Raw genomic sequence first — 141,944 nt, forward strand, 5'->3', positions numbered from 1 at the left:
AATGCTAATCACCATGCTGTACATTCAATTTCCAGAACTCAGTCATCTTCTAACTAGAAGCTTGTGCACTTTGACCAACATTTCCCCATTTTCCCTATTCCCAACCCCTAGTAACAACCATTCTACTCTCTGTTTCTGCAGGATTAGCTTTTTTAGATTCCACATATAAGTGAGATCATACAGTAGTTGTCCTTCTCCATCTGACTTATTTCACTTAGCATGATTTAGGAGTCAGTGGCTGGGTGTCTGGTCAACAGAGAAGACTCAAGTGAACCTAAGGACTCAGGAATGGGCAGCATAGCTTTGCTGGCTGGAGAGGTCATGGTGGGCTCATAGTGGGCAAATTCTGACCAAGGTTGTGAAGCACCTGGTGGAGGACAAAACTCACCAACACTTCCTTCTGGATTTGGTGGTCTCAGAAAAAGCAAATACATCAAGGGAGGATTGTTGCCTAGGAAGGGAAAAGCCACTGGTCTGCAGCCTAGAGGTCTGAATGGATGTCCTCCAGAGAGGCTCAAGCCCGGGACTGTGGGGTACCTACTTTGCACTGTTCCAATTCTGCTCTGGATCCACAGCATTTCAGATGGTGCCCCTTTCTGGTGGCTTGTTAGCACGCAGCTCAGTCCCTGGGGGAGATATCCACCTCCAGCAGAGGGGCAGCATTGTGGAGGGGGGTGGGCCCAGCTGTGGGCAGGTGAGAACACACATCCCTGCGTGGGCTCGGAACATTTCTCCTCCCCCTCCTGTCATCTCCCGTCACTTTGTGCCTCTCCCTTGGAGAAAAGTGCTTTGTATTTAGTGATTAGTCATTGTGAAATAATGGAAAGACGTCTTTAAAAATTAGGATTTTAAAGTAATTTAGTGGAAAAAATAATAAACAAACCCAACGGTTATTATTCGTTAAAGAGATAGTATGAATAAAACTCAGACTGTCAAACATTAAACATGGCCTTTCTGTAGAAAGAGGGGGGTGACAAGTACAGAAACGGTCACTTATCTCCCCTCTTCACATTCCTCTAACCCAGCCTTGACTGAGCCTTATTATCACCCAGAGAATGTTTAAAAAATGCAATGCCAGGGACGCTCCCCAGAGCAATTAAGTCGGAATCTCTGGGTATGAGCCAGGGCATTAAGATTTTATTTTAAAGCTCCCTGGAATCATTTAATGTCTGGCCAGGGGTGAGAACACTGATCCTTGAATTTGCAATCCCTAGGGGCCACACCTCCATGATGCTTACTGCTTGGTCCAACCCCCCAGGCAGACACACCCAGTCTCCCTCTGTTTCTTCCCCATCAGGGCTTCATCAAATGCCTTGAAGGTGTACCAGTGCTCAAAGAACAACCTAGGAGACTCCAGGCCCATGACCACAATGGTCAGGAGCGAGGATGGATTTCCGGTGGAGTTGTCCAAGGAAGTGCTTAGCTTCCCAGGGACAGGTCACCTGGCAGCTGTCCTTCCCTGGCATCAGTGATCCCTGGGGACCAGTCCAGCTTCTGCCTGACCAGGCTTGTGCAAGGGGCCTCCTTAGCCACCTAATGCCTTTTCTCTTCATCCTGTTTCCCACACTGACCATTTCCCAGCCCTGACCCAGCAAGTGATCACCCTGGGTGACCCCTGCATCTCCTGCAGCTGTCCTGAGCTCTGCCTTAGACAAAAAGACTCAGATTCGGATCGGCTTTCTTGGACTCAGGGTTCCTTGCTTCCTGGACCTGAGTTTGCCTCCTTGTGGGGAGTCCCCTGACCCTGGGGGGCTGCCTGTCTTCCAGTACCAGTTGTCTACAACCCTTTCATTCCCCCTGCTGCCAAACCTTACTCATGACAATTATTTTTCTCAATTGCCTCATGCAAGGTTTCCGCGGGGAACCAAATCTGGTCCCCATAAATGTGTGGTGAGCTTTAAACAAATATTCGCAGTGGCATTACAATAACGTCCACCAGAGACAGCTCCAAGGGAATGGGTGGAAACTCAGAGTAGATGAGAATGTGGTTTCCAACATCAGTCTTTTAAGTGCATAAGTATCTTGGTGAGTGGTAAAAGAACCCGTTATTTATTTTACTTCTCCCTCAGCTCAAGTTGAAGACTTTTTGCCTATAAACCATAAAGATGTAAATTACTGTGGCCATTTTGTGGGCTTTCCTATTATAAAAACCACTTGTTTTTGTGGTGGTTCAACATGATGTTATTTTGAAATTTTAGGTGAGAAACTCGATAAACTCCCAGGATTCTGTTTTATGCAAGTGGAATTTTGCCAAGCTTGGGAACATCAGTCAATCCGTACACTTGAGCAAACTGTAGAGAACCTCTCTTGAGCACGTCTTGCTTCCACTGCTGCACCTTCTTGTTGCTAGCAGCTATAGGGGCTGCAGGAAGTCTCGGTACCTCACGGGGAAGGATTTTCAAGGGTCCTGATCTTGGGAACATACCTTCGATTGTTGCTACTCAAAATGTGGTCTGAGGACCAGCCGCATCAGCTTCACCTGGGAAATTGTTAGAAATGCAGAATCTCAGGCTCCATCCAGATCCACTGAGCCCAAATCAGCAGGTTAACAAGATCCCCAGGTGGCTCATGTGCACATTTACAGCCTGAGAAGTGGTGTTCTCAGGCTTTTCCTGGCCCCTTCTTTCTCTCCCCCTGAATTTTACTACCCTCTGCCAAAGAAGCATTTGGCCCCAAATAGCCCCTTTCATCTACAAGCTAAGAAGACAGTAGTGATTTGATGTCAACTGGGTGTCACGTTGTGGCCTTGCCTGCCTCGAGAGCTACACTGTAAGGAGGGTGGGTGCAGGTGGGGCGGGCCTTCAGTAGGTATGCCCAGGAGGTGTGTCCTTCAGCAGAGGTCAATGTCATCAGGGGTGAAGAGGGAAGATTTCAGCCCTCCTCTTCTAGAACCCCACATCTGGGAGAACTTTGACATGAATGCTCTGTCCCTGCTTGCCCCTGTCCCTTGCACCTGCCATGCAGGGGACTCTGAGCCAATGTTTCTTAACTCAACAAGTCTCAGTTCCTTCTGCTTAGTTCCTTCTTCCCCTGTTGGTGTAATGGGCATTACCAAAACCCTTGTTATCCAGAATTATTTACAACAAAATTGACTGTTCACAAAACTTGCTTCTCCACCCATTTAAATGGCTTGACATTTGGTTACTCCACTCCTTGGTAGTTAGTTCCTCTTCCAGGAGAGAGAGAGTGGTGTTGGTGGATGGGGTGGGGGAGAGAGAAAGGAAGGGTAAGACTTAGCTTTGGCTTATTTGGGTGGTTCAAGTAAGTCAACAGAACAGTCCCCCACACCCTAAGTGGTCCTTGTTCTTGTTCTGATTTAGTTTACATAATCGAGAATACCATACACAACATGGACAAAGCTTTGGGACTTCATCAGGTTTTCTCTATTCCGCTTTATCTGTGATCAAACAAGGCACAGTGGTTCTCACCTGAATGAGGGAGGAGATTTTTAAAATACCAATGCCCAGTCTCCTTATAGACCTGTTAGGTAGGAATTTGGTGAGGCCAAACAGTGACTTTTTTTTACAAGCTCCCCAGATGCTTCTAATAGGCAGCCAGGGTTGAGAACCTCTGGTCTAGTACAAATAGTTGAGAGAGATGGTTCTCAAACATCAGCATGCATCCGAATCATTTGGAAGACCATGGGCTCAAGAAGGTGCATTTTTAACAAGTTCCCAGGTGATGCTAAGGCTACTGGTCCTTGTTCTGGGACCAAGCTTGAGAACTACTGGTCAAGAGATCTGAGCAAAAAATCTATGTAGCTATTAGTAGCTATGCTACTAATTCACCATAAATATGAATAATCACTTAAAGTCTTCTCTTTGCTTCGATGTTCTACAACAGGGGTAGGCAAACATCTTCAGGTAAGGACCATATAATAAATATTTCTAGCTCTGTCGGCCATACGGTCTCTGTTTAGCTGCTCAACTCTGTCACTGTAGCACGAAAGTAGCCATAAATGATGCGTGAAAAAATGGTGTGGCTGTGGCCCATTAAAATTGTATGTAGGTGGCAGGCAGGATTTGGCCCATGAGCCATAATTTGCTGACCTTTGTTCCACACTTTTACTGCCAAGGTACCTAAGTGAAGAGATTTTTTTTTTTAATTATCTAATTTGGTGTTCTTCAGGCTTTATGGATCTGGGGGTTGATATCTCCCATTGGTTCTATAAAATTTATGGCCATTACCTTTTTAAATACTACCTCTTCCACATTGTTTCTCTTGTCTTTTCATGCAGCTCTCGTCTGGTAATACGTCAGATCTTTGCCCTTCAACCTCCCTGCCTCTTAACCCCTTTTATATTGTTTACCTCTGTTTCTGTGTGCTGTATCCACATCTGCTTTTCATTTATGACAGTACTTTTTGGCTCCTTATCAAATCTGCCTGATGGGTTTTGATGCTTATTATATCCTCATCATACATTCAATCCCCTCATTCATTTCTCTAAGTATTTTTACATAAACTGATTTCACAGTCTCTGGTGGTATTTCCAACATCTGTGATCTCTGCAGGTCTGATTCTGTGGTTTATTATATCTCTTGATTTTCAGTAATGATGGCTTATTTCTTCATGAGTTCGGTGAATTTTGATCCTAGCTCATAGTCCTTAAAACCTTATCTGTGATCATTCTTTGAGGGATTGTGTTTGTTTCTATCAGGTGTGTGTGTGGGGGGGGGGTAGTCCCAATCTGTTGTCACGTGAAATAAATTGCTGGCTTGAAGAGCGAGTCAAGTAGTATGAATTTTGGCTCACCATCAGAAATTCTCAGGAGATACTTTTCTTTCCTTCTGTACCCAAAGGGCCCCTCAGAGGGGCAGGCTCTTTTTCTCTGGTTCAGTTCTTCAGGGTATCACCCTTTGGTGGTCCTGGCTTCATGTGAGGATCTCCCAGTCACCTCCTCACCCTTCCTGTCCATGGTGCCTGCATGACCCATTAAAGCCCAGGCTAGGTCACCAAGAAATGGCCATGCCCCCACAGGTAACTGCTGCCTCTAGCTTTCACTCTCCTTTCTGGATTCACACTTTCTCAAAGTTCTGATCTCTTAGGAACACCTTATTCTGATGCTGGTTCAGCTATGTTTTAAAATAATTATTTTAATTAATATCGTCTCCAGCATTTTAAGTGGCCTGTCTAGGGATGGTGTCATCATATTACCAGGAACATCAGTAGGTAACTTCCTCATCTCTCAATGGAGAGACCAACAGAACCAGGACTCAATACATTTTTTTAAATGAATGAATCAGTGATTTTTATATTATCTCTGCATTCTCAGGGTTATGCAGTCATCATGCTACTGTGCAATCTGAGGACAGACTAATGAAATGTTTCTTAGATTAAACCAGGTTAATGATATGAATCTATTTCCTAGACTTTTTTTAAAAAGGTACTATATGGAATTTGTGGACTTACCACTTGTAGGTTTGAGTTTCCCTGTGTGATTCAGAAGGCCCACATCAGGTTGCAATTTGTCCTTTTGCTGAGGCATCAATATGAACCATCAACGCCATGAGGCTTGTACTGGGGACAAATCTTGTGGCTTCATGAATGTGTCTAGCTCACCCTTCATCCCAGGGCACTGTATTGATCTCCTCTCCTTGACTTATGCTACAAAGTAAGTCTGTTGAAATTATCAAGCAATAACAAATCATTTTTGTGTATGTGAAAAATGGTAACAAGTAAAAGCTAGAAGCTTTATAAAAGTTGACAGGCAGTTAGATTGTGGTGTGCATGGATGTGCAGGAAACACTTAACTCCCGATGGAAATGTGATTCGGGAAGACGCCAGGAGCCTCTACAAATTTTTCACATTCTTGAGTTGGGGAATTCTGGAAGAAGCAAGAGTGCCATCCCATGAGGATTTCAAGTGCCTACCGCATATTAATAAATAGCTATGTGAAAAATAAAGTTAAGCAGAAATGCTAAGTTTAAAAAGAGTCTGTACACTTTGGCAGTTTCTTCCAAAACTAAACATACTCTTAACACACCATCCAGCAACCGAGCTTCTTGGTGTTTACCCGAATGAGTTGAAAACTTCTGTCCACACACAAACCTGCACGTGAAGGTTTAGAGCAACTTTATGCATAATTGCCCAAACTCAGAAATAACTACGATGTCCTTCAGTAAGTGAAAGGATAAACTATCGCACATCCAGACAATGGAATATTATTCAATGATAAAAAGAAATGAGCTATCAAGCCATGAAAAGGCATGGAGGAAACGTAAATGCCAAATATTACGTCAAAGAAGCCAGTCTGAAAAGGCTACGTACTGTACGATTCCAACTATATGACATTCTGGAGAAGGAAAACTATGGAGACTAGAAAAAGATAAGGGGATGCCAGGGCTTGGGTCAGGGAGGGGGATGAATAGGTGGAACACAGAAGATTTTTAGGGCAGGAAAGCTACTCTGTGTGATACTGTAATGGTGGATACATGTCGTATATATTTGTCAAAACTCATAGAGTGCGCAACACCAAGAGTGAGCTCTAATGTAGACTGTGGGCTTCAAGTGATAACGATGTGTCCATATAGGTTCGTTGAATGTAACAAATGTCCCATCTGGTGCCAGATATGACAGTGGGGGGGGGTGCCTATGCAGGGACAGGGGACATATGAAAATTCTCTGAATTTTCTGCTCAATTTTGCTGCTTAAAAGTGCTCTAAAAAATAGAGTTTATCAATTAAAAAAATAAAAATGAGACTGCAGAATGGAATGCATTTGTACCTCAGCTGCTTCTTCAGGGTAGCTGTTACCCCTGAGAAAAATAACCCGTCTGAAGCCACACACGGGGCCTCGGCCAGAGTGCCTGCTCCTCTATGTCTCTGCCAGGCTGGGGACGTGATCTCAGGTCCCAGAAGAGAGGAATGAACAATGACATCTCGGGGCTTGGAGAGTGTGGAATGAAACGAGGACCTTTTCCTACAAGCCTGGGACATCGCCTCTGTGAAGGATGAGATGGAACAAAAAAGGAACTCAGACCATAGGGCATTTTCTGCCTTCCCAAGAATGGTCATAGTGCCTTTCTGGGAAGACTGGTGTGTTGGGCAGAAAACTGCCTCCGGGAGCATCAGAGTGAGTGAGGCGAGGCTGGATGAGAAGTTGGAAGATCCCACCTCTGGCCTCTCTTGCTTCTTAGTGAAAAGCAGGACCTACACACAGGCACATACTAACAGGTGCAAGAACAAATGCACAGACGAAGACAGATGGACAGGCATACATTGATGCACACATGCCCGGCATCCCCTTGCACAATTACATGTGTGTGCACATCCGGAGTTCATGTCTATAATAGATACACACAGCCAGATGATCGGGGCAGCTCGCCATTCTGGAATACAAGCAGTAGCTGCTGATAAACTTGTTCTCTTGATAGCCTGGGGAGTTAATTGTTCTAACGCATGTCCGCTGAGGATGCAACAGCCTTCCAGAACAATTAGCCCTCCCTCCTCCATCGGTCAGCTGCAAGTGGTGGGGCTCTGTCTGTATCTGAAACTCCCAGGATGGTTTCTGGCAAGTGCACACCTGTGTTCATCTCCCTCAGCCGGCAGGCAGCTTTCCCACCCACGCGTCTTCAGTGCCCCAGGCAGGTTGTAATTTAGTGCTGTGAGCTGATGACACTCACTTCCCTCATGTGACACTGCAGGGCTGTGGGGGCAAGAACTTGTTGCCTGCAGCTGCCCCAAAGGGTCAGTGACAGGAGTGGTGAAGGGACTGAGTCATGTTGGGCCAGAGGAGCATTGGTCCCCCTCCGGCCCCAAAAGCTTGGCCCTTCTGACTTGGAGACTGACCCCAGGGTTGCATGAGCTGGAGAGATCAGCAGTAGTTTAGGACACTTTTGCCTCGAGGCTGCACATGGAAGAAGATCTCCTAAGTAGAAACAGCCCCATTTGCACATTGGCAGATGGAATCCAACTGAATGTGGAAAAAAGCTCAACAGAGGGCTCAAACCAAACAAAAAATTAACCAAAACAACACCTTTCAAGTCTAGCAAGGACTGAAAAACGATTTTGAAAAACTTCTGGTACTAATAGATAATTTTAAAAAATTAAAGACTCTTCGTTGAGTTAAGAAGCAGGGAGGCTTTCAATATTTCTATTCTTTTAAAATTCTCGACTTTTGAACATAATAGAATTATTTCCTTATAAAATCACTTTACTGAACTGTTTTGCAACTGTGGTAACCAGAATAATGGCCCCCAAGGATGTTCAGATCCTAATCCCTTGGACCTGTGAATAAGGTACCGTCCATCTGTGGCAAAAATCAGCTGTGCTTCACTTTAGGGTTTTGAAGCAAGGAGATCATCCTAGATTATTCAGGTGGGCCCAATGAATTACAAAGGTCCTCCTAAGAGGGAGGCAAGAGGGTCAGAATCTGGAAAGGAGATGTGCTGGCAGTGTCAAAGGCTGGAGTGGTGGCTATAAAGATGGAGAAAGTGGCAACAAGCCAAGGAGCCCAGGTGGCCTCTAGACACTTGGAAAAGGCAAGGGAATGAGTTCTCTTCTGTAGCCTCCAGGAGTGTGGAGCACAGGCTTGCCAACACTTCTATTTTAGGATTTCTTACCCCCCCCCACCACCACTGTAAGATAATAAATTTGTTTTAAGCTACTAAGTTTGCGTGAATTTGTTTCTGCAGCAGTAAAACACTAATACAACCCATCAGGAGTGATTGGATCATGCCTGCTAGCTTAAAAAAGGAATGATTTTTTGGTTCCATGTGGATCTTCATACAGTTTCCTTGACTGCCTTCCTTTGTTCCGGTGAGCTTGGGATAGAATTGCTCACATATTTTTCATGTATTTATACTAGGTGAAAAATCCCTGTTGAGAGGCTTAACTCTGTCAAATTACAATCATCCTCATCCTTCTCTGTTGGGCATTATCCTACTGTATGAGTTTTCTAGCACTGCCAGTACAAAGTGACACAGACTGGGAGCTTAAACAAGAGCAATTTATTTTCTCACACTTCCGGAGGCTGGATGTCCAAGAGCAAGGTGTCAGCAGGTTTGGTTTCTTCTGAGGCCTCTCTGGTTGGCTGGCGTATAGTCGCCTTCTTGCTGTGTCCTCACATGGTCTTTCCTCTGTACCTGCCATATCTGTCCAAATTTCCTCTTCTTATATGAACACCAGTCATATTGGATTAGGGCCCATCCTAAAATTACCAAAGGCAATTTGAACTTAATTATCTTTTTAAAGGCCTGATTTTTGGTCACTTTCCTAGGTCCTGGGGGTTAGGGCTTCAACATATGAATTGGGAGTGGGGGGGACACATTTCAACCCATAACATCTGCACTAGGTACAGGTAGGAGAGAGTCTGTGCCAACCGAGCAGATAAGAGTATGCATACCACTGAAGTGACATGTCAGGACTATTCACCATAATTCCATGTCCTTTCTACTTTGGTACTGTCAAGTGTACCATGGTATGAGTCGATTGGAACTGTATCACTTTGTCACCTTCTGGCCCACAAGAAAATGTGTTACAGAGACCATTCAACTAAAATGAGGACAGGCTAGCTCTGGAGTGGCAGAAACAATCCCAGAAAAATCTTATGGTATTGGGAAGTTGGGTGGGGGGAGTGAAGGCTGTATAAATGCAATTAGATCCCTACTGCACACCAAAGACTTTACACATACACCAGAAGTGTTGTAGATCTACATGTGAAAAATACATTTCAAAAACTGGTAAAGAAAATAAAGGACAATAGCTACATGTTCTTAGCATAGAGGAAACCTTAAAAAAAAAAAAAGAATTTATGAAGCCCCAACAATAAAGAAAAATATAGATATATTTAACTATTTCAAATTTTAAAATTCTGTGCAGAAAAGCATAAACTTCTATTGGCAAAGATTAAGAAGAGACCGGGAGACACATTTAATAGACTAGGAATTAGTATACAAAACACATAATAAAGAAAAGTAGAAAAAATGAATTAACTGTCTGAAAAGGCAATGTGAATGGCCAGCAAATAAGGAAACAAACAAACAAAAAGATGCTCAGACTTAGAGAAGGCAAAGAGAAAAAAAAATGGGAGACCATTTCTCACTCATTGTATTTGTACAATTTAGTAGTCAGGCTATCTCCACGACTGTTGGCAAGGTTGTAGAAGAAATGATAAATTGTTGCCGGAAATGTGAATTGGTAGAGGCATCTTGGAGAAAAAATTGGTGGCATGTGGGATAATGTGTTTACCCTGTGTTCTAGAAATTCTGCTTTGGGATACATGCTAGACGGCCTCCTGCACGGTGTCAGGAACATCTTGTACACAACAGTGTCTGGTGCAACAGTTTTTGGTATTGGCAGAGGAAAAAGGAAGTGACTGAACCATCCCTCAATATAAGAATTAAACAAATGTGGTATTCTCTATGATGAAATACCATGTAACAATTAAAAATAATAAATAAATTGATATATATGGCAGCATTAGTAGATGTTAAAAACATAAGGTAGAGCATAAACACAAGATGCAGATTGATGGGATATATACAGATAACGTACCAAACCATAGTGTGTGTGTGTGTGTGTGTGTGTGTGTGTGTGTGTGTGTTTTAATGGATGCACATCTATTTAGAAAAAAACTTTTCAAAGAAATGGAATGATACGTGAACATTTGAGTCTCTAGGGAGATGTGAAGAGGGATGGGTGGGTTTTGGTGGTTTAAGGAGCATTATCTCTCCTTGGCTTGCCCCTCCTCACCCCTCCCTCCTTTCCTACTTTCCTTCCTTTCTTCTTTCTTTCTTCCAAAATATTGACAAGAAGCAAATAAGAAAAAAAGTTAATATTTGTTCATTCTAAATGTGGAAATAGGGAGATTTGATTCCTTTATTTTACTATAACTTTTAAATCTCAGAAAGCAGAAATCAGACCAAGACAAAGAACCTCGTATTTATATGAATAAAATCATAAACTGTAAAGCTCCATTAAAAGAAATAAAGGAAGACTTGAACAAAAGAAGAAAAGTATTATAGTAAGTTTGCTGGGTTCTAGAGAGTGGGCCAGCTTCCTAACAGCATAAATCAACTCCTCAAAGTTGGGAGTGCCCACTGGTTTTTGAGTTGGAAGGAACCATAGTGATCATTTGCTGCTGAATTTCCTTTTTTTTACTTCCCTCATGAATGACCTCCAATCTCTTGAAATACTGTGGTAAGGGTGTCTTCTTCTAGCACCAGTAACTAGCCCTACTGTTCTGAAGCAAGTAGTTCCAGTCATTTTTCAGCAGTTCAAACTATTAAGGAAAATGCTAACTAATTTTGAGAAGAATTCTGTTCCTGTGGACTCCACCCTTTGGTTCCATTTCTTCTTTCTGGAGCAAAAGAGATGAAATCCAATGCCCTTTTAACAGGAATGTCCTTCAAAATGCCAAGACGGCTATCCTGCATTTATAAGTTTTTATACCTAAAAATATAAAGGGCTTTTTATGCAAACGCAAACACGTAAGCATCACATGGGGACATCACCATAAAACTTTAACAGGCTGTGAAATTGAGCTTTGAAAATTCTCTTTGATAATATGAAAGAAACTAACCTGACAACCCAGACAGCTCAACCCCTCTCAGGTAGTGAATTTTTCTCTGGGCTTGGAGGCAAAGGAGCCCCCTCCCCCACCCCATCCCCATCGCTGGAGGGAGTTCATAATTGATGAGCAATCCTTATCAGACTTGAAAGGACAAAGATACAGAGGGGAACCGGATGCCTGGTTACGAACTGATACCTCAAGAGACATAAGAGGAAGCTACATTATCTCCTTATTAATGGCATTGTATATTTTATAAGAGAGTAGCAATGCCTTGCCAATTTCAGTGCCAATGTGGGCTAACAAAGGGATCCGAATACTGACTCAGGAAAGCTTATCTTAAAGGTAAAGACCTCTGGAGACACGGACCCTACTGTATCTATGTTTATTGGTTCGCTTTTTTTTCACCAGCTTGAAAAGTGACCAATGGACAAGAAAAGCTGTTGGCATTCCAGTCGGGGGAGGGGGGTATTGGTTGATGCTGTTGGAGTTACCTGAGATGTTATGTATCATTGTGGGTAGAAGGAAGGGGAAGGAAGGAAAGGGAAGCTCAAGTTCCCACTGTCAGTAATGGAACAGGGGTTTCGTCTCAACTTCCTGAAACTCAAATGTCCTTCATTTTGTTTTGTTTTAAACCTTGCCACTCCCAGACAGTGAAGGCATCCATAGCAATTATAAAAATATTTAATGGCTGGTATCAAACAATCAAAACGGACTATGGTTGCTATGCCCTATGGGTACATCCTGGCCGGATATCCGCCCGCCTGTTGCTGTAACCAATCAGGCTCGGAGAAGCCTTTTCCAAAGTGAAATCCAGGAAGTGTTGCGCTAATAAACCTAACTGGGTTGTCTTAGTCTTATAAAATGGTTTTAGTTCACATTAGATCTCTCTGAAGTTATATTTTATGCATTAAACCACTTCTTTTTAAAACTTCTCTTTAGAAATCACTTCGATTTGTTTTTGAATGCGGATGAAAATAAAGGAGGACGGAATGGGGAAGGGATGGCTTAATTTTTCTACTGTTGTGCGATGACTGACAAAGCTCGATCCTTCTCAAAGGTGTTTGGGTGGCCTGAATTAAGAGAGAGGGTGTAAGCATCCTTTAATAGCTCCCCACACTCATAGTTCCCTTTTTGGAGAATGGTATCTTCTTAAAACCCTACTCCCCATCTCCACCTGTTGCCATCTTACCCCAGAGCCATTTCCAATATAGCTTCCTCCACGCAGTCTTCCTTTTCTCCTTACCAGATTCCATCTGCCCCTCCTTTCAGCTGTAAGTCTGTTTTCTACTCCTGACATGGTCCAAGCGCATAAATAAATCTTCAGATGGTGGTTCCCAGGCAGCATCCCTAACTTTGGGGGTGCTGTGACCACCTACGATGGAAAATAATTATTTCACAACCTTTCCCTTACTGTCCCCCCTACCCCCCCATATTGCTGTATGTTTATTTGTTTTTGACCAGAGTGAATTAAAATCAGTTTTGTTTGGAGGATTTCACAATACTCTTTGACATTTTTGGAGATACAGTGGAGAAAGATTGAAGACGAATGAAAACCTAACCACCGTGAGCATCTCACGAGTTTGTGGGGCTTTTCCCCTTAGTTGTGCAAACTCAGTCCAGTGGGATATAGAAATGAGTGCTGCAGGAAAGCATTTTTTCTGTTTGCCAAAAGGCAGTGGTGTTGAGTGGCTTGAGAGACCACAAAATCACATTTCTCCACTCAGCACTGGGAACAATTGTAATGGCGAAGTATATTACCAATTCACATCACCTGGGCCCACTACAGCCAGAGAAAAAGAGATTCCAACCCAGTCACTAATATGCAGTGGATTAACTTGCTGTGAGTTTTTTCTGGGTCTTTCTGTTGTCTTTTGATTTAACCACATAATTGCCTAAATTAATAGTGGAGAATGCCTGGATCCTTAGTTCTTGGGCTGCTACCCCCCTTGAACTTACATCGTTTAGATTAAGGAAGAAATGAAGGCAAACAGGAAGGTTCTGGGTTGGGATGGCTGTAGACAGAAACTTTAGCATCAGTCCCAGCTCTGCCCCCCAGCATTTCAGGTGCATGAGGTCTGGCTGATTTCTCAAGAACGTCCCTGGTCTGATGCCCACTTGAGAAGTTTGTTCTCCAAAACTCAAACCTCAATAATTATAAAAACTAATTGGAAATGTTTTCAATATTTTCAAGCTGAAAATATGCCTATATATTTTAAACAACCCCAAAGGGATTAAGAATGGGAGAATGTCAGGGCTGGGTAAGAGGCAGCCTCATGCTGAAGGCCCAGGTGGGAATGTGCCAATGTCAAATTATTGGATGAGATTTCTGAGCAAGAACCAAATATTTTAGTCCTCCAGCATTTGTGGAAATTATTTTAGCAGGGAGCAGCAGTGGCACCAAATCAATGATCTGTTTTCTCAAAGTCCAAGTTGAGAAACTGTATGGCTCCATGTTTACCTTCTCATTAAAAATTTAATCATTACTATATTCTACCTGAACTATGAAAGACCAAGAGGTTGAGCTCCGTATTTTAAAATGGCAGGGGGTCTTGAAGACCCCCAAAATTGCTTAGTAATATATCAGTGATCTCCATTCTCAAGTGACTTCCACATATATAAATTGCAAGCCAGAAGGAGACACTAAGGAGAAGAACAGAAGGGTTTGTTTGGAGTGTACCACAAATAATTATAAGTTATGGGAACAGAGGAGAAAATAAGACATGTTGATTAGAAACACCAGGATAAATTGGCATTGATTTTGCTGTACAATAGAAAATTTGTTTCAAATTTTCTTCCAACAGATGCATAGCATGGTGAGTGAGGAATTAAATTTTATTCCAGGTTCAAATTTAAGTTTGGAAATGAAATTTGGGAAGGTATGCCTCATTTCACAGAAACGAAGCAACTTCCTGAATGCTCTTACATAAGGTATCCAATTGCGAGCTGATTGGATTATCTCATATTTGTAGGCTCTGAAAAATTGGTCTCCTGCTTTTTAGTATATGTTTACCCCTTTTTGTTCACTTACTGATGCATCCTAACATTCTTCCCTGTGAATCCTGGCATGTCCCATCACAGCCTGGTTCTCACAGCAGGCTCTTAAAAAAACAAGAGTTTCCATAAAGCCCTTGCTTGTTATATGGCGAGGGAACATCAAATCGGCTCTGTTAAGCTGCGGCTGTTAATTTTCCTTCAGGCCCTTAACAACTGGAATAAATACAAAAGCCACATATTTTATTTCTCTTTTTAAATGAAGAGCTGGTTAACATCACCAATTCAGTGCCACTTTCTTAAAGTGGGATTTGATGGCTTGCGGCGCTGACTTTTTTCCCAAAGGGACAGGCCCACGTAGTCTCTTGACCAGGGAGCCCCATCACCCAGCCGGGCAAGGGTGCAGGCACCATGCTGGCCCGCGGCAGGACTGGCAGGTGGGCGTGGCCCCTGGCCTCAGTGGTAGCTGTTTCATCATCCCCCTGAGAGGAGCCTGTGTCCCGAGCATGTCCTCACCCTGGGCTTCACTGACTCTCTCCTGGGGCCATTGTTTAAAAACCACTCAAAAACAAAAACAAAACAAAACAAAAAACCCCAAAACAAAAAAAACCATAAATACACATAAAAATAAAATAAAAATAATCAAAGCCACTCATACCTCACCCCATTGGCCTTCTTCGGCCCTAATCTTCAACCCAGAATCATGTTAAGTGTTCCTGTGTGTCCCTGCTCCCAAGCCTCAGAATGGTCCCTGTTCATGGGTGCCTCGTCGCAAGGTCATGCTCAAGAATCCCTATAGGGGGGTGCCTGGGTGGCGCAGTTGTTAAGCGTCTGCCTTCGTCTCAGGGCATGATCCCGGCGTTCTGGGATCGAGCCCCACATCAGGCTCCTCTGCTGGAAGCCTGCTTCTTCCTCTCCCACTCCCCCTGCTGTGTTCCCTCTCTCACTGGCTGTCTCTATCTCTGTCAAATAAATAAAAAATCTTAAAAAAAAAAAAAAAGAATCCCTATAAGGCTGATGAGAAATAGCAGAGAGCCCCTCCTACCCCTGGGGCTCCCCTGGGCCCTCAATGGCCTCAGCTTCTCATGCCGCATTCTCAGCACATGCCTGGGCCCCACAGAGAAGACAGGGCCACCCGCTAGAACGTAAGACCCCAGTCTGATGCCCCCAGTCCTGGAAGAGTGCCCAAGCAGTGCCTGGGACTTCATCTGGGACCACAAAGTGTTGTGACATTTGGGAGAATCCTCCTCCTCTTTTCTTCCTTCCTTCCCTCCAGAAAAGAAGACATGGCCTCTCTTCTCATCAAGGACGGCCTCAACCTGCCTCGTCACTCTCTCCTCCAGAAGCCGGGTCCTCCCTGGTTTCCTGCCCAGGGTCCTCATCTTGATCTTCCTCTTACCCTCAGCACCGTCCCCTTTCTAAGTAGCGTTCTCCTTCTGACCCTTTTCCCCCAAAGGTTGAAAACTTGTTTTTATCTGGGTAAAGAGAAGGGCTACCACTTCAAGAAGGGGCAAGTGCTCTCACGAGGAGATAGGGGGAAAATATAAAAATAAAAGATTTCAGATAAAAATAGAGATTTTTGCAGGCTACTCCTGAAAAATTAGAAGGCCTGGCCATGCCAGACCAACAGAGCCCCATATCCACAGGCATCAGTGGTTCCTTTCCAGAAGGCCTTGCCCCAGATGAGACAGACGTCACCTCCTGCATTCTCTTCTGGCATGTGGTCTTGTCGCTCTGCCACCAAGAGATAGGGTCTAATTCCTCTGCCCCTGCATCTCGACTGGCCTTGGTGATTTGCCCGCAACCTAGAGAAGGCAGTGGGAGAGACGCTTCAGGATTTCTGGAGCTGGGAAAGCTGGCAGTCTGCCAGAGAGGGCAACTGCTTCCGTGGTTGGCATGTAGAAATAATGCTTTTTAAATTTGTTTACGAAAATATCACTGGCTACATAATCCTGATGGACAGACACCCACTCTGGTCCCTGTTTGTAGAGCTGGAGATTCTTATGCTGAACTTGGCAGTGGGCTGTTTGCATGACTGGTGCAGAGAAGACAGGGAGCTACCACTGAACTCTTTCAACTCTGTCCTTCAATCAAATGGGACCACCTCCAGCTCCTCTCACCTTTCTCTACAAAAATATCCCAACCATCTGACCAAAACCCACCTGAATTTCCCCAACATCCAGAGAAACCACACTCCAAAAGATTCAGAACCAGCAGAGACAAAGACGCTTTGTCGATGAAGGATTTACTGACATATTTCTGAGAGACTAACTGGCATCAGAACATGAAGAGGGGCTGGGTAAAAATGTCCTTTATAAAAGATGTGTTTAAAAACCTGATTACGAACATAGATCACATTCATTGCAGAAAACTTAGGAAACACAGAGGAGCACAAAGAAGAAAATCAAAACCACCTCTACCCTCACACTTAGAGAATACACCCTTCTTTATTTTTTATCTTATAAGTGGAACAGATAATGTTCCAAAGATGAGATCTTATGGTACCTCCCCCCATCCTGTGTCATATTATACACATTTCCTCCTGTTACAATATTCACCTACGGTATAATTTTATGGATAATTTTATACTTGGTACTCTATTGGGTGAATGTATCATAATCTTCGTAATCATCTCGTACTGTTTGACATTTGTTTCCAATTTTTTCCTAGCTGTGAACATCCATCCTTGCCTTGCATATCTTTTCACAAATCCATGATTATTTGCTGGATAAATGTCTAGAAATGGGATCGCTGAGTCACGGGTACAATTGTTTTTTCGAGGCTTTTGATATTATAGTCAGATTGTCCTCTAGATTCGTATTCTCACCATCGGGGTATAGTGGTGTTCATTTCACCAAATCCACACTAACTGGAAAACATGTCCTTACGGTTTGGCCAATTGACAGTTGTAGTACTTTGTGCTTAACAATAGACAAGGACCAGACACTGAAAATGGTGGGGAGAACAGAGGAAATCTCAGAGAATACAGAATGGTTCTTTTATAGAGGAGAAAAGTGAGACCCAGAGAAGTAAGTGATTTGCCCAAAGTTAGACAGATAAACAGCTGGTGTCTCATTGACACTGGACTTGAGTGTCGTCACTGGCCTGCAGCACAGTGATCAATCCTGGTCACAGTGTGGGGTCAATGAGTTTACAATTGTCCCAAGCATACCTGACCCCCCTTGCCTCCTCCCGTGTTGAAGCGTTATATTTAAGGCAGCTGCTTATCCTGGTTAAGAGAAGTCATGCTGACTAGAAGTTCTCTATGACCTTAAGAGCAGACCCAATCCCCTTCATGGTTGCTTTTCAATATGTATGCTGAGTCTGGTCAAAGCTGCACACGAAGAGACTTGTATCAGCCTCAGATCAGGGAGCCCTCTCCAAAGGAGAGCCCATGCGCATGCGCCGGCCACAGCCTCTCAAGGTCAAGAAGCGTGACTTGCTGCGCACGGAGAAAGCTGGGCAAGTCGAGAGAAGCGTCCGCTGTGCCCTGGAAGGTCACCGCCTCCGTGCTCACAGCTGACGAAGGGACCTCGGGGCTCCTCCCTGGTTCTTCGGGTACTCGCTCTGCGGTGCCCCACGCTGCCGCCCACGGCTGACGGCTCTTCCCTCCCCTGACTTCTGTGACATCGCCTCGCTCTTTCGGTTTTTGTCCTACTTTCTTGTGTCTATTTCAGTGTCTCTACTTTTCCTTTTGGTCTTAAATATGTGGCACAGATCTCAGATCACAAACTCAGGGATGTTCATTATTTTAATTTTCTAAATAACCGCTTTTGCATTCTATCTCAAGCTCTCGTCTTGCCGGGTGGTGGAAACTGAAATGTCGGTGAACTCAGGGTCATCTCAGATCCTTCCACGGCCCTGTTCTCCCCTTCCCCTGGGATTCTTATGCTGGGGGAGGGACGGGTGGGGGAGGGGGAGGTCCGGCATCCCGTTACCACTCATCATCCTCTGGCACTCACACACTGGCACACCCCGGGGCTTCTGTCATTCCTGTCAGGTCCCTGTCCCCTGCAATGGATGTCACCACAGTGTCCTCCTGGGCCCGCCTGGTCAGAGTTGGCTCGCTTTCTCTCTGCTACTTCTGTGCCACTCTGGGACACATGGGAAAGCTCCAGCTTCTCTCAGCACGGATGCGGGTGCAGGGAGTCTGTAACATGTGACTGGGCCATTTGCCTGGTGACATGCCACCCAGCTTTTGCTTCTCCAGTGCTCATGCTTTGCGTGGAGGCACCCACCCGCCCCCTCCCTTGGCTTGCCCCCTGTCAAGAATGCTCATGAGAAGTAATTCTTCCTAAAGCAGAGAAGTGCCTTGCTCGTGCATTCCCCATGCCTCAGGCATTTCTGCCATTCCCATCCCACTCCACACCCCACCTCCACCTTGGCTGGGCCAGATTTTGACATCCGCACTTTGGGATGCTCCAATTTACAGAAGAGAAGGAGCTGGTGAGCAGAAAGGAACGTCTGAGACTAGAAACACTACTCCTAACACATCACGCTGTCCGTGTGCTCCCCGTGGATCTACTCCCGACCCTTGACAGGGACCTGATGCCCTGACATCCTTTCCAAGATGGCGCTCAGTCAGCTCCTATCACTGGTCTGCTCCTATCACTTCTGCGGAGTTTCACTCTCAGCAGTTCCCCTGAGGTGATGGTGCCTCCTGTGTAGCATGGCCAAAACAGAAATCCACTTCTACCTCTCTTATTTTCTTGTTCGTCCCCACAGAGTAAGAGGACATCTCCCTCCTCCACCTCTACTTGATCCGCAAAGGTCTACACTGCCACCTCGCCGCCTCTTTCGTGGAACTTTCACAACTACTTTGTCACTCCGCGATGGTTTCCTTCTCAAGTCCTAGAGCAGTTATCGTCACCCACATCTCACTGAACATGGGCTGCTTGGTATTGTTCTGTTAGATACTGACTAGATCGTGACCTTCTAAGAGGGCAAGGACTCTGCCTCTTCCACTGCTATATTCCCAGGACCTAGCACAGTGCCAGACACACAGTAGACGTTCATCAGACATTTTCTTAACAGATGAATTCTGTTAACAAGGTTTGAGCCTCCTCAAAATAAGAAGTTGTGCCCTACAGCTTTAGAGAACACCAGAACCTAAAAAATCCATGGCGCTGAGTGGGTGTTTGTGCATGATGGTGATGGTGAAGTGGGGAAAGGATACACAGATCACCATAGAATTCAGAAAGTATGTTTATGGAAGTTATGGAAGTACCAATAAAACATTCTCATTACTTAATACTCAAGCCGGCCATATTTGGGTCCTCTGTATTAACTCCTTCTTTGACAACAACTTTGACTCCTTCTTGTTTATTGGGCTATCTGTAGCGTGATAGCATCATTCCACACATGTCTGAAAACAACCAACCAAATAACACACGTGTAGTGAGTACCTAATATGTATCTAGCACTGGGCTTGGAGAAATGGAAAAAGGAAAAGAAATGAAGATTGCTTCTGGAGAAGTGCCTGTCTCCCAGAGGTTACAGTCTAGCTGGGGACTCAAGTCGTACATACCCCCAAATAATAACAGGGCAAGAACTAGGTTACACATCAGAGACCAAAAAGAGGGTATAGCAGCTAAAGAATTAGGAGATGAGAAATCCCTGGAAGAATCAATGAACGTGTCACAGATATGAAGGGACTCGGATTGGACCTCATGTGACGAAGTCCATAGTCACATGAGAACGGCCTTGCAAACGTCCAATGGCTTTGAACATAAAGAGAAGCATTCAATACTATGTGTGCTTCATCTAATGCATAATTTATTAATCTCATAAGCCTATTGAATATTGTTCTCCTATAAATCCAAACACTGCTTACCCAACCAATAACATAAAACTTAGGAATTTCCAAATGAAAAAATTCCCTGATATTTAAACATTGATTACAAACTTCTTTAATCAAATTTGCTTAATCATCCAACTAAAAATCACAATTTGACTATATTGACTTCTTTTGCATACTTCAAAAAATTTGTATATTATCACAATGATAATGACATGGTTAAAATTACACTTAAAATAAGGATAAGAATACAATGTATGTCATGGGGCTCTTTGTTTCTTTATTATTTTTCTACTTATTTTTATTTTGATCCATTCCTGACATTTCAGTGACTATTCAAGAGAGTGATTTCTCTGAACCAGAGTCAAAGTATCCTCCCAGCCTAGTCAAGCCAGCAGGTTCTAGGTTTTATACCAACTGACTCTTGTTGGGATGTAGGGTGTGGTTACAACACCCACGGAAATTCAATTCTGAACTTCCAAGCTGGGTTCCTTTTTATGATGGAATTTTGATTTCTGTGTTTGCAAAATCCCTCTCTTCACCTTGCTGCATTCACCCCCACCCTCCTCCACCCCTGCTCTCTGCCCTGAGGGCCTGACCTATATGGGCTCATAGATGGGATGGAAGAGACTCTGCCTTCTGGTTGGGTTCAGCTAGCAGGGTGCTCAACCTAAGATCAGAGGTGGCAGTGGGGTGGCACCTGGTCTGACTTCTCTGGCCCCTCGCTGTAAAATGGTCTTGGCAGTCTGTGTCCCTCATAGCTTTTCTCAAGCTGGCCTGCTCCACATGGCCCTCATGTTCCATGTTCTAGAGACCGCTCTTTCCCTCGTTTGGTCAGGTAGATGGAGGAGCCAAGAGAGAGCCAACGCTGCATTCCTGCCCCACCCCTTGGGGTGCCCCTCAGCCAGCCCATACCTTTTTAACTATCCCCTCCTTGAATGATCCTATCTTGCCAGGCCACTTGCTTCCTGCTGGGGTCCTGGCTGTGGCCTCAGTGGGGGTGGTCATGTGCTTGGATAGTCTGGATGCCCCAGGGACAGGTAACTCTGCTCAGCTAGCCAAAGGCAGGGACTGGAAAGGCGTGTCAGAGGAAGTACACTGACTTTGCAAGATGGCAGCCAGGTTGGTCAACACAGTGCAGACGGCTGACCTCAGGAACTGCCTGCCGTGGGCACCCCAGCAGTAGGGGAACAGGGGATCTCCCAGCAGGGAAAGACATCCCAGATGACAAGCTTGTTCAGGGACCAAGATGATCCTCAAGGCGGGAACTACTCCTTCCAGGATTATTGTGGACAACCAGCGATAAAAACATTCGTCAAACCTCTGCCAAAGGAGTCCTTAAACACAAGTCCTTAAGCACCAGGTTGTCGCTACAGCTGGGTGCTCTGCAGAGCCTCGTTCTTCCTTTATTAAATCGGCATCATTACCATCGTTGCCTGACTTCAGATTCTCCCTTAGATGAGCTGGAGATTTGCGAGGCCGCATCTGCATGGGCACACTGGAGAACCAGGGCAATTATGCGGATAATTCAAGCAAGAGCCTGGCTTTGCTTAAGTTCCATAATCACCTGAAAAGCCTGTTTTTCAGAGTATCTCCAACGGCACATTCAGACAAAAACAATTTTGTTTTCTGGATGACTGCCTCGGTCTTTTGGCCCTGTGACTTTAGCCCCAGTGGAAAAGTGATATTCATCATGCTCTGGTCCTGAGCCTGCAGAATCAATAAACAAGGCGTTGTGATCGGGACCAGTAACAGGTCCAACTGTGCACAGCAGAAAAAAAGGAGGGGGAGCTCCAAGGCTGTTCACTCTCCCTCTGCACAGCCCCTCTGCCCTGCTCCCCACTCTGTGGAGAGAATTCATGCAAGGCCCAGCAAGCTAGCTGGGGGCTGGGCCCTGCCCCTCCCTCATTGCCTTTCTGGGGTAATGGTCACCACTGCAGAGGTGAGTCTTCCACGGAGCTCTTTCAAGCAGCATGGACACCTCCCCTGCACACATCAAACTAATGCAGACTTTGAGTCAGTGTTGATGAGAGGCGATTGGCCACTTTGCGCAAACCGGCTTGGTGGTCAGCACTTGCACTGCGAGCATAATCAGGGCATGTGGGTGGTATGATTTGGAGGGTGCAAGGAAGGACCCTTGGCCCTCCAGGGTGCCTGGAATTCTACAGTGAGAGGTGTATTTCTTCAGCTCTTTGAGTGTTTTCTCCCTTTAAGAGCCTCCCACCAAAATATTGCCTCTAAGAGAAGGGCTATTTCCTTAGGAGCACAGCACAAACAGTGAGAGCAGATGCTTACTCGGCGTTCACACCGTGCTGCTTCATCTGCACAGTCTCCTCGAGAGGGACGTGCTATCATCATCCCCATTTTACAGACGTGGAGTCCCAGGGACAGAGAGTTTCAGTAACCTGTCTTAGGGGCCAGAATAGAAACTGGGCAGTCCACTTGAAATCTATGGCATAACCGCTCCTCTTTTCTGCATTTTGGGGACAAAACTGGGTTCCTCTCCAATGGAGGCTACTCAACAGGAAAAGCAGGTGCAGTGGAGCTGGTTTGGAGTTGGGGGCAGGGCAGAAGTAGGGATGGAGCAGAATCCAGGAGGGAGAGTAAGGAGTCAGGGGCCTCAGCCACCAATGTCAAGGTCTTCTCCAGACTTCTCAGAGCTCCCTGCAGGAGGACAGCCCCACTGGTCCAGGGTTGCCTTGGGCTGGGGGGTCTTCTTTGCCCCAGGGCCATGCAGTGGAGCGGACACCGATGGGAAGAGGGAAACAGACTCAGACCTGAGGCAGGACAGGCTCCGTGGAGCCAGACTCCTTGCGACTGAGTTCTAGCACTCCTACTTTTTAAAAGAGTGACTCCTGGACGAGTACAGTTTGCTCTCTCTGGGACTCAGTTTTCTCACCTGTGAAATGGCAATGAGGGTGGCAATAGTACCTAACCTGTAGGTTTGCTCTGAGGACAGAATAATACACAATGGCTTGGCCAGAGTTAAGTATTCATTGACGCTCAGTGTAGCATGGGCTCTGGGGTCTCTGATGGGTGTGGAAAGGGGTGGGGGAGGAGGAAGGAGCAGGTGGGAGTTGAGTGGGGGCAGGCTGGCACATTGGGGTGGGCTGACACTGGGTGGCAGAAGCTGTGGGTCACAGAGAGGGAGAGGTGCCATGCGGATGGCCTGGAAGGTCACTGCGTGTGATTCTGTGATTTCCCACGAGACTGAACATCTCAGCCTGGCCTGGCATCTCATCCTCCTGCTGGTAGCCGGGTGCTTCTGCTTCCTTCCCCGGGGCGGAGGTTTGCCCCGTGGGGCTCAGCCTTTGGCATTAGGACTGAGATTTCGTTTGGTGAGTGGTAGGATGGCAATCAGACTTCAGACATTCAGAACAAACACGCAGCTATGAGGTATGGTGGTGGGTCACGACTCTGTGATTAGGGATCTTGGCCATGAAGACATGGCAGACATATACAGTGGGATATTATCCAGCCAGGAGAATGGAGGATATCTTGCCATTTGAGATATGGCTGGATCTTGAGGGCGTTCTGTGAAGCGAAATTCGACAGAGAAAGACATAAACTGTATGATCTTACTTATATACGGAATCAAAAAACCTCAGAACTTGTTAAAGCAGAGAGTAGAATGGTGCTTACCAGGGGCTGGGGGTGCGGGGGTGAGGGAACTGGGAAATAGTATTTCAGGGTATAAACTTGCAACTGGTAGATAAAAAAGTCCCGGAAATCTAATGCCGAGCACAGAGATTATAGTTAGCAATACTGTATAGTAAAGTTCAAAGGGGCTGAGCGATGAGATCTTAACTGTTCTCACCACAAGGAGAAATGATAACTGTATGACACGAGAGAGGCGCTAGCTAACGCTCTGGTGGTATCATAATGCGATATGTAACTGTATCGATTAATCATGCTGTACACCTGAAACTTATACAAGGTGACATGTCAGTTACATCTCAATACAAATGGAAAAATTACGTTTTAAAAAAACAATGTTGGCTGTGAGAAATGGCCCACTGGGGCAGACAGGGGGCTCAGGAGAAGATGGTTTTATAATGTCGGAAGGGAGCTGGTGCGTGGGGAGGGAGAGACCAAGCAAGGTGTGACGGGAAGGCCCTCCGAGGTGGGGACAGACACTAGACAGGAGTTTAGGTAGAGAACTGGCCCCGGGCAGAGAGGTGCACGCTGCTTTCCTGGGGCCAAGTGGGAGGAAGAGACGTCCGATCTGGAGGGAGGTAGTTCTCGAAGACGGAGAGCTATGCTGCTATAAAGAAGACAGCTCTCTTTTCATGACCATTGCCTTCTCTACACTCCTGAGGGTGAAGTTATCACCCAGGAGTGAGAGCATCTTGTGACCGTTGAAGAACATTAATTAAATATAGCATTGACCAACTATTTTGTTGTTCCCATCTCCCTTAGACAGAGAGGGGAAGCTGAAATAGCTCCGGAGGTGAGCTAACTTTGCAGGGCCAGAGTGTTTATAGAAAGATTAGTCCCAAAGCCGGGCAGAGACTCTGTGGCCATCAGACACTGAGGACTAAGAGGGTCTTTTCATTTAGAGATATTAAGGGAAAGCAGCGGTATGTGGCCAGGATCCACGCCAGTGTCGGGTGGGAGAACTCTAGGGGAGATTCGAATGTATCGAATTGGAGGTTTAAATTCAGAGGTGGTCAAAGTCCAGTGTTTCCAAAGACAAGCAAGCTAAATGCAGATCAACGGCCAAGACTGTTGGTGAAGGATGTAACCCATCATTACATGTGGTCACAGTGTCCCCGGAAGCCCCTAGGACATCACAAGAGGCTCAGTGCTCAAACCTTGTGTCCCAAGCATGTCACAAAGCATAGGTAGGAGGGAAGACAGAATCACCAGCACTTTTAAAAAAAGTATTTCTTTGGGCAAGAAAACAGATTATATCAGGGCAAAATCACACCTGACTAATTTCTTAGAGTTTGACAGGCAGGTGAATAGCTTTGTGGATATAATTTATATAGACCTTCAACGAACCTTTGTCTTGTCGATGGTTACTGTGAAATCCTGACTTTCTATGAAATTGGTGAGGAGGTAAAGTCCTGAAGAGGGGATTGGTGTAGGGGCGACAAACACTGTGATTGGGCCCCCTGGAAATGCGCAAGGAGGATGACATCTCCAGGGTTGCCAACAGCACTAAATTCTTTTGTAGTAAATCATCAAATCACTAGAGAGAGATTCTAGAAAGGACACTGTAGGGTCCATAAGTAACATATAGACACTGATGATCTCTCAAAGTAATAACAATGCTAACGTTCCCAATTATGCAGCCAGTGTTTCCAGGCGCCTTGTCATCTGCAAACCTAACCCTTACGAGAGTCCGGCAAGACAGATCGTTCTATTTATAGACAAGGAACAAAAGCTTGGAGACAGTTCCAGGGGCTTTGTCCTTTTGACAGTGTATTAAATTGCTAGGGTTCCATACAAACTACGATAGACCACGTGGCTTAAACATCAGAAATGTATTTCACACTGTTCTGGAGGCTAGATGTCCAAGATCAAGGTGCCGGCAGGGTTGGTTTCTTCTGAGACCTCTCTCCTTGGCTTGTAGGTGGCCATCCTTTCACTGTGTCCCTGAGCATGGACTTTCCTTTGGACACGTGTACCCTGGTGTCTTTATGTGTGTCCAAATTTCTTCTTCTTATGAGGACACTGTCAAATAGGATTAGGGCCCACCCTGAAGGGCAGCATTTTAACTTCATTGCCTCTCTAAAAGCCCCATTGCCAATACATTCCGAGATACTGGGGTTTAGGGCTTCAATGCATGTATTGGGGGGGGGACACTATGTTTCCCAAAGCAGGCAGCAAATAAGGTGACATACCGGAAACGAAGGGATTGGCACGGTTGTAGAGTCTATTGGACTGTCCCATCCTAGAAGCAGGGAAGAGCTAGTCTCATTCGTGTCAGACCGTGGAGGCCAGGGCATGTGGGGAGGTCAGAGGGTGAGGAGTATCCCCCCAAAAGAACCTGTGAGGAGAGAGCGTGTCTTTCCCTCCCTCCTTCCTGTACGCCCTCCCTTCCATCTCAAGTGAAATCTAGACTCTTCTCTACAGGTCAAAAATACCGAGTTGTTGAGTCCATTTTCTTCACCCTAGGGTCTAAAATACAGAGTTGTAATAAGAGACCCGGCCACCCCCCACCCCACTCCAGGGCCAAATCAGATCGATGGCAAGCTGCTCCAAGCACAACATCATTCCATAGCGCATAGTTGAGGTGGAGTGTGTGGAATGGGGCTAAAGTTACTTGAATTCTTTTCGAGGCTGACATGTATGCTACCCTAGGCACAAAAAGCCCTCTCTCTGCATTCAATTTGTAGCAAAGTAAACAATTTGTAGCAAGTAAACAGGGTGTCCATTGTGTCCCAGCTCTGCACACCCAGCTTCAAAGAGGCCTTTGTTTTAAAGGATATTTTAAAATTCTTCATTAGCTGTAAAAAGTTATTTAAGAACCCCTTTCCCAGACACCCAAATACCTCTCATAGAAAAAGATAAAAATAAAACAAACAAACAAACAAAAAACCCCACAGCATTTATGAATAGCGGGGAATGGTCATTTGTGGCCCGGACTTCTAGTCCAGTAAAGACAGCAGGGTTTCGGGTCCCCATCCTGGGTGATGTTCAGAGAGGGAGGAAGACGAGGGAGATGAGCTCTGGCTGTGATGGAAGAGAGGGAAGCACGAAGAAGGTGACAGGGCCTATGGGGACAGTAGAGCTCCTGACGTGTGCAGTGTTACTAGGGAGTGATTTGGAGGAAAAGGCAGGGCTGTGGCCTTGCACAGTTCCGGGGGGCATCCTTTACCCTGGCAAAGCTGAGCCGTTTGTCTAAGCCACAGTGTGAGTGGAACACCTGCAGGGAAGTAAAATCGAGGTACACTTGGGCCAGAGGCCCCCCCTAGGGACACGGGAGCAGCCCCAGCCCAAGTCCTATCACACCATCAGTAGGACCCCCAAATACTCCCATGGGCACCGTGAGAATCCCCCCCTGTGCTCTGTCCCCCAGGCCCAGTGGACCCCATGGCCCTCCTTTCTGGAGTGTTCTGCAGCAATGCTAGAGCACCTCCTCTCGGGTGTCCCCATCTCCATAAACATGTCTCACTACTTCTCGGGGGCTCACAAGAAGCTTCCGCTGGCCGGCTGGCAGTGGACTGGTCAGGATCGAAGGCACGTTCAAGTGCCCTAAGTCATGTCCCTCCTTGTGCAGGGGACCATGCTAATCTTCTCTGCATCGTTCCAATTTTAGTGTATGTGCTGCCGAAACGACCGCAGCCACGCCCTTCCTTTTAGAAAGGAGGAGACTAAGACTGAGAGAGAGAGGCCAGTGTCCAAGGTTCCCCAAGAAGTGAAGGGCAGAGCTGGGTGAGTGTCACTCTTCCCTCCTGCAAAGCCTCGTTGGCTCTGTCACTGTGACCCCTGCCTCCTCTGATCTCAGCTAATTCCTCAGTGTACACAGTGAGAATTATGACCCTTTATCTGAAGGCATTTACTCCCATTACATTAATACTTATCCTGGGATTAGTGCAAGTGTAGTTGTATCTGATCCTTTTCCTAGGAGGAGATTTTGGCAGGCCAGAAGTTGAGACCCTGAGCTGTTCTTGGTGGCCGTGGTGGTGGTGGGGGTGGGGGTGGGGGTGGGGGTGGGCTCCCAAGGAAGATGGGCAAGAAGCAGGGGGAGGGCAGAGAGAGGCCCAAGACATTTGCACACTACACAATCTTGTCTCCATCTGGCCTCGCTTGGACGGTCTGAATGATTTTGATATTCTCCAGAAGACTTAGGATGCTGACCAAAGACTTCTCCAGATGCTCAGAAGTTGTACTTCCAAGCATAATTCTTGGCTCTCCGAGAACCACAAGTAATTGATGACACCCCCCGCCTTTTCCACATCCTATTCTTTCCAGCTCCCGAACAGATAGATTTTCTTGTTTGTAGGCTCATTCATTCCAGGCTTTGCAGTAATCTCAGATTTGACAAACGCGAACGCAGTGTGGTCGCATTCATTGGTGGTCACCTGGTCCTCATTAGGGCCATCGGCGGAGGCCAGGGCCTGCTTTTGTGATGAGCGATTCCTCCTCCACACGGGCCTGAACGCTCTCAGCGGCCTTTTGTTGTTTGCATGAAGGCCTTGGAGGACTCTGCCAGGCTCGGCTCAACATTTTCCACATGACTGATGGCATTCAAAGCTTTGCAATCCCAATAGGCAAATTTCTGGACTGGCTTTGTTTCTCGTTGGTTCAGGTGGGATAATAAGGCTCTTTCTGCCAGGAATGTCAGTGTGTGGTTGGGAAGTTGGCATTTTTCTCTAAGGAGGCAGGGAGGCCAACTGGTAAGGGCCTGGGTGCCTGGGTGCCTGGGTGCCAGCAGTCTGAGAGGTTATTTCGGTATTTCTCATTCTTAGTGAGGGAGTGATGGTGTGTCCTCTGGATCGGGTGGGCCAACAGAGGAAGGCTTCCTGGGGGGCTCGTGCTGTGGTCAGCCAAGCTATGGTGAGGCCCTGCCTTACACGCTCCCCTGAGGCCATGGGGGGGCTGGGTTTGGGGTGGGGTGGAGGGTGTTCTGGGATTCGTCTTCCCTTTCTGCAGCTGTGAGAATGGCCCGGCCCCTGCCAAAGCCTTTTGTTCCATTTTTCTCTTGCTTCATTGGGACATTTCCGGAACCAAATATATTCAACGGGTCCTCAGCTTCAGGAGATAATTGAATATCCAAATGCTGGTCCTTCCATTGTCCGATGACCAGAACCAGCTGAAACACCCAATTTTGCAAAAACACTGTGCTCCAATCTTTTCCCTAATTATCTCTTCCAATTATAATGTCTTCACATCCTTTTCTTGTTGAGGTGAGTGAGGCCCACATGAATTCTGAGCATTCTTTTACTAAACTCCATTCTTCGTGCACCCAAATCATGTTCTCTTAGGCTGTTTGGTCCCCCTGTACTTTGACATGGATTCCGAGGTCTGCATCTTACAGAAGACAGACTATTGTAATTATTATTTTGAAACGGACACATTTCTGAGCTCTTGGATCTGAGCCTGAAGATAAACATGGGTACTCAGGGGCCTTGAAACCCACACTCGCAGCTTGCTGAGCCTTGCAGGCCTGTGAGATCAGTGCCAGACTAAACATAAAGCTGGCACTCCCTCCCTGGGCCAACACTTTGGGGCTTTTGTCAACTGGGCAGGAGTGCAAATCCTTGAAAATACTCTCCATGGAAAGCCTGTTTCTTTATGTCCTTTGGCTCAGACCTTGGCCAGGGCTGGCAACGTGGCCTTGAGCTGCCCTGGGTGCCTTGACATTTCCTCATTTGGGCCTCTGGGGTCTTTGCTCCAGCTAAGCTGCATATCTCAGGGAGAAGGAAGGAGGGGTGACCATGGTCTTCTTTCTTGGCCTCTGGGATTGAGAAGAAGCTTTGGGGTGAGGAAGAGTCCCAAGCCCCAGGCCTTGGCCAGTTTCTGACCAGACAGGTGGAGGGGGAGTCACAGAGGTGGGCTTTGGAGTGGCAAGGAAGGGAGGGGCGATGGCAAACAAACAGGAAGTGTGAGTTTATCACCTAACCATGCCAAAGATGCAGTTGGTGTTACTTGGAGTCACTGAACACCTGGGAAGCTGTACCCCTTTATCGAGCCAGGTGCCCCCAGGTATGCAAATGTGTTAGCTCTGCAGCCACATTCGATGATTGGAAATCCTACTTTGTCCAACATGGCGATGTTCCTGTCTCACTGGGTATCATTTGGAACCCTCTTGAGCTGCCCCTGACAGATCCTGCCCTGCAGGTCAGTCTCCTGGGTGGTGGCCCTCCACAGTTCTTCCTAGAGATGCCAAATCCACAGTCCTCCCTGCTGCTTCTCCTGCTATCTTCCCTTAAGCTTTCTATATCCCCATCCCACTCCCTTGACCAGAGAAGAAGGGAGGAGTCCTCCTATTCAGAGAGTGTCCTCTTTTAATTCTCTTTGGTTCTTAACCTCAGCCAGTCCCTTGTCCCCCGTGGGTGACACTGCTTCAGGTGGCCTGCCTTTGGGGACTGTTTTCCATTGCCTTTGGAAAGCAAACTGAGGGGGTGAGTTTGTAGACTCAATGTAGACTGTCTTCCTGAAATAAGGGAATCCCAACATACATTGTGACTAGGATGATGTGGAAGGCAGGTGCAGGGAGAAGGGAAAGGAGCTGGGATGGGTGGGGGAAGGCCAAATCACCCATCTTGTCTCAGAAGAACCTCAGCTGGGTCACAGCTAATGCCATCCTGAGGTTGTCATAGAAACCACAGGGCTATAGTGTCCAGCTGCCTTCCTTTAAGGGGGGGTTCCTAGGCAGGCTGATGGAAGAAGTGGGCATGATCTTTTATATGTCACCACTTACCCTGAGAACCAGCCAAGAGCAAAGGCCCAGAGGCCTCCCCCAGTGAGCAAATTCAGCTCACTCCCAACTTAGGCTCCTTGAGTGTAGGAACCATGCGTCTTCATCTTTGTATACCAATGTCAGGCACAGTTCTAGGCTCAAAATAAAGGCATGAGAAGTGCGTGTTGGTCTGAAGGAGCTCAAGCTGGCTAGCACCCAGATGTGAGAGGCAGAATCAGAAAAATAGGACAATTAGGCATTGGGTCCAAAGTCATGCATGTCTTTAGACATTGGGTCAAGAGGGTCTTTGGAAAAATGAGAATCATTAGAAACCCATTAAAATATTTTTATTTGTCAGTTTTAACATAATGAGTACTCATTTTACTAGTGAAACAATGCAAAGATGTAGAAGGAAAAGTTCTATCTCCCTTCATATCTCTTCATCCTCGCTCATCTTGGTAAGCAATTTTTTTTGGTCCTTGGAATTCCAAGATTTCACCAAGTTATATTTAGGTGTATGTCTTTAAAAAAATAACCTTGTCTTGGACTTGGGCCTTTCAACCTACAGTGTTAAATCTCATATCGGACCATGGAAATTTTCTTCTGTTATTTGTTTAAATATTACTTCTCCTCCATCTGTTCTTCACACTCTCTCTCTCTCCTTCTGGAACTTCTATTATTTGAACGTCATATCTCCTGTTTTGTCCCCTAAATTTCTTACTGTTTCCTCCTGTTTTCCAAATTTTTGTGTTTTCATATTATGAGCTTTTCTTCTACTTGATCCCCTAGACCTTTAATTCACTGATAAGCAGTGATCATCCTCCTTTCAGTTTATTTCCCAAGTTTTTAAAATAAAAAATAATTTTCTTTTAGTTCCTAGAAGTTCTTTTCTTAGACTCTCTGTCCTCTTGAGCATTCTCAATACTTGTTTGTTCAAGCCCCTTTTGTCAGTCCTGCTCCAACAGGGGCCTCTTGGGTTGGAGGCTCACTCTTTCTCCCTCTCATCACAGACCCTTAAATGTTCCTGGTTTTGTAGTCCACTGGCAGGCAGATCAGGATAAGCACATTTATCAAGCAGTGGCAGAAGAAGCAGGTAATGGAAGGTTCAGCAGTTTCTGCTTTTAGGAGTCAGCAGGAAACCAACTGGTCAACCACTGCTCTGTAGATCAGAGAAGAGCATCCTCTCTTTGAACTCCTGGGATTAAGGCCTAGGTCTTAAAGAAGATGGAGGGTTGGGAATTATGAGCACAGGTAGGAGAATTAACTTCCAAGGGGGGGGGGACTATTCCTTTTTCTGACATGCAAGACTGGCAGGGAAGGGATATAAATATAAACCTTGTACCTTTGTCACTTTGTGGGCGGTAAGTTAGGGAAATTCATGGCCAGTGATGGAGATGGGCTTGGGTGGCCATTTGAATGTTTCCTCTAATTCAAAAAGAAATTGCCACTGAGCTGTTGCCTTCAACCTTCCAAGGCTTTCATCTGTCACAGTCAACTGAAACAGTTGGTGGCTTGAGCACCTCCTCTTTGTCTAACACTGTCAGGTGCTCTGAGGAATGGTAGAGACTCAGAGGGCAGAGTCCCCACCCCAAGACACCTCTCTGTCCTTCAAGGATCTATTTGATGGCCACATTCTGAATTCTCCTTCCTGAAAGCCACCAGGATGCTGTCACCACCTGTTCCCTCTTCAGGTCTCTGGGAGGATTCTGCAGCTTCCCTGGGGGGCAGCTCAGCCACACAAACATGGTGGTGCGGGGTAGTTTGGCAGGCAGTCCTGAGGCTATACCTTTCCTGAGATGTCCTTGGTTTACCTGTCTGTGGTAAAGGTGAGACTCAGGAGGAGCCAAAGTTCTGGCTGGGATAAGGCGGGATCTTTGAGAGGAAGGCCCCGGGGAAGTCACAGCCAAACCTCAAAGGTAGGCCAAGTCACCAGGAGCAGGTAGCCTCTGATGGAGCCAAGGAGACTGACCATATGGCCACAGCTTTTGGGCACCATTTTCAGGGTGTGAGGCTCAGTCAGCAGACAAGGGGTATGGCCAAGGAGCCCAGAGAAGGCAGAAGTCACCACACCTAGAATGCCGAGATGTCCCCTTTGCCTTGAGGTTACAAAACCACCACCACCCCATATTCTCAGAGGCCATGACCACCTTGGGCCAGGGAATAGAAATCTCAGAGACTTCGAATTTGGGTTTCTTTTCTTTTCTTTTTTCTAGAAAGACTGAGCATAATTGGGAGGGCCTTTTAAATTTAGGATCTAGGTAATAAAGCAGATTAGAGCAGTAAAGACCAGAAGGAAGACAAGTAAGTTTTAGACAACATAAAGGAACTAGCTTTATTCCCTGCACATCCAGGTTATACAGGGAGTTTGGAAGTACACACACACACACACACACACACACACACACACACACACACTTTCATGTCTTTTTATTCTTTTTTCTGACCCCATTGGTTAGAAGATGACCTAAACTTTATAGGAGAAACCACAAGAAGACAAACAACCCAATTAAAAAATGAGTAAAGGACTTGAATAGACATTTCTCCAAAGAAGATACACAAATGGCCAACAAGCACATGAAAAGGTGCCCAGTGTCATTAGTCATCAGAGAAATGAAAATCAAACCCACAATGAGATACCACTTCAAACCCACTAGGATGGCCAGATTTTTAACATTTTTTTAAAATTTAAATTCAATTAATTAACATATAGTGTATTATTAGTTTCAGAGATAGAGTCCAGTGATTTATCAGTCTTATATAATACCCAGTGCTTATTCCATCTCATGCCCTCCCTAAAGTCCATCACCTAGTTACCCCATCCCTGCACCTCTCTCCCCTCCAGCAACCCTCAGTTTGTTTCCTATGACTAAGAGTCTGTTATGGTTTGTCTCCCTCTCTGATTTCATCTTGTTTTATTTTTTCTTCCCTTCCCCTATGATCCTGTGTTTTGTTTCTTAAATTCCACATATGAGTGAGAGCATATTGTAATTGTCTGTCTCTGATTGACTTATTTTGCTTAGGATAATACCCTCTAGTTCCATCCACATTGTTGCAAATGGCAAGATTTCTTTTTTTGATGGCTGAATAAGATTCCATTGTATATATACATAAACCACATCTTCTTTATCCATTCATCTGTCGATGGACATCTGGGCTCTTTCCATAGTTTGGCTATTGTGGACGTTGCTGCTGTAAACATTGAGGTGCAGGTGCCCCTTCGGATCACTACGTTTGTGTCTTTGGGGTAAATACCTAGTAGTGCAATTGCTGGGTTGTAGGGTAGCTCTATTTTCAACTTTTTGAGGAACCTCCATACTGTTTTCCAGAGTGGCTGAACCAGCTTGCATTCCCACCAACAGTGTAAGAGGGTGAGGATGGCCATATTTTAAAAAAGGGGAAACGGTAAGTGTCGTTGAGGCTGTGGAAAAGTTAGAACCCTCCTATGTTGCTGATGGGAATGTAAAATGGCAGAGCCACTGTGGAAAAGTATTTGTGATTTCTAAGTTAAACACAGAATGTCCCTCTGACCCAACAGTTCCACTCCTAGTGTATACCCCCCAAAATTGAGAACAGGTGTTCACATACTTGCTCACAAGTAACCATAGCACATTTTTCACAATAGCCCAAAGTTGAAAGAACCCAAACTGTTCATCAACAGATCAATAGACCAACAAATTATGGTCTATCCATACTTTGGAGTGTTATTTAGCCATTGAAAGGAATGAAATACTGATACATGCTACAACATGGATGAACCTTGGAAACACGATGCTAAGTGGAAGAAACCAGACACAAAAGACCACATATTGCATGATTCTATTCATTTGAAATGTCCCGAATAAGCAAATCCATAGACACAGAAAGCAGATGAGTGGTTGTCAGGGGCTGATAGGGAGGGAGAAGAGCAGAGGGACTGCTTAGTGGGTGCAGGGTTTCCACTTGGGATTGTGGAAAGTTCTGGGACGAGATCATGGTGATGGTTGCACATTGTAAGGATACTTAATGCCATTGAACTATACGCTTCAAAATAGTAAAATTTGTGTTATGTGTATTTTACAACTTTTAAAAATTCATAGGAGGGTGTCAGAGCTAGCTGGAATAGCTACCCCATATTAGGGCTGGTACCCACTGGGTGCTTACTGCATGCTAGCATTTTGCGTAGACTCTCTCATTTGGTCCTCATAGCAATCCTAGGAGGTAGTGTCATTATTCCTGTTTGCAGGGGAGGACACAGACCTACAGAACTAACGTGACTGCCCAAAACCCAGGGAGTGTGACTTGGGAACCCAAGCAGCGAGGTAAGAAAGAGGGATGGGCTGCTAAGTCCTCCCTCCTCCTTGGGACACAGCACCAACTTGTGATAACAGAGGAAGACCCTCCCCGTGTCACTGGGCTGAGCAGCAGGAGGTCCTGTCCAGGCTTTGGTCTCTGATGAAAGGTAAAATGGATGGGAAAGGGCATCCAGAAGGAGACACCGTCTCAAAGCCTATTGGAAGGAAGCCCAAGGTTACAAGGACAATCATCCATGAAGGAGTAGCTTCTGTTACTGGGATTGTGAACAAAGGGCCTCCTCCATGGAGAATGTGGGCACAATCCAAGGGATGCTGCTTCTTTAGTGTTTCCTAGCCCTGGATGCTGGAGTCCCCTCTCCCCAGCACTACACATTAGTTCCTACAAAAAAGGGCCCACAGGCCTGCTGAGAAAGAGCGGTGGGGTGACACATGGCAGGGGGCCATCATGCATGGGCAGCTGTCTCCTGACGGGACTTCAGGATGGCGGACAGCTCTGTCCCTGCTATAGCAGACTGATGGAAGGACAAGCTTCCAGTGTGGGTGTGATGAGCAGAAAGGATGTGCCCTTGGCATTGGCCGTCCCATCCCTGGGCCACCATGTCTGTGTCCGCAGTGAAATCCCATACAGGGCCCCCCTTCCGAGGATCATCGTGGGAGCTGGCTCTTTGGAGCGCAGTGATAGGGATTCTCTGCTTGGCCAGTAACTGGCATCAAAGCCACAGTTCGCGGTAGGACATCCCTTGACTCCCGTCTTTGCAAAAAACCTTTCTGATGAGATTCTCACTTTGGCCTCTTCTGAGTTACTAAAATAGAAGTGGCAAATACTTTTTATCTCTTGTGCCAATGCCGATTCATTGTAATGGCTTTCTGGGGCGCAGGGTTGAGAAGGATTCCGAGCTCCTGTCTCAGACTCAGTAGAAAAGGTAACCTCTCTTGATTAGTGAGGTCGGCCACGGGCACAGCAGCGGTGCCCCAGGGGCAGTGGCTGTCGCTAGGCGGCTGGCCGGGGCTCCTGGCTGCGGGCTGCGATAAGCCTCCTTATCACCCTAGGTATTCACAGGAAGAAGTCCAAGGGCGTTCCTGCCCTAGAAAACTTCTGGAGGAGATGATCACTGTCTTCCATCCTGCGGGAAAACAACAACAACTCCCAGAAAGGCTCCTTTCTTCTCCATTACTCTGTGCTCCTGAGAAGGGCAGCAGGTCTAGGGCTACTTCCTCCCCTTTCCCCAAAGAGCGAACTGGATTGTTGGCCAGAGGGGCCTCCTTCTCCAAGGCCGTTCTGGAACTCTTGTTTGCCCAGGGCAGCTGCAGCCACACACTTCGTCTCTCGTCATGGAAAGCTGAAGCTTCTCGGAGCCCAAGCTAAATACTGGCTGCGGCGGAACATCCAGTTTTCATGAGCCCCCGGTGGATTGAAACCCAGAAGCCAGCAGCACACCTGCCAATTATTACAGTTAATTCTGTGCAGGCTTGACTCAGGAACCGAGACAGAGGGTTCTGTTTGCCGCTGGGGGGTGCGCAGGGTGGGCGGCAGCGGCTGCGGCCGTGGGCTGTGAATACCCCCTGTGTGTGCCCGCGCTGGGCCTGGCAGCCGCCGTGCCCGCCCTTGCACCCGGAGCCCGGCGTCCAAGTGTGACTTCAGTGGGCCTCCGGCTCCTTGACTCTGCGTCTGTGATCAGAGATGTGGACGGTCCCTCACTCTTCTTCCTCCTGCCGCCTGCCCCAGCCACCCGCTTCCCCCTAAGGCCTCCGTGAACAACCCTTCTGTCAATTTTTTTCCAAAGAAAAAGAGAAAAGACAGTCAGCTTAAAACCGTGGGGTTTTTCTGTTGCCTTTTCCCCTCGGACATGTTGCCTATAAGACCCCGTTGATTCGGGCAGAGGGTAGTCACCCCTTTGTTCCCTGGAATCTCCTTTTGTGGTGAGCCGCTGTCATGCTCTAGCTTGCTCTTGCCTGTCTCAAGGTGACCTTGAGTCTGCCTGCTCCAGGCTCTCTCCTGAGTTTTTCCAGGTCTCCCTCGGTTGATTAATTAATTCATCCAGTCATTGGTTCGTTTGTTTCTACGAAGCCAGGTAACTGGGCTGGGCATTGGGAAGACAGTGGAGAAGAAGACGGGTTTCCCGTTCTCCGACTCAAGCAGGAAAATTGACAGTAAGCAAATACTTCCACAAGGATCGCGCACCGTCATAGTAGTGCTAGGAGGGGGTGCACATGGAGCCGTGGCCGGGGTCCCAGAGATCAAACCCTTCTCTGCCCCCGAGAGGGCGGTGAGTACACGTAAGACGTTATAGCAGCAGCTGGCGTGTGGCGAACATAGAAGAAGGGGACTTAATCTAGACTGAGGAGAGGTGCTCTCGAGGCATTTGGGGGCAGACCAGAACGGCGACCAGGGTAGGTCAGACAGGGGATGTGGATGGGCGGGACAGCACATCTCAGGAGAAGAAAGAGTGTGTAAAGGGCTCCAGGGTGCATGCGTCCTTGCAAAGCTGAGAAGACCAAGGAGGCTGGGGCAGGAGGAGCCGTGAGGAGCCCAGCACGGGCGGCACAGCCAGCCTGGAAGCCACGTGAATGGGGGCCTCCTTCTCTGAGACTCAGGGAGTCCGTGGGGTGATCAGCAGTGGTGTGACACCTCTGCTCCTGCTGGCTCTCATCCCGTGGCCCCTGGATGCTGTCTTCCCATGACGCAAAAAGACAAGCCATTGGCTCACTTGACTGCCGAGGCCGGGCACTATGCTGGAGCCAAGGCTGATATAAAGGTGGCGAGACGCAGACTCTGACCCCAAAGAGCTCCTGCAGGAGTGCAGTGGATGAGAGGGGTGACCTCGGTGCCCAGGGGAGGGAGCCGGAACCACTTCCAGCTGGGGAGGGGTTGGAGAATGTCTGGAGGGGAAACTTGCACTGCTTCTAGAAGAACAAGTCTTCTGGTCAGGAAGCACAGGGTGCAGAGATGTGAAGGGCGTGGTGAGTGGAGGGAAGGTTTCACTGAGCTGCATGTCTACCGACCCTAGAACACTCGAGCCTCTTTATTGATCCCAGCAGTGGAACCACATGCTGGAACCCATCCTCTCCTGGTGGTGCAGCGGGGGGGCTTCCTTCCAAACACTGTGCAGGGCAAGAATGCAGCGGGAGGGGACAGTGCTGGGCTGGTCCCTGGTCCTCTAAGACCGACAGCAACAAAGGATGCCGGGTTGTGAGTCCTCCAGCTCTCCCCTGCACCTGCGATGTGCCTACCCTGGGAGATCTCTTGGCCAGAAAACCAATCTAATCCACCTCATACCTGCTAGGGTCCCAGGGCTCCCATGCTCTGCGCTCCCCTCTGGCCTACAGCACACATCGCCTCACAGTGGCCCAGCTCCCCGAGCCACCTTAATCACACGGTAGAAGCATCTATTTTAGTTACATAAACAGAGTTGTCTACATTTGGATCCCGGGGCTGGCTGCAGGAATTTGTAAACAGCATGGTGTACGAGGCTTTGCAGCAAGTTGCCAGGACGCGCTCCTTTCCCACTGCCTGTTGTCCAGTTTTCCCTTTTATAGAGAGTCTGGCTGGGAAAGAGAGACAGAACTTATTTGGGAATAGAGGACAATCTCTCCGGCAAATTCCTTTCTCCCACTCCTGCAACCACTACCTCCTCTTCTGAAATTTTGAGGTCTGGTGCAAAATGAAGACTGCTCTGGAGTTATGGGTTCCTTCTAAATGCTAACTTCTCATAAATCTAAATCTGAACCCCACGGAAAACAAACTCGGGGAGATTTTATTCCCAGAAGGGTAACCAGGAATTTGGAATTTGAGGCAGGTTCTAAAAACTACTGGACACTGCTGTCCCTATCATAGCCGGGACCCTGCGTGACATCGTGATGTCCCTCTTTGGCTCCAAGCAGGGGCTTGTAAGGTTCCAAAGTAATGACATTCTGGGAACCACAGAGAAGCAGTAGCCTCGAGGGGGAGAGGGACGTTCAGTTTTCTTTCCTTTTCATTTAATAACCATTAATGAGGCATCTGTTGGGATTAGATGCTGCGTCTGGCGCTGCAAACCTTAGAAGGGATATGACACGAATCGCTGGCATCAAAACCCAGCAAAGGTAAATGTCAAGACCCATTGTGAGAGATCCGGGATGGCAGAGAGAGAGTTGAGGTTTCCTGGGTACACATTTGCTGAGCAAGTGAATGAATAATGAGTAATGCGGTGGAGAAGGAAGCCTGCTACAAGGAGCGAAGTCAAATCTGAATCTAAAATTCAACGCAAGTTCACTTCGGCTCAAACTTAGACAGCTAGGGTCGCAAATCGTCCCACTTTGCCTGGGATGGAGGGGATTCCTGTGGATGCAGACTGGAAAAGAATTCCCAGACACGCTAGTGTAAATTGAGCAGCTGGTTGAAACCTCAAAGAAAAGGGAATTAGGGAGAAGAATTCCTGAATAGGAAATATCTGAATTAGGGAAATAAGGGGGCGCTGGGACCAGAGGCGTGTTAAGAAGCACTTGCCTTTCCCCGTTCATGTTTTCGTTAGGAAGAACAAAGAACCAGAACATAATTCATCCACACAGGAAGAAACAGGGCAATTAGGAGATTATAAGGAGTTGGGCCTCACAAGCAAAACAAGAGGGCTTCAGTTCTTAAAATATCCCCCAACAAGCTCAGTAGTAAACAAAACTGCAGATAATGTCTGAGCTTCCTCTCTGCAGAGAAATTCATGGCTTTCCAGCATTCAAAATGCAGGAAGGGTCTGGAACAGTTATCTGTTTCTCAAGAACATCCATATATGGAAAAGCTGAAGTTAGGATAACCAGCAATTTTAAACAGTTGATGTTTAGTGGAAAGGTTCTATATTCCACCTCGATCTTGCATTTCTGGCTTTTTGCTGTAAAGTGCAACCTTTTTAGAAAGATGTGCAGATGTTAATATTTACTGATTTGATTTTTAAGAAAGCAAGGATCTCTGCTTTTTAAAAAAAGAGTTTAATGTGCTAGAAATGCTATGGTTGGGTTGGAAGCACACACGGTGGTAGAATCAGCAGAGGGCTTCTGTGACGAGTCTGGAGGGTCCGGCCTAGGGAAAAGCTCAGCGTTGGCGCCACCTGGTGTCCGCTGTGCGAGTTTCAGGCATAAGACCCAGGGAGAAGCACATTGCACATTTACACTCAGAAAATGACAGGAAAGGCCACTTTGATCACCCCAAAGAGTATTTTATGCATGCTCTGTGTAATAACGACCTATACCTTAGTCTTTTATTCTGAAACTTTTGCATGTGATCATGACTTCCCCAGCCATGTTTCCTCCTCTGTCAGATGGGGCTCATGGGGCCAGCCCGGCAGACCGGGGTGAAGACCAGGGGCCATGGGACATCAAGTGCCTTGCCCAGTGCCCAACACACAGTAGGTTCTCCATAAATGCAAGGAGCTGAGCTAGAGGCAATGGGTGTTGACATTACCGCTGGGCAGGCCGGGTGAGCCTGGGAAAGTTGGCTGTGGACTGTAACTTCAGATTGTATTTGAACTTTGGTGCTGTTAGTAATTTCCTGAGAGAAGACAATGCGTTGAGAGCCGTGCGAGCACTGGAGAGTGCAGCCGGAGCCTGGTTTCTTCAACGGCAGCAAAGCACAAGGTCGAGTTTCCTGGGCAAGACATCCCCCCCCCTGCCCCCCGACACTTGAACAAGGCTCTCAGGTCCTGCCCAACCTTTCACACGTTTGCAGAGATGTCATAAAGCCCAGGCAGCTCTGGGACACAAGGAAGGTGGTAAGAGTAACAGAGGACTTGGATGAAGGGACAAGGGGTGGTCAGGTCCCTGCTCCACATCCGGCTCCTTCCTGTGCAGAATATGGGCTGGACTGGGTAACCTTTAAAGCCTCCTACAGTTCCAATGTTCTAGAGTCCTAAGCGTTCATAACTCTGGGTACAAAACACAGAGCTTTGCTGGGGAGGATGTGGAGCAACTAGAATTTTCCTCATTGCTGGTCAGAATGTAAAATGGCACAGCATCTCCAGAAACGAAATTGGCGATTTCTTATCAAACTCAACATGCAACTGTGATCCGATCCAGCGGCTGCACTCTTGAATGTTTACCTCGGAGAAATGAAAACTTACATTCACGCCTAAATCTGTATATAAACGTTCACAGCAGCTCTATTCACAATAGCAAAAAAACCTGAAAACAACCAAATACCCTTCAGCAGGTGAGTGGTTGAACATCTGTTTACCAGAGTACGTTAATCCGCTAGCCATGGACGTACACCACTCACACGGATCTCACGGGCATCGTGCTGAGTGGGAAAAAAGCCAGTCTCAAAGGGTTATATAGTGTATAATCCTATTTATAGAACATTCTAGAAGTGGCAGATTTACAGAGGGGAACCAGGGAATAGGGATAGGAGAGAGGGGCAAGTGGAAAAGGAGGGCATGTCAAGGTTAGTTCCATAATGGTGATGGGGCTGATCACGGTGCTGGTTCCGCGGATCTACCCATCAGATGAAGTTGCATATCACACACACACACACACACACACACACACACACACACACAAGTGCAGGAAAAAATGGCGAAATCTGAATTTGGTCTGTGAGCTAGTTAACGGCACTGTGTCAATATCAGTTTCCTGTTTTTTGTAAGATTTCTTTATTCCTGGAGGGGGTAGAGGGAAAGAGAGTCTTTTTTTTTTTCCTAAAGATTTTACTTATTTATTTGACAGAGAGAAAGACAGCAGCGAGAGAGGGAACACAAGCAGGGGGAGTGGGAGAGGAAGAGGAAGGCTCCCAGTGGAGGAGCCTGATGTGGGGCTCGATCCCATAACGTCGGGATCACGCCCTGAGCCGAAGGCAGAGGCCTAATGACCAAGCCACCCAGGTGCCCCAAGGGAGAGAGAGTCTTAAGCAGACTCTGTGCTGAGCACAGCATCCCTCGCGGGGCTCGATCTCACGACCCTGAGATCACGACCTGGGCAGAATCCAAGAGTCAGATGCTTAACCGACTGAGCCACCCAGGCGCCCCCAGTTTCCTGGTTTGGATATTCTATTTTAGTTATGCACGATGTCACCATTGGGGGGAAGCTGGGTGAAGCGCAGGGGGGACTCAGCACTTTTGCCACTTCCTCTGAGTCTATCATGATTTCAAAATAAAAATAATAAACCAGAAATAGATAGAATGGTTATATTCATCACTCTCTAAAATAAAAATTTAAAAGGAAATCAACCCAAAGCCTTGCTAAGGGCTCTCGGCAGTGAGGGCCAGCGGGGAAGAGGGCTCTCCCCCCCACAGCGGCCCGAGGCTGTTTTTATCAGCTCCACACAACTGAACACCTCTGGACTCAGTAGCTTATGAGTCACGCGCACTTGACAGCGCTGTGGGGACACAGTGTGGTTGTTCTGAACACCGCAGCCTCCAGTGTAGACTCTCTTTTTCTAGCCCAGCAGAGGGGAACCTATCAAGCTTGAAAGACCATACAACAGAAAGTGGTCGTCAGGAATTCTCCAGAACTGGACAGCAGGTGCCCCTGGGCCATCCTTTTTCTGAATACTCAGTAAAGCTGAGCTTTCTCCTTGAGGTTGCTAACTGGACGCAAATTCTTTGGTTTTTAATTTTATTTTACTGTGGGAAGAACATTTTGCACGCGCCCTACCCTCTTACCGATCTTTCCGTGCGTGATGCCACATTGCTCACTGCAGGGACCATGTTAGACAGCAGATCTCTGGAGCCTTCTCATCTGGCTCGACTGAAACTTTGTGCCTGTTGGGTAGTCACTCCCCATCTCTGCCTCCCGCCAGTCGCCAGCAACCACCATTCCACTCTCTGATTCTCTGAATTGACTATTCTAGACATTTCAGAGAAGTGCAAACAGGGAGTGTCTGTTTTTCTGTGACCAGCTGATTTTGCTCAGCCTGATGTCCTCCGGGTGTCTCCGTGTTGTCACATAGAAGTTTCCTCTTCTTAAAGGCTGACTGATATCCCATTGTATGTGCATGCCCCACGCTCTTCACCCATTTATCTGTTGGTGGACTCGTAGGGTTTTTCCCCCACGTCTTGGCTGCTGTGGATAGTGCTGCAATGAACACGGGGATGCAGATATCCCTTCGAGAACCCCGATTTCAATTCTTTGGGATAAATTCCCAGACCTGGGATTGCTGGATCATACGGTAGTTCTAGTTTTAATTGTTTGGAGGCACCTCCACACTGTCTTGTGTAGCAACTCTGCCATTTTGAATTCCCACCAATGGTGTGCGAAGCGTCCAGTTTCTCCACATCCTTACCAATGTCTGTCTGTTTGCTTTTTTGATAGCAGCCATCCTGACGGGTCTGAGGTGAAGCAAATTCTTAAAGCTCCCACACTTTGGAACCCAGCAGAGGCCTGGAGATGGTTTTCTCCAAGACCAGGTAAGGAATCATGGGTTTGTTCTAAATTTTCAAGGAGACAGAGTTCTTAGGAAATATTTCTTAAGGGAGCAGGTGCTTGGGTTTAGCCGATGTCCCCCACTGAGGCCAATCCTGCTTGCGTCAGGAGGGCAGAAGGGCTGGGAGTCCATGGCAATGGGTGGGTGGGGTGGGTGTTCCCACGCCGTGCTGGGGGGGGTCGGTCTCTTCTGTTCCTAGAGACTCTCCAGCCTGGACTTCTGTCTTTGAATTAGACACAGAAGCTCCAGAGAAAACCCACTCAACACAGTGCCCAAACGAAGGGCTTGGGAATGAGGGGAGATATTGCCAATGACACGTCTGGAAAGAACCCTCTGGAAAGAGGTTTGTTGGGTGCACTAACAGGACCTGGGTTCTAAGCAAAGGTAGGCCTGATTCTTAGCAAAATCCCCACATGTTTGGGGAGCAGAGTTCTTGATGAAGCCATATTTGTTGGAAAAAGTCAAGCTTGTTTTCGACTTAAAGAAGACAGAACATTCTAGTGACTCCTCAGTCAAATGGCATCCAGAGCCCTTGTCAGCTCTTATAATATTCTGAAGCTACGCAGAGAAATTAGAAGCTTCATGTACCGTCTCTCTCTCTGTCAAACTGTCTCTCTCTCTCTGTCAAATAAATAAATAAAATCTTTAAAAAGGGGGGGGTGCGCCTGGGTGACTCATTCCTTAAGCGTCTGCCTTCGGCTCAGGGCGTGATCCCAGGGTGCTGGGATCGAGCCCCGCATCGGGCTCCATGCTCTGCTGGGAGCCTGCTTCTTCCTCTCCCACTCCCCCTGCTTGTGTTCCCTCTCTCGCTGGCTGTCTCTCTCTCTCTGTCAAATAAATAAATAAAATCTTTAAAAGAAGAAGAAGAAGAAGAAGAAGAAGCAGCTCCGTGTGCAGCTCATGAGAGTACCAGTGGTTTCTCAGCACATTCAACTCCAGCCTTTCACAAAATCTGATATGCTCGTTCTAAAACCATCAAAGGAAATGTCCTATTTTAGGAGTCCCATTTGGAAACTTCAAGTATTGTTAATGCTCTCAAAAGGATGCAAAGTTTCTATTCCAAGTATATTTTTGATTGGAAGAATAATCTCAGTACCTTGTAAATAGATGGGGTGCTTGGCTTCCCTCAGCACCCGAATCTAGAGTTGCAGTCTTTTCCGAGAGTTTGGGAAGCATCGAGAGCTGTTGTTCAACCAGACTCGGGAAAAACAACACAAACAAAGTTCTTGCTGTCACGGAGCTCAAGTGCTAGTTAGAGGCAGGAAAAGGAAATAGCAAGCAATGAAAGAGGTAAGTTCAGAATTCAAAGATGCCACACACACACACAGGGTGTGGGCTGTGCACGGACTCCGTTCCCACTCTCCATGAGGGCTTCCTCCCATTATGCATGGCCTGACCTACACCACAGAGAGAGGCAGCCCTGCACAACTCAGATAATAAAAAAATGCTACAAGGAAAATAAAGTAGGATGACTGGTGATTAGGGTGGGTTCCAGTGTGACAGATTGGGACAGCAGGAAAACACCTGTCTGAGAAGATGCCATTTGAAGTGAAGAAGAAGTGAGCTGTGCTAAGATCTGGGGGAAGAGCATTCCAGGCAGAAGGAACAGCCGATGCAAAGGTGCTGTGGTCAGCTGAATAATGGTCCCTCCAAGATGCCCACACCCCAATCCCTGGAACCTGTGAACATGCTTCCCTTATGTGGTAAAAGGGACTTTGCAGTTGTGATTGAATAAAAGGCTCGCGATGAGAAGATTATCCTGGTTTGTCTGGGCAGGCTTAATGCAATCACCAAGGTCCTTAGAAGAGGAAGGCAGGAGGGTCAGTTAGAGGTCAGAAGATGTGATGGTGGAAGCAGAGGTTGGCATGACATGAGGAAGGGCCATCACCCCCTTCCAAGGAATTAGGGCGGCCTCCAGAGGAAGTAGGCTCTCCCTCCAGTCTCCAGAAGGAACCACCCTACCCACACTTTGGACTTTTGACCCCCAGAACTTCAAGATCAAACACTGGTGTTGTTTTACGTCACTAAGCTTATGGTATTTTGTTACAGCCACAATGATAAACTAATGCAGATCCTAAGGCAGAAATGAGAAGAGCAGGGAGGCAGGATCAGGCTACAGAGGAAGGAGAGGTCAGAGAGGGGACCAGGGTCTAGGTGCTCTATGGCACCAGGCATTCTGGACTTTATTCTGAGGATGCTGGGAAACCAGTGGAGAGATTCATACAGGCACCAGCATGTTCTGATTTATGTGGTCCCTCTTAGAAGGGGCTGAATGGGGACAAAGAGTGGAAAGCTGAAGACAGTAAGTCATGACACAGTTCAGCCATGAGCTGATGGTGGTTTGAAGAAACTAGACCGATTTGGGGTATGTTCTGAGGTGTCAAATTAAAACCCAAAACCACTAGAGAAGTAACAAACAAAGCTGAATTTCTTGTTTTCCAGGCAAAGGAGACAAGGTCAAAGAGTCTGTGCAGAAATGAGAAGAAGTAGGTTCAGGGCAACAGGGAGAAAGTACAACAAAGGGCAAGATTCTGAGAACAGCTATCTGGCTGGCTCATGAAATGGGTTGTAATTCTTCTTTGCATTTGGCTATTACACTAGTTAACACACAAGCCCCAGCATGTCTTTCAAAGAAGTTGAGATGGGTTGCTAAGTTTCTGGTAGGTTCAATGTCACCCAGTAGGCAAATTCATACAGCCATGCTCAAAGGCTTGGAGAGCCTTTTCTTGGATGGGAGACAGTCAACAGTATTTGCTAATGGATTGGATGTGAAACCGTTGGTTTGCAACCCTCCCAGCAGCTTCCCTGTATAACCTGAAACTGGCCCCTGTACTCAGAGGGCAGCAAGAGCTCTAAGAGAGAGATGGCCACCCCAGGCTGGTAGGTGGCAGGTTTAAAGTTCCAAAGGGAATTTACATATGAGCCTTGCCTTGGGCGGCATCAAGACAAATGGATCCCCACACCTGGTTGCCTACTCTTAAAAGTTTATAAAGAGGCCTTAACTGGGTCTCGACACATATACTGTGCAGGTGTTCTCAACACCACATCATTATCTCAAGGCCATGTTCTTGGAGCAACCTCGGGGAGAAGAAAAGGCGAGCAGAACCCACATTCCAAGGACAGGGTGGGGTATGAGGAGCCTCCAAGTGCCCCCATCCAGCTCACAGGTCAGTGAGTGGTCACATCTTTTCGATGATGTTCCCCAACAAGGAGGTGAGAAAAAGAAAGGGGTCAACACTATTTCTTAGGGTTTTGGCTTAAGGAACTGGGAAGATGGTGGGGCCACTTTGCTGAGATGGGGCAGAGGGAGGAGCAGATTTGGTGGGAGAATCAAAAGTTCTGTTTGGACCTTGAAGTTGAGATGCCCCTTAGACATCCACATGGAAATGTCAAGCAAGCATTTGGACATTTGAGTCTGAAGTTCAGAGGAGAGGACTGGCCTGGGACATAAATTTACGAGTCAACTACATACACATGGATTTTTAAGAAATCATTTTATTGGGCACCTGGGTGGCTTAGTCGGTTAAGTGTCTGCCTTTGGCCCAGGTCATGATCCCAGGGTCCTGTGATCGAGTCCTGCATCGGGCTCTCTGCTCAGTGGGGAGTCTGTTTCTCCTTCTGCCCCTCCCCCTGCTTATGCTCTTCTCTCTATCTCAAATAAATAAATAAAATCTTTAAAAAAAAAGAAATCAATTTTATTGTGGTAGACTTTACATAAAATTACATGTATCCATTTTAAGGGTACAGGTCAGTGAATCTTGACAAATATATACACCCAGTAACTACCACCACCATCAAGATCTACAACCATTCAGTCACCCCATAAATTATGATCATAAATTTCAATCTTTTGCAGCCAATCTTCCCCTTACTTGGCCCCAGGAAACAACTGACCTGCTTACTGGCACTGTAGATTACTTTTGCCTTTTCTGTAATTTCTAGAAATGGAATCATACAGTTCAGCTTTTCTTGTGTATCTGACTTCTTTTGCTCAGATAATGTTTTTGAGATTTATCCACGCTGTTGCATGTATCATTAGTTTGTTCCTTTTTATTGTTGAGCAATATTCTATGGTATAGATACACTACAATTTGTTTAGCTATTTATCTATTGAGGGATATTTGGGTTATTCCCAGTTTTTAGGTATTATGAATAAAGCTGCTAGGAACATTCACGTGTGAGTCTTTGTGTGGACACACTTTTTTTCACTTATTTTGGGTAAATACCTAAGAGTGGGATTGTTAAGGCCCTGTGGTCACTTTCTAAGAAAGTACCAAGATGTTTCCAAGTGGTGGTACCATTTTATGCTCCCACCAGCAATGTAAGAAAGTTCCAGTTACTCCATATTCTCATCAACATTTGGCGGTGTTGGTTCTTTAGAAAGGACTTTAGCCATTCCAGTAGGTGTGTAGTCATATCTCATTGTGGTTGTAAGTTCATTTCCCTAATGAGTAATGACGTTGAGCCATTGAGAGGTATAGCTTTGTGAAAATGAAAAAAACAAAATCATAATTTACTCCTTGAAAACCAAAATTTTGTATAGGAGAGAGGTGATTAGGTCATCTGAGAAGAGTATTTCCACCACTATAGAAATGCAAAGTCTGAATTTGGATTTAACTGTGAATTGTGAGATACTGGGGAGGGTGTGGAGAAGGAAACAGGATGTGGCATAGAGTTACCTACCATAACAGGAGGTCAGTAGATAAAGCCTCTACGGGATATCTCCTAGCAGGATTGCCTGGAGCAGAGAGGCACTGACTGACCTGAAATTCTCCAAAGACAATTACCCAACTTCCTGCATTCCCCATTACTTGCCGCTAGCAGTTGCTAGTCTTTTGGTTTGTATCATAGTGGTGTCCTAAACACAGTACTTGTAGCTGGAAAGGCAGGCTAAATTCTAAACAGTCTTCCGCTGTGCTTATCTTTCGAAGGAATTTTGGGTTTGTAGTGCTGGATGTGGACTGGGTAACATCCAAGTTTAAATCCAAAAGCAGACTCAACTCCCTGGGCTTTAAAAACATATGCCATATGTAGGCAGAGGAGCTCTGTAAAGGTGTGGGTTGCAATTTGATTTTCAAAGAGAACATTTGCTTTTATGAACCTCGCTTTCTGGCAGATACCGTTTTACTCTCCTGTGGGGGACAATGCAGAGTGAATCTATTGAGAGCCTTTTGCAGAGGCCAGGGGAGCTGAAGCCTGTCAGGGTAGACACGGAACAGCTCTGTCCTCCCCCCATTTTCTTCTCCAGCCCGCAGCTGATGCTTGGGTCATATGTATACTCCACTTCTGCACCCACTTTGTCAGGTCCTCATCTCGTCCCAGTTGTGTGAATTGAGTATCAGGGCATGAGTAGGAGCGATCTAAAAATAAACCACTAAGGAGCTACTCTTCACACAGAGCTACAATGTTCTTTTCTTTGGTGACGTCTGGTCAAGCTCTGCTTCTCACTGCCATGTTCTCTTGCTTAGTTCTCTAAAAAATATTAGCAAAAGCTAATACGTATAAAACACTTCCTATCTTACTATGGGTCGGGTTCGGTACTAAGTGCTTTCCATTCACTCTCTCATTTAACTTTGGTGACAACCCAATGAGGTAGGGGCTCTTAATCTTCCCATTTTCCAGATGAAGGATCCAGAGATCAGGGATGTAAGTAATTTGCTCACCTGGTTGGTCAGCCTCCAAAGCCAAGCTCTCAGCCTCTATGATGTATTGCCTTCCAGTCCGGCCTCAAATTACTGAAGTGTAGACTTGCACGCTGTTTTGATTCTCCTCACCTTTGCACTAGGAGAATGCAAGACACCAAAGGAAATGGCCAAGACCGGTTCAGGAGTGAGGGAGACGTTGGTTCCTTGTTTCCACCAGCAGGTGGCAGAGTTGCCCCAGTGGAATTTCCCTGGGAGCCATTTGAACTTCGTTTCTCTGGAGACACTTTCAGCCCAATTGGACCATCAAACCATTTTTGTCTGGTTGAGGTTGCCTAATCGAGTTCGGTGAAGACAATCTATGAGGACAAATGGTGTCATGAGAGCCTGGCGTGGAGTTACAGAGATCCTTGTGCTTCTTCAGATCACACCGTGTTAACTACTATGAGGAGCTGTAGATAATATGATTTCCTAGCCACCTTCCTCCTGCCACCCAGTGCACCTCAAGCCACATTGCTCAGAGCACCGTCGGATGAGAAAATTCAATCGTAAAACAAAGGTCATCTTACTTTGCACAGCTCTATGACAGAGTGATGGGCAGCCCTATGACCTTCAAGTGATGTTGGTGGTATGTCACTACTCTGGCCACCATTCGGGGTTAGATTCAAATCCTGGCTCTCCCTCTATGTTATCCTGAGCTCTTGACCTCTCTGTGCCTGGATTCTTTCACTGTAAAGCTCAGAGTCCCTTTCCATTGGGTTGTCGCAACGATTGCATGAGACTGATAAATGAAAGCATTTGAAAAGGACCTGGCACGTGATAACATGTGCTAATAATAGGTATTAGCTCTTACCAAGCCCCACTCTGTTCAGTTCCAAGGACTCCCACCATGATAGAAGAGGATCTTTTGGTAAACAGAGAGTGTTTGGCTCTTTCGGGGTCTTTACATAATTCCCTGGACTTGCTTCCGTGTCCTTTGTATAGTACCTTTACTGTGGCCGGTCTCTACTGCACAAGATAACCGTGTTGCTGTAAAGCCACTTGAAAATTGTCTCAAAGAGGAGTTTTTAAACCAAACCAGGTTTAGGAGGAGGTGGTTAGAATAGGGGCCCTTGCCAGGAGGCATTCTGGCCTTCCCCTCAACCCACACCCACCCAGAGATGGCCATGTTCATCTCGTCTCCCTGGGATGCTTGCCCTCGGCACAAGTTCAGCGGGGGACGTGCTGTCCGCTAAGCCTTTCCCTGAGGAGGGGGGCTCACTGTGGCCAGTGTCCTGGTCGGGGCTGGCATCACGGGGCCCGAGGAGGGAGCTTGTGGTGCCTCTACCCAATGCCAGCCTCCAAGCGGGCACACCCCATCAGGCACCAAGGTTATTCCCAACTGCCGCCCGGTATTTAACTTTCCACGTAAGATTAGATTAAACATTGGCGTTCATAAAAGCCGAGATCGCAGACTGCGGCTAACAAAGCCTTGGTTGGCTGCAAGCAGAGGGTGCCCGGGAGGCCGGGATTTATGCATAGTCCCGGAGAGCTTGCCAACGGCAATCAGGGGGTTCAGAGCAGCCTCGCTGTAGCAGGGGCTCTCACGCCGCTCACGCACTGCCTAGGTAAGCTGCTATCGCAAATTATTTTTTGAGAAATTAAGTAACAAAGTGATCGATTTCCCTTTTCTAGACATTTATAAAAGTGATTTTCCTGGTATAAGATGGCCTTTCCTTCTTTCTTTCTTTCCTCTCTCTCTGTTCTTCTCCTTCCTCTGCTTCTTTTCCTTTCTCTCCTTCCTCTTCTTTTTCCCCTTGTCCCTCTCATTCTCATTCTAATTCTTGCTATTGTTTTCCTTCCTCAATTCTTCATACTCCAATGAAAATTTTGAAAGTGTTTTTATGGAATGTTCGTGGTAAATGCAGATAATCATATCCTTTTATCTTCTTGATATAAAAATGAAAGAGTTCGGGGCGCCTGGGTAAGCTCAGTTGGTTAAGCGTCTGACTCTTGATTTCGGTTCAGGTCATATCTCGGGGTCATGGGATCGAGCCCCGTGTCTAGCTCCGTGCTGAACATGGAACCTACTTAAGATCCTCTCTCTCCCTCTCCCCTTCCCCGCCACTGTGCACTCCCTCTCTCTCTAAAACTCTAAAAAACAATAAACAACAAAAGACTTCACTGTCTTCTTAGGTCCAGGTGATGCTAATGATCCACCATCTTTCTTTGTTTTCTTTTGAGGATTAATTTATTTATTGAAAGAAGGAGGGGCAGAGGGAGAGTCTTAAGCAGACTCCCTGCTGAGCATGGAGCCTGACGCAGGGCTGGGTCTCACAACCCCGAGATCACGACCTGAGCTGAAACCAAGAGTTGGTCACTTAACCGACTGAGCCACCCAGCGCCCCACCACCATCTTTCAAGAAAACAGAACTTCGGATTTTGGGATCAAGTGGGTGTTACTTTCTTCATAGTGTCCAGATTGTCTCTGTTGTGAAGGACACACACCTGTGACAGACACAGCTGGAATCAGGGGATCATTATGTGTCCTGAAGATACGGCACAACTACTTGGTGTACGTGAGCTGAAACCGTCGTCTTGGTCTCATTTCTTTTACCCAGCCGAGCTGCCCAGTCACAGGTGATGGAAATGGGGCATTATTGGAACGTGTGACCTCTGCTAGGGCCCAGTGGGTGCTGGGTGCTAGCCTGGGTGACTTAGGTTTCCAGTCCCAGCACCATGGCCAACATGTAAGTCCTGTGATGCTGGACAGGTGACTTAAGCTCTCTGGGCTATACTTACTGCACCTGCCAGATGAGCAGGCCAGCCTAAATAATCTTTAGAGGCCCATCCTATTCTTTGAGCAAGAACTATTTATTGAAAATGCCTGAAAATACAGGTTAGGTTGAACCATATGTTGAACCTATGTTAGGTTGTACCATATGAAATTGCCAGTACTGACCATATTTAACATATAGAAATGGCAGTTTCATATGGTTCAACAGAACATATGTAACAATCTTCACATTACTCAACGCTTATTATGTGTTCTGCTGAGAGAGGGAGAATATGTATACCCAACATGATCAAGGCCTATCAGTTAAGTAGTTATTCTGAGTATCATAAATGTAAACCTATTAGAACATTCTAGCATAATGTCCATCAGTAAAATTGCTTTCACACACTGATTCGCTTTTCCCTTGGTTATGGAACAGACGATGGATTACTCAGCCATGTCTCATGCAACAGTGCTCAAAATAGGAATCCCCCTTGGACTCAATTTTTCCAGCCTGGTCAAGGGCCAGGTACTTAATCTACCTGAGCCCTTTTCATTCTATGATTAAGTCTCATCAAGAAGCACCTCTTGATCTGCTTTGTTTCTTAAAGATAAATAAATATATATAATATGTAATATAATATAATAATATATTATTTGAGAAAGAGAGAGGGGAGCGGGTGGGGCAGAGGGAGAGGGAGAGAGAGAACCTCCAGCAGACTCCCCGCTGAGCGCAGAGCCCGATCCCACGACGCTGAGATCATACCTGAGCTGAAATCAAGAGTCGGACGCTCAACTGACTGAGCCACCCAGGTGCCCCAAAAGCTTTGCCATGAGCCTTTGTCCATGTTAGAAGAGCTGAACAAATAATCAGTATTTAGCTCCAGCAACAGGTTGGCGAATGCTGCCCTGCTCATACCTTGAAACAAACCCAAACAACTCCAGTGGAACCCAGCACTGGAGTCCCTCAACTCAAAGATGTTTTGTCGCAGGGATACTTGGTTGGGCTTTAGGGAGCCCAGGAGTCCCCTGAAATTGAATGCAGAGCTTTGTATGTGCCTAGCCTATGCATACTTTTAGGGGGGAGAATAAAATCAGATTGTTTAATTTCAGTTTTCACGGAGTTCGTAAATCCCTTCCTCTCCTGCAAGTAAGTTGAAGATCATTTGAAATCCATAGTACACGAGAGAAGAACAGTCATTGATTCACCAAACATTTCGTAAAGATCTGTGATGTACCAACCATGATACAGGGCCCTGGGATTCCAAGATACATAGAAGAGTAGATCCCTGCCCCCAGCAGCTCAAGTTCTCGTGTAATTATGCTCCAAGTTACTTCAGCTCTCTGAACATGTTTCCTTGTCTGTAAGTTGGAGGTAATAATCCCAGTGTCAGAGAGTGGTTCTGAGTATCACATGAATGAGCTCACAATACCTGGGTAATTGAAAACGAGCAAACAGACAAACATGGAAGTTCGCAGAAGCACAGAAAGGGACCTCCAACTCAGACAGAGGTCTGGGGAAGAGCTTGTGGATGAGGTGACCACAGACGGAGTTGAGGGGCGGGGGTGGTTTCTAAACTATAAGAACATACCGCCATTTTTATGTGTGAGTCCGGAAAGACTCAGCTCCTTTGTCCTATAGAAATTGTATTTCTTTCTTCCTCTGCAGGGCTAACTCAGGGACATCAGAAGACCAAGGTTACTCCAATGCCCTCTCCTCTCTCCTTTGGGCTGCATCTGCCCTCCCCCTCAATACTTACTTAAAGTGCCCCGTTCCTATTTTAGCTGTGGAATTTTGAGGCTTCCCTTGAGGCACCCTGTCCTGGATGGTCTTGCCGAGCATCGAAACATACCTCTCCTATGTCCCCATTCTCTCAGAGCCCTGAAAAGACAGGGGACTCACAATTGAGGACTCTTATAAGTTAGGAGCTGGCCCAGATTTTTCACAGGTGATGCCATTGCTTTGATGAAAACATTCGCAGAACAGTGTTGGCAGTGGGTGTGCCCTATCCTACTGGGCTTCCTCCGCTCAGAGGCGGCACAGAATTCCAAGCACTGTGGCAGAGCCCACAAAGGAGATACGTGGGAGGCAAGGTGGGCAGAGGAGCTCAGAGCACTTAGGAGTTTGCAATGCTACCACCTCTCTGGGAGGAGACTCAGATCCAAGGCAGGGCCTCATGTGGATACTGGAGTAGTATCCAAAAAATGCTGTCCAATAAGCCAAAACAACTAGAATAATTCTAATCTTGAGAGCACCTTAGAAAAAACACTGCAGGGGAGCTGATTCTTAGCCCAGAAGGGGCTCCCCCTTCCCCTTGCTAGTTTTCTGCTGCCCTGCATTTGCTCAGCACCCTCCCCCAGACTGAATTTCCCTCCCCACTCACTCCTGGGATTTCTCTACCCTTCCACCAGCCCTTCGTTCTGTACACTTAGCTCCTCTGGTCCTTTTTTTTTTTTTTTTACTTGTCTCTATATTCTATCCAGTTTTCCATTTGGCTTCATAAAAGGAAACTGAATTCTCTCTAGAGGGTGTGGAAGGGGGAATATACAAGCTGGTGAAATCACAGTTTCTTTATTGGATGAAGATGTGGAGAGGGCTTGGCAGAAGCATAGGGTGAGAACACTCACAGGTGAAGGAATCATACCTGTAAGACCAGCCCTGACACAGCACAGAGAGGTGGGTTGTCTTTTGATTGATGAAATAAGCGTGACCTCCCCCAAAATGACTAGATCTCATCTCTGGGAGGGTTAAGGAGCCAGTGGTGATGTCTCAGGTAGGATTAAAGCCAGCTTAGCTCTACTCTTCACAGTGAACTGTATTATTTTAAGGGGGAGAAAGCAGGTCTCTGCTACGTTGCTTGGAAAATGTGCTTGGTATGTACTTTGGGGCAATCTTATCCATTTGTCAAGTTTCTTTTCAACTCTCTAGGGCTTGCATGGAGGGAAGAGCAAGAGGAAGACCTGAGTTCCTTTGAATAATAGGACTTAAAACATCAGATTGAAAAAAGTCTATTACCTTAGTTACCGTAATTCTCAATGAATGAAATGTTGGGCAGCCGTCAGAGAATGACCTGGACGTGTACTTGTGCCCTTTCCACAGGTGGGGAGATTGGAAACCTCTCTCCTCAAAAGAAGAAATGAAAGACATGTTCAAGAGAAGGGGCATTGTTTTCAGCAGGGCATTAGGCAAACTCACTGTTAGGTTGTTCGGGCTTTTATTGACTGGGCAAACCTGTAGGTCCTGGCCAATCCCAGGTTCACTTCCTGTCTACATTCCTTCCAGTTCTGTTCACACCTGTTTGTTCCATCTATGCACCACGTTCAGCTCCACTCTCTGAGCTCCCTTATCGCTTCGTTCAGACCTCTGACAACTCTTTGTTCCTTCTCATTGCCATTTGTTTGCAGTTCTCCCGTGACACTGAGCTACCACAGACAGAAATCTCATATTCATCATCTCCGCATTTCCAATGCCCCTCGTGTGCCTGGCACATCCATTTATTCATTCAACATCCATTGCGTGCCTTTGATATGTCGGGCTCTGTGCCCACATTTTCTGTCCCAAGGTAGGCAAAGGCGATATGAGTCCTGTCCTCATGGACTTCTGAGGGAAGATGACACTGTAAGCTGATAATCACACACACACACACACACACACACACGCATGCACACACACACACACACACACACCAGTGATATACATGCATAATTAGCACATATTGTGAAAAGGGCTTCAAAGAAAAAAAAATAAGATGCTATTGGAGAAGAGTGGTGGCCGGGAGGGGGCAGAACTGAGTTAGAGCAGAGCCAGGGAGTTTTCTCAGAAGTGACAATTAAGCCGGGACCAAGAGGGTAAAGGAGGTAGCAGAGGGAAGAGAAAGGATAAAATTATTCTTTGCGGAAGAGAATGTGCAAATGTCCTGAAGCAGGAGAGTGTTTATTGACTTGGAGGAAGGAAGGCCAGGATGACCAGTTGTCATGAGGATAGAGTTGTTGGGGAGGTGGTCAGGGGCCAGCTCAGGCCAAGCCAGGTGAACCCCATGAAGGAACTAGGATTTTATTATAAGTGTTATAGGAAAGGACTGAATGGTTTTAAAAGCAAGGGGATATGATCCCATTTCCTTCTTTAAAAGAGCACAGTGACTGCTGTGGAGGGCAGAGAGGGACAGATATGTCCCCAGGAGACGGCTTGGGGGAGGGTCACATTGCAAGGCATTGTGTCATCGAGGTGAGAGATGTTGGCAGCTGGGCAGCACCAGTGAGGAGGGAGAGGAGAGGTGCATTTGAGGAATATGCATGACATGAGTCGCCCCTTCATTCCGCTGATGCCTGAGGAATGCCTGTTGAGAACAAGGCATTATGCTAGCTATTGTGAGGTGACCTGTTTAAAAACAAAGCAGTGCAAGATGATTGATGAAAATTTGGAAGGTGAGAAGAGTATTAAGAAGGAAAAATTTTCATTAGGTATATCACCCACTATTAACGCTTTGAACTAGTTCCTGTCTTTCTTCCATTGTCATTTGCATGTTTACGTTTATTTACATATGTAAATGGGCATACTACACATAGTTTTATGTCCTCCATCAAACTTTTATTGTAAGGTATCCTGCACCCAAAAAGTGCATAAATATGCATGTGCAAAGCTTAAAGAATAAAAAAAAAAAATAGGCACTCAATCAATCACCAGCTGGGTAAAGAAGAAATTGTATTATCTCCCCCTTGCATTCCCCTCTCTTTACCCCTTAAAGTAGCCAAATGGAGAGTCAGTGTTTGTCACCCTGTTCATCTATTTTATCATTCCAATTGCAGCAGGAGGGAGATATGCCTGCTTTATCCAATCTGACACAGACGCTGGAAGATGTCTTCAAAAGGATTTTTATTACTTATATGGACAATTGGCGCAGGAACACAACAGCTGAGCAAGAGGACTTACAAGCCAAACTCGATGCTGAGAACTTCTACTACGTCATCCTGTACCTCATGGTCATGATCGGAATGTTCTCTTTCATCATCGTAGCTATCCTGGTGAGCACAGTGAAGTCCAAGCGGCGAGAGCACTCCAACGACCCCTACCACCAGTACATCGTGGAAGATTGGCAAGAGAAGTACAAGAGCCAAATCTTGAATCTGGAAGAATCAAAGACCACCATCCATGAGAACATGGGTGCCGCAGGGCTCAAAATGGGTCCTTGATGAACAGAATAGGCATAAAGCCAACATCTGATATCCGGATACGAAGAGATGCCCATGCCACGGAGAAAATCCAAGCTGTCATTGCTTAGAAGACACTCTGTTCCTTGCTTGCTGTTGAGAATTTTCACGGAGATCACGTGGCCACTCAACCAAGACAGATGACATTTTAATCTCGGTGATTTATACTTGCTCATCGGAGCAATGTTTTATGCTGAAGACCTCTTTTACTTCCTGGGCACTATAAATGTCATTTTAATCAATGTCAACTTTGACAAATTTTGTCAAGTTAGTGAAAATAAAGTCAAATTTGAAGGGAAGTGTCTGTGTGCTGGCAGTGGGGATAGAGGGAGGACTAATACATCACTGAGCCTTCTTTCTTATGAAACACTGTTTTGTAGGTGACGAATTCACTATAAATAACCCAGGTGTGTTACCCAGAAGCTGTGGTTTGAAAACGCATCACTTGCTCACTGGCTTGGCATCGGAGCACTTATTTAGTAATTCAGGAGTATAGAGTCTGAAGTGATGAATGAACAGAATCACCAGGTTACTTTACAGGTATTGTTTTCCAATATTTCTTTATTTGGAAGTCTGAAGAGAGAACAAACATTCCACAAGGGCAAATAGTCCCCAACGGAGACGTAGCATCTTTAAGAACTACCCCAGTGCAACAGAAACGTATTTTTAAGTTAACATCTAAAGTTTTCCAGAAAATTAACTCTTCAAAGCTCTTTTTATTATAGAAAAAGTAAGGAAAAGTTGTAACATCGCCTTATAAATAACATATTCTTTCGACTTGGTTTATCTTCTTCCTTTTACAATTACTTATTTTCACTCATGTTTTAAGAGACTGATGGTACAGAAAGCGTCTGAATTGCCCGTGTCCATTGAAAAGCTAGACAGTTCATTATATGTCAATATTGCGTTACGGACACAGTCCACAGATTAGGTGACTTCATCTGTTAATTAAATCAAGCAGTATTTAACCCCTGTCTACTCGGACCACTTGCATAGACCCCAGCAGTGTGGACATGAACGAGACTGTCTGAGCTGGAGCAATCAGAGAGAGTCAGGTACATACAGAAACATCACGATGATAGAACATGGCCGGTGATAAAGGAGATCAACCCAAAGAGGGCAGAGCTAGAGCAGGGACGGAAGGGTGAGCCTAACTCGGGTTAAAGTCTACTCTCTCTGAGTCGCTGAGAGTAGGCGGTCAGAGCCAAGACAGATGTATGGGGTGGTGGCTTTGTGCCCCCCAGCTTCTCCCCTATCTACTCTGCCAAGGCACAGCAGTTGTGAGTAGGGCCTCAAGTCTCAGGGTACTAAGAAAATTCAAAAAAGAAGCCCTTCTTTGAGGCATGCTTGTAGGATGTCTTCCATTGACTACAAGGATTCTACCTCCAGTGAGGTATCTACAAGGTATCCATTTCTTAGTAACAAATGTGCAATTATGCTCACATAAGCATTACATACAGTGTTATGGAAAGCCATTTACATTCCCAGAGCATATGTGGCAAGAGTGGCCACCTTCCTCAGATCAGAAACCCAGAAATGCCATCGCACACAGAACATTCATCCCAGTGTGCCCAGAGGGGCCACCCCAGCTACAAAATCCTGGCCTTGGGTCTGGATCCAGACAGAAATCCAAGGTTTCCACCAGGTGGTGAGGACTATCTTCTTCACTAACCTCTGGTCAGGCTCTTCTGGGCCCTCAAGGAGGCCTCAACCTTGGCTTATAAATACTGCAGACACCTGATATAAATGATTTTGTCCCCCTCTCCACGCCAAGGGACTTGAACAAATACTAGCACAGCTTCTAACAGCTCAAGGCCTCATCCCTAAGAGGATCCCAGCCCCCTTTGGAGCGCCTGTCTGAGAAAGCTGCCAGGAAAATTTACTGTTGGTTCCAGCCAAAACCTGGAGATAAGCACATCAGCTCCCTGAATCCCCTCTAAGAGGAGTTACTTTAGAAAACTTGGAATTATAAATCTTTTCTCTCCCCCTTTGAGATAGAAACCTTTTGTCCCCCAGAACTGTCATGTCTCTGAAATGCCAGCATTCAAGGAGGTAACTCTCTGGACAAGAGGGGGACCTTTCTCCTACCTGCACTGTTGCCTCCGGTCATAAAGACAGAAGTTTGTTTCTCTTTCAGGTAAGTGACTATTAACAAAACCGGATCAGGCTGACTAATTCCCCCCCACCCCCGTTTTTGTAAATATCCACTTCCTGATTCTGCCCCAGGGCCCCCACTCCCTCATTCTCCCTTTAAAATGCCCAGCTACCCCCCGCATAAATCAAAATGGACTTAGGTTCACACCGAACCCTCTTCTCTACTGCAGTAGTTACCAAATAACGTCTGTCCTTAAGGCTCTCATAGTGCCTGGGTTGATCTTTGACACAGGAAACCAAATGGAGGGAAAGAAATTTAGATTTTTCCAAGAAAGTACATTTTATTATCATCACTGTAAGTATAGTGGCAAGGTAGATGGTTATCAGCCAACTTTACTTTTGGGGGATGGGCGAAATGGAAGATCTTTAGAATCTTTAGAATCTTTAGAATTTATACAATTGTTGAAACCACTTGCCCCTGTCTGCCTCTTCAGCACCAATTCTCAAAATTCCAGGCTGGTCGCTTTTCAATTCGGTAACTAAGATACCAATTCAAACAACTTGCTGCCCCCCACCCCCGGCCCCCGTTTTGCTTTTAGAGCTCCGTCTGCTTGGATGACTGGCCCCATATGACCTGAATCCCACTTCTTCTTACAAGCAGAGCTCAGGAGCGGTTGGAAAAGGAGCCCATGGTAACTGCCGCCCTGATGGGAGTCTACATCCATTACTGAGAGTCAGGTCCCAGCGGCGGCACTTGCTGGCTTTAACACCCTGGGCAAATCACTTTAATGTCTTAGCGTCTCCACTTCTTCACCGGGAATTGGTTGTTTTATGTCCTTCTATGAGCTTATGGTGAGACTTCAGCGAGACCAGACCTTCACAGGTCTGACAAAGCTCAGGACAAAGCTAGTTTTGTTACTTTGTATAGGAAAACATCGCTTGTCGACACAACTAAACCTTCCACCCCTCGGTTTGTCCCTTCCTCCGCATTCCTAACATCTTGTACTTCATCAAGACAAAATGTCACAGTGAGATTTGGAGTTAGTTCGCCTGGGTTCGAATCCAGATTCTGTCACTGCCAAGTCGCACGTTAGCTTGCGCCAGCCACTTATCCTCCCCTTGCTGGTTTCCTCAAGCCACAGAAAGAACTCCGTGAACATTCCCCGTCGTCACCCTGGTATTTATTTGGGGTCCGGCTTGCGCCCTCCCGTGGGGCAGGGACTGCGCGTGCCCAAAGTCTGCTGCGCGTTTGTTGGTCTGGGAACCCAGGATGGAGGCTAGCGCTTTCCCAAAGGAAAATGCATGCATTTTGTCAGAGGAGATGAACGCTAAATTTGGAAACTTCTGGAAACCCAAGGAGCCTCAGTCGCAGACAGCAGTGGATGCGAGAGACCCAGCACTCCGGCCGCCCTCCTGTCCCAGCTCAGGTAAATTGAGAACCGTGGCCTGGACAACCGTGCCCGCCGAGACCAATCGCGACCAGTGACCCCCTCGCGGTCATCCAACGCGCGGCCCACAGCGCCTCACTGCGCCGGCTCGCCGAGCGCCGCGCCTTCGAAAGCAGCCCGGGCCCACTGCGCCGGCGCGCGATGCGGTGCATTTCGGGACGTGTAGTTTCCCCGCCGCACTGTGGGAGTTGCGGTTCGTGTGCAGTACCGGTGCTGGAGCCTTGGCGGCCTGGAGTTGTAGGTGGGTGAAGTCCGATCAGCGGGATCCTGACCCGAAGCCCGACAGCTCTTCGGGGAGCTGGGGAGTCGGGTGGACGGCCCCGCGTTTGCGCGTTCTGTCCAGGATGCCCGCCAGCCGGTCCCCTACCGCGCGGCGCCGCCGGCTCCCCGGGTGGCGACCGGGAGGAGGACGGCCGCCGCGGCCTGCACCCGCGGAGCGCCCCTGCCTGGCTCGGGCGTCCAGGCGCCGGGGGCGCAGTGTTTAGGCTGGCACGAGGTCCGGGCGGGGCTCAGAGTTGTTCTGGCCAGAGGGTTTGGGCGGATGAGCGAATGTTCTGTTCTGTTTGGATGGGTGGGGGAAGCAACGGCCGCCCGGGGCCCTCATCTCCGGGTGTGGGCGGGATAGATGGTGTTCTCCAGGTGTCGGGGCGGAGAGGACCCTAGCCTGCGCCTCCGGTTCCGGAGGAGCTGAGATCCAGTGTCTCTGGCCCCGGGAATCCCAGGTGACCGGGGAATGGGGCTTAGAGGTGCACGGAGTGATGCCCAAGGTTCACCTGCAACTAACTCCCTCCTCCCCGCACCTTCCAGCTTCCAAAGATTGGGTGAAGAGTTGGGGTGACAAGGGTAGAGACTGGGAAGGCGAACAGGTTCGGGAGGTTCAGACTGACATATCCTACTTAGCGGCTCGAAGAGCGTAGACATCAAGAGACAGACGGTCCTGGAGTTTATTAGGTGTGCTAAGAAGAAAACGTAGATTGTGGACATGTTGTCCAGATTGCTTTCACTGGCCTAACCCAAAATATTTGTAGACCGTTTTCCTGGTTTTTAGGAGAAAAGGAAAGCAAAGGAAAAATGAGGATATTTTTACAGCAAAGGAGACAGAACCATTTCTATCTAAGACATTGTTATTTTTCAGATTTAAGCTAGGATTGTGGATAGTTCTAGGGGAAGTCTAAAAACTTCCTGCACTTCACAGAGTTTATACTCCAAAGTGCCCCCATCTCGTTGGCTTTTGCAGTGCAGCCCTCAGATACCAGCTGTCTCCTGTGTGTGATTCTGCAGCAGGTGTGTGCCTGTGGCGGTGCAGCTAATGGCCTGCTGATATTTTTAGCTTTCTCAGTTCTCATTTGCTGAAGTCCTGCTGGGATGTTACAGAAATGGCTGAGTTGGAGCACGTAATTGCAGGGGGATGGGGAAAGTTAGCATTTGGAGGCGGCGGGTGTCTCTGAGCTGGGTTGATCAGCCTTCCTGTCTCCCACTCTCTCACCACATCCCTTCTGCTACTTTGTTTGCAGGTTGACTTTAAATACCTTTCTGTCTAAAGAGCTTGAATGTCCTCACTGTCTGTATGAAGTCAAGGCAACTGCCAGTAAATTTTCTTAGTCTGATTCTGTGATATCCCGGAGAATGGTGACTTACGAATGCCAGAGTTGCAGGGTTGTTCTTTGGATTCTGATTTTTAAAGTGAGAACATTTTGGTTCAGAGATGTGAATGGCTTACCCCAGGTCACATGCCCGTCCCAGGGGCCACCAAGAATAGAGTCCAGCTCTCCAGTTCTCTTGGTCCCTGCTGTCTAGCACTGACTGCGTTTTGCCCTGCCTGCCTCTTGTTTATGGTTCTTAAGCTTGGCATGTCCATTAGCAGAAAGAGAGATACTTATGACAATAACGGTTGATATTTAATGTTTTCTATGTGCTGAGCATGGTGCTTCGTGTTTACAGTCCAACCTCTAAAGAATTTACAAATGAGGGGCCTGAGGCTCAGAGAGGCCAAGCGACTTGTCCAAGGTCACACCAGTCAAAGTCACACCAGTCGTAAACGTAGTCCTGGGTTGCCAGAGGGCCAGACCATTGGGTGTTGTTGTTGTTCATTAAGTCAACACTGTTTTTTTTTTTTTTAATTTCCTTAAATAATCTCCACACCCAATGTGGGGGCTCAAACTCACCACCCCAAGATCAAGAGTTGCATACTCTACTGACTGAGCCGGCCAGGCGCCCCAGTGCGTGTTCTTTTTAATTTATTTCCTCCTGTAAGCTTTTTGGACCTATTTGTGGTCCTTGGCCTTGGGAATCGATATCTTACATTAATCCATTAATGTAATACTGTTAACCCATTAATTCTTACTTAATTCATGTAATTAATATGTTAATTACATTAACAGGACCTCAGAAAATTAGAAACAGCCAAACTTACCTACTTTATTTGTACAGAACTCAACTAGAGCAAGAGTTGTAAAAATAAAATTTACATAACCTTAAACATTGTGAGTTACAATATGGCTAATCTCTCAGACAATCCGAGATTCCTGAAAGTGAAAATTCTAGCAATAGGTTATATCATGTTAGGAACATATTTCACCAGTGCAAGTCAGAATCTTCTGCTACTTAGAGACAAACAGGCCATTTATCCATGAAGAAAACGAGCACCTTCAATCACCGTCATCCCATTTAAACAGATTTATGGTGTACGTTCCTATCGTTAACTTATCTGGCTTTGAAAGAAGTCATGGGGAAAACCTGGTTATCTTGTGCCAACCACCAGCCTGTTTTCCAGATACTATGACCTTGAATAGATGAGGTATGAATTTTCTATATTTAGATGTTTTTGTAAGTAAAACTTTTACTAAAACATTTTTCCCCAAAGTTCATTTTATTATCCCCATTCTAAAGGCCTGTGGCATTTTCTTGTGCTTTTCCTAATTCTAAGTACGTGTAAAGACAAGGCTCTGCATGATGTTTGAATGAAGAGCTTTCTGCCTGCATCAGGATAGGGCTCTGGAGGGGGCGCCTGTGTGGCTCAGTCATTAAAGGCTGCCTGCGTCAGCCTTTGGCTCAGGGTGTGATCCCAGAGTCCTGGGATCGAGCCCCACATCAGGCTCCTCCGCTGGGAGCCTGCTTCTTTCTCTCCCACTCCCCCTGCTCGTGTTCCCTCTCTCGCTGGCTGTCCCTCTCTCTGTCAAATAAATAAATAAAATCTTTAAAAAAAAAAAAAGGATAGGGCTCTGGAGCCACACTGGATGGGTTCAAATCCCAGTCCCTGTGTGACGCTGGACACGTTACATAAGCTTCGTTTCCTCGTCTGTGCAATGGAACGGTAACCACGGCCTCCCGAGGCCAGTGTGAAGTCCGTGTGAGTACCTGTGTGCTGCCGAGCGCGGTGAAGTGAAGCTGTGATTATGCTGTAAGTTGCCCAATGTCAGAAAAATAATCAGGGCCCTAGAGCCCCTCCAGTTGCCACGCCCTTTCCCCCTTTACAGATGGGACCAAGGCCCCGAGAGGGAAGTCACTTACCAGCGTGCGTACGTTCTTCCTCCAGAGCGCAAGTCTTCTGACTCTTGGGGTATGTGCCATGTTCTAAAAATAGTGACGTACAAGGCCTGGGAGCAAATGCTGTGCTCCGGCTGTGCCCCTGACCTGTCACTCCCTGCCTCACTTTCCCTCGGGCTCCCTCACAGTTGAGATGAAATTCTAGATGGGAATTGCTTTCAAAGGACAATTTTTCCCCCTATCATTTATTCCCCTCCAGATATTTTTTAAGAACCAAGATTTGCTTCATTAACACTCAGAGGACCTGAAAAACAGAAAGACACTCCTCCGCAGACCAGCTCTTGCTCGGGGCAGGAGAGGAGTGGGGAAGCAGATTTTGGATTTGCGCCTTTATGTGCACAGATGAAAGGGGTGGGAGCCCATGTCCCCTTAGGAGCAGCACTGCTCCCTCTGCTCCGGGCTGTGCTCCCACCCCCCTGCAAAGAGCAGCCGGGGAGATGTTTCTGCTCCCCAAGACCCAAGCCCGTGTCAGCCCTAAGCCAGGCCATCTGCTTTCCACCAGGCTCTGGGTCACCATGTTGGGGACGGTGACCCTTCCTCTCTGTAGCCCTCGCTCTCTTTGCTCATGTGCCCTCTCTGTCCATCAGAGGTCTTCCTAAGGTGATCTGCTCCAGAAAACCGGAGTGACCCGTTTCTTCTCTTCCCCATCAGAACAGCAACGGAACAGAACAGCCCTTCCAGCTCCCCTCCTCATATGCTTGTCTGAGTGGGCCTGCGTTGACCCGGAGGGAATTCGCCATTGGCCCAACATGAACTGGAAGGTAAGAATAGTTTTCAGCATTATGGCTTGGGTTTCGTCTTTCTCCTCATTGTAAAAATTCAGAATAACAGTGCTAGAGATGTAGGTTGATTAAAAAGAAAAAAAGCGGATTAAAGCAGGAATCCTAATAATACTTAATATTCTATTTTAAGTTAAAACATATAAAAGTACATTTATTCCCCAGACTTTTGGAGGAATGCTAGGCCCTTTCTTTGAGTGGGTAGATAGACTTCGGATCTGCCTCACTCCTCTTGAAAAAATCACGCCTTGAAAGTTTTACCTACAGTTTCACATTTTGGTCTCTTTAAAGTGGGTTAATATTTTAGGAAACATTCTACATACAAGATATTTCCAGATTTTTATGTTCTTCCCTAATCTTTTACATCTGTGTTGCCAACAGCACTTTTTTTTTTCAACCTAAATTTGAAAGTGCATTGAAAGCATTCAATTTAGTTTTCATGGAAACAATTTTTTCCTTATATAACATAGCTATATTTCATAAGTCTTCTGTTTAGATAAACTATCCGTTATAACATCAGGCACAGCTACAGCTGGTTGGGAAATAAACACAGCCGTCCTCTGTACTGCAGACTCAGCCTCGGGAGCGCAGGTCCAGGGGCGCTCGACGGTAGCCTGTGAGCTGTGGGCATTCAGTGGGCTGCGGGCGGCCGTCAAGAGGTCTCGCAGAGGGAAAGGGAAGAGAGTCATCACGTTAAATTCCTGAAGTACGTAGGGTGCGGTAAAGGTTGGTTAAGAGAGCAGCCACTAAAATGTATTTTACTGTAGATTCTTTAAAAGTATAAAATCCAGTAAAAATCGGGTTGTCTCACCCTCCAGCGATGGTTACTATTAACAATTTCGGTGTGTTTTTTCCAGTCTTTTTTACGTGTATGTAAGTGTAGTGTGTGTATTTTCAAGCTTACAATCTCATTGTTTGTATTTTTTTCAATTATGAACATTTCCTTGTTCAAAACATCCACCAGCTTTCCATAGCAAGGGTTACTGGAAAGCTCTGGAAGCAGAACCAGGGAGCTGGCAGGTAGAGAACCCCTCTCCTTCCCCAGCTCCTTTGGGTAGGGGTTTGGGGGCCATGCAGGAGGACCGTGGGTACTATTTTCCAGGACGAGCCTGGTTGAAGTTAAGAGGCAGAGTGAAGGTTTCTTGAAGGGGTTGAAAATGTAGGAGTGTTTGTTTAGCATATATTGGGGTTCCAGAGCTCACAGTGGAAAGGCTGGGAAGGAAAGACGAGGCAGTGAGGGGATATAAGGGGAAGAAGCAGAGAGCAGTGTGGGGTGGGATTTAGGGGAGGGCTTGTCCTCTCCGTGGTGGCCACAGTCAGTGGGGATGAAACGCAGTAACTGGCATGAAAGGCCGTGTCAGCAAAGCTCAGAGCGCCATGCCTGTTGCTCCAAGGCATGGCTCTCACACCTCAGGGTGCGTCAGAACCACCTGAGGACTTGTTAAAACACATTGTGGGCCCACCCCAGAGTTTCTGATCACTTAGGTCTGGGGTTAACACGGGTCTAAGGCAGGGCACAGAGAAAGTTTTTATTTTATTGATTTTTTTTTTTTTAAGTTTCCTTTTTTGTAGAGAGAGAGTGTGTGCATGTGGGCGGGGGCGGGCAGAGGGAGAGGCAGAGAGAGAGAATCGCAAGCAGGCTCCACACCCAGCACAGAGCCCGAGTTGGGGCTCGATCCCACGACCCTGAGATCACAGCCTGAGCCTAAATCAAGAGTCAGATGCTTAACCGACTGAGCCCCCCAGGTTGCCCCTAAAGATTTTATTTTTATAAGTGACCTCTACTCCCAGAATGGGGCTCGAACTCACAGCCCTGGGATCAAGAGTCGCAGGAGCCAGCCAGAGCCCCACAGAGAAAGTTTTTAATCATGGACTGACGGACAGCCCGTTTGAGCACCCAGGCCACTCCTGCTTGTGACAAAAAGAGTTCTTTCTGATGTCAGGGACAAAATCTGCCCACCCCTTTCCAACTTTGAGCAGACACACAGCTCTGTGGCTGCCGGGGAGCAACCTCATGTTTAAAAGGGGGCCCTTCCGTGTCCTGTCAGAAAGAAGTGGCCTCTCCTTGCGCCCTGACTGCACAGAGCTCTGGTAGGCGGGAGGCTCCCGCACGCCCTGTGTGTCCTGTGGCCTTCCCTTTCTGGCTCGGGGGGCCTGTGGCCTTCCGTGACAGTCAACATCGTGCATTAGCAACAGTGTGTGACCTCTGTGGAAAAAATTAGCCATTCTTATGACACAGGTATTGGGGATTTATTTTATTTTATTTTATTTTATTTTATTTTATTTTATTTTATTTCATTTTATTTTTTTAAAGATTTTATTTATTTATTCGACAGGATAGAGACAGCCAGCGAGAGAGGGAACACAAGCAGGGGGAGTGGGAGAGGAAGAAGCAGGCTCATAGCGGAGGAGCCCGATGTGGGGCTCGATCCCAGAACGCCGGGACCACGCCCTGAGCCAAAGGCAGACGCTTAACCGCTGTGCCACCCAGGCACCCCTGGGGATTTATTTTAAAAATTGGTATAGCTCTCGTCCACCCCCACAATATTTTTTTGTTTTGGTTTGTTTTTGTTTGGTTTGTTTTGAGAGTTAAAATGAGGGGTTTGCTAGAAATCTAGCACAACTGAAGCTTGGTACCCTAGAGGGGCAGGAATGGAACCCTGAAACCCTTTGCTTGAAGCCTGTGTAGTGTCCCCGACCTCTGCTGCTACTGCTCTGCCCTCTCCCAGTCCCGAAACTTCTGCCTCTGGCCTCTTGCTGCCTCCTGTGTCCACTACCTTTAAGGAGAGAATAAATCTGGAAACCGCTTACCTCTGTCCAGGTGTCGATGTATTACCAATTTGGGGCATTTTCTAACTTGCGGTTGAGATCGCCTTCCTGTACCAGCTAAAGCTGTGTCCTGTCACATCACGGGGAACCGTGGGCTATGATGTGGACCCACAGGCCCAGCCCTAGAGATGGAGAGAACTGGAAGGGCAACTTTTCCCATGGGGATTAGTGCTCAGTTGCCCGAGATCAACCTTGTGAACATAAAATGGGGTTCCCACCTCTAAACTGTTGATTTTTGCCTCCAAGGAAATAGGTAAAAGAACATTTAACATTTTTTTCTTTCATAGCTGGTTTGTAAACATGGAGTCAAGCCTCATCGTGACTGAGAACCTTCAAGAAAATAGATGAATTAGGGGCGCCTGGCTGGCTCAGTTGGTTAAGCATCTGCCTTCAGCTCAGGTCGTGATCCCAGGGTCCTGGGATGGAGCCCTGCATTGGGCTCCCTGCTCGGTGGGGAGTCCGCTTCTCCCGCTCCCTCTGCCCCTGCTCACGAGTTTGCGCGCGCTCTCTCTCAAATACAAATCTTTCAAAAAAAATAGATGAATTAGGGGATTATTTGGGGGATGTCACAGAGGTTAGCTGTAAGTCTGAGTGAGGCAGATCTGTGTTCTTTTTTTTTTTATAAGATTTTATTTATTTATTATTTATTTGAGGGAGAGTGAGAGAGAGAGAGCCCGAGCGCACGTGGAGAGGGAGAAGCAGGCTCCCCACTGAGCAGGGAGCCCCACGTGCGGCTCGATCCCAGGACGCTGGGATCATGACCTGAGCCCAAGGCAGACACTTAACTGAGCGAGCCAGCCAGGCGCCCCGGAAGATCTGTGTCCTAGGCTGCTTATATTTGTCAGGAGAAAAAGTTTCCCTGCTGCATTTTTTTTTAGCCTTTGATGCTCTTGCTGGAGGGATCTTTCTGAAGCGGGTATGTTGTATTTATTCTTTCCTGTTGAAATGACTTTGCGGTTGAAAACCATTTTCCAGTTACTCAGTGTTCGTATGTTCTTAAGTGTTTTAGTTAAATTCAAGCGATTTAAATATTTGGGTTCCTCCTTTTGCTATCTGGTATATTCCCACTGTATCACATGGCAGTTTTCCTCAAATATCCCTAAGTAACCAGCTGAATAATTTCAGAGACAGTAATTCCAGTTGCCTTTGGAAAATTCAGTAGCCAAGGCATCACTTATTTGCATAACTTAGCTGTAAAACTGGGGAGGGTTGGGGAGAACCTGGTATGTATTACAGCCTCGTGTAACGAGGAAGAGAGTTGAGGTTTGGAGAGGCCCGAGAGCTTGGTCAGACCTAACCTTTCCAGACTTTACACATGCTCAGCCACAAAATTAGGACAGTCCGCCTGCCCCCTGGGGACCCGATGAGGGTTCCACGGGAAAATGTGAGGGAGTCAGTGAGTGCACAGTGAGCTCCCAGTAGGCCTAACGATATTCTACCTTCCGCGTGTGAAATCTACGTCTAGGTCCGAGTCATCAAGAATTCTAATAAAATCGTACGAGCACGTATGTACATAATTTATGATTTTGTTAATTCCATTTCCTTGGAAATCAGGACGCAGTGGAAAGAAGACTAGCGTAGAGGTTAGAACGTTTCGGTCTGAATCTGGTGTCCTTGTGAATTCGCCGTGTGACGTGGGTTGGCCTCTCCCCCGCCCACCAGGAGCTTCCCTCTCCTTGTTCATGAAACAACGTGGTGGACTAAGTCATCTGTGAAATCTGCCCCAGGCCTCCAGCTCTGTGAGCATGTTGTCCCAGCTAAAGTTTTCTCTGACCGGTTGAGTTAAACTGTTACAAGGAGAGACTAATGTTCTTCCCATGGTAGAAGCTCATTGTACAGGAATTGCATATAAGTGACGTTTGGCAATTTAATGATTTCGTGAGAATAAATCCTACCCAGTCCTCTAGAATGGTGATCACTCAAAAAAAGCATACCTTTATTTGGGAAGGAATTTTTAATCCCAGAAGAAGCTCTTACTTACTATTCAGGTCATATTAATCACGTTTATAAAACCAGTATAGGATTTGCCCTGAGATGCCATTGTGCTACAGAGGCTATCATAATAGTCTACGTGCTCGTACAGAGAGTAATTCAAATCCATAGTTATTCCCCCGGTATCATTTTAGCCCATGGGTTAAAGCTACCCGCTAACAGAAAATTATAGGAACAGTTAGTAAGTAGCTAAGCGTTCGCATTCTGAATTTTTTTTTTAAGCAGGCTCCACCCCCAGTGTGGAGCCCAACACGGGGCTTGAACTTGCGACCCTGAGATCAACACCTGAGCTGAGATCGAGAGTCAGATGCCTAACCGACTGAGCCACCCAGGCACCCCTCGTGTTTTGGAATTTATTGTCTTTTTATATTTATTTTACCTTCAAGTGCCAGTGCTAACGAGCAGCCACAACCAAGAGGAAATTGTAGCATGCCAAAGTTGGAGAATCCAGAAAGTAAGGTTTGGTCCAGCCTCCCTGGAAGAGGCAGAAGCTCAGAAAGTCACCTTACTGACCCCAGTTGCATGGTCCGTCGGGCAGAGCCGAGCTGTCACCTAGGCCCCCTGGCTCCGGCTCCTTTTGCTGGACCACGGAGCCGTCTCAGAAGCAGAGGGCCTGGGGGACTGGTAAAGTGCGTGGTCCGATTGTGAGAGACCAGAGTTACGTCCCCAGTCCACGGGTGGTTCTCTCGTGAAGCCAGCAGTGGGGGAGTGATGGAGGGCAGAGGTAAACCTCGACTCGCTGGCGTGGGGCCGGGGACCTTGTCTGTCCCGGTCACACATATGGTCCCAGCAACCTAGTGCCTGTACATAAGAGGTAGACGGTAAAGGTTTGTTAAATGAAGGAACATGAAAGAAACCTTTGTTATCAATCACGGAATATCTAGAATGCTTGCTTCTTTCAGGTCCTTGAACACGTGCCCCTGCTACTGTATATCTTGGCAGCCAAAACCTTAATTCTCTGCCTGGCATTTGCCGGAGTCAAAATATACCAAAGGAAAAGGTTGGAAGCAAAACAGCAGAAGCTGGAAGCTGAGAAAAAGACGCAGTCAGAGAAGAAAGAGAACTAAAGAGGAATCAGAGGTACCGGGACTTTGCACATGCAGAATGTCCAGTGGGCTGGGGCGGGCCGGTCCACACACGTGGCAGGTGGAGAAGGCCTCATCCCTTGAACCCACCTGTTGTCTGATGTGGAGCATCTGTAGAAGGCGGGGTGTGCACACCCTGACCCTGCGCCCTGGGTGCAGACGAGCCAGGGCGCACAGCTCGTTGTTCACACCTCTGCCCAAGGCCTGCGGCTGCTCCCTTTTCAGGGGCCGCGGTGCTTAACCGGTCTCAGGTCACAGGACTCCTGAGAATTTCATGAAGGCTGTGGGCCTTCTCCCAGCAGAAGCATACGTATTAGACACACCCACAATTGTACATAAAATTGCAGACGGGTGGGAAGGAGGTGGGGTCACAGGTCTTTTGAAACCCGTGCCCGCACCTAAGATTAAGAAACCCTGCTGTACTGGGGGCACCTGGGTGGCTCAGCGGGTTAAGCGTCTGCCTTCGGCTCAGGTCATGATCTCAGGGTCCTGGGATCGAGCCCTGGATCAGGCTCCCTGCTCAGGGTCTGACTCCTAGGAATGGCATAAAAATCCCTTCCCGATATGTCCTTCACCCAGGTCCCATCTGTCCCCTCTAGTGCCCACTCTCCACAGCCCGCAGGCCATTCCTTGACTGTGATAGACTTTCGTGCCCCTCGGCCCTTGCCGGTTAGTCCCAGAGGGCCCTTCCCAACAACCTCTTCACCAGGCACCAAGTCTTACTCCCCGTTGTAGCCCCGGGTCGATCGCAGAGCGCACAGGGGTGCCCAGAACACGTTTGCGAAGTTGTTATCAAACCCCCATTACAGATTGAGCAGACGACGGTCATTCTCGCGTGCTGATCTAATTTCCTCATGGATCAGGTTGAATTCTGTGCTTCTCTAAAAATAAGAGGATTCAAGTGCGGTGGCAGGGGCTTCTAGATCAGTGGTCCCCAAACTTGGCTAATGATCGGAATTGGTAGGAGTGCAGATTTCCAGGCCCCGAGGGATTCCGCGAAGTCTGGTTGGGTGCGGACGTCTGTTGCTGGGGGACTCCGACGCAGCCCCGTCTGCCGTCGCTCTAGAAAGCTCTGGGCTAGCGATCTCCAAAACCCCTCTGCGCCCTGAGATGCCCGCTTCTGTCAGGTGGATTCCCCTAGAGGATTTTTAGAGCTGTGGAGGGTAACGGCACACCTACTGGGAATCTAAGGAACACTTCTCCCGAGTGACCGTTGTGTGTGTTAGCATTTTGCTCAGCATTTCTTAGATGGGGGTGTCGCCCCTTCTGATGGCTCCGGGACGCCTGTTCGGGTGGAGAAAGGGCTGGCGCTCTCTCTGGTGAAGAGCAGAGTCAGCGTTGAACCAGGTCAGACCTGTGCCCCCAGGCCTCACCCTGACCCGTCCTCTTTCCGAACGCAGGGACGTGTGCTGTGAGGAGCACTGTGGCTGTCTGCCCCTCGCCCCAGGCCCAGAACCCCCCCTCCTCCTGGCATTGCCCACCAGGCCGCGTGCCACCGCCCGCCATGCCACTGCCCACCGCGCCACCACGCCAGTCTTTGGCAGGCTGTGTAGGCTTCTGCCAGGCCAAAGAAGTTCCTGTCAGGGACCCTTACTTTTTTTGGAAAAGATGTGTTCCTGACTGAAACTCGGGCGTTGGCACAAGAGTGAGCAAAGAGGGAGCACTGCAGAGTTAAAACGGGCAAGGGAAGGCTGTTCTCTTTGAAATGTTGTAGGTTGAATTTCTGTCCCAGGCAGAGTCCTCATTTTGTGTGTTAGACCGAGAAGAGGAAGGAAAGATCGGGTGTGGGTCATAAATGCTTCTCCCCTCCCACAGGCATCCACAGACACCTCCATGGAAGGGGGGAGGGTGGCAGCAGGACTAACGCTTCATTTTCCCTCCAGCCTCCGCCCGGTTTTAACCAAGGGGGACTTTTAGATGGGCAGAAAATTGTAAGGTTGAAAATACATTCTTTAATAGATAGACTTCAGTGGTTTCTGTTTGTTAAGTTGAAATGGCGGAGCATGAAGATTAATGCCGAGCAAGTAAAACATTCAGATATTTCATACTTGTCCTTTTGGTCTTCCTTTCTAGAATTTGCAATTTAAATGTCAGCCTGAGTGGATTCCCTCTGAGAAGAAAGAGGAGACAATTATGGAATGATGTGTCAGAGGATGAACTCCCAACCTGTAGGGTTAACTTAAAATTATATGAACTTTTTTATGCTCTTAAAAGAACCCGTATTTTGTTTACTAAAATAAAATACCTTTGTAAAAAAAGGGCGTCTCTGTCTCTGGAATAAGCCAAAGTCTTTCGGTCTCATACACATGTCTGCCATGTTGTGAGGGGAGGGAGTTCTGCAAGCCCGCACCCCTCCCAGCCCGCCTTAGCTCTGGGTGCCAGTCACCTGTGCTCTTGACACAGGACTGGGCCGCCGGAGAAGTGGCATCTGCTGTAGGGGTGGAAGGCTTGCCCCCCGCCCCCCCGCCTCAGCCCTCTGTCCCTCTCCTCAGCTGCCCTCCCCCACACTGCTCTTCTCTTGCTCACCTTCCGCCATATTTTCATTGTTGGGGTGGAGGGAAGCTGCATGCTCGCCTGCCCAGGGAGCACTGGCGCCTCTGCTGACCCAGGAGGGTCCTCGTGGGGAGAGCTACAGGGTGAGACCCACCGGCCACACTGGGTGGGAGTCTCGGAAGAACTCACATCACTGAGCCCTGTCGTGAAAGAGTGAGAAGAGCCGGTGTGCTGTCCTTTCCCCCAGTTTGCTTGTTGGGATTTGCTGGTAAGAGATGAAGGGGGGACCTGAGCCAAGGAGACTTCCAGATTTGAGAGAAGTGATACTAAGACTTTTTTGACTCAGCGCCTAACAGACTGAGATCTCTATTAAAAGATTCCAGTTGTCTCCCTTCTCTCGTTACCAGAGTGGATTGGGGGGTGAGGAGGCAGGAACCAAAACCGTACATAGGGTGCAGTGTTTGGTTTGGTCCCTTTGCTGGTGGCCATGTGGAAAATTTGCATGAGTGTACAATTGACCCTTGAACCCCATGGGTTTGAACTGCAGGGCTCCACTTATAAGCAAGTTGTTTCCAATAAGTACAGTACAGCACTGTATGTACTTTCCTATGGTTTTAACGGTTTTTTCTCTATCTTACTTTAAAAATACATTATATAATATGTATACGAAATATGGGTTAATCAACTTCATGTCAGTCGGTAAGACTTCTGGTCAACAGATCCAGGGCATCGCTGGCTCCCGGCATGCCTGGCGGCCACCCGACATCACATTCAGTCCCTCTGGGCACCTTCCCTCCACGAGCACTCTCTGCTGTGCGCCTCAGAAATCCAGGGACGGGGGCTGCTGGCTTTTCCTGGGGAATCTAAATATGCCTAAGCAGTAGATGGTCACATTTGAAACACAGGTGCTTTTCTAGGGGAACTTAAAACTCAGTTTTGGGACTTAAAACTCGGCTTTGGAATTTGTGGAATGTGGGGGCATCTTGGAAAATTTGGTAGAGGGTGACCTAGGGATTGAACTTAAACTACTGACCACACCCATGGGTTTTTTGTACAGTGTTGTGCCCCCCCCCCCCCCCCGCCCCCTGCTGCCCGGCACCTTTCTTACTCTCTTCTGCCACTAGGGGGAGATGAGTGCCACCCCCGGAGTTACGACAACCGTTCCACTCCATGAGGCTGAAGTCCGTAGATTCACAGTTTGAGAGATTCATAGTTTGGTTGGTTGGATGCATGCTTGGGCAAATGCAGGTGGGTAGAGAGATTGGTCAAGCGCACAGCCGGGACCCCATGTGGGCTGCAGCTAGCCAGCCCCTCTCGGGACCGCAATCGTGCGCCAATCCCTAAGAAGGGGACCGCCCCTGGGTAGGTGAGAGATGTTTCGGAGAGCGTAAGCGGAAATCTGTGTTCTCTACTTATAGGGGAGCCCCAGGACCCCCTCACCCCGATCTTCTTTAGTCTTATGAGACATGCTTCAACACCATTTTATTGGTTTCAAGCCTACAACATATCGAAATACCTTAGAGCAAGAGCGGTGGTCTTTACGAAGCCGACCGAGCCTCTGAGAACTCTCCGTGTGATCGATCGTCACAGCCCCACACCGGGAAGACCGCATATCAGGACGTTACGATCACAGTGATGACCGTCGTCTCTAAGCAAAGCTTCAGCTGTGTTCACGTACTCTGCCGCCCGAGACAGAGACACACAGAATGTATCTCAGGAACCAAAGAGTTCAAACAAAAAGTGCTTTAGAAAGGGTCCCCTCTCCCGGGACAGAGTCCAAATGATCATCTCTAGGGAAACACAGCTGTCTAAATGACTCAGTCCGACGATTTCCAGATCTCTGGGCCTTGACAGCAGTGTCTCACCTGACCTCATTCGTGGATGCTCCTTGTCGCCTGTGTGTCGGGGTGAAGCCCGGGGATGATGGAGAGCGTCTGTAGGGAGAAGAGAACTCAGGATGGGTTCGCCAACGTGAGCACACGCGAGCGGCGTGTAACACGCAGATTCCTGGGCGAGACTCCAGACCCACCACAGGAATCTGTGCTGGGAACACCCTCGGGGATCCCAAGGAGGGAGTCCTTGGACCTTCTTTTGAGCTTTCAACAGACAAAGGGAGATGAGCTGTGGAAGCCCAGTCAGGGAAAGAGCATCCAGGAGGATGAAGGTCCGGAGACAGCGAGGTAGCGAGACTCCTCATTCAGCCCCGGCTCTCCCACGGGCTTCCCTTCCAGCACCTGTGCCGGCTGTCGTCATCCCCTGCTCAAATAAGCGAACGGAGGCGCAGAGAGGTTAATAGCCCCGTGTCAGGCCCCTCGCTGGCCAGAGGCAGAGACAGGGGCTAAGCCCGGTAGATCAGCCCCCGGGGCCTGTCCCTTTCACTCCCGTGCGTGGGAAGGGGAGGCGGGCAGGAGTTCTGGGTCTGCGTTTGGCTGTGGGTTAGCCAGGGTGCAAAGGTGGTGGCGTGAGTGGCATGATGGGGACAGAGGCCAGGCTGTGGAGAGTGGCTGAGCTGGGAGGGTGCGAGGGAATAGAAACGGTGCTGTTTGCATTATTATTTCAAGCACGTGTGTGTATGTGTCTATGTGTCTGTGTCTGTGTGTGTGTGTGTGTGTGTGCGCGCGTGTGGTGTCTGCAAAGCCAGGATGGAAACACTTCTGCATAATGTGTTAGTTACGAATAACTGGTGAGTTTTCAAGTCATTGGCTCAGTATTTTCTTTGTGTTTCCAGATGATTGGGACACTCTCTAATGTATTGATTTTGCTTTTCTCCAGATTCACAATTTGCCCGAGTAGATTAAATTTGGAGGTACTTCACCTGAAAACACAGGGAGCAGATAACTTGAAAACTGTGAAAGACGTGTCCTGTGAGTCCCAACTTTGCCGCAGGCTGCATACCTCCCGGGAGGGGAGAGAGACCTCGGTAGCCATGGGGGAAGGCAGCATTGAAGGAAAGGTTTTTCCGGAAGGAGGAAGCCGGAGCGTGATCAAGGCTGAAGGAGACACAGAGGAAGGGGGACCAGCTGCAGGAGGAAGTGGGAGGGACCCGCGGGCCATCTGGGGACCAGGCCCTGAAGGCCCTGGAAGCTATGCTAGCAATCTTAGTTTCCCCTGTGGCTTGGCACAAGGCTTTCTGTTCCCAGTGTGGGAGGGCTGCTGGGGGCAGTGGGGAAGCCACTGTGGCTTGACCAGAGCTGCGAGGGGACCGGGCTCTGCAATCCCGTCTGCCTCTGCTTCTTCCCTCGGACGGAGGCACCTTCCTCCCTCTTCAACCCCTGTAACCTCTGCGGTGTCTCCCTGCTTCTAGGTGCTTGTGGGTGTCAGCAGCTCAGCCGAGCTGGGAGAGAGCTGAGCTGTCAGGTGTCACAGTAGCTGACCTGAGCAACAAGCCCAAAATGGAAGAGTTAGGACTTTAACCACTTACTCTGAGGGTACGAGATGGCACAAGTGAGAGTCTAAACTTGAGGAAGGGCCAGCTCGCCCTGTTCCATTGTCCCCCTCAAGCCCCGGTCAGGTGTCAGGTGGATCTGCTCAGACCGGGAGCTGCTGGACTCACTGAACAAAAAGCTCTGGCAGTTTTAGGGACCCTAGGGTGTGGGGTGGGAGGCAAGGAGGAAGGCCTAGGAGTGAAGAAGTACTGGGGACTGAGTCAGAGGGGCAATGTGTCCCCAAACCTCCCCTTCCTCACAAAGACGTCTCGGCAGAGGAGCCTGAAAACCCAGACCAAGGAGCCCAGGAACGAAGGTGCCAAGCTGAGGGTGCAGAAGTGTGACCTGTCAGAGATCACAGGGCCCCAGCTGTCACCACGCCCGGTGTGGGGAGGGCAGCTTCCCCCGTGGGGCCTGCAGGGTAGAGCCTTGCAATTGCTGGCAGTCGGGCCTGAAAAGTCACACGCAGGGTTTTGTCCCCTCGGTGGGACAAGTGATGCTTCCACACCCTAAAACAGGAAGGTGTCTTCCTGCTGGCCCCCCAGTGTTTTCCTTCCTCTGCAGAGAGCCCGGCGCCTTCTGTCCTCTTCTGTCCCCGCCCTGCCTCACGCCCATGCTTCCTGTCATTGCGTCCCCTTCCACCCAACACACACACCCCATGTTCACAGGGCCACGTCTCACACACATGCTCACACACTCTCACACACACTCACATTTCACACAACTCTCACAAGATCTCATACACACAACTCTCACACCGTCTTACACACTCACAAAGAGTCTCTCACACATCTCTCACACACACAACTCTCCTACACATGATCTCACACACACAAAATTCGCAGACTCCCAACTCTCACACAGTCACACATGCAACTCTCACACAGCATACACTCATGGTCACACACACAAGTCTAACATGGTCTCACACACACAACTCTCACACCGTCTTACACACTCACAAAGAGTCTCTCACACATCTCTCACACACACAACTCTGCTACACATGATCTCACACACACAAAATTCACAGACTCCCAACTCTCACACAGTCACACATGCAACTCTCACACAGCATACACTCATGGTCACACACACAACTCTAACACGGTCTCACACACACAACTCTCACACCATTTTACACACTCACAAAGAGTCTCTCTCACACACCCGCACACGTCTCTCACACACACAACACTCCTACACATAAGTTCACACACACAAAATTCTCCTATGGTCACACTCTCACACCTCACACACATGCAGCTCTCACACAGTCACACACACAACTCTCACATGCAATACACTCATGGTCACACACACATCTCATACACACACCTCTCTCAGACACAACCTCACACTTGTACTCACAATTCTCACATGGTCACAGTCATGGTCACACACTCATTTCTCACACACACACTCACTCACACACCCCCTGCCTGAGTGTGAGGTGGGTAGATTCAGCACACTTGTTCAAGCTCCTGCCTGGCTTGGCCTTCTCTCCCTGTGATGAGATCCCCATGCTGCCTCTGGTCCCCACACCATCTTCTGTAACTCTCTCTAGGCCCTAGACTCAGAGCCCCCACTCCCCAAACCTCTAACATCTCAGTGACTGAGAGGTATCCCCACCATCAGACTCTGACTGCCTCGAGGGCCCGAGCTTATTTTCTTTGGTATCCCTCTTCCACCACACATAGAAGGTACTGGAACATTGATGAGCAGATGACTGTCACACCAAAAGGAAAGGGAGCAGGGAATATGGCCCGAGGCTGCCAGTGGCCTACCTCCGTGTTCTTCCTCCTCTTCTCCCTAGTAACAGAATCCTGAGTTTAGCTGCCTACATTGCCTCCCTAAATAAAAGACTACATTTCCCAGCTTCCCTTGCAACTAAGTCTTGCCAATCAGATTTAAGTAGAAGTGTTATGTGGGACTTCCAGGAAGACCCCTTAAAAAGCGAAGAGATGAACTCTTCTTCCTCCCTTTCTCCTTGTTTGCTGCCCAGAGTGCTAATGCAATGGTTTGTTCAGCAGCCATTTGGGACAATGAGGACTGATCCAGGTTAGGACAGTGGAGTAAAAAGACTCTGGATTCTTGATGACCAGGGATCCGTCATATTAGGCTTGAAATGCCCCCTTGGCAGTTCTTGATTTTTGATGAAGGAGGTGGGGTACCTTCTTAACTCTGTGGTTGGGTCTCCACTACTCACAGCTTGACCTAATCCTAACCAACCCATGAAGCCGGGCAGAGAAAGGTGTGAGGGCTCCTTGATAAGAAGATGTGGTGGATTCTGGTTCCGGCCTTCCTGTCACTCCAGGTGCGCATGCCTCTAGGTGAGTCAGTTACTGCTTGGACTTGTCTTCATTGATAAATAAGCTTAATGATTACTTCCCTGCCTATGTACAGGCTGATTGTCTACACTGAATGAGGTCAAGTGTGTACCAATGGTTTGTGTGTATAAAACAATCACAAATGGATGGAGCGTGTACCGCCTGGGTAGGCAGAGCACCGCCCCCCCCCCCCCCCGTCCCGACTGGCCGGGTGCGGCTCCTTCAACCCAGTTGGGCTTGGATCTTCCTTGGGTAGACAAGGAAGGATCCACTGGGCATCCAGCTCCATTTGCCTGTTTACTTCGGGGTTCATTTTGGGACAGACCATTCCAACACACCACCTACTTGGGAGTCACCGTGCCCATGGACAGGGAGTGGGGATGCAGTTGTTGGTGAAGGTAAAGCAGTGCCACCAACATCATGAAATCTCTTCCAGAGGACTTGTTCACACACGCAGGATTGCTGTGTCTCGTGACCTGTTCTTTTCACATAAGCGCAACACGTGTTTGCTCTCGAAGAGTCCTGGCTCTGCTCACCAACCTCCCTGTCCACCCCACCAGACAAAACTTATTATCATTAGCTGCCTGACCTGTCACAGATGGTCTTAAAAGAAATGCCAGAGAACAAAGTTCCTTTGATCAAAGTATCTTAAGATGTGTCTACTCTCATTATGTCCTGGTGATAGAAAGCAGCAAGAATTTCCCCCAGACAGTGAAAAGGAGATGAGGTCAGCGACATCAGGCCTGATTTGGGGCACACTTCCCGGCCCCCGGCCTGGGCTGTGATAACAGCAGCTTCGGTGTATGGGGCACTCAGGAGGTTCCAGACATGGTTTAGTGGCATGGCTTATGCTAAGCACTTTAAAGTCCTCAACCCGGGAGCCTGGGTGGTTCAGTCGGTTAAGTGTTTGCCTTTGGCTCAGGTCATGATCTTAGGGTCCTGGGATTGAGTCCTACATCTGCTCCCAGGGAGTCTGCTTCTCTCTCTCCTTCTGCCCCTCCCCCTGCTCATGCACAGTTGTTGGTGAAGGTAAAGCTATCTCTCTGTCTCTTTCAAATAAATTAATAAAAAATCTTTAAAAATAAAAAAGTAAAGTTCTCAACCCTAGTTTACTAATGAGTTAACTGAGCCTCAGGGAAGTGAAGTAACTTGTCCAAAGTCTCATAGTTAATAAGCTGGAAACTTGAGATTCCAACGAGCTCTACTGGATTCCCAAAGCCCAACATACTTTCCATTACTTTTCTGCCGAAAGTTTCCATGCTTAGTATTAAGCAGCATTTCTTAATTATGCATACAGTATTAGGTAACTAAATCACACATTAAAGGAGGTCCTTCTGATCTCTCTGGTTGTCCTGACGTCTCTTTCCCCTCCGTGCCTTCCTAACAATGAAACAAGGACCTAAGACAATAGGACCCTAAACTTGTCTTTTTAGATCATTTTGGTTTTCAAACAAAAATAGCTCCTGTTGGTTTATCTTGTTTGCCTGAGAACCTTAAAAACCTTCCATGTCTCTCCCCTCTCTGCAAAATAATGTCTTTGCAAGGTATTCTGCCTCTTGCTCAATTCTGCGTTGAAATCTCTTTTTGTTGTGGGGTCCACTTGGAGGTGGCCACTTTGTCAGCTGTCAAAGGTAACCCTTTCGCCACGTGAACTGTGGGAGAGAAAAACAAAACACTGGGTTCCAGCAACGAAGCCAAGCATGGTTCTTAGGCACCTGGGCTTTCGTGTCTGATTGGCTTGTGTGACCTCAAAACATCACGGTTTCCTCACCTGTAACGTGGGGAAATGATAGGACCTCCATGATGGGATGGTTATGGGATTAGATGAACTGCCCAGGTGTGAACACTGGGTTTGAACCTTAGCTCCTCTACACTGGAGTGAGTTATATGATCGCTCTGTGCCTCAGTTTACCCCATCTAAAACACAGAACAGTGGTTACTCCATCGCGATCTATTGGGAGGACAAAATGAGTTAAGGACATGTAGCTGTCAGTGCTTATAACTACATAGAACTCTGGGTAGATGTGTAATAAGTGTGATGGAGGGACAAAACACACTCATACCCCCAAACCCAGGCCAGCCACACTGGGGTCTGTAAGTGCCAGTGCACTGAAGTCACCAAGGAGGTTTGAGTCCTATTGCCTGTTCTCAAGGAACTTAAATTCTAAAACATACGCGAAACAAGTAGCAAAGAAGACCTCAGAAACGTAGCACATGGTAAGAGTTGTTTCATTAGGTTAATCGCTAATGGGGACTGCTGTGTTTCAGTTAGCAGAAGACTTGCATTAGCCTCTGTGATCAGCTGAATAATGGTCCCCAAAGGCATCCAGCTCCCAATCCCTGGAACCTGTGAAATGTTACCTTATATGGAAAAAGAATTCCTGCAGATGGAATTAATGATTTTGAGGTCATAGTTCTCCCATCTCCATACAGATGGGCCCTACGTGCCATCATGACTGTCCTTACAAGAGGGAGGCAGAGGGAAATTAGACTCAGAAGAGGAGAAAATAATGTGGCCACAGAAGCAGGGATTGGACCCGTGTGGCCACCAGCCAAGGAATGCCAGCAGCCACCAGAAACCGGAAGAAGGAATGACTGATTCTCAGCACCTCTGGAGGGAGTGTGGCCCTGCCCACACCTTGATTTTGATGGAGTGGAACTGATTTCAGACTTCTGGCTTCCAGAACTGGGAGACACTAAGTGTCTGTTATTTGGGGCCACCAAGTTTGTGGTGGTTGGTTACAGCAGCCACAGGAGATAAACACAGCTCACTGGGAAGTGGGATATGTAACAGCTGAGATCGCCTTGTTCTGGGGGGGTCGGCGGTTGCAGGTGCAATGGGTTCATCCCCAGATAAAATGCATGACAACAAAATGCTGCAGAAGTCCGCCACTTGACTGATGAAAAGCACTGAACATCTACTATCATTGGACTATGTATTTCTGAATAACTCAGGGATGTTCTGGAGGGAAACAGGGCAGGAAGATAAGCAAATCATCTGGTGTTTTCTGCAATTGGCTATCAGGAACAATCTTATGTATGGGTCATTCTCTTAGGAGTTAGATGGAGATTTTCATGAGTTGTTTTGACACACTCTGGAATAACTATGTCTGTTGTAAAATTACTGCCTGAACATATATAAATAGGAGTGAGATTTCTGATATGTTTAATTGGAGGCAGGTGAAACCTTCAGTAAAGATGAAGCATACCACACAAATCCTTACAACCTGCATTAGCAATGGCCTTGAACTTGAGTGATGTGTGCCGCACCAGCCATAGGTGTCTCGGCCCTTGGGGCCCCAAGATGCAACTCCATGGCAAAATCTAATGACCTCCTGGTAGGATTCTTGGAGTTGGGATGAAAGATTGCATAAGTGGGTTCCACAGACCCCCATTCACTTCAGCTGTTCACCCACCAAGTCCCAGTTGAATCAATCAACTGATACAACTTTCCAGGTGCCTTATTAGGACCACCAACTCACCTTGGAGCATCTGGATGGGGTTTCACCTTGGATGTCTCTCACCTAACTTCTGACACCTTTTTTTCAAGCAATGGGCAGCAGCTCAGCCACTGTCTGAACCACATCTCCCACTCACGGCAAACTGTCTCCCTGTAGATTATTTTGGTTGGTTGAAACTGGTTGGCACACTATTTTCAACTTTTTTGTGACCACACGCTTGGTTCTTTTTCTTTCTGACCTAAATTTCGACTACCACAACCATTAGCTCTGCTCACCTCTGCTCACCACTGAGCCCTTTGGGCTGGGTTACTTGTCATCTTCCCATTAACATAGCTCTCAGGGAGGCCTTCACAAGATGGGAGTCGAGATCCCTAATTTACCAACAAGCTTTAATGGAACCTCCAGTAAGCCTAAAGCACTTTGCCAACAGCCTTAGAAACCTCAGTCCCCACAGACTCTCTGTGAGAGCGCTGTTGGAGTATCTTTGGCTGCAGTGGTCCACAGTTGAGCCCAGCAGATTTGGTAAAGACTATGCCCATAGTATGGTTCCAACCGCTTGTGAGAGGAATCACCCTTAAGAAAATTTACCAAGATAGTAGTTTTCCCATCTCCGTACTTTGTTGGTTATTGTTTTCCATTTGCTTGGGTTTATCCTTTCAATCCCTTTGCTAATTAAATCACTGAGAAGTATATACTGGTAAGAATAGACACTGTCAATGTAGTGCAAACAAAACTCCTTTCTGTTATTGATGATAAACCATTTCAGAGAAGACCAGGCTGTGTCTAAAGGGTTTAGGTAATTGTAAGGGGAAGGCAGAGAGAGTAGTTCATGGCCACAGGACTTGGCTACCTCAGGGCAACATACAGTGCTCGTTAAGTTGATGACTGATGGGGCATGGACCTGGGCCTCTGGCTCTTCGTCTTCGTTTGGCTTCATCTTGTCCTGCTGCCTTCTCTCTTTGACCACAATGGCACACTTCCCATAGGCCTTCTTCGCCACATCACAGAACTCAGCGAAGAGGCTGTCTTCCTGTCTGATGCATAACTCATCTCTTAGGAACATCCGATACTTCCAAGGCACCCATCCTTGACTACTACCAGCATGCACAATACACCAAGTTGGAGTTTGCATGAAATACCCATCACTAAGGTCTTCTCCAGTTACAAGACTTTCAGCGATATCAGTTTCTCCAAAATAGATGGTCTTAAATCCATCATATTGCAGCATTTTCAGGGTTTTCAAATATTGGAGACATTGGTTCCTCCTGATGCTATCAAATGGATTTCTGGTAATGATGTTTCTTAAAAGAGGGTTTGCAAAGTGAGGCATGGTGTCTCCTCAAGTGTTTTTAAAAGCTTGCAGGTCTCTCTCTGTGCAGATCTGGCAAGAGTAGCATGATGACCTCACAAAGGGCTTTCTTACAGGTAGGCCCAGTCGCATAGATACACTTTGGCTTTCAAAGCACCATGAAACACATACTCAGTACAATTTTCTTTTGGCTTATGTGTTATGGGAAATGCTAACCATTAAAAAGAAATGTTTCCTTGACATGGCTTCTGCCATGGTTTGGGACAGAGATCATCAATTGTATTAGTTTGCTAGGGCTGCCATAACAACATACCAGACTGGGTAGCTTAAACAACAAATTTATTTTCTCATGTTTCTGGAGGCTGGAAGCCCAAGATCCAGGAGACGGCAGGTTTGCTTTCTTCTTCTGAGGTCTCTCTCCTGGGCTTGTAGACGGCCGCCTTCTTGCTGTGTCCTCACATGTCCTTCCTTCTGTGTGCATGCATGGCTCTGGCCTGATCTCTTCTTATGATCACTAGTCCTGTTGGATTAGGGCCCACCCATATGATCTCATTTTACTTTAATCACCTCTTGAAAGACCCTCTTTCCAAATAGAGTCACATTCTGAGGTACTGGGGTCAGGGTTAGGGCTTCAAAATACAACCTGGGAAACGATCCTACCCACCACAACAATCTTTCAACAGTGATGAGCTGAATTTATGACCCCTTTCCATTTGGTTCATGAGGATGAAGAGGAATATTTACATTCATTCATCCAGTCCAAATATATTTATTGAGCACCTACTAAGCACTGGGCATTGTGCCAGGCACCAGTGGTACAGCCATGACACATCCAGTGAGACGTGCACGTGTGTGTGGTTTAAGTCTGCACGTGCATGGAGTTCACAGGTGGCAGAGGAAGCTGTGGCAAAGAGTATAAGAAAGTCGGCCTGCATGCCTGTCTTTCACTGGGGCTCCCAATTCTCGAGCTAACTCCAAAACCCATCTGGAAAGCACTTTTAATTTTATATACTCAGGGCAAAAGAGAGTTTTCTTTAAATCCCAGCAGCCTCTTCAATTGCCTTTGACTTTCTTGTTCCCATCCTTAGAGCTAAAGCTGTTTCATAAATGTCCAAAGCAGACTCCCTCAAATGACAATGTGGACAAAATGATTTTATCAGGTCCTTCGCTCAACTGTTGAATGGCTGAGTATTTCTCTTCTCACCAGGGTTTTCTTGGGACTCAAATTTAGGCAACCCTGGACAGTAAGATTACCCCAGCCTAGTTAACACGAAGCATGTGCTCTCCGAACAGCCTCTCAGAAGCCAGGAGCAGTGAGTTTGGGTTGATTGTTAACTTATGGCCATTTTCTCCTAGGATTTTTCTTTTAATAGTGGGGACCGTTTTTCAGACCAAATTTGATAGGAATGCCAAAGATGTAGAACAAAGGTGTGGCTGTTATGGTTGGTTGAAGTGGTAACGATAGGCCCAGAGTCACCCTGTCAGCCACTCCCTTTCCCCACTGTCCCAAGGTCCCCTGAGCTCTGGAATGGCAGTGTGAAAACACTATATAAAGCAATGGGGTCAATTCTAAGACAATAATTCTTTGCTTCTTTCATCCAATGTTCAGGTATGGATATGAGAAGCATGATTGGCAGTATAGAAGAGAATGTGCCATATTTTATCCCTTGTGTAAATATATACACATAACAAAATGATAAATATTTATATTTACTTATATTTTCAAGTAGGAAAAACAGAAGAATGAACCAAATATGAATTAAAATTGCTTACCTATAAGTGGAGGAATAGAACAGGAGGGAGGGAGAAAAGCAAGAAATATAGATTTTTCTGAATGTATCTTGTTTTATAGTTTTAACCAGAAAGTATAAACATTTTACTTTTTAAAAAAAAAAGTTGGGGCGCCTGGGTGGCACAGCAGTTAAGCGTCTGCCTTCGGCTCAGGGCGTGACCCCGGCGTTGTGGGATCGAGCCCCACATCAGGCTCCTCTGCTATGAGCCTGCTTCTTCCTCTCCCACTCCCCCTGCTTTTGTTCCCTCTCTCGCTGGCTGTCTCTATCTCTGTCAAATAAATAAATAAAATCTTAAAAAAAAAATAAAAAATAAAAAGTTAATAAGGAAAGATAAAACAAAGATTTTCTTAAAATATACAAATAAAGCTGAAACTAATGAACCTGCTTATCATGTCAGTAACAGCAACATCAACAGAAACACTCAACCCAGCAGCAATGCATACTTCCGTCCCCCAGATTGTAGTCCCTAATACCGTCTCCTATTAGAGGAATCAGGGGTCCTTTGGTTCTAGGGAAAGGAAATATACAAGAGGAGCTTGGGACATCTTGTCTAGCCTGAAAGCAAGGAAGCCATCAAAGACTACCAGATTCTGTTGGAAGGACCCAAGAGTCAAATTAAAAAGGCTCCCATGGCCAACAGTGGAAGAATTTGAGCATCAATCAATAAAGAAAGAAATAATGACTGCAAGAAATTGAAGCAGGATGAATGTATAAAAATCTTTGAGTTCATAATAGTACTGAAACAAATAACAAATCAAACACACAATTAAAAAAACACCCAAAAAACCTATTAGTTGCCCAGAGGTGATATTGGAGAGCACCATGGCACTATTTTGCCAATTAATAAACAGAAGAATCAAATGCTTATCTTGCCTTTTCTTGTGTGGATTCCATTTCAGAGTGGGAAATGCCAGGATGGCGAGTCTAAGCAGATGTCAGGCCAAGGTGATGGGTGTGAATGTGGCCCCACTGGGCTGTGTAGGGAAGTAGAGTAGGTCTGAGCACCGGGGTTATGGGCAGAGGCTCCACTCTCAGTAGCCTCAACTTCTCTCTCTGTAAAATGGGAAGAATACCTATGGCAAAGTATTGAGGCAAGGACTTATGAGGTAGTAGATAGAATTCACTTGCATGGAGCTTAATAAATGGCTTCTGTTATTGTTAAGACAGACTGGCTGGGGTTGGGGCGCCTGGGTGGCACAGTGGTTAAGCGTCTGCCTTCGGCTCAGGGCGTGATCCCGGCGTTATGGGATCGAGCCCCACATCAGGCTCCTCCGCTATGAGCCTGCTTCTTCCTCTCCCACTCCCCCTGCTTGTGTTCCCTCTCTCGCTGGCTGTCTCTATCTCTGTCAAATAAATAAATAAAATCTTAAAAAAAAAACAAAACAGACTGGCTGGGAAGACAGACCCTCAGAGAGCTTGGCAGTGACTGATGAGAAAAGAAAAAAGTCACAGGGGGAAGGTCAAAGAAGGAGAAAAGGAAGGAAAAGTTAAAAAGAAAAATCAAGACTGAGGACCAACATTGAAATGAAATAAGTTGTCCACCCCAAGGAATAGAAAACTGTTCCCTTCCTCTTTTCCTCCTTCCCTTCCTCCCTTCCTTCCTCCCTTCCTTCCTCCCTCCCTTCCTTTCTTCCTTCCTTCCTTCCTTCCTTCCTTCCTTCCTTCCTTCCTTCCTTTCTTCCTTCCTTCCTTCCTTCCTTTCTCTCTTTTTCCCTCTTAACTTCATCAACAAATCTTGAATGCTGCCAGGTTCCAAGCTGTGTAAATCTTGGAAAAACCAGAGTTCCCTGAAGTCCCCTCAAGGAAGGCGCCATCTTGTGGGAGAGAAGAGTTACAATGAGTCTCAGTAAAAGGAGATGTGTCTTGGCTGGAGAAGGAAGCTCAAGAAATGGGGCCCCACGGGAGGGGAGGAGGAGATGGAGCAGCCAACTGTGGAAACCTAGGGATGGGGTGGCCATGGGGAAGAGCTTGTATTCCAGCTGAGATAAATCTTCAAGGAGCTCCTGACCTCTCTCCTCAAGGCTTAACCTGGAGAGTGTCACAGAATTGCTGAGGAAGGGTTGAGCTACACAGAGCCCAGAGAATGTGTAGCCAATAGAGGTTGTAGGGGGGACTGCAGCCACCGAATTCAAAGATTTCTCCATTGAGGGGGATGGTTGAGCTGAAGAGAGACACAAAGATGTGAATGCAAAGCAGGGGAGGGGAGGAGGGACCAATGGCTGCTTAGCAGGCACACTCTTTGTTTATACCTTGTCCGTGCACTTCCTGCTTGCTATGTGGTCTGTTGATTAAATCTTTACCCCTACCTGGGAGGTGAGAGTACTTCCTGGTATTTCAGGAAGTGGGAAGTTCTGGAAAGCTGGGAAGGGGGGGGGGCAGTGGGAAAGAGGAGGATTTGTTAACTGTCAGAATTGAAATTAAAAAAAAAATGTTGGGGCACCTGCATGGCTCAGTAGGCTGAGCATCTGACTCTCGATCTCGGCTCAGGTCTTGATCTCAGGGTTGAGAGTTCAAGCCCCACATTGAGCTTCATGTTGGGCGTGGAGCCTTCTTTTTGAAAAATGTTCTCATTACCTTTGAAGTTATCAACACAATGTATAGGTGTGGTATATAATTTCCGGTCTTGTTCTTACTGCATCCATACCTGCTTCACTCACCAGCCAGAATGCCGTTGGAATTGTTCTGTGCTGTTCAGACACTATTCTACCTGGATTTAGGAGTAGAGATACAGATCCATGAATTGACGTTTGATTTTTCAAAAAATGAATTATACTCTATATTCTGTAACTTGCTTTTGTAAACCTCACAACAGATCACGGACATTTTTCCATGTCATTAATACTGGAAAACCTCATTCGTTTTATTTATCTATTTACTTATTTATTTGGATTTTATTTATTTGAGAGAAAGAAAGAGAGAGAGCACAAGTTGGCGAGAGAGGCAGAGGGAGAGGGAGAAGCAGGCTCCCTGCTGAGCGGGAAGCCCGATGTGGGGCTCGATCCCAGGACCCTGGGGTCATGACCTGAGCTGAAGGCAGACACTTAACAGACTGAGCCACCCAGGCGCACCCAAACCTCATTCTTTTTAATAGTTACATTGTATTCCATTATTTGGATGTGACACACGCTATTTGACAAATCCCTATTTTGTGGTTGTTCAGATTGTTCGCTACCTCAAATAATGCTGTAATGACTATCTCACAGTGACGAAGGTCTGCTATAGACACATGCAGCTACACATGGCAGGGGAAAGGAGAGGTCAAAAGCCATGAATGGCTGAAATATTGGTAGATATTGCCAAATCATCCACTAAAAAGTTCGTTCCAGTTTGTACTCCTCAGACTGCTACCACCACTTGATATTAGTAATCTTTCATCTTCGCCAATCTGTTAGGCAAAAATGGCCCTTCGCTGTTTTAACTTCGTTAATTGTAAGTAAATCTGGCCATAGAATTTGAAAACAATGACAAGAGGAATTTGACATAGAGTGCACACATTTAGATGCCCTTGGGGGTTATTTTTAGAGAAGGCACAGGGGCCATGGGTTTGGAGGAAGTCGGTCAAAGGAGTCGTCAAGGGGCTGGGCCCAGTGGGCTGCCCACCAGGCCTTGGAGGTGACTGGAGAGGGGGTTCTGGAGTCAGAGTGATCAACAGTGACCAACCCCCAGAGACTCCTTCTGCACCCCACCTTCGCTGGCCTAGGCGGAGACCTGGTCCTGGTCCTGGGCAGGACCAGGAATTAGCCTGACCTGGCAGCCAAGAGGGGCCTGGACTCAAGCAAATCATTGCACCACACACAGCCAGAGAAACTCAAAGAACCTTTCATATTTCCTCCTTCCCTTGATTCTGCATCTCTGCACTTCCCCTCCTTGACTGTAGTTTCCACTGGGAGCTCCTGAAGGCCTGGGGGAGAGGACATGACAACTCAGGGTCACCTTCCACTTCAGAGATTTTGGAGGGTGATGGAAGGACCACCAGGGGGCAGTCTGGATCTGTCTCCATGATGCCTTACAAGCAACACCATGATCACCTCCCAGGAGGAGAGGCCTCGCCAGCCCCTTCCCAATCACAGCCCTCTCCCTCAGTCCTAATAGTAATTACCCTCTGCTTTTCTAGAAAATTCTTCTGTTCTTCTTTTTTCTCTACTGCCTGGATAACTGATACTCTAAGGTAGAACACTGTAGTGTGTTTAACTTATTTAAATTAATTTCATACAATTGGAAAATCAAGTTTGTTTGATTCAAAGACAAAAAGTGACAGAAGTCCTAACTTGAATTCACAAGGGGAGGAGTTGTGGGGGGATCCTAAACCTGGTGAGTATGGCTGTAGTTTTATTGAGTTCTGCTTGACACAAATCATGCTTAGCATTTAAAAAAAAAGGAAACCTCTGGAAACTGGTTGCGCCAAAAAATAAATAAATAAATGAAACAGTTGCCACACATATAAATAGATATGTGTATCTGTGCTAGTTTGACTCTTACGCCCTAAGTTTAGTTGCTCAGGAAACATCATGTTTATTTATTTAGATCAATGACACTGGACTCAGGCATTGTTGGAATGCTCCTTACCCCCCATCCCCAAGGCCAGAGCACTGGCTGGGCACTGAAGTCAGCCTTCCACGCTGCTCACTATGGGCAACCCAGGAGACGCTCAGATCCAATTCTGGTGGTCCCGTCCCCTGAGCCCGGGAGTCTTGCTGGGGCTAAGAACCTCTGGGCAACCTCTGGTTGTCCCCCAGAGCCACTGCCTAGGGGGCCCAGTCACATTCAGGGGGACCAAGAATGAGCAAGTCGAAGACCCCCAGAACCCCCATCAAAGAGCCTCTGTCCAAAGCTGGGCTTGGGGATAGCTCTGCCCCATTCTTTCCCCTGGGCGGCCCTGTCCTCCCACACCCTCCACAGGGCAAGTAGCTTGGTCTCACATACACGGGGGAGGGGCTGCCCTCGGGCTTTGTTTGACCTGGCAGCTTGGACCTCCTCTGAGGCCCAGAGCCTGGCTCCCCCCTACAGGAGACAGAGCAGGAAGGGAAAAGGGCTGAGAACGAACCCAACTTCACAAGTCACAAACGAACCCGCCCCGGTAAGTGTGTGAGCAGGCGAATGTCAGTCTCCTTGCCTTCTCCCCAGACTTGCTGCAGGGAAGACACTCCCAGTGAACCCTGTCTGGCATGTGAGGTCACAAAGCCCCTGCTCGCTCAGCGACTGGGGGTAACAATACTGTTTGCGAGCACTTAGTGGCAGGAAGGGCCCCGTGCCCTCTGCCAAAGCATCTTGATGACCCCTCCGAGCAGCCCATGGAGTTGGAAGGATTCTTGCGCCATTTTCAGGACAAAGTGTTTAGGAAGAGAGGGCAAAAGGGCCCCTTCTCCTCGCCTTGCCAACCAAGGGAAGAATCCTCAGTTGCCTCTTTTCCTACAAAATGGATTCTTTAAAAAAGCACCTAATGTACTTTCTAGAGCTAAGGAGAGTTGACAGGGAGGGACCACGGGGGCTTCTCATATGCCTTGATCCTCTCTGGAGCTTCTTTGCCTCACCTGTAAAATGAGAGAATTGGACCAGGCAAAGGCTGTGTTTCATTTGCCCTAAAATTGGATCTTTTTCTTATGGAACAAGTAAGATGTGCTTGAGTGTAGATGTGTGTGTGTGTGTGTGTGTCTAGAATGTGTATATGTGTGTGGAAATATGTATGTGTGTGTGTCTATTGGGGGGGTGTTTACATGTGCGTGTGTATGCGTGTGTATACACGTGTGTGGATTTTAACTACCCGGGACCTGGTGTGGGACACCCACCTCCGGATGTGCTTCCTGTTTCCTCTGCAGCCGAGTGACCTGCTCACAGGGAATGCTTCCGGCTACACACGCCTCCCGTGGGCCTCTTCCCACGTGAGCGCCAGCTCCCACTGCTGGGAAGGAGCTGGGACTATGAGTCAGGGGAACTACCAAATTCTCTTCAACCTTCCTCAGCTCACCTCTGGCCTCATTGGCTGAGGCAAAACTCCCCTCTCTGGCTTCTCCGTGGGCCCTCACCGGGCAGACAAGAACAAGCCCCCAGAGTTTCAGGTTTCCTCTGGGGTCTGTGCTCTGTCCTCTGTGCAAAAGACACTTGTTCAAACACATCCGACCCCAACGGGGGACACAGCCTGGGCTCCAGCGGGGCCCCCCACTTGTTTTCTGCTAATTAAACTTCCTAATGTAACAGTACCAAGTGGGTTTGCAAGGCAAGGGGTGTGGGATAAAGGGCCCCCCCTGGCTTGGTGAGGCGGCAGCTTCCCCCACAGACCCAGCTAATAAAGGGACGCACGCGTGCAAGAGCTTGTCTGGGCCTTGGTGACAGCTTGGGGCGGAAGGCTCGAGATAATCAGGGTTTCAAACAAACAGCTGGAGGGCAGACAGCTCAGCATCTCCCAGGCAAATATAATTACAATAACAATACTCTCCAAAGAACGTTAGCATTTGTGTAGCATTTGTGCGCCTGGGAAAGAACCAGAAATCCATGTCATGGAAATGATGTGGCTTAATTTAACATTTAGGACTTTTATTGAAGACTTATCAACATAATCCTGCTTGTTGGCTTGACTTCATAAAATTTTCCAGTGTGCCAAATTATATGGCTAATGCCGATGGCGGATGACATAAATCTCTTTGCCCTCACCTGAGGTTGATGGATCAATTTCTCAGTTGTGTTGTAACATATCGCCCCGAATCACCAACACTTTGCCCATGCTTTTCTTACAAAGAGTTCCCAGCCCCTGGAAGACTCGCCTTCTGTCACACACTGATGTGGTCACCTGGTCAGGTCTGGAAGGAGGAGCCTGACTTGGGTGAGGTCCATATGCCACGCAGAACCTAAGAGAGACCATGACGCCTTCTGAAGGTAATCTGCCCAGAATCTGTCCCTCTGGAGAGGCATTTATTATGTGCCGGGTCCCTGACGGGCAACCTTTCTCCTGGAGCCCTCCCTTACCCCAACCCCCCAGCCCCAGCACGCATAATTTCCGACCAGCGCTACCTGCCCTTTCCCCGCTCCCAAAGATCCTGGCTGACTTCCAGCTTTGCTTTTATTGTGTTGCCCTGTGTGGTCCCTTGACCTTCTCCAGGAGACTCTGTTTTTCTGTCTTGCTGGTCCTAGCACAGTGGCTGGGCCTTTGCATGCCTGCCATTATAAGAAATGTATATTTGGTCTTTGCTTCAGTACCCAGCACAGAGCTCCTCCTTGTCTTCTCCTTCCTCTTCTTCTTCTTTTTCCTCTTCCTCAACCTCTTCCCCTTCTTCTTCCCCTTCTCCTCCTCCTCCTCCTCCAGATTTTCTTTCTTTCTTTATTTGAGAAAGAGAGCACAAGCAAGCAAAGGGTGAAGAGGGGGGAGGGGCAGAGGGGGAGGGAGAGGGAAAGAATCTCAGGCAGACTCCACTCTGAGCACAGAGCCTCAGCCCAAGACCCTGAGATCCTGACCTGAGCTGAAACCAAGAGTCTGAATCCCAACTGTTGACTGAGCCGCAGGGGCACCCCTCTGGCACAGAGCTTCTAAAACCCTTGGAAATATCCTGAGTGAGAGGAACATCTTTCATTATTTGTAACAAGCCCCTTTCAACTGGATCTGAGTTTATGTTAATAAGGTGACCTTGGTGGGCCCCGAGATAGCAGGTTGGGTGCTGGTTGCCATAGGAACCAACAGCGTGATTAGAGGGTTGAAACTTTCAGGCCCACACACCCAACCTCCAGGGAGGGGAGACGGGCTGGAGAGTGAGTTAAATCACCAGTGGCCACGGATTTAATTCACTGCACCTACATAATGAGGCCTGCATAAAACCCCTAAAAATGGGATTCACAAAGCTTTTTGGTTGGTGAACACAGAGAGGTGCTGGGGTGCGGGGTGCCCCTCAGGGAGCCTGGAAGCGCCACACCCCGTGCCCCACGCCTCACCCCATAAACTCTTCCATCCGGCTGTTCCTGAGTTGTGTCCTTTATTATAAACAGACAGTCTAGTAATAGAGTGTTTCCCTGAGTTCTGTTCAAGCTGAGCATTGCTCTTCAAGCAAATGACAAACCTAAGGAAGTTGTGGGGACCCCTGATGTGCAGCCAGGCGGTCGCACTGGGGACACTGGGGGAACTTGGGACCAGCATCTGGTGTGGAAATCCCACACATTTGGGGCCACCTGTGAGCAAAAAATAGCTCGGGGCCCTTACCGCGTATCTGGGGAATCATATGACCTCAGGACCAGAGTTTTGGGCGCTGCGCTGGTGTAAAGTGATACTTTGATGGGGCTGCTTCAGAAAGATGAGGCTGAGAGCAGCAAAGAGAGGAAGGGAGAGAAAAAGTGGGTTCTAGGTTGTTACCCGGGAAGCATCCTCAATACAAATAAATACGTGGTTTGTTCCCCTCCTGACCTCTGACCTCTGGCCATCCCCCATTTCATGGTTCATTATATACTGTCGCAGGGCACCTCTTGCTTCAACATTCGCATCGGAGTAAAGTAAACCTTGCACCACTTACGTCCTCCCGGCCGTGCGCTCCCTCCACGGAAGCCGTCTTGGGCTTAAGTAGCAAAGTGCCGTGCGCGATGGGGGTGTGAGTACATCCTAGCTTAGTGGGTGATTTAACTCCAGTTAGAGTAAGTGCAGAACAAGTGAAAGGCTCACAGTCCTGGGGGCTCTGTCTCCTTCTTTCTATGATGAATGTTTCGTTACAGTGGATCACATCCCAAACTGGGCATTAGTCCCTCCCCGTGCTCAACGACGTTTAATGTACAGAATTACTAAACTGAAACGGGAGAAGCTATAAAGACGTAAAGAGAGGTCTAAAGGTGCTCCAAGGCTGAAGAGGAGTGCCCAGGGAAGGACAAACTTGGGGGGGGTCCCCTTCCCAGGGCTGGGGTTTAGAGCTTGTTGGAGGATTGAGGCCACTGGGTAGAGGAGAAGTTTGCAGGGCTGCCTAAGCTGGAGCTGGGCCGTGGTCTCCGAGCAATAGGACATGACTCCCCAGGCGCAGGAGAGCCGAGGCTGGTGGGCAGGGGCAGGGGCAGGGGAGCCGGGGCACCGCCATCCGTGTGAGGCCCAGAGGGTTGTTTCCCATGGCCCTCCCCATGCAGATACCATGCGCCCCAAAGCCCAGGCCAGGCTCCACCTGCCAGTGAGCACACTCCTGTGAACCCTGAACTCCATCTGGCACAAAGGACTCACCCACATACTGTGTTAAGAGACTTGACCGAACCAGCTTCCACCCGTGCTAGGCTGTGTCCATAAAGGTGACCCCAGCCCTGCGCTGAATCTTCGCTCAAGAAAATACAGTGCTGCCACACCACAAAATGTACGTGGTCCCACAATGTGCATCTTGTGTACAACCCACCTTGCCAAACCATTTTCAGTAACCCTCCACCCACCTCCTTCTGGAATCTTCCATATCCACACAGCTCCAGTCTGTTTGTGTTCCTTATCTGTTCTCACCTTTGTCTCAGTTGGAGGGGAGCTCAGGCTGTCCTGGAGTCTCCTTCCTCTTCCTCAGTCATCTGAATGCCATCTGTCTTGCAGCCTTTAAGAAGTGTCCAGTGCTGTTTTTTCTTTGACACTGTGCCTTAGCCAGCTCAGACAACCATAACAAAATACCATAGGCTGGGAGCTTAGACAGCAGACATTTATTTCTCACAGTTCTGGAGGCCAGGAGTCCAAGATCAAGGTGCTGGTAGATTCAGTGTCTGGCGAGGACCCTTCCTGGTTTGCCACCTTATTGCTTCCCACAGTGGAAAGAGAGAGCTCTGGTGTCTTTCTTCAGATAAGGACACTAATCCCATCATGGGGGCTCCACCCTAATAACCTCATCTAAACCTAACACCCCCCCAAAGATCTCACCTCTAAAGACCATTACATTGGGCTGGTGGGGGGGGGGGCGCCTGGGTGGCATAGTTAGGTTAAGGGTCCGACTCTTAGTTCCATCTCAGGTCGTGATCACAGGGTCGTGAGATCAAGACCCACGTCAGGCTCCACGCACAGTGTGGAGTCTGCTTGAGATTCTCTCTCTCTCTGTAACCCCCCCTCTGTGTGCACTCTCTCTCTGTCTCTCAAATAAATAAATATTTAAATACTATTACAGTGGGGATTAGGACTTCAACATACACATTTGGAGGGACACAAATATTCAGTCCAGAGAACACTAACAACACCCTGACTCCCTCACGTGGCATCCACCATCCTCGGCTGGTCTCTGTCCTGGACAGCTGTTACCATAGCCTTCCATCATGGGTGACGAGGTGCCCTCCTGCCAGTGAGTGGGCTCCCTACACTCCAATTCTCTCTGCACCTGCTCACCAGCACTGGCCCCCCTGTGCCCTGGGAAATTGTTTACTGCTGCCCAGAGACCATGGCCCAGATCAGGTCCAGGCAACCCCACAAACATTTCCACTTTCCACTGGTTGCAACCAGAGCTTCACCAATGGGGTCTGAACCCCAGCCTTGGGGAGGGGATCCCCTTCCAAGTTTGTTCTTTCCTGGGCACTATCCCTCAGCCCTAGGATATGCTTTAGAGTTCTTTTTCTATTTTTTATAGTTTCTTATCATAATTGGGTAGTTCTTTCTATGAAACGTCCTCTGTTCACATGACCGCATGGTCTGTCTCCAGCTCTACTGTAGGTGTTACCATGGAGGCAGCATAGCAGGTGGGGATACAGAGGATTGGCAATGGGCAAAAGAAACAATCCAGGTACAACAGCGCTTAGTGCCTGGTCCACACCAAGTCCTTCTATTTTAACTTTTATTATTGTCACATGAGTATTGTTAAAAAGGAGGCTGGGCAATGGGAGGAGGCTTTCTGGAAGCAATGATATCTGAGCTGGTTTGAAGATAGACAAATGAACAGGGCATATGGGCAGAAAGGCAGCCACCCAGGCCAAGGCTGGAAGCTTGCCCAGCTCCTAAGGCCTGTATAAGGACCCAAGTGAGATAGACAGATAAATCCACTTTATAAACACACAGAGAGATTGTAAACAATAATAATCCAATTACTTTTGCTTGCTGGAACTACTTTCTTCCTTAAGAAGAACGAATTGAAAAAAAAAAAAAAGAACAACGAATTACCTTGTGCAAATGCCGTGCTCATTATATTTTGTCTGGAGACGACATTTCCACCAGAAGAAGTGCCCAGTGAAAATTATTAGGACCTATCGTCCCCAGTGAAATAGCTCTCGTTGTAAGTAACTAAACTGACACACTAGTACAGGCATCCTTCATTCATTCAGCAAATATTAATTATGTGTTTTGCACAGAATTGGTAATGTCAAAATTATTCTTGTCCTTATTCTTAAGTTATGATCGTCCTTCTCTGGGTGGGCAAGTCACTGGGAAGACATTTCGCAATGTGTTCTGCCATCCTGTTCGGTCCCTAACCTACTCCTCCCTCTTTTTCTTTTCCCCTTCCCTTGAGAAGAGAATTCTTCCCTCCGTCTCCTGTAGGATGATTCCACCCACGTTCATGAGCCCTCGGGGTCTCACTTCCTGTACCAAACACTCGGCAAACACATGTAGTTCCCATCCTTGGAGAGACTCCGTTACATCAAATTTTCTCTTTGATTCATCCAAGCGTTTACAAAGTGTGACGGCAGCCCTGAGGAACCAGCAATTCTGCCTCAGAGGTCAAGAAAGTTTCACAGAAGGTAATACCTGGACAACAGTCTTTTTGTTGGCTTTTCCTCCTTAGACGTCAGTGCCCTCAGGCCATAGGAGGGAGCACATGACTCTGCCTCAGCCAATCAGAGTTCTCGCTTCCTCGGGCCCACCCTCAGTGATTGGTCCAAGGGTTAGGTCCCTGCTATACCTGATCCAATGGGATACTCTCCTGGACATTTGACACAAGCAGAGGCAGAGAGGCAGCATGGAAGGTGAGACATCTTCCGGGAGGACTCTAGAGATAGGGTTCTCCAGCGCGGGCCTCTGAGTGAAGGCTTTGAGCAGACTAATGCCTCTCCTTTCCAAGGCCTGGATAAGCTGCTGTCCTTTTGCTTCTGGGAGCTACCTTAGTTGCCTTCCCACAAATCCTCTTTTGGGGGGAGGAGGCCATGAGTTAGCTAGAGTTGGTTTCCTTGTTGCCAAGAGAAGAACTTTAACTGTAATTGAAGAGTGAGTTGACATTTTTCTGCTCCAGTAGAAATCTAGACAATCAGAATCAGTTATGAGACTCAGAGCCACCACCAGCACTTCTAGGAAGAGCTGGGTAAATACTGACAAATATTTGGTCTTTAATTTTTTTTAAATCCTTTTTTTAAATGTTGTGATGGGGTGCCTGGGTGGCGTAGTTGCTTAAGCATCTGACTCTTGGTTTCACCCCAGGTCATGATCTCGGGGTCCTGGGATTGAGCCCCGAGTCAGGCTTCAAACTCAGCATGGAATCTGCTTGGGATTCTGTCTCCCCTCTCCTCTGCCCCTCCCCCTGCACTTTCTCTCTCTCTAAAATAAATAAATAAATCTTAAAAAAATAATCAAAATTTAAAAAAAATGTTATGATAATTACATCACACCAGACAAATGAAAATGCAGCTGAGCTGATTAGAATTCCATTTAGAATAGAAGTGTTGCAAATACCCAGGAAAACTTGGGTAACCTGGATTTGATTTAGTAGAAATCATGGTACCATCAGCCACAAATCCCCAGAGGAGCCATTCCTCGAAACTGTTAACCAGATCCATTCTGCACTGGTTTTATTTAAAATTTCCATTTCAGAGGAAGGCCTTTATCTGACCTGACCCCCTCATCTTGGGGATAACTTACCATAGGGACAAAGAAAGCAAAAGTGTCTGGAATGTAGGGCATCAACTTGCTCTGTTCCTGTCTCCACCAGGGTTGTGCAAATCTCTTCCCCACTTGCTGAACTGAACCCCCATACACTGTGGAGCTGGTACCTTTCCCACTAGTCCAACTATGTGGGGTTTGCCAAGATAGTGGTGGATTGCTCGGAGCCCAAGCATTTTAGATTAAAGAGATTTTATGTAAAATATTCACAGTACTTGTGTCCCACCATTCTTGCTTAAAATGGAGACTACATGGATGTTGTTCCCATCCAGGAACACATCTCCCATGCAAACTCTCAGACCAGCTCCCCAGAAAACAGGTGAATTTGGATCAAGAAACAGTTAAGTGGCCTGGGAAAATGTCCTTGGATCTCATGTAATTAACTGTGTCTGAGTGTCAATGGGAAGATGGTAGCTTTGCTCCTTAGGAAATACCATAGGTGCCCATCCCTGACCACGTGTCTTACATGACAAGCTCTCCTTGGGGTTTCCATGGAGGTTTATTGAGAGAGTCAAGGGTTGGGGATTGAATGGAACAGAATCTCATTGAATGCTCCTTGAGAGGTCAAGCAATGTGAAATCTTACAAGCGATCACTGAGCTGGCATAAGAAGCATACCAAATCTATCTTTTCCCTAAAACACAAAAATCCTAGAAATACAGAAATCTTGGTGAAAGAAGGGACCTCAACTTACCACATCACATTGCTCCTCTTTTCAAATTCTACTTCAAGGCCCACTTCCTTCAGGAAGTTATTTATCCAGTAGTACCGTATAGGATATTTTTGGTTGGCGGGGGGGGGGGGGGGGGGGTGGTCAGAAAGCTTAACAAAGGAAATTTATTGGCTCACAAACTAAAACAGTCCTGTGGCAAATTAAGGCTTCAGGCACAATTTGACTGGGACTCTAGTCTCTGTGATTTTCTCAGTTCTCCTCTCTATGTTGGCTTTTGTCCTCAAATTGGCTTTTCTAACGTTGGCAAAAAGGCTCCAGCAATTACAGGCTCAGATCCGCATTTAACACTATCCTGGGCAAGACAGAACTTTTATGTCCCAGAATCTCCCTTTAAAACCTTTCCAGTGATTCTGACGGGGTCAGCTCACTTAGGTCAGGAGTCGATCTTGGATCCAATCAGTGAAGCCAGGAAACGGAATGTGCTGATTGGATGAACCGAGGTCTCTTATTTCAGCCCTTGAAGTAGGAGTAGTTTCAGCTTCCTTAGTGCCATATGGATCTCCAAATGCAAATTGGGGGTGGTTGGGTTAAGGAAGGGGAAAATGCATGCGGGGGAAGCAACCAACAGGAGAGGATTGAATCTTCAAATTCACTTAAGTTCTGACTTTTCACTCCCATTGTAATACATTCCATGCTCCTATTCGCTGTGGATTACATTTTTGTTTATATTTCTTCCTTCTGTTTTATCCTGCCCTATAAGCTTGTCCAGCCCTAACTATATAAACAAGCCAACACTTTTGCTGGAAAACCTGCAGAAAGTATTTTTTAAAAAAGAAAAAAAAAAAAAAGAAAAATACTTGGAAGTCGAACTCACCCTCTAAAAACAAAAGCTTGGGATTTAATTCTGACCTTTATGAAATTGTGGGGCTGGTTGCAGACCACTGACTACAGACAAGGAAAAAAAATATTTCATTTGTAGTCCAGGGAATGTCTCCAAAAAAGGAGCTGGATAAACTTCATAGAAGTTGGTACAACATATAATTTATCACTTTGCCTGCTGAAAACCACTTTCAGAAGTTTGGCTAATCACGATCTCTCTAAATTAATTACTCATCTAAGTGAGGTCTTATTTCTTTTTGGGCAGAGACAGCTATATAAGTAACAGATATTTATAGACATTATAGACATCATATGATGTCTAATATAACAAAACCTAAAAGTAACTGTTTTGTCTACATGTAAAACTTGAATCTCATGGACTTGATTCAGAGCTCAGTTCATCAACTGTTTTGCAGATTCATTCTCTTATAGAACAAGGTACTCTAGCCATTTCTTACAGACTAATTGCCAGTGGACTAGTCGTTTCCTTTTCCACAATTCCACCCCCCACTATCAACATCAACCACACAACACTACCACCATCAACATCAACTATCAACCACCACCATCATCAACATCGACCACCACTACCAACACCATCATCATCAACATCGACCACCACTACCAACACCACCATCATCAACATCGACCACCACTACCAACACCACCATCATCAACATCGACCACCACTACCAACACCACCATCATCAACATCAACCACCACCAACATGACCATCATCAACATCGACCATCAAACACCACCAACACTACCACCAACACCACCAACACCACCATCCACATCAACCACTACCAACAACATCACTAGCATCAACCATCACTACCATCACCACTAACATCATCACCATCAGCATCAACTACCATCACCACTATGAACACAAGGCTTATGTTTTACCTATTTATTTTACTTTGAAAAATATATTCATATGCATGATCTCATTAGCTCTTATCTACTTTATAAGACTGGCAGAACAGAGATTATCATTCTCATTTTATCTGTGTGGAAACTAAGGTCCAGAGAGGTGAGGTGGCATGTTCAAGGACACCAAGTTATCCTTGACTAGAGTTCGATTCTTCTGACTTCAAAACTAATGCTCTTTTCAATGGACCCCATACCCTCAATGAAAATGAAGAACTTCATTCTCTCCTATTAACAACCTTGGTATTCAACGGAGAACCTCTAGAAGGAATGGCTCTTTGAAACCATATATCCTACTGCCGTGCGTTCCGGGTGAGAGCCACAAGTCATTCAAAGTTCATGTGACCCCTGGAAGTTGAACTTGAATCCAGAGGGCTTGACTCCAAATTCAGCCTTCTTCCCATGATAAGAGGCTACTTGCATGTATACCCTCAGGAATCTCCTAGATTCTCTGACAACAGTGGATGCTCCAAGTCCTTCCCTGGAACACAAGCTTTCCCAGTGAAGGGTATGACTGGAAGCTGCTGCCCCTGCTGTTCTGTCTCAAAGTGCCACAAAACCTGAGAAGGAAACAGGACACTGGCTTTGGGTCACACTCCCATTGGCTTAAGTGCCCCAGGGATGTTCTTCCAGCCCCACCCAAGGACCCGACTCTTCTCTCAAGGTCCCAGGTAAACTCAAATCTGCTTCCCCTTGTAGGAAGCTTGGGCCTCTTCTGTGGAGGTCAGCTTGCCTTGACTTTCAAGGGATCCCTTGGATTTCAGTTTGGCACTCACTGTTTTTATATTTTGGCCCCAGGCTGGCCTGGTTGGGCTGCAGGACAGCTGTGTTGCTAATGGTCAGTGCAGAGCATTTGGCCACCTTGCTTTGGAGACCTTTCTTTTTGAGTTCGGAGGTCAAATTGGAGTAGTACATATCTTCCAAGGATTTATCATTCTTTCTGAGGATGTTGCTGGCCAATCGGAAGAGGAAGACCACTCCATAGATGCCAATGATGGTGAGGATGTACCAGGCAGCGCTGGTCCCATCTGAAAGTTTCAGGGCCCTGGTGGAGTTGATGCCAGTCCTCCCCTCCATGTGGTCCCTCAGCAGGTAGCCGAGGCCAGTGCCAGCCTGGGTCTGGTTGGGGGCTCCCTGAGGAGTCCACTGGGTCACTGAGAAACAGAGAGATTCAGATGAGATCTAGTATTCTGGGCTGAGGGTTGCCTGGCCAAGCCAATGATCAGTGGAAAATGTGGGAGAACTGAGGGACTGGTTCAAGGGCTCTCTCTGTTGAATGGGCAGGAGTCTAACAACCTGTATATAAAGAGAGGTTTTTGGGGCGTGGGGTAGTAAATATGAATATATGAAAAAGCGAACCAACCATGGTAGAGTGCAATCATATGCAGAAAAGAAGGAAGGATATGGTATTTGCTTGAAGCTCACATATGCATAAAATACCTCCGGGAGAACACACAAAGTTGCCCTTGGGGAAGAGAACTGAGGGATGAGATGTACCTTTCACCGGCGCCCTTTTGTACATTTTGTATCATGTATATCTATCTTCAAAAAGGAGGTAATTTGAAAAGGAAAGGGTACAAGTGGGCACTTTCTCGGTCTCCTTGGCGAAGTGCCCCTGGGTATGACACCGTGTGCCCTTCCAAGACCAGAAGATTAAAATCTTAATTGCTGTTTAATTCAAAACTGTTTTCTCTCCTCGAAGAACCAGTGCACATGAAATGAAAGCCACAGAAATAGTACAGAGAACTGTGAGACAATTTTCCAGTTGAACTTTCCTGGCTCAAATCCTCGTTTCTCGCCCCTCACGACCACAGATGTATTCGGATGTGTCATCGGATCTCTCCCATAGCCTGCCGTGCGGACCCAGGTTGCTCCACAGATTCTGTGCATCTGACATGTGTTTGCTGCTAATTCATTTTGCTAATGCGAGATGCAGAGAGGCTGGTATTGTTTTATTATAGTTAATTGCCAGAATAAGTGAATGATCTTATAATTTTTAGATGAAGGGAGAAACAGTTGAAAAAGAACCCTACAAACCACATGTGACAAAGCCCAAATGAACAGATTTAGTCCTATAAAATTGGTCATTCATTATAAATGATAGAGCGATGAGGAATTCTATGCTGCTCTTGGTGGAAGGGTTTGAGAACTTAAAGTATGGAAGGGGGAAAATTCCCATCATATTAAAAAAAAAAAAGTCAACCCAACAAGAACATCGTAAATCTCAATTAGAGCAAGAGAACACATGTATGTAAGCTCAGAGCTTTGCTGAGAGTTGTGATAGAATGATGTGATATGCTCAAATACATATAAAATACACCCAAGCAAGAACTACAGGACATTACATTATTTTAAGACCAGTCCATCTCCACAAGAAAGAATCTCACTATATTACTTATTGCAGTACTTTGTTCTTTTCTTTTCTTTTAAAAAAAAATAAGAATAAGTTGGTTGTATCTTAATAGATACACACATCCTGCAGAAGACGAACATTTTCCTCTGTGCCATTCTGCACTTCTAATTTACTGATGGGAAATACAGCAGTCATTCTAGAACAGCCCATCCCTGTATCGAAGCGGAATACTCACGTTCCATGAGGCAGTCTTTTCCTTGTCTTGGGGAGGCAAGTGTAAGCGGCTGCCGTGGTCAGAGAAGATAAATGGAGACGTCTTCCCTGCTGTGATCACAGTCCTAGTGAAGTCAGGCTGCACTGAGCAGGGAGTAAAATGATACCGAGAATTTTAGGGCAGTACCAAATAGAAACTTCGCAGAGAAGAGGTGGACTCCTTTTCTCTCGGGAACGAAGTCGATCTGTCTACTGTTGGCTCAGAAAACAAAGCACTTCCTGGCTTCCTGAGAAAGTCTAAAGCAAAAGAATTTTTTAAAAATGCTGGAACCAAGGAGTCTCCTGCTCTCCCTTCCCATCCAGGCCTGCAGTGGTGGGAGGCTCGCCAGAGGCTGGCTCATCCTCTTAGAGCCTGGATGGTTCCTGAATTCCCCTGTTCTGCACCTGTCCTAGGAGTGGCTGATGGTCAGGTGTGGCAAAGGCCTGTTGTCACAGAGTCAGGAAACTCCAGGGGCAGGAGTCACCAGCTTCCTCTTGGACTGTCTCCTGGATGAGGAAACCCAGACAGGAAGACACAGGCGCGGGGTGGAGGTGGGGACAGCCCCTCAGCGATCAGTGGGCAGTGAACCAATAGGCCAGGCTGTGCGGAGTGGGGCTTCCCTTTCCCACACTCCTGAGTCACAGCCCACACTGGAATCTGAGTACCTTGAACCAGAAAGTGCTAGAATAATAGATGTCTGGGAGAGAAGAAAAGCAGGGAGTTTCAGCAGCTTCTGAGCAGCCAGTGTCCCCAGCCCCACTCCTGAATCCTCACCAAGAAGACCAGCACCTGCCAACTTGTAAAGGTTGTTGGCTTTTAAGATGTAATTTGAGGGGCGCCTGGGTGGTGTGATCAGTTGAGCATCAGACTCTTGATTTCGGCTCGGCTCATGATTGTGGGGTTATGGGATTGAGCCCCACATGAGGCTCCACGCTCACTGCAGAGTCTGCTTGTCCCTCTCTCTTTCTATTCCTCCCTCCCTTGCATGCGTTCTGTCTCAAATAAATAAATAAAATCTTTTAAAAAGTAAGATGTAGGGGTGCCTGAGTGGCTCAGTCAGTTAAGTGTCTGTCTTCAGCTCAGGTCACGATCCCAGGGTCCTGGGATCAAGCCCCACATCGAGCTCCTTGCTCAGCTGGGGGCTTGCTTCTCCCTCTCCCTCTGCCCCCGCTCCCTCTGCTTCTGCGCGCTCGCTCTCTTTGTCAAATAAATAAATAAAATCTTTAAAAAGTAAAAATAAATTTAAAAATTAAAAAAATACAAAAGTAAGATGTAATTTGATCAAATTTTCATCAATAGGGGACTAGACAAGTAAATTATCAAATATGCCAGATGATCCAGCCATTCCACTCTAAGGCATGTATCTAGGAGAAATGGCAACATACACCCAGATGAAAAGTTACATATGTACATTCACAACAGCATTATTCGTAATAGCTGAAAACTGGAAACTGTCCAAATGTCCACTGCCTGATGAAAGGGTAAATGAAATGCAGTCGATCCCTAGACTGGAGTATTGTTTGATGGTAAAAAGCAATGGAGTGCTGACACATGCTACAGCATTGATGGACCTTGAAAGGGTCAAGCCAAGTGAAGGAAGCCAGTCAAAGGACAGCATATTACATGGTTGCATGGATATGAAATGCCCAGAACAGACAAATCTATAAGGACAGAAAGTAGATCAGTGGTTGCCCAGAACTGGGGTGGTGCTTGCGGGGTGATAACTAAGGGGTACAGGGTTTCTTTTAGGGTCGGTATAGGTTCAACAATTCATGGTGGTGTAGGTTCCACAACTCTTCTCTAGTGGATACACTAAAAGCCATTGAATTGTACACTTTAAGTGGATGAACTTTATGGGATATGAATTCTGTTCCCATAATGGAATGCAGGCGTACGAAGGAATACTATGGAGCCGTGATCAAGAAACGCAGAAGCTCTTTGTGCGCTGATGCGTAAGCTCCCCAACATGTGTGGTTTAATGAAAACAGCAAAGAAGACAGCATGTCACCCTTCATGTAAGAAAGGAGGGGGAGGGGCACCGGGGTGGCTCTGTAGGTTGGGCGTCCAACTCTCGAGTTCGGCTCAGGTCCTGATCTCAGGGTTGTGCGATTGAGCCCCACGTTGGGCTCTGTGCTCAGCATGGAGTCTGTTTGAGATTCTCTCTCTTCCTCTGCCTCTGCCTCCACCCCCACTCAAGTGCTCTCTCTCTAAAATAAATAAATAAAATCTTAAAAAAAAAAAAGAGTAGGGGGGGAATCCTATAGACCTAGTTTGCTTGCGTAGGCATTGGAAAGCTGCTTTAAGGATGCACATAAGAACAGGAGTTCCCTGGAGAGGAAGAGAATTCACTAGATGGAGGGCAGGAGTGGGGGGAGAATTCTCACTGTATATTCTTTATGGATCTGAAGAAGTTTAACCGCGTCTGTGTGCTCCCTATTGGATAACGAATACATCCACTCATTAAATGCAAATATTCATTCCAGTTGTATTTGGGCTCCTACTGTCTGTCTGTCTGTGGCGGGACGGCCGGACCCACGCTTCTCTGCCACACGGACAGGGATTTGTCACGCTGACCGGCGGAAGTGAGAAGGGCCAGAAAGGAGGAATCTGCGTGACCCAGAGCAAATGACAGAACAGGGTCGGCAGCCAGGGCTCTCGTCCCAGCTGTGCCCTCGCCCTGTGACCCTGGGCAAGTCCCTCCCCATCCTGGAACAAGTTTCCTCACCTGGACGGCGAGCAGCAGGATCTGATCGCCTCTGGTCCCAGGAAGGGGGGAGGGGGGCTGGGGAAGCGTGGGGGAGGAGCTGCTGCCGCTCCGTGGAGGTGTCTGAAGGGGAGGGCTGCCAAGGCCGGCTGCCTCGGGGCAGGGAGGGCAGGGAGGGCAGGCCTGGGCAGCTGGCGCTGGGGAAGTGTGTCATCTGTGGGGTCAGAAGCTGTCAGCATTGAGCTCAGCAGGACGATGGCAGGGGGTGTGGGGAGCATGAAGCTCCAGCAAAATGGGGAGACAAAAAAGGCAGCCTTCCTTCTCATGCCCACTGTACAAGGGGCGCTCAAGTGAGGGCACGGTTCTGTGCCAGGTGCTCTCTGCCTGGTTTCTCCCTCCCTAATCCTGGGACGCAGGGGTGTTACTCCCTCTTAAAGAGGGGGTAATACTTTTCCAGGCTCAGAGAAGTGACTTGCTCAGTGTCACACAGCTCCCAGATCCCAGAGGGGGGAGGGCTGAAACCAAAGGCATTCTCCTCCCACACCGAGAGTGTCACCTGCGGGCTGGACCCAGGGTCCCAGGAATTGTCCCAACCGCTCGCCATCCAGCTTGAATCGCAGACTGCCCTTGCTGAGGCATATCCATGACCTTGAAACCCTTCCTGCTGGCCAAAATGAAACTGCGATGTTAAAAGTCAGGATAACGGATATCCTTCCCCTGACAGTTAGTAACTAAAGGTAGCAGGAGGACGACTCTAGGGGGCTGGTCGTGCTCTGTTTGGTGGGTTTGGTCATAGACTTGTCCCCTTGCACTGTGTTCACTTTCCGGCATGCATGTTTCACTCCGCTCTAAACCTCACCGTTTCACATGGAAAGCCCTGACAGATGACGAGAAAATGAAGTTGAAGGTTTATATAGAAAATACAAATGCTATTTAAAAAAAGAATTCTAGGGGCGCCTGGGTGGCGCAGTCATTAAGCGTCTGCCTTTGGTTCAGGGCGTGATCCTGGTGTTCTGAGATCGAGCCCCACATCAGGCTCCTCCACTAGGAGCTTGCTTCTTCCTCTCCCACTCCCCCTGCTTGTGTTCCCTCTCTCACTGGCTGTCTCTCTCTGTGTCAAATAAATAAATAAAATCTTAAAAATAAATAAATAAAAATAAAAAAAGAATTCTATATTCTGTCATGGCTATGGCCGCAGGGTACCATCTGACGAAAAGCGCCCCACCTGGGGCTGGGGGGTGGTGGACATCATGGTCACAGACACTGGGCAGCTGCCTGCCTTGTGATGCTGTGTGGATGACGTTCTCTATTGGTCATTCTCAAATGCTTACATAACAGTGAAAGGGAACAACTTGTACCACCGCGTGGGGCAAGAATTTTCTTCCTATTTGTGTATGTCTCTTTAGACCTTCTGGTTCAGTCTAGACAAAGTGCAATCAAGCAAAGCCATTCACCTGGTAAATGTTTCTCTGAGCTATAGTTCTGGGAGAAAGGGACCCCAATACCTTATGGCTCCTTTGACATTAGAGAGCAAACTCTTCCAGAAGGCTGTGGCTTGTCTCCCTTCCCTCCTCCCTCCTTCCTTCCTTCCTTCCTTCCTTCCTTCCTTCCTTCCTTCCTTCCTTCTTTCCTTCCTTCCTTCCTGCCTTCTCTCTCTTCCCTTCTTTCTTATCTCTCTTCTCTTTTCTCTACTAAAGAACGAGTCAGCTTAGAAGATGTCTAAACTGGGGGCAAAGGTAGCAGGGATATGGATTTGACTAGCCAAGAAAAGGAAAAAAAAAAAAGGAAAAGAAACAGAGTGCCTTTGCATTTCAGGATGTCAGAATTGGCACTTAAAAAAATGTCAATAAACACACGCTCATAACCACACTTGACGTTCTTTCTAAGGAATTTTTCTAGGGAAGGCAGAACTCACTAACCAATTCTGACTCCTTGCAGTGCAAAAGGACATTAAAAAGGACAGTTCGGGAGTCCTGCAGGCAGCAACTGAACTTCTTCTTGCCCTGCTCCAGACAAAGGCCACTTGCAGGCTCTCCTGACCAGGAGCACAGACTGCAGATGTTTCTGCCTTTGCAGGGGTACAAACTTCCAGAGGACATTTAAAAGATGTTTTGCATATTTAAAAAATCTTTAACTTACGTCATTCTTGCCTTTCTTTTTTTTTTAATTTTTTTAAAGATTTATTTATTTGAGAGAGAGAGAGCGAGAGAGAGCACTCACAGCGGAGAGAGGCAGAGAGTCTTAAGCAGACTCAGAGCTGAGCATGGAGTTACAGGTGGGTCTCGATCTCACGACCCTGAGATCACCACCAAAGATGAAACCAAGAGTCAGTTGCTTAACCGACTGCACCACCCAGATTCCCCTTGCCTTTCCTTTTTAATGTCATTGTCTCCATCGTTTAGGGACATTTAATGTCATGTCCTGTCTCCAGGATGGTGCAGAGGGATACTCCCAGCCTTTGACATTGGAGGTTCCAGGTTCTAGCCAGGGCTTCCTCACTTACTAACTGTGGTCAAGTCACTTCCCCACCCCAAACCTCAGCTTTAAAACCAAGGGTAATAAATTGTGATTACACGAACCATCCCACAAATCCAAGGGGCAACTACAGTCACACCTCATGTCTTCTCCAAACTAACTACCTGAGCTCCCAGTACCTAGTTAGCAGGAAATCCTCCATCTATTTCCCTCTTCAGGCCTTTGGGTTTACCAGGACTCTCTGGAATTTGGTCCAGAGTGGATAGGGAGGGCAGTCCAGCACAGAGGACCAGCGCTTGAGTAATCCCCCGCTGCTGTTGCTTCCAGGTGCCATGGGGGGCCGCTGTTGAACACCGGCTTGGTGCAGTCTTCAAAGGCTTCAAGAGCGCGCCCAGGAGACAAAGCATTAGCTCTAGACACATGCCTGTTGCTCATTCACAGCACAGTTAACAAATCTCCGGAGTGGAAGCAGAGGAGTAGTGCTCAACGGAAGAAGCCAGCCCAGCTGTCATTTCCCACTGCAGTTCTGCCCCCTGCAGGACTGAGTGGGAAGAGCAGAGGAGCCTCAACCTTAAAGATTGAATTCAGAATTTTTTTAAAAAGATTTTAAAGTAATCTCTACACCCCTCATGGGGCTTGAACTTACAACCCCAAGATCAAGAGTTGTGTGCTCTACCAACTGCGCCAGCCAGGTGCCCCTTGAGTTCAGAATTTTGATTATGACATGAGACTGCATATCTTAATTATTGAATTAAGACCATTTCCCCCAACCGAACTTGACAATGGGGGCAGGGAAAGATCAAACCCCACACTGTGTAAAGCCTACAGAACAAAATTAAAGAAATGGTGGGAGCCCAAATAAAGTGCTATTATTGCATCAAATGAGTCTTATCTGTAACGATGATGTTAATACCATCAGGAGGCTCTGGGGTGCAGTTAGAGAAAGGGAGACTTTACAGGTTCAAGTAAGTAAGAGAGAGGCAGGGTAGAGCTAGTCTAAGGGGTAGATCCAAAACGAGGTCCATTTCTGTCTTCCACTTCTGTTTCTCTGCACCTTGACCTCATTTCCTCCTGCAGCAAAGAAGCTTTCTCCATGTCCTGAAAACAAAGAATACAACTTTTTTCAAGATCCACGGAATTTTCACATGCATAAAATATCACATATATAGCTGTAAAAGACAACTTAGGACATTTAAAAAAAGAATAGTCTCCACTACCAATTATTAAAATAGAGATTAATTTTTAAAATTGAAAACCAGAAGGCTTTGTCATCTAGAAATCAAAGCCTAAAAAATTCTTGGGTCAAAAAGAAAATCCAAATTGAAAGTAAAATATCATCTGGAAAATAAATTAAAAACAGCACATATTGAAACCTAAGTGACAAAGCTAACTTAATAAAAAAGAAAAAAAGAAAAATAAATTTACTAAGAAATGAGGAAAGGACAATCTTTTCAACAAATGGCACTGGACAACTGGATGTTCATTTGCAAAACTAGACAAACAATGACAAAATACAGCATCCTTCTCTGATTAAAACCCTTCAGAGTGTAGGAATAGAGGGTTCATTTCTCAAGCTCATAAAAGCCATCTATGAAAAGCCTACAGCAAATATTATTCTCAACGGGGAAAAGCTGGAAGCCTTTCCCTTAAGATCAGGAACACGACAAGGATGCCCACTATTATTCAACATAGTTCTAGAAGTCCTTGCAACAGCAATCAGACAACAGAAAGGTATGAAAGGTATCCAAATTGGCAAAGAAGAAGTCAAACTGTCTCTCTTTGCAGATGACATGATACTCTATATGGAAAACCCAAAAGAATCCACTCCCAAACTATTAGAAGTTATAGAGCAATTCAGTAATGTGGTGGGATACAAAATCAATACTCAGAAATCAGTTGCATTTCTATACACAAATAATGAGACTGAAGAAAGAGAAATTAGGGAATCCATCCCATTTACAATAGCACCAAAAACCATACATTACCTTGGAATTAACTTAACCAGAGACGTAAAGGATCTATATTCTAGAAACTATAAATCACTCTTGAAAGACATTGAGGAAGACACAAAAAGATGGAAAAATATTCCATGCTCATGGATCAGAAGAATTAACATAGTTAAAATGTCCATGCTACCCAGAGCAATCTACACTTTCAGTGCTATCCCGATCAAAATACCGATGACATTTTTCAAGGAACTGGAACAAATAGTCCTTAAATTTGTGTGGAACCAGAAAAGGCCCCAAATTGCCAAGGAACTGTTGAAAAGGAAAAACAAAGCTGGGGGCATCACATTGCCAGATTTTGAGCTGTACTACAAAGCTGTGATCACAAAGACAGCATGGTACTGGCACAAAAACAGACACATAGACCAATAGAACAGAATAGAGAACCCAGAAATGGACCCTCGGCTCTTTGGGCAACTAATCTTTGATAAAGCAGGAAAAAACATCCGGTGGAAAAAAGACAGTCTCTTCAATAAATGGTGCTGGGAAAATTGGACAGCTACATGCAAAAGAATGAAACTTGACCACTCTCTCACACCATACACAAAAATAAACTCCAAATGGATGAAAGACCTTGATGTGAGACAGGAATCTATCAAAATCCTAGAGGACAACATAGGCAACAACCTCTATGACATTGGCCAAAGCAACCTTTTTCATGACACATCTCCAAAGGCAAGAGAAACAAAAGATAAAATGAACATGTGGGACTTCATCAAAATAAAATTTCTGCACAGCCAAGGAAACAATAAAAAAAACTAAGAGGCAGCCCACGGAATGGGAGAATATATTTGCAAATGATGCTACAGATAAAAGACTGGTATCCAAGATCTACAAAGAACTTCTCAAACTCAATACACGAGAAACAAATAAACAAATCATAAAACGGGCAGAAGATATGAACAGACACTTTTCCAATGAGGATATACAAATGGCTAACAGACACATGAAAAAATGTTCAAAATCATTAGCCATCAGGGAAATTCAAATCAAAACCACACTAAGATACCACCTTACGCCAGTTAGAATGGCAAAAATCAACAAGGCAGGAAACACCAATTGCTGGAGAGGATGTGGAGAAAGGGGATCCCTCCTACATTATTGGTGGGAATGCAGGTTGATGCAGCCACTCTGGAAAACAGTGTGGAGGTCCCTTAAAAAGTTAAAAATTGAGCTCCCCTATGACTCAGCCATTGCAATACTGGGTATTTACCCCAAAGATACAGACATAGTGAAGAGAAGGGCCATATGCACCCCAATGTTCATAGCAGCATCATCCACAATAGTGAAATTGTGGAAGGAGCTGAGATGCCCTTCAACAGATGACTGGATTAAGAAGCTGTGGTCCATATACACAATGGAATATTACTCAGCTATCAGAAAGAACGAGTTCTCAACATTTGCTGCAACATGGACGGCACTGGAGGAGATAATGCTAAGTGAAATAAGTCAAGCAGAGAAAGACAATTATCATATGATTTCTCTCATCTATGGAACATAAGAACTAGGAAGATCGGTAGGGGAAGAAAGGGATAAAGAAGGGGGGTAATCAGAAGGGGGAGTGAAGCATGGGAAACTATGGACTCTGAGAAACAAACTGAGGGCTTCAGAGGGGAGGGGGGTGGGGGAAGGGGATAGACTGGTGATGGGTAGTAAGGAGAGCACATATTGCACGGTGCACTGGGTGTTATACGCAACTAATGAATCATCGAACCTTGCATCAGAAACCAGGGATGTACTGTATGGTGACTAACATAATGTAATAAAAAAACATTAAAAAAAAAACTAGACAAACAAGCAGACGAACTGAGACCCTTACCTCACGCCATATACAAACGCAAACTCAAAATGGATCATTTGGCTCAACCTCAATATAAGAGCTCAAACTATAAAACTGGGGCGCCTGGGTGTCTCAGATGGTTAAGTGTCTGCCTTCAACTCAGTTCATGATCCCAGGGTCTGGGATTGAGCCCTGTGTCATGCTCTCTGCTCAGTGGAGAGCCTGCTTCTCCCTCTCCCTCTGCTTTCCGTTCTCCCCGCTGTGCTCTCTCTCTGTAAAATAAGTAAATAAAATATTTAAAAAAATAAAACTATAAAACTTCTAGATAAACACACGAAAGAAAATCATGACATTAGATTAAGAAAAGATTTCTTAGGTATAACATCAAAAGCACAATTCATAAAAGAAAAAAGACCTGGTCAATTGGTCTTCATCAAAATGTGAAACTTTTGATCTTCAAAAGATACTATGAAGAAAATGAAAAGATAAGTCACACAGACTGGGAACAAAAACTTGCAGATCAGATATCTGAGAAAGGACTTGCAGCTAGAATAGATGAAAAAGTCTCACAATTTAGTAATAAGAGGATGAACAGCTCAATTAGAAGTAGAAAAAGGATTTGGACAAACATGTCACCACAGAGAGTACACAAATGGCTAATAAGCACATGAAAAGATGCCCGACATCATTGGTTTTCAAGGAAATACACATCAAAACCACAATGATATATTACCACGCATCCACTAAGATGACTGTAATTTATTTATTTTTTTAAAAGATTTTATTTATTTATATAACAGAGAGAGAGACAGCCAGCGAGAGAGGGAACACAGGCAAGGGAAGTGGGAGAGGAAGAAGCAGGCTCCTAGCGGAGAAGCCTGATGCGGGGCTCGATCCCAGAACTCCGGGATCACACCCTGAGCCGAAGGCAGACGTTTAACAACTGAGCCACCCAGGCGCCCCTAAGATGACTGTAATTTAAAAAATGGCAAGGTTGTTGACTTTTGGCGAGGATGTGGCGATACAGGAACTCTCATGCATTGCTGGTTGGAATGTTGAGAGGTACGGCACTCCGGAAAACAGTTGAGTAATTTCTTTCAAAGTTAAATTTATGCATACCGCATAGCCTAGCAATTTCACTCCTAGGTATCCACTGAAAAAAATATATATACACCCCCACAAAAACTGGTACATAAATATTCATATCAACACCACTCATAAAAGCCCCAAATTTTAAATAGTCCAAATGTCCGTCAAGTGGTGAGCGGAACCAAAAAGTGTTATATCCTTGCCTTGGAGTACTATGCAGCAGTAAACATGCATGGACTTCAGAAGCATTATGCTGAATGCAAGAGCCAGACACAAGAGGCTGCATATTGTATGATTCTATTTATGTGAAATGTCTGGGAAAGATGAAAAGAAAGCAAGAAACAGATCAGTGGTTGCCTGAGGCCAGAGGTGGGAGAAGGAATTGACACAAACAAGAGAGGGGAAATTTGGGAGCTGATGGAAATGCTCTCGAACTGCATTGTGGCAGTGGTTCACCATTGTATACATTTACTAAAAATCATCCAGCTATTCCCCTTAGAGCAGGCAGATTTTACTGTATGTAAATTATTATCTCAATAAAGCTGCTTTAAATTTTAAATTAAGTACCTGATTCCAGATCTGTGGGTAAGAACAACAAGAGAAGCCTAAAGAAAGCAGGGAGGAAAAGATTAAAAAGGATAAGGGCAGAATTTAGAAGCCAGAAAAGCAACAACGCTAATAACGCATCTAAGAGTTTGTTCCTTGAAGAATAAATAAATACAATGGAGAAACCAATATTTACCCTAATAAAGAAATAAAGGAGAAAGCACAAACACACCAAATAAGGGTGGTGGACGGAATAACCCTAGCCATAGAGGAAATCAAAGAAATGGTGCCTTTCTGCCCAATTCTGTGCAAATCAGTCTGAAAGCCTTGAGCAATCGGATGGCTTTCTAGGAAAATATAAATAACTAAAACTGACCCCAAAAGAGATTTTTAAAATCACAGAAAGTGTCAGTTACCATAGAGGATGATGAAAAACTTGATAAGGAGTCATCCACCCAGGGGCACCTGGGTGGCTCAGTTGGTTAAGCATCTGACTCTTGATTTCAACTCAGGTCATGAGATCGAGCCCCGAGATAGGCTCCATGCTGGGGGTGAAGTCTGCTTTAGATTCTCTCTCTCTCCCCCTCCCCCCACCTGTGTGCGTGCTCTCTCTCTCTCTCAAAAAAAAAAAAAAAGTCATTCACCCAGAGAAACATCTGGTTCAGAGTTTCATGAGTGAATCCTACTAAACCTTTATTGATTAGAGAATGCTGTTTTAAAACTGCTGTAGAGCCTGGAGAAAGAAGACAGCTTCCAAGTTTTTCTGATGAAGCTAGCAGATCAATGATAACTTAACCTGACAAAACCACCATGATAAAAGGAAACCACAGACCAACTTCACTTATGGAGACAGATGTAAATATTTTAAAGGCAATATTAGCCAACAGATCCAACAGTGTATTAAAAAAATAAACGCCACAAATAATTGTAGCTATGCCAATTATGGAAGAGTTGTCCAATATTAGGAAATCTGCGAACGTGATTTACCACATGAATAAGTCCAAAGAAAATGTGTTCATTCTCACAGATGACAGGTATTTGTTAAATTCCAATCTCATCCTGATTTTTAAAATCTTGATAAATAAGAAGATAGCTAATTCTCTAAAATGCCAAATTAAATCTATCTCAAGTCAGAAACGAGACTTGTGCTTGATGGGGAGACATGAGAAGCATGCCAGTGCGGTGGGGAGCAAGACACAATCAGCTGTCACCACCACTGCCATTTCACATGGTACTGGAGGAATTGTCCCACTCAGACAAGAGGCGCGAGAACTGGAAAGAGGAAGCAAAAATTATTATTGATTGTATGGTTGGAAAAATGAAGAGAAGCGATGGCAAAACTATGAACAACAGTAGGATAATTCAACAAGCTGCGTGGGTACAAACTAAATTGTAAAAAATAAAATCAATATCCAAGGATCTGTATTAATAGCATTTTGTAAATATAATTGAAGAAAAGATTCTACTTACAGTAAGAACTAAAAATGGGGTGCCTGGGGGGCTCAGTCGGTTGAGCATCCAACTCTTGATTTTAGCTCGGGTTATGATCTCAGGATCATGAAATCGAGGCCCCAATCACGCTCTGCGCTCAGCGCGGAATCGGCTTGAAATTCTCTCTCCCTCTCCCTCTGCCCCTCCCCCCGCTCAAGCTCTTTCTCTTACAAAGAGAAATAAATAAATAAATAAAATCTTTAAAAAACCCAATAAGAACCTAAATGATAAAACACCCAAGAGTACAATAAATGTATAAGATTCATACATGAAGAAACGCTAAAAGACAGACAAAAAGGAAGATTCGACTAAATGCAACTGTTTCCTACACTTTGTTAGAAAGATTCACTTGTGTAAAGATGACAAATTCTTCCCAAATAAAATCTGTAGGTTTAGTACAATCCCAAAGAAAACATCGACAGAGACTTTTATTTGGTTTTAGTTGTCCTTCTGGTTTTGTTTTGTATTTCAGAACTACACCGAATGTCAAACGATCCCAGCCCACATTCCATTGGTTAATGACCTTATTCCTCTCTTTTCCTTTCCAGGAACGTACTTTAACTTACAGTAACTAACAGTAACTTTCAGACCCATCTTGTTTTCTCTCAGTACCAATGAACGGAATTCTGGCTTTGAGGCTTGAAAAATCACAGCAACACTGCAGCAAAATGGAAAGGAGGAAAAGTTCCTTTTCCCCCTGCAGCTGCAGAGAAGAACAGACAGCAAGCATCCTGCGTCACTGACCTCCATCCATGGAGACGTTATCCCAACTAAGGAGAGGGCACGTCACCTGGTTTTTCAAGTTTGCTGCTCTGCCCTGAGAAAGGTAACCTCAACTTCCCCACAGGCTCTAATACCAACCGGTCGTCTTACTTAATGAAGTTGGTTCTGACAAATATTTTAAAGAGAGGCCTCTGTTTTTCCAAAGGTGACCTTTCCATTCATGAGCCTTCTTTCTTTGGCTTCTCTCTTCCCTCACAGGAGGCATGAGGTAAACAAATCTGTTAGATTTCTTATTTAAACAAAGACTTTGAGAGCCTGGCCTCATTCAAATTGACATAGAGAAGCTGAGTCGAAAATTTATATGGGAAATGGAACATGCAGGAATAGCTAAGAAAATTCGGTGGGGGGAGAAGTAAAGAAATATCCCTGCAAGATGTTAAAATGTATTGTAAAGCCACAGAAACGAAAAGAGCTTGATTCTAGCATACAAACAAGCAGACAGATCAATGGAACAGAATGAAGTCCGAAAACAGACGCAAAAACATTCAGGAAAATAATATTAAATAAAAAGGATGTTTCAAATTAGCGTAGAAAACCTGGGTTATTTCATGAAGGCATGGGACAGTTGCGGAGACATCTGGGAAAGAGTAAAATTATCTCTGCTTTAATACTTACACCAAAATAAATTCCAGATGGAGCTAAGTTATAATTTTTAAAAATATAGCCATAAAAGTGCTAGCACAAACATGGGGGATTTATTTTTATAATCCCAGATTGTGGCAGTCTTTCCAAGCATGACACAGAAGTCAGAAATTGCAGAAGACAAGACCGATAAAACCAACTACATAAGAATTAAAATTTTCTTTGGGGCAAAAGCAAAATACTATTAACAGAGTCAAGAGATGTTAAACGAGGGGCAGCATCTGCAACCTATATGATTGGGTGTCAAATTTTTTAATATTCAAAGGCCTTTTACATTAAGAAACAGGTCAGCAACTCAACCGAAAGATGGTCAAAAGATCTAAACAAGTAGTCACAAAGAAAAAGAAGTACAATCGTCTTCTAAACATAAAAATGGGGCACCTGGGGGGCTCAGTTGGTTAAGCATCTGACTCTTGATTTTGGCTCAGGTGTGATCTCAGGGTCCTGATCTCAGGATGGTGAGATCAAGTACCACCTTGGCTCTGCACTGGGCGTGGAGCCTGCTTCAGATTCTCTCTCTCCCTCTGCCCCTCCCCCTCCCCCTCCCACCCCACTCTCTCTAAAAAAAAAATTAAACAAAAATAAAAATATGCTCATTCTTACTCATAACATGAATGCAAATTGCAATTATAAAGAGATCTCATTTACTACAATAGATGAGTAAAGATCGTTTGTGAGTTGAATTTGTCCATAGTGCCCTTACTGCAGTTTACAACGCAGTCAGAAGGGTGTCTGACATAGTGACAGCTCACGGAAGTCAGTTATTAGTATCATTAGAGGATTCATTGGCATCATTACAATTTTATAACATGCATCCCTTCTGATCACTCAGTCATCTTCTAGGAACTTGGGGGACGAAGGTATGAGATTTTCAGGATATATGTGCAAGCCCAGTCATCACGCCATTGTAACAACAAAAGATTGGGAAGTCATCTAAATGTCCATCAAGAGAGATCTAGTTAAAGACAGCTTGGAGGGGGGGTCAGGGAGGCTCAGTCCGTTGAGTCTGACTCTTGATTTCCGGTCAGGTCATGGTCTCAGAGCCCTAAGAGCAAGCTTCTCATTCAACAGAGTCTGCCTGTCCCTCTCCCTCTGTTCCTCGCCCCCACCCCCTCTCCCTTGAATAAATAAATAAAATCTTAAAAAAAAAAAAAAAGCATGGAAATCCTTCCAGTGGGATCCTATTGAAGCATTCAAGCATTCAAAGGAATGAAGTAAGATGTCCATGAACTAATGTGGAACGATCTTCAATATATTGCTCAGTAGGAAAAAATAAGCCTGATGCAGAACAGTGTGCGTTGTATACCCTTTGTTCACAAAAGCTGGCTATTCTTGTATATAAACAGACTATCTCTGAAGGAGACCCAAGAATCCTTGCATTGCTTCTGAGCAGTATCCTTTTGGATGATTTTTTTTATTTTTTACCGTGTGTCTATTACCTATTAAGACCAATCTTTTTTTTTTTTTTTTTTTTTTAAGAATGAAGAGTTTGCGATAAACATATTAGCTCTTTGCAGGGAATCAGCCATTTCTACGCCTGCACGTTTTAAATTCTTGCTTTCAAACATTTTTCATCCGATCTTCTAAAGTTCCATTTGCATCTTCCTGTAGAAACGCTCCCCTATGCAAGAGAAAAAGCCTACCTCACAATAGAATCAAATGAAGTATGGAAACTGTTATGTGCGGGTTGCCCTGAATTGAACCAAAAAAGCCCTTCGAAATTCAGCGATTCATTCTGCCTCTGATTCAGTGCCGCAGGTAATTACTGATTCAGTAATTCAGTGGAAGCTGCCCCGATGCTCACCCCACTAGACCTCCTCTTTCCCAGGGTGGGGGGGGGTGCCCCCGAAAACCCCGTGAAGGCAGAGACTTTGGGACTCCGGGTTTCTTGCGGGGCAGGGCTCCGCGGTAGCCGGGGATGTTCTGCCCCCGCGTGGCGAGCAGCTGCTATGACAACCAGAAGCGCTCTTGTTTCCCTGGGTGTCCAGCCCATGGGTGTTCAATCCATGTTTCTGTGTAAGAGCTGGGCGTGGTTTTTTTTAGCACAATAGCCAGATATTTGGGTTTTAACATGCACACACAGAAGCACTAAAAAAAAAATTACGAAGTGCATTATTCTGAGCCTAATGATAGTTCTGTTTTTTTTTTTTTAATTGCAAATTCTGCTACTCTATGCTTAACAGACAAAAGTCTTACGAAGATCCGTGGGGTGTGTTCAGCCGGGACCTGCCTCAGTTTGACTTCAGAGAGTGCTCAGGGCGCCTCTCACCTGTGACTCCCGGAGTTGCACGCTCCAGCCAGTGCGTCCACAGGACCATAGGGGGCCAACGTTACCGAGTTTGGCCACATGATCAAAATTTTTAGGATGGTTCTAGAACAGGGGTCAGCACAGTTTTTTTTTTTTCTTTAAAGAGCCAGATCGTCAATAGTTGTGGATTTGTGATCCACATGACGTCTGTCACAAGGGCTCAACTCTGCCTCTGTAGCACCAGCACGGTCTTCGACAATGTGTGAATGAATGTGTAACTATTTCCAATAAAAGTTTATTTATAAAAACAGGTGGCAGGCCAGAGTTGGCTATGGGCCATCGTTGGCCAAACACTGGTCTAGAATGTTCGTCCGTGTCTTCAAACTCCAACGACACGCTGCCTTGTCGGCAGTGTGAGGTTTTGCGGTCTGCTGTCCCACAGAATTGAATACAGCCCAAGGTCAGGATGTGCAGACATCTGGTGACTGAGTAAAGGTATAACCTCTGTGAGCTGGGGAGAGTGACACCTTGAATGCCTCAGTGCTGAAGACTGTCCCAACGTGTTTGATTCAAGAAGTCAACTCCAAACCCGTAGTCACCAAATGTCTTCATCCTCATCTGGCTGCATCAAAACACATCTGCTTCAACTGAAGCATCTCCCAAAGATCCTGTGAGCACATGTGCACAAAGAAAATACATCTTCTGCCTCATTTCCTTTAGGGGTCCGTTAACCTTAAAAATAAAACTCTACTTATTTTACCGCGAAAGATGGGTTTATTCAGGAATAACAGAGAATTGCAACGGAGGACAAGCCATCTTCAGCAAAACCATAGGCAAGTCTGGAAAACAAAGGAGAGGAGAACTCTTTTATAGAGGGAAAGGGGGTTGGGGAGGGGCTGTTGTAAACACTAAATGCTTGGAGGGAAATTGCAAAGTTGAAGTATAGCGGCTTCTCCTTGGCTGGGCTGTGACTCCTTCTCATTGGTTGGGCTGTGACTGCCTCTCATTGGCTGAACTGTTGCTGGGGTAGGAGAAAATCTTTCTTTCTGCTGTGGGGGTAGTAACAAGCATAGGCTTTGTGTTGGGAACGCCAGGTATGTGTCTTCCGGAGAGTTTGGCTATTGATCATAAACCCTAGATTATGAGAGCTCAACTGCTGGTCTCTGTATGCCATTTTTTAAATTAATTAATTAATCTATTTTAAGATTGTATTTATTTATTTGAGAGAGGGAGAGAGAGAGAGAGAGAAACCGAGAGCACAAGCAGGGTGAGGGGCAGAGCAAGAGAAGAGCTTGAAGCAGACCCCCTGCTGAGTGGGGAAACCAGAGGTGGGGTTGGATCCCAGGACCCTGGGATCATGACCTGAGTGGAAGGCAGGCACTTAACTGATTGAGCCACCCAGGCACCCCTGGACTGCATTTTAAATGACGTTTCTGTTTCTTAGTTTTCCCAGCCTTGCTCCTTCCCTCTGACTTGACCACATGATGATGTCTTTCCTTCTCTCTCCTAATGCAGGGCCAGCCCTTGAGTGCCTGACTCAGCTCCTCCCTGAACTCACAAATTCTTGACTGGGCCGCAGTGTTTTGGGCTCTTGGGGACTTCCTTAATAGCTGAGACTTTGGAGTTTTTCTCTTTCTTTTTATGCCCCAATATCAGAAAGGTCACATTTTATTTTATTTTATTTTATTTTATTTTATTTTATTTTATTAAAGATTTATTCATTTGAGAGAGAGAGAGAGCATGGGCAAGCGAGCAGAGGGAGAAGGAGAGGGGAAGCAGACCCCACGCTGAGTGTAGAGCCTGATAGAGCTTGATCTTCGGACCCTGAGATCATGACCTGAGCGGAAATCAAGAGTCAGACGCTTAACTGACTGAGCCACCCAGTTGCCCCAAGAAAGGCCACCCTTTAAAGTAAAATGGGGGGAAGCACAATCTAGTGTGTGCCCAGCGTGGAGCCTTGAAAGGCAGCATCCAGCCTCTAAGGACCAGCTCCCATGGGTGCGTTTACACTTCAGTACTAAATAAACAGTCTCGCTTCCAAGTCCCTCCCCAGGCAGTGGTGTAGGATTTACAGGGCAATGGGGTACACAGCAGTCACAGGGTAACAAGCCCCCCCACCTTTTCCTGTTGTCCTGTTTGCAGGCTGCTCCCTGCAGTTACAATGTCTGGTTCCCTTTTTGTCTCTTCAGTTTTCTCATATCTGTTTCTTCATAGTCACATCGAACTCTTCCTATTAATTTCTCTGTCAGAATAAATAGGCTTCTGTTTTCCCGAGCAGACCCTGACTGAAGGCTACGAAGTGATAAGGCGCGTCTGCTGAGGGATGAGAACGTGCAGTGGAAATGTCACTTGAGAAAAATCACAATTGGGTTTATAGTAGCAACTGTCACTTGGTGAGAACCAGTAACACTGACCGGGTATTCTTTTTTTTTTTTTTTTATTAATAATGATTTTTTATTATATTATGTTAGTCACCATACAGTACATCCCCAGTTTTCGATGTAAGGCTCGATGATTCATTAGTTGTGTATAACACCCAGTGCACCATGCAATATGTGTCCTCCTTACTACCCATCACCGGTCTATCCCATTCCCCCACCCCCCTCCCCTCTGTAGCCCTCAGTTTGTTTCTCATAGTCCATAGTCTCTCATGTTTCATTCCCCCTTCTGATTACCCCCCTTTCTTTATCCCTTTCTTCCCCTACTGATCATTCTAGTTCTTATGTTCCATAGATGAGAGAAATCATATGATAGTTGTCTTTCTCTGCTTGACTTATTTCACTAAGCATTATCTCCTCCAGTGCCGTCCATGTTGTAGCAAATGTTGAGAACTCATTCTTTCTGATTGCTGAGTAATATTCCATTGTATATATGGACCACAACTTCTTAATCCAGTCATCTGTTGCAGGGCATCTCGGCTCCTTCCACGATTTAGCTATTGTGGACATTGCTGCTATGAACATTGGGGTGCATATGGCCCTTCTCTTCACTACGTCTGTATCTTTGGGGTAAACACCCAGTAGTGCAATGGCTGGATCATAGGGTAGCTCAATTTTTAACTTTTTAAGGGACCTCCACACGGTTTTCCAGAGTGGCTGTACCAACTTGCATTCCCACCAACAATGTAGGAGGGATCCCCTTTCTCCACATCCTCTCCAACAATTGTTGTTTCTTGCCTTGTCTATTTTTGCCATTCTAACTGGCGTAAGGTGGTATCTTAGTGTGGTTTTGATTTGAATTTCCTTGATGGCTAATGATTTTGAACATTTTTTCATGTGTCTGTTAGCCATTTGTATGTCTTCATTGGAAAAGTGTCTGTTCATATCTTCTGCCCATTTTTTGATTTGTTTATTTGTTTCTCGTGTATTGAGTTTGAGAAGTTCTTTGTAGATCTTGGATACCAGTCCTTTATCTGTAGTGTCATTTGCAAATATATTCTCCCATTCCGTGGGCTGCCTCTTAGTTTTTCTGATTGCTTCCTTGGATGTGCAGAAACTTTTAATCTTGATGAAGTCCCATAAATTCATTTTATCTTTTGTTTCTCTTGCCTTTGGGGATGTCTGACCGGGTATTCTGCACTCGTTCCGGGCCAGGCATTTTCTAAAGTCTTGGCCTAGAATCACAGTAGTGGATTGAATGGAATCCATGTCCACCCAGAATCTCAAAATGTACCCTCATTTAGAAAGAGGGTCATTGCAGATGTAATTAAGGATCTGCATGAGATATCATCCCGGATTGGGATGGTGTCCTCATCCAAGGACTCACGACACACAACGGAGAAGGCCAAGTGAAGCCAGGCGCAGAGACTGGGGCCAGGCAGCCATGAGCCAAGGAATGCCTGGGGTCACCCGAGGCTGGAAGAGGCAGGAAGGACCCTCCCCTACCCTGCCGAGCCCTCAGAGGAAGTGCGTGTGGCCCTGCCGACACCTAGATTGTAGATTTCTAGCTTCCAGAACTGTGAGAGAACAAATTTCCATCATTCCAAGTCACCAATTCTGTGGTAATTTGTTACGTACGGTAGCCTTAGAAAATTAATATATATCACTGAATTCTCACAGAAAAGCTGTGTTTCAAAAGCAGCCTGGAACTCTGGGTTCTTTCCTACGGCTCTCCCGGGTTTTCCTGAAAGCCGGCACGTTCTCCATTCTTCATGCTGTTTTAAGGCCTTTTGCTGCTGAGTTACCTCAGAGCCACCTCCGTCCTGGGGGAGCCTTCCAGATGCCTTGGTGGGGAGTGGGGGCAGTGAACCCACCCAGCTCACCTCCTGCACACCCGCCCACCACATCGTATCTTTGAAACTAAGTCCACACTCAGTGGCAGGTGTGGAAGGGACAAAGGAAATGAGAGTCAACAGCCCTACGAGCCCAGACAGCGTCCTTGGAGCCAGTTGGAGAAAGGCGCCCCTTCTGTCAGCAGCCACGGTCCCACTCCAGAGCCCAGAACTTGGCTAGAGGAGCAGGTGCTGGGTGTCGCCTTCACTCACCCCCATGGCCCAGCACCCAGCTCAGTGCATCTCCTGCTAGGTGTCCCCAGCGGTGGTGCAAGGCCTCAAATTACAGCTCAATACGTGTGCCTTGATATCTGGAGCAATCGGAGGGCTGTGAAGGGTCTCACCGCAGCCTTCCCTCCCCCACGCCGCTCCTGTGGGGAAGTCCCCCAGCCAAACACCCCTTCTTATCACACAGAAGCTCAGTGCCTGCTGACCCTGGAGTAGTGGGTTCCAGTTCCCTCCCAGCTCGTGGAATATTCAGACAAGCCCATCACACCCTCCCGTGGGAACCGGGGCACCTCACCCCGTTGGTACTACAAAGCCTGCCTCTCACAGCCCTGCCTGTTCACTCTGTTCCTGAGTGTGACCCCGGGTGGCCCCTCCCTGGAGTGTGGTGTCCCCCTCCCTCTGGCTGTCAGTATGTGAGACTAAAAGCCTGCTGTCGGTCTCATCTGTCCAGGGTTGGTGCGGCGTCTTCACCGTCCCCGTAACCCTGGGGCAGGAATCCCTCCCTCACCGCTGGGGTGAGGAGGTGAAAAATGTCAGAGGCTCTGAAGTTACGCGTGTGGAGACCTTTCTCCACCCAGAACGTAGGTGGTCACAGGCCTGGAACGGAAGGGGGCTTAGGTCTAAGTGAGAGACCATTTTCCAAAGCTGGAAAGGATGATAAAGAGTTGTTTCTGGAAATGGGGAGGGCATGAGCAGATTCCAGCACAAAGGAGGGGGTCCTAGTGACTTCCCCAGAATCCTGCACCTTCAGGGCCCCTGCCCAGAGAAGACACTTCCTGGGGACTGCTTCTCTCTTTCCAGGCTATCAATTTTCCTGTTTCATAATGGTGTCCACGGTGAGCCCTGTCTCGCGGAACTTGACACGTGAAAAGAAGCTTAGCCTCCCAAGACTGTCTACAGCCCCCTCTGAGCACCTGGCCCAGGCCCAAGCGAGCATCGCAGGGCGCCTGGTGCTCAGGGCTCCTCATCCCTTGAGAAATATCCTCAATGTGACCACCAGAGGGCAGCCGTGGCCGCAGTGCCTTCCCACGCCAGGAGACTGGCAGACAACACCTAGTATTTTTAGAAATCTCCATACCTACCTCCAGCTCTGCTGACGTCAAGTAGACACACCAGTGCACCTGAGGGGCCAATTGCTCTCTGTCTCCAGACTCCCTTTTTTTTGTATTTAGATTTTTATGTATCCAGGCAGTTGGCTCACTTACAGAATTTGCCCCCCCCCCTTATCAATCCGTTCACAGCTTCCCGTGCATTTCTTCAGTCTGCAAGTCCTCGTAGCCTTCGGTTATCTCTCTTAGTCTGATTGAGTGTTTACATCTCGTTTGTGCCCACAGAGACGTCATCTGCTGGTGTGGATTTAAGCTAGGCTGTAGTGTCCAGAGAGCCGCACATTACGTAACAGTTGTGCTCAGTGCAGGCTTTCCTGGGAGTTTAAAGGTTACAGAATGCACAGCAATGTTCTCTGCCTGTCAGCTCATCTCTAACTCTTGCTGAGACTGCTGCTGGATTATGGCAGCATCCTGAGGGGAGGTCGAGGTTCACAGCCAGTGCAAACGCCGTAGTTCAAACTGTATTCTCATATTTTTTTTTAAAGATTTTATTCATTTATTTGAGAGAGAGAGAGAGCACAGCTGGAGGGCGAGGGACAAGCAGACTCCGTGCTGAACACAGAGCTGGACACGGGGCTCGAGCCCAGGACCCCGGGATTATGAACTGAGCTAAAGGCAGGTGCTTAACCGACTGAGCCACCCAGGTGCCCGCCCCCCCCGCCCCGCCACCTTTTTTAGTGGCTTGGCCAATATGCTGGACTAGCCTCTGTCTTTCTAAGCAGATCTCTGGGTATACAGCAGAGATGGTATTAGGATCTTTTTTGAGTGTAAATTGTCCGATGTTACTAAATGATATCCTATAAAAAATGTTCAGGTTGACTTAGTGTATGAAAAAGAATAAAATCACTAAATCAGTCCCCATCCTGCCCTGCAGTGTTCACTAAGTCTTTGCTCTGGTGGTGGCTAAGGGCGATGACCTTTCCCACCTCAAGGATTCTGGGAGCCGTTGACCTGTTGAAGCAGCTGGAGGAGAGCAGGGGGCTGGGGCCCTAAGTCAGGGAAGCAGCATTCCTGCCGGCTTCTTCCTTTAAGCAACCAATGACCTTGGGTGTGTCCTTGAACCTCTCAGACGTCTAGTTAGCCTTCTTGGAGCTAACTCTTCAAGAGCAACTGTCCACTGAATTGCACACGGCCTGTTTACACCGGAGAAGTTCTAAGGCTAACTTGCCCAGCCAGGCCGGGTGGCTCCTGCGGACACGGAGGTGGAAATGACGTTCCTCATCTGGCTGATTCACCGCGGTCCACGCTCAACTCTCAGTCTCATAAGAGGCTCCGAAGCCTGGTTTGTCTGCACGCAGAGTGGGTCTGCCTCTCCAGGGTGGACCCTCACAACTCGTCCCAAGAGTCCGAGCAGAAGAATCGGGGTTGTGTTGTACTCTTGCGGGGTGACAGTACGACGGGGCCTGACATCTGAATGTGAGAGTCTGATGAATGCAGACAGCCTGGGGTAGAGGTCATCATGGGGCTGGGATGAGTGTTCAGTGGCCAGGGAACCACACTCTGCGGAGTGCTGCCAGTGAGTCTGCCTGGCAGAGGCCCGTACCCCTCCCCCCGCTGCTCTCTATCAAGTGTGACCTGGGGCTGCTACCAGATCCTCTGTCCCTTTAAAGCAGAGACTGTAAATCAGTGGTCTCTGAGTAGAATTCAACTCAAGGTCATTTTTCGTTTGGCTTACACATTTTTTTAATGGAATCAGGTGCTAACATTTAAAAATCAAGAGACTTCAAATAAATATCTTCATTTCCAGCTTCTCTTAAAACTCCCAGGTCCCTTAAGACCGCGTCTGTATTCCCAGATGGCTGCCTTTGCTCCCTTTGCTTTCTATCTGTAGACATCGGGGGACTGACAGCCGAGTTTAACTACCCAGAAGCGATCTTATTTCCTTATTCCTGAGCCCCCGGGGCTGCCTCACCAGAGCCTCCCAAGAGCCCACCTCCACTTCTAAAAGCGTCATCATGGCTTGAAGAAAATATACGCCACAGATCATGATGAAAGACTCTGATTTTTAAAAAGAACTTAATTCCTCCCAGGCATGTTGTCCTATCCAGAGAACACATAAAACATTACACACAAAATGTTGAGATTCTGTTTCTAAAGAGCTCAGAACAGCACCCGGACACACCGAGTGCTCTGTGCCTGTTCAACCAAATATTAACGTGTGGTCACAGGCATCTGAAAATGTGTGGCTTCTCGAAACTTTGAGGGGTGCGGGGGGGGGGTGCTGGATACCTGGCCCCTTGAGGACTGGGAGGACTGCAGATCATGGGATCTCTCTCTGCCTTAAAAGTCCCAGGAATCCCAGTGGGGGTAAGCACCAGCTGCTGGGTCCGGGGTCCCAGCCGCTGTGCCCACTCTGACTCATGTCCTGGGTCACGTGCGCTCCGGGTCCCCCTCCAAACCTGCTCTCCGGGCCCGCCTGCTTTCCCCGTGGGCGATGTGTGTCTGTCGGAAGCAGGCAGCTCACACAGGGTCCATGAGGTGCAAGCAGGTGTGAGAGGGTTTCCAGCGGCCCATGAGCCCCCGAGATGCTGGGCAAAATGTTTCTATGTGCATTTTTCAGGTACGGGGGATCGTAGCTTTCATTAGATCGTCAAAGAATTCTGACCCAAAGAAGCACTCATCTCAGGGACTATAGTCGTCCACGCCAGAGCTCTGCCCCAGAGATGTCCTAACCCCTGCCTCCAAGCTCTCCTGCAGGCACCACGGTCTAGCCGTGAAGCAAGGGCTGCCGTGAACGGGGCCCGATTTGTCCACTGAGGATGGCCGATGATGCCTACGTGTTGCTTTTCATTCGTACTACGCGCAGGTTTCCAACAATTATGTTTTACTTAAATATTCCACCCTTTTCAGGAGTGGGCAAGCATGCAGGACTTCCCAGAGCGCTAACTCGGCCCCTGGAGAAGCAGGCAGAAACCAAGGCGCGTGTTCTCTGGGATTCTCGAAGGTCAGGGAACGCTAAGGGGGTTTCCTTCTACTGCTCCGAGCAACGGCCCCAGCACCACAAGCCTCCACCCTAATTTCTTCCCCCTCTCTTATCCGTGAGGGAAGATTCCCGGAGAATCTTCTGTCCGGTGAGAAGAAGACTGGAGAGGAAAGCTGCTATCTCCGGTGGGGGGTGGGGGGGTGGACACTGCCCACGTTGTCTGTGGCTGTCCTAACAGAACCCAAATAAAACATTACAAACTCCTCGTCTTGCAGTTCTGGAAGCCAAAAGTCTGAAATCACGGTGTGGCAGGGCCACGTTCCTGTGAAGCCTGTAGGGGAGAGCCCCTCCACACCTCTCCCAGTCTGGTGGTGGCATTCAGTCCTTGGGCATCCTTGGCTCATAGATGGGTGACTCTAGTCTCTGTCTGTCTTCATGAGGGTTCTCCCCATGTGTCCATGACCTGATTTCCCATATCCCATAAGAACATCAGTCATATTGGATGTGGGCCCACCCCAATGACCACATCTTCACCTGATGACATCTGCCAAGACCCTCTTAAGTACGGTCACATTCACAGGTACCAGGGTTAGGACTTGACCATGTCTTTTGGGGGGACCCCAGTTCAACCATGATGGGTACATCGTCTCAACATGCCCTGTCCCCTTGACCCCATGCATTGCCACTTACCCAGACCCATTCCCTCTCCTGGGTTCTGGGGTGGCAGGTGCACCCCCCTCCCCTTGGTACACATTCTAAAGTGGAAAGTTTTTCTCTGGCATCTCAGTCCTGTAGGAAGTGAGTTATTTTGAGATTGACATGTGTGAGTAGGAAGTGTCTGTGTGTGTTTCTCTGTGTGCACATGTGTGTATCTGTGAGTGTGTGTGCATGTGGGTGTGAGTAGGTCTGTGTTTGGGGGGGTGTGATGGGTGGATGGAGGTGAGGGGAAGGAGGCAGGGAGGAAAAGGAGGCCAGAGCCACCGCAGCGTGGGCATTAGTGACAAGGGCAGAGTGGTATTGTCCTGTGACAAGGGCAGGGTGCATGCTTGACAAATCTGGGAATATTGTGCCTCTGGTCTCAGTCCCATAAAATAGGATATTAGTTAGGTTACTGACTCTGTTATTTTGACAGGAACCAAAATAACAGGGGCCCAAGGAAGGTCAGAGTTAGTTTCCTTCCCACGATGCCTGAGCTGGTGGTGAGCAGGAAGGCAGAGAGGTCCCGCCCCAAGACATTGCCCCGCGTCTCTCTTTTCCGCCATCTGTGAGGCTGCTGTCCTCTTCCAGAGTCAAAGCTGGCTCACTACCGTGTCCCTGTCCCAGCCACTGGGAAGGGGGGGATGAAGGGGAGTGGAGGACACACCCTCTCCTTCTCCCACTTCTACTGGTCAGAGCGACATTACATGACCTGCTAGCTGCAAGGGAGTCTGGGAAATAGCACTCTTATGCTCTGAGGCCGTGATCTCAGAGCTGCTGCTAAAATCAACGAGAAAGGGACAGATACTGGGGGACATCTGGAGGTCATCAGAGAAAGAATGTGATTGTGGAGAAATAAGGATTATGAAGCCACCCCTCACCCCTTACGATTGCAAAGAACCCCAATTACATCCCTACCCTAAAGAATACGAAAGGCACGTGATGAGAAAAATCAGATCTCCAAGTAGGACTCGTCCAGTTTTAACACCCGCGGTGGGGTCATGACAGAGGTTTTATCTCGGGAAGGTGTGTGTGGGGCCGCTCTACGGCCAGCTGGTTTTCAATGACGTAACACGCCTTGTAGCTCTCCAGAACCCGTGCCTGGAAGTACGCCTTGTCCTTCTCCTGCCAGGAGTCGGACTCGATGTACACGTTGAACGGGTCATGGGAGTGCTCGAGCTTCTTGGAGCGGATGTAGCTCAGCATGATGCCCAGGGTGAAGAAGCCGAAGAAGCCCAGCACCATGAGGATGTAGAGCGCCGCCAGCTGGCCGTCGTTGCCGCCGGGCGCCCTGCGGGCCAGGCCCGTCGAGTTGCCGCCCTGTGCGACCGTCCCCTGCCACAGCGCCGTCAGAAAGGGCGTCAGCGCCGTCGTGTTGGACAGAACCATCCTGGGCTTCAAGCTTCCGCCGCTGGAGCTCGAACTTGCCGAGAAAACTTTCTGAAAGAGAAGTGCGATCTGAAATCGGAAAGTGTGTCCTGGCCCAGACCCACACACACGCACATTTTGTGAAATCTCAGGGGGGAGGGGCGCCCGGAAGTCCACCCGAGTTCCTGCCACGCGCACCTTGACTCCGCACAGCGCCTCTCTTGACTGATCAATGAATCGACTGATTCCCTCTTTCTTTCCTTTTCTTTCTTTCCTTTTCTTTCTTTCTTTCTTTTTCTTTCTTTCTTTCTTTCTCTCTCTCTCTTTCTTTCTTTCTTTCTTTCTTTCTTTCTTTCTTTCTTGTTTTATTTATTTGACAGAGCGAGAGCACAAACAGGGGGAGCAGCAGAGGGAGAGAGAGAAGCAGACTCCCCATTGAGAAGAGAGCGTGACATAGGCCCCGATCCCAGGACCCTGGGATCATGACCTGAGCCAAATGCAGACGCTTAACCGACGGAGCCACCCAGGCGCCCCGATTCCCTCTTATTTCCACTCACCACTCCCATCGCCTACCTCCACAGGCGACCCCCAGAATGAGTTCCTTTCATATACACACTGGGGTATGTGTGTGTGTGTGTGTGTGTGTGTGTGTGTTTTAGTTTATGTGCTATGGACCGAATTTTGTCCCCCCAGTTCACCTGTGCAAGCCCTGACCCCCAACGGACTGCGCCTGGAGAGAGGGTCTTCAGGAGGTAATTAAAGTTACAGGAGGCTGTACGGGTAGGGCCCTAACCTGCTGAGACCATATAATAAGAGAGAGAAATCTCTCCTACACAAGGACACTATGAGAAGGCAGCCACCTGCAAGCCAGGAAGAGAGCTCTCGCCAGGAACCAAACCTTCCAGAACCTTGATCTTGGACTTACAGCTTCAAAACCGTGAGAAAATAGACATCTGTCGTGTAAGCCCCAGCCTGTGGGATTTTGTTATGGCGGCCCGAGCTAGGACGCCAAGCGGTGCTGGGTTACGTATCTGCCTCTCTTTCTGTTTCCTCTCTCCACCGCGGCTTTATGGGTCAGTGTTCCAGCTTGTGCTGTGTTTGTCCCCTCCCTGCCCGCGTCCTCTGCTGAATGGCTAGCAAGGGCCATGTAGAAAGGGACAATTTCCCTATCATTTCAATCTGGATGTCACTGTCCCTAAAAACACAGAGACTAGGCCTCGGAATTGTGAGCGCTGTTTCTAAGAAACTCTGGAATTCTGTCAGGGGGTTCATGAGTCCTGACACCCCACCTCATGGTCACTGATAAGCTCAACAGGTTTTGTTTGTATCTTTGAGAAAATGCTGGCTTCCCGTCCCCCCCCCCCCCCCCGCCCCAGTCCTGCTGGGAGACAAACTATCCAGAGCCAACTTCATGAGGCCACGCTTGAAACTCGACCCACAAGGGGCTACCGAGGGCTGACCAGACTCCCAGGCCTCACTCATTTCTCAGGGCGTTCAAAGCAGGTGTGTGTAACATACATTCGAGGCACCTTGGGGTGGCTGTTGAAACTAAGGGTGATGGTTTGGGACCATAGTTTCTGGCCAGAAACCTCATAGCAAGAGAAATTCAATGTACATGGTGGTGGGGGGGAATCGGGGGCTCAGCCTCTCCCAGCTAGGATGGGGGCTGTGACATCACACACTGTCTTGCTGGGACAAATGTCAATCTAGAGATACTTCTTAGAATTGGCTTAATTTTGAAAATTCTAAACCCAGCCCTAGGGGAAGATGCTTGGCACCTGCCCTAGGCCCCTCTCCCTCTATCTGTCCCTGGGATGTTGGTGCACCCCAGAATTCCTTCACTGGCCCTCCTTTCTTCTCACTCTGCCCTCTCCCTCTGTGGTTGCACCTGCCCCTTCAGGTTCACCCACATGGCCATGACCCCAGGTACCCTTCTGAGCACCAGAGCTGCGTGCCCCATGACCTGCCAAGGATTCATTTACCTTCAGCCATCCCCAGGCCCCTCCACCTCAGCTCCCACCCTTCCTGCGCCGTGCCTCAGTGAGCTCTGTACCCACCCCAAAACCTGTGGTCCCCACAGCAAATCCCATCAGATCACTCCCCAGCTCAAAGGCCCTCCCACGTTCCTCCCTACCTTTGGGGTGAAACACCCTGTCTTCAGCACAGATATGGGGCCTAAATGCGAGGGCCCCCTGCCTCCCTCTCTTGCTCGACTACTGTCACTTGCCCAGACCCCATGCTTGCCGAGCTCTGTACACATCACCACCTCTTCCCACATCTCCAGCAGAGGCAGCCCCTCCTTCTTGGCCCACCGAGCCATGAAGTGGTACCTACTCGTGTTTTTTAATCCAGCTCAGCCTTCTCTGATGCGTGGGCCTTGCTAAGCACCAGCCTGCATGCCCCTGAAGGCCGCTGTGCTCCCCACTGACTTCACTACGGTTGTCATCCCTGCCCCCCACCCTGCCCCCGCAGCTTCCCCAGCCTGGCGCCTGGCACACGGCAGCTCGGGAGCTGTCCGTGAACTTCTTATACCTCTTGATGGTGTAATGCCTGACTCTTCATAACCCTAGTATCTAATTAACAGGGGCCCCCACTGCCCCCCTCTGGGAGCCACAGGCGCAGGGAGCAAGCGTGGAGGAGGAGAAGAGATCGGACATTGGAATTATACGTGCACTCCAGGTTTGGATTCTGGCTTTGCTGCTTTCCAGCTAGACGACTCTGGTCAGGTTCCTTAGATGGCTCAGTCTCTTTCCCTTTGGGAACACGGAGAAACAGCACTGACATCTGCCACTGTTGGATCACTGACCAGCGTGCAGAGGAGCCGACATAACATATGACACATAGTGGTGCACACATGGGGTCCCGAGTGTGAATGGATTGGTTTTTCCAGCTCATTAAAAAATAGCCTGGGGGCACCTGGGTGGCTCAGTCGATTAAGCCTCTGACTCTTGGTTTTGGCTCGTGTCATGATCTCAGGGTCGTGGGATTGAGCCCTGTGTTCTCTCTCTGCCCCTCCCTCTGTTTGTGTGCACGCTCTCTCTCAATGAATAAATGAAAGAAAGAAAGAAAGAAAGAAAGAAAGAAAGAAAGAGAAAGAAAGAAAAGAAAGAAAGAAAAAGAGGGAGAGTGGGAGGGAAGGAAAGGAGGAAGAGAAAGAAAGAAAGAAAGAAAGAAAGAAAGAAAGAAAGAAAAGAAAGAGAGAGAGAAAAAGAAAGGAACCAGCCCAGCCCAGGAATTTGGAGGTTTGGGATTTTAGGTCTGGCTCTTCCGTGGCTGACCACTGTGGCTCTCTTTACCTTGTGGAGAAACTGCTCAAGAATAAGAAACAAATGTGTTTATGGGTTTTCCTGAAACTCTGGGGCTTCTGAGTCTGTGCCCTGAGATCTTCCAGAACGGGTTAAGTTGTACTGGCTCAAGAGACTCCCAGGTAGTGATTCTTCCACAAAACCAGCATTTTGCCCCAGTCTAACCACGGCAGTAGGTAGAAATTGTTTGGTAACATTTGTTTGTTTGTTTGTTTGTTTGTTTGTTTGTTTGTTTGTTTGTGAAGCTTAGACCCAGAGCTGCTAGTCTGCTGGAAATTGTGGGCATCTGAGCTTTACAAACACAATGCCCGATATTTTCTTTTTCTTTTTATTTTTTTTTCAGGATTTTATTTATTTGACAGAGAGAGACAGCGAGAGAGGGTACACAAGCAAGGGGAGTGTGAGAGGGAGAAGCAGGCTTCCCGCAGAGCAGGGAGCCCGATGCGGGGCTCGATCCCAGGACCCTGGGATCATGACCTGAGCTGAAGGCAGACGCTTAATGACTGAGCCACCCAGGCGCCCCTGGACATTTTCTTTTTAAACGACTTCAAACCACTTATGAATGCATAGGGTCCTGCCCCCAGAAAATACGTAGCCCTTGAGCTGATAATGTAATTTTTTTCTAAAAATGCAGAATGATCACAAGCAAGGAATCCTGCCAGCAATTACTGTTAGAGGGTTCTTATCGCTTCACGTGAGACTGGAATTATGGTTCACAACCGGGGCGCCCGGGTGGCTCAGTTGTTAAGCATCTGCCTTTGGCTCAGGTCATGGTCTCAGGGTCCTGGGATTGAGCCCTGAGTCTGGCCCCCTGCTCAGGGGGAGTCTGCTTCTCCCTCTGCTGCTTGCCCTGCTTGTGCTCTCTCTCCTTCTCACTCTCTCTAAAATAAATAAATAAAATCTTAGAAAAATAGAAGTATGGTAGACAACCTCCAAAGGTTAATTGGTTTAAAACCAATAGCTCCACACAGCAAGTTAATTTAACAGTAACTTCTGCAACTAATTCATACGGGTGGGATCACAGAGAAGACTTGTTACTTAAAATCAGGCAGACTTCTCTATGGCCAGAGGAAGCAACCAGAAACATCTGCTCTGAAAACCTGCCAGGCCAACAATCCTCGGCCTTGCTTTAAGGTAGTGGTGCTCAAATTTTGGCATGCTTTAAATGTCTTTTTTAAAAAGATTTATTTATTTATTTTGGTGGTGGAGAAGGGGCAGAGGGAGAGGGAGAGAGAGTCTTAAGCAGACTCTGAGCTGAGTGCAGAGCCTGACGCAGGGCTCGATCTCCGGACTCTGAGATCAGGACCTGAGCCGGAACCAAGAGTCTGTTGCTTACCCGACTGTGCCACCCAGACGCCACTGGCATGCTTTAGAGACACCTTCTAAAAATGCAGAGTGCTGGTCTCCACTCCCAGAGTTTCTGATCTAGAATGGTTGGTGTGGGGCCTGAGAATTTGCATTTCCAACAAATTCACAGGTGCTGCTGATGCTGCTGGTCTGGGGACCCCCACTTGTGCTGCTGGTCCGGGACCCCCACTTGGTGACCTATCAGAATCACCTAGAGAGCTTTAAAAAAGTACTGATGGTCGGATCCCCTCCCTCCAAAGACTGTGATGTCCTGGCTCTGGGTTCCTTTCTGGCATAAAGCTTCCTGGGTGATCCGGATTTGTAGCCAAGCTTGAGACCCGCTGGGCTATGGAACGTTAGGAAACTGATCAATCTTTCATGCTGCAAGCTGCCAGGGAGAATTTGATCAGAAGAGAAATGGTTTCATAAAATAGTTTTCAAATCTCATTTGTTTTTTAGATTTTCTTGTTTGGTCTTATACGTCCCTGCTATAATCTGAAGAGGAGATGCAGAGAGAAATTCTCAAATCTTCACTATAAGCCCAGCTGCCTCCCGCCTAACTCACACTGGCACCTTAATGATGTGGAGGCTGCCGGAGCCTCCCGCCAGACCCGAAAAGTCAAGTTCATTAACTGCCTTTCAAGTAACGACTCTGAATTTTTAAAGAAAAACAATCTCCTTACTTTACACTGAATTTATTGTATTGCTTTTGTGAAATGCCCTCTGTGCCCCCAAGGGCTGCCTGCTGGGTCACGCGGTGTTCTGTGTAATGAGTCTCAAAATGAGTTTGGCAATGCTCTCTTAATAGTCAGCATGGTGTAAAGGAACTCAATCTGCATGTCAGCTGGGGGTTGATGTCCCATTCTCTATGTTCACTTCCATTAGAAAACCAACGCACTGCCCACTGGCGACTGTTTCAGACCCCTGGACTCACACGGATTTGAAGAGCATCGCAGCCAGCAATCTTCACTTACAGGAAACTGGGCTCCGAAGAGTTGAGCTGACCTGCCCAAGGTCATGTCTCTTATCAAAAATACATCTAAAATTTAATCTTGTACCATGAACTCACATTTTATTAGTACAGAAAAAGAAGTTCTCAGGACCTTGCAGAAAGGAGACAGATTCTATATTTAAGGTCAAAGGAACGGAGGACCTGGCCATTTATATCAGGTAAAACCAGGTCTATCCAAATGAGGACTGGCTTGGGACCCAAAGATGCCATCAGAAGATCCCGCCTCCCCACCGGGGAGAGCCACCACTTTTTGTAGCTTGCACAGTGACAGGGGGGCTGGGGGAGGGAGAATTGGCAGGAACTAGGGAGGTCCAACTCTAAACACAACCAGTTTCATGCCCAGCCCATGCTGAACATTCTCAAACTGGCCTTATTGGGCCTGGAAAGAGGGGGCTTCTAGAAGTGTCTACTTTGGAGGGGATTTGAGACTCCTCGTGCAGAATTGTCCCCAGTCAAGGTTAGTACAATTGTCTTTTTTCTTCAAAGCTCACAGCTGCGAATGTATACCAACTGGGTCTCCAGCACCCTGGGATTCTGGAAGGCCCTCAGCTGCACCCAGACGAGAAGGGGGCAGTGAGTGATGTCACACTGTTCTGGCATACACCACCCCTTTTGCATTTCTCCCACATGTTCTGGCTGCGTGGCCTGTCAGCACTGATAACGGCCTGGAAGCTTTTAGAACAGATTTCCTGGCCCTGCCACCTTTCCTTCTTTCTTAAGCATTTACTGAGCAACCAAGGCTTTTGTGGGCTGACTCCATCCAAACTTCTGCTGCGAGGGTTAGATGCTGGGGGGTTGCGGGGGGAGGTGAGGAGGAGGAGAGGAGGGGGAGTGTCCAATTCAGAGCTCAGAGATCTGAGTTCCAGGCCTGGCTCGGGCCTAGATAAAACACAGGGCTCCCCCGGGCCTCAGTTTACTTATCTTGGTAAACAGGCATAACGTTCCTACCATCTTAACAGCATTCCTTAAGCATTTCCTCAACGAGCATCCAGTCTTGAAATCATCATTAGGTTTTACTTGCTTCAGGAAGAAGAATTAGGGTAAAACCAATTATGGATTAGCCTAATTTTCGTGAATATGATCTTATCGAGTCAAGAATTCTGCAGGCATATTTTCCCTGGAAGCAACTGTCAATTATTCTCATCTTGATCTCAACAAATTCTGGAGACATACTTACCTCCAAGCAGAAAAAAAAGCCAACAGGGACCCCCCCAGACCCTTCTGGGTTGTGAAGGATGGGAACGTGAACCAGTGAGCTGGTGAGAGGGACCCAGCCAAACTCAATATGGGGAAAGGGACGAACATTTTGGCGGGGAGAATGGACCGAAGGATTCCCAGACTCTGGAGGGCATCTGAAGCCACACAGGAGGGTAGATGGATTATCACCTTCAGCAAATTAAATAAAATTGAGAAGCCTCGGTTTTCTTATCCAAACACTGGGCATAATGGAATCTCCCCCAACTATACCACAGGGTTCTGTGAAGCGTGGAACAAACCCACAACTTTGCGATCTCTAAATTTTGCAGCTCTCTCTTCGAGAGAGTCATGACCCCCATGTTTGCTTGTCAAAATTCCACTGGTCCTCCAATGCCTGGTCCTATGCTGATCTGGGTGAGAATGCCCCTCTCCACCCCCCCCCCTTTGATCACATGGCGCCTTGTCTATACCACTCATATTCTAAATTGTATCTCAGTAATGTGTAGACTTGTCTGGGCGTTTCCTTCCAGAAGCTCAGGAAGGTCAGAAACTAATATGCTCACCTTGTCCCCACTCCAGCACCCAGAATCATCCCATGAGTGATTGCTGAAATAAACAGGGATGCAAAGTATTAGAGTCAACACAACTACAACGTGATTGTCGGTGCGGATAACCAAGAAAGTATAATACGCTCATGAAAGAAATTGGTGGGTAGCCAAGTGAAAACCTTTTTCAATATAGTATGTTTTTATATAATAAAATGTGAATTATTTACATTTATTTTATTAGTATTATTTATGTTATATATTAAAATTGATATCATTAACATTGTTACATGGGTATCCACAACCTACTTATTCCTAAAGAGGTTTAAGGTAGTCAGTAATTGTAGATAGTATGGCTGAATTTTTATCCCTTCGCCTCCCCTCCTAATAACCCGTACCCTGCTTTCCCTTTCTTTTTTCCATAGTACTTAAAACCTGCTAATATAATGTGGTTTTCTTATTATGTCCATTGCTTACTCTTTGTATTCTCCACCAAAACGCAAGCTTTGGAGGGCAGGGATGTTTGCATGGGCTCTTCTGCCTGTATCTCAAGGACTAGAAGAGTATCTGGCATATGTTAGGAGCGCCATAAATATTCATAGGACGCAGGCATGCATGCATGAATGAATACATGTCCCACTCAACTACCAGAAAGCCCCGAACCACCAGCTCTACCGTCAGAGATTTAGGATGACAAGACTGAGTCCCTCTGATGTCTTCCCAGCGTACTTTATTTTCAAAAACAATCCACTTTCTCAGAATCTGTCCAAAGCCAGACCTCCTGGGGTTAGTCTTCAAAGGGAGAACACCTTCCTCAGACCCGTCCTTGGCTCACGTCTGATGAGTATATGAAATGGACCACAGAAGCAGGTTTTGGCCCCCTCCTTAGCAATCCATAGATCAGAGCCAAGGTGCTTTCTGGCAAGTCACCACATAGGAATTTAAACAGCTGTGCGATCACAGCAAAGCTTCCCGCCACCGGGAACGTAATTGACAGCAGTGCTTACTGACCAGAACCTTCCTTAATGGAACTAGACGCTCCTTTTTAACCTAAATGTGGACTCAAAACAAACAGTTCACATACAGCGGTTTAAAAAATCCAGGCGGGGACACTGTAACAGGTGATAGATCCCGAACAGACACACGGCCGCTACGAGGTCAACTTTCTTCCAGAAGTTCTGCATTTTCCCCAGTTACTACAGTCAAGATCAGATACCATCAATGTTCTCCACGTCCCACGCCTCTTCCCCAGGGAGATGCCATGGCCCAAGCACCTTCCAGGTCAAAAAATTAAGAAGTACCCTTTGAGGCTGGGTGTACCTGCGAGTATAACCCGAGCTGGAGGGAGGTCTTTGAAATCGAGTGGGGACTGGGATCGTGGGCGGTTTTTAGTCTTCCGTGGGTGCTTTGAAATTGTTCCCAAGTTTTCTACAAGAATGACTGAGACTTCATAAAAATGGGGAAAAGCGGTTGTTATTTGGTGGTGAGACAGTTTCCTACGCGTGCGTGTCTAGGTGCAGGGGGGCAGAGGGAGAGGAGGCTTGGGCCGCGTCCTCCATCCCGTCCCATCTACCTCCCGGTGCGGGGGTCGCGGCGCTTCCGGCCCCCGGGGGCTGAGACCCGGTCCCTGGGGCCCCCATCAGGGTGGCCCGACTGGGGCGCCGGCGCGCGGGCCGAGGAGCCGGGAGGCGGGAGCCTGGACTTACCGGGTCCGGGGCGCCGAGGCAGCCGGGTGCGCAGCGGGTCCGCCAGGTCGCGCGCAGGACACCGACAGCCGAGCCCCAGGCGGCGCGCTCCCCGGCGGGCGGCGCAGGCGGCCGGGCGGGGCCTCCCGGAGCCCGCGGGCGCCCCGCCCCGTCCCCGCGCGTCCTGGCAGAGCCCCAGCCCCCGACCCACCCCAGAGCAGCCCCGGCCCTCCCCGCCCTCCGCTGCCCGCGTCCCCTGCCGAGCGCCTCGGATCGCACGGTGTAGGCTCAGGGCCGGCAGAGCGTCCGTATTACTACAATTGCCTGCCAGCCAGCCGGACAGACGGACAGACAGATCTACCTACCTTCCTGCGGGAGTTTGCAGTGGGCAGGCTAGAAGCAAGAGAAAGGCATTCCGGGAGACCCCCACCCTCGGCCGAGAGCCAGCCCAAACGTCCCTTCCAACGGCTCCAAACAATAACTCAAAGGCGCTCACAACCCCAGCAGACTCCTAGCCAGCAGTGTCCGCGCATCTGTGCGCCGGAATCAGGCAGCACCTACTGGCTGGGGGTCCGGCTCCGAGCTGGAGGGACAGCTGTGCACCGGCCAGGTGCGGTCCGGCCCGCCGGAGCCAGTCGCTAGAGCCACCCACGCCTCGAAGGGGCACTCCAAAGTCCTGGGGCGGTGGGACCGGCCGCGGGGGACAAACCGTTGCACAAGGGCCCTGCCAGCAAATGTCACAGCCGCTGCCCACGAGCGTGGGAGGCGAGAATGGGCCTGGGCCACTTCCAAATGACAGGCCCGCGGAAGCTGAGGAATGAGGTCCAGGCTCACGCTCCGCAGGCGGGTAGCAGATGAGGAAGGTTCTTGACCTGGAGCCGAAAGATGCTCCCTCCGCTTGGTCTTCCTCCTTCACCCTCCTTCTGTTTAGGCTGTGGCCCGGGTGCTCTCCCGGGGAGGAGGCTCTCAGAGGGGTCCGCCGCCGCCTCGTGTGACATTCCAGGACTCAGCTCAGCCGGGGCACCTCCCGTTCCCATGGGTGCCAGTACAACCCCAACCCAGACGCTTTGGAAAGCCCTAAAATGCCCCTAGCCCGGCTGTGTAATTGTACTCTGGAAAGTGTGTTCTGCGCGGAGGGAAAAGGTTTCTGCGTAGAAAAGTTCTTGGTAGGGGCGCCGGGGTGCCTCCGTAGGCGAAGCGTCTGCCTTCTGCCCAGGGTCCTGGGATCGAGCCCCGAATCGGGCTCCCTGCTCAATCCATTCCCATGTGATGGATTATTTGATTATGATGATACTGTTTTTGTCACTTCTTATTTGTAATGATAGGACATGATCGTAGGCAAGAAAGACTTATTTTTTTCTTTTTTTTTTTTTAAAGATTCTATTTATTTATTTGAGAGACAGAGAATGAGAGAGAGAGCATGAGAAGGGGGACGGTCAGAGGGAGAAGCAGACTCCCTGCTGAGCAGGAAGCAGGACTTGATTCTGGGACTCCAGGATCATGACCTGAGCCGAAGGCAGTTGCTTAACCAACTGAGCCACCCAGGCTCCCCAACTGTATTTTGTTTCTTGAAATGGTTTCTTCTTTTCTCTTTCTCTTCCTAATTTTACGTTTCTAGACTCACTTTTCCTCGGTGCGGGTGTGACTGAACTTAAAACCATCAGAACAACAGAGCTACAGCCTGCAAGGCCCTTGGGTCATTTCTCGTCTCTCTGGCTCCTCACCATCTCCATTCTTCTTGGTCCCTTCACTGAGAGCTGGGGCTTGGGAAAGGGGTGACAAGTGTAGCCCCCTGCTCTTCTTAGTGGGTTTATGTTCTTCTGTGAGTTCCCTCCCAATACAGGAGGCATTCGAAGCCAGAGCTCCAGCCACTTTTCATTTTTTCTTAGGAAAATCTCGTATCTCAATTTGCAACTTGGATGTCCTGCTTACGTTCCTAACCTTGCTCACATGCTATAGGAGAAAGAACAGCTCTGCCATCAGAAAGGATCGGTCTGCAGGGTAACCCACCCCCCCCAGGATGCTCTTATAGACTCTGGACCAGGGTATGTAGACAGTTCTTGGCTGTTCCCTCTGCTGCTATTCCGTTGGTGTCCAGATGCCCCTGCATTAGCCTCAGGACATCCCATGCCCTTCAACCCCTCTTCTTGCTTTTTCACCCCCTCTACCCCATGGCTTCTGCTATCCCACGGGAAACTCTCATTTGTCAATGAGAAACACCTGCAAGGCAAACAACCTTTCTTTAGTAGCAGCGGAGCATATCCTGAGTGTGGTCATATGCTCAGTTACAATACTTCCCCCAAGAAGGACAAAGAGGAGGAAGGGCACTGAAGTCCTCATTCTGCCTTACTGGTGACGGATGAGGTGCAGAGTGATGGAAGAGCCCCACCCTGCCCCCTGCCTATCGCCTGGCATGCTGTCCCCCCCTTGCTGTCCACAGCTCCATCAGCACCTCATGCAGGTGGCTCGGCATGGCCGTGTCTTCTCTGATGGCCACGTGGTGCTCTCATCTCTTCTGTCCTCCTTCCCTTGGCCAACATCTCCCCATCTGATTCACTTGGTTGTAGGAGGCCTGGCCTCCATTTCCTCCGAGAGCTCCTCTTTGGGTAGGGGTCCTGCACATAAAGGACATCTTCCCAAAGCTACAGTCTCCTGGCATTCTCCTAAAATCCCCTAGAGGACCGCCCTTGTTCTGAAAAGAGACCGCCCACAACCTGTAGAGAGGCCATTCCGGCTCCATGACCTTATTTCCCACAGCGCTGCTCCTCCAAGCTTCCAGACCAGCAAAAGACACACCTCCATTGTCTGTGCACAACCTGCCCTTCCCCCCTCCAGACAGGTGGACGATCCTCTTCCAACCTGGGCCCAGGACATTTTCAATCCCAGATCTTCAGCAAAGGTGCAAAATGTGGGATCTGTGACCACCTCTAAGCCTCTTGGCATAGAGTCTATCTGTTTCCTTTAGCCCTGAATTCATTCTCAAGATGAAAAAATTGAGATCTCTCATACTAAACATCAAGATGTCTGGCTTCTCTTGTAAAACTCAACAGATCTAGAAACTTTAGGCTCACTTTTGGCACAGCCACCAATGTCAGGGGCTGCATTTTCCACAAAA

At 47.3% G+C, this 141,944-nt stretch overlaps 5 protein-coding genes and 1 non-coding gene across 14 annotated transcripts; 2 read left to right on the forward strand and 4 right to left on the reverse strand.

The window, feature by feature from the left end:
* Positions 1–27,483: 27,483 nt before the first annotated feature.
* On the reverse strand, positions 27,484–27,587 carry LOC113257321 (U6 spliceosomal RNA). Its single transcript, XR_003316934.1, has one exon. It is a non-coding gene; the product is annotated as a U6 spliceosomal RNA (small nuclear RNA).
* A 15,635-nt stretch (positions 27,588–43,222) lies between these two features.
* On the forward strand, positions 43,223–57,232 carry KCNE2 (potassium voltage-gated channel subfamily E regulatory subunit 2). 4 transcript variants are annotated; one of them, XM_048214868.2, is made up of 3 exons: positions 43,223–43,311; positions 43,563–43,671; positions 56,532–57,232. In XM_048214868.2, exons 2-3 carry the CDS (start codon positions 43,639–43,641, stop codon positions 56,913–56,915), a joined length of 417 nt encoding a protein of 138 aa, XP_048070825.1. In that variant the 5' UTR covers positions 43,223–43,311; positions 43,563–43,638; the 3' UTR covers positions 56,916–57,232. The 4 variants fall into 4 exon arrangements, with proteins under 4 accessions (XP_048070825.1, XP_026365400.1, XP_057162828.1 ...); XM_026509615.4 differs by lacking the exon at positions 43,563–43,671 and having other exon boundaries at positions 43,224–43,311; XM_057306845.1 differs by lacking the exons at positions 43,223–43,311; positions 43,563–43,671 and adding an exon at positions 50,426–50,577.
* SMIM11 (small integral membrane protein 11) lies at positions 43,223–72,967 on the forward strand. 5 transcript variants are annotated; one of them, XM_057306846.1, is made up of 5 exons: positions 43,223–43,311; positions 63,952–64,034; positions 64,673–64,782; positions 70,524–70,701; positions 72,780–72,965. In XM_057306846.1, exons 1-4 carry the CDS (start codon positions 43,292–43,294, stop codon positions 70,686–70,688), a joined length of 378 nt encoding a protein of 125 aa, XP_057162829.1. In that variant the 5' UTR covers positions 43,223–43,291; the 3' UTR covers positions 70,689–70,701; positions 72,780–72,965. The 5 variants fall into 5 exon arrangements, with proteins under 5 accessions (XP_057162829.1, XP_026365198.1, XP_026365117.1 ...); XM_026509413.4 differs by lacking the exon at positions 43,223–43,311 and adding an exon at positions 60,636–60,716 and having other exon boundaries at positions 72,780–72,967; XM_026509332.4 differs by lacking the exon at positions 43,223–43,311 and adding an exon at positions 60,667–60,716 and having other exon boundaries at positions 64,678–64,782.
* A 10,022-nt stretch (positions 72,968–82,989) lies between these two features.
* Positions 82,990–83,745, reverse strand: CUNH21orf140 (chromosome unknown C21orf140 homolog). The gene has a single exon (XM_044384421.1). The coding sequence runs from the start codon at positions 83,743–83,745 to the stop codon at positions 82,990–82,992; it is 756 nt and encodes a 251-aa protein (XP_044240356.1).
* A 17,474-nt stretch (positions 83,746–101,219) lies between these two features.
* Positions 101,220–106,298, reverse strand: SMIM34 (small integral membrane protein 34). The gene is made up of 2 exons (XM_048215082.2): positions 106,106–106,298; positions 101,220–101,928 (listed from the first exon to the last, which is right to left on the reverse strand). The coding sequence occupies exons 1-2, from the start codon at positions 106,296–106,298 to the stop codon at positions 101,516–101,518; spliced, it is 606 nt and encodes a 201-aa protein (XP_048071039.2). The 3' UTR covers positions 101,220–101,515.
* A 20,022-nt stretch (positions 106,299–126,320) lies between these two features.
* KCNE1 (potassium voltage-gated channel subfamily E regulatory subunit 1) lies at positions 126,321–138,915 on the reverse strand. 2 transcript variants are annotated; one of them, XM_057306619.1, is made up of 3 exons: positions 138,851–138,906; positions 137,163–137,205; positions 126,321–129,810 (listed from the first exon to the last, which is right to left on the reverse strand). In XM_057306619.1, exon 3 carries the CDS (start codon positions 129,757–129,759, stop codon positions 129,370–129,372), a length of 390 nt encoding a protein of 129 aa, XP_057162602.1. In that variant the 5' UTR covers positions 129,760–129,810; positions 137,163–137,205; positions 138,851–138,906; the 3' UTR covers positions 126,321–129,369. The 2 variants fall into 2 exon arrangements, with proteins under 2 accessions (XP_057162602.1, XP_057162601.1); XM_057306618.1 differs by lacking the exon at positions 137,163–137,205 and having other exon boundaries at positions 138,851–138,915.
* Positions 138,916–141,944: the final 3,029 nt, after the last annotated feature.

The sequence above is a fragment of the Ursus arctos genome, unplaced genomic scaffold (genome assembly GCF_023065955.2).
Source record: "Ursus arctos isolate Adak ecotype North America unplaced genomic scaffold, UrsArc2.0 scaffold_4, whole genome shotgun sequence".
Taxonomy (NCBI): Eukaryota; Metazoa; Chordata; class Mammalia; order Carnivora; family Ursidae; genus Ursus; species Ursus arctos.

Bases quoted from the DNA above. Each gene is read 5' to 3' on its own strand.
- SMIM11 (XM_057306846.1), top strand. From the start codon at position 43,292: ATGGTTTTCTCCAAGACCAG. The intron at 43,312-63,951 runs GTAAGGAATCAT...CCCCCTTTACAG, and splicing joins ATGGTTTTCTCCAAGACCAG to ATGGGACCAAGGCCCCGAGA. The intron at 64,035-64,672 runs GTATGTGCCATG...CTTCCCCATCAG, and splicing joins CAAGTCTTCTGACTCTTGGG to AACAGCAACGGAACAGAACA.
- KCNE2 (XM_048214868.2), top strand. From the start codon at position 43,639: ATGACACGTCTGGAAAGAACCCTCTGGAAAGAG. The intron at 43,672-56,531 runs GTTTGTTGGGTG...TTCCAATTGCAG, and splicing joins AAAGAACCCTCTGGAAAGAG to CAGGAGGGAGATATGCCTGC.
- CUNH21orf140 (XM_044384421.1), bottom strand. From the start codon at position 83,745: ATGCCTCACTTTGCAAACCCTCTTTTAAGAAACATCATTACCAGAAAT.
- SMIM34 (XM_048215082.2), bottom strand. From the start codon at position 106,298: ATGACACACTTCCCCAGCGCCAGCTGCCCAGGCCTGCCCTCCCTGCCC. The intron at 101,929-106,105 runs GTGAGGAAACTT...TCTGTTTCTCAG, and splicing joins TCCTGCTGCTCGCCGTCCAG to TGACCCAGTGGACTCCTCAG.
- KCNE1 (XM_057306618.1), bottom strand. From the start codon at position 129,759: ATGGTTCTGTCCAACACGACGGCGCTGACGCCCTTTCTGACGGCGCTG.